The 144,179-nt window shown below is 42.7% G+C and overlaps 1 protein-coding gene and 1 long non-coding RNA gene across 3 annotated transcripts; one reads left to right on the top strand and one right to left on the bottom strand.

The window, feature by feature from the left end:
- Window positions 1-27,379: 27,379 nt before the first annotated feature.
- Window positions 27,380-82,289, bottom strand: LOC120299798 (membrane-associated guanylate kinase, WW and PDZ domain-containing protein 2-like; the record flags this gene model as incomplete). The annotated part of the gene is made up of 2 exons (XM_039325005.1): window positions 81,830-82,289; window positions 27,380-27,438 (listed from the first exon to the last, which is right to left on the bottom strand). Coding segments are annotated over exons 1-2 (360 nt in total), but the record flags the coding sequence as incomplete, so codon positions are not given.
- A 519-nt stretch (window positions 82,290-82,808) lies between these two features.
- LOC120299804 lies at window positions 82,809-96,845 on the top strand. 2 transcript variants are annotated; one of them, XR_005554485.1, is made up of 3 exons: window positions 82,809-83,043; window positions 90,875-91,360; window positions 96,536-96,845. It is a non-coding gene; the product is annotated as an uncharacterized LOC120299804 (long non-coding RNA). The 2 variants fall into 2 exon arrangements; XR_005554484.1 differs by lacking the exon at window positions 82,809-83,043 and adding an exon at window positions 88,480-88,533.
- The last annotated feature ends 47,334 nt before the right edge of the window (window positions 96,846-144,179 follow it).

Genomic DNA, 144,179 nt, shown 5'->3' with positions numbered 1-144,179 from the left:
AAGTCTGGATAGTGGACGTGGCAGTGCTGGAGACAGCAGAATAGAAGAGAAAGAACTGGAGAAGATAACAAAATACAAAGACCTACAAATAGAAATAGAAAGACTGTGGCAAAAGCAAGCAAGGGTAGTACCAATAGTGATAGGCGCCTTGGGTGCAATCCCAAAACAACTGGAGCACCACTTGAACACCATTGGCATTGACAAATTCGCTATTAGTCAATTGCAAAAGGCGGCCTTACTAGGAACTGCTTCCATCCTGCGACGATATCTGTAATACCATCAAACATCCACATCTGCCTATCCCAGGTCCTGGTTAAGGACTCGATAGGTAGACAAAATGCCAAATCCAGTCTGAACATCTGGCCGACTGTGCGATGATCCATAATAATAACAACAACAACAACAACAACAATAATAATAATAATAATAAAATTCCACTGAAACTATCTGAAAAATCCTGCCGTTGCACCATGGAATTAAAAGTCACCTCACCCACTCATTTACTTAGCAATCCCATCGTTTCCTAAATGACCATGTTGTGGCCAAAGGGCTTCACGGTATTGCCATTAAAGAGAAAACACAAGAAATGTGTCTGTGTGGGGGGGTGGGATTTGACTTGAGCACCTAGACCAGTGATAGTGAACCTTTTAGAGACCACGTGCCCAAACTGCAACCCAAAACCCACTTATGCATCGTCGGGTGCCGGGTGGGTGTGGCCCATTGACTGGGTGTGACCCATTGGCTGGGTGTAGCCTATTGGGGTGTGTGGCCCATTGGGTGGACGTGGCTGCGGTGGTAACGGCAGACCGGGTGGGATTAAAAAGTTCAATCAATCAATTCCAACTTTGCAAGATCTTTTTTTTTCCCCCCGCAAGAAGTTGAAATTGACTGATTGATTGAACTTTTTTTTTTTTTGCACACGGGGCGGAGGCCTAAAGAGAAAAGGTTTTATAAAAACCCAGCTGAAGGCCTAGAACTGGGGCAATGGCGTGTGTGCCCACAGAGAGGGCTCTGAGTGCCGCCTTTGGCACCCGTGCCATAGGTTCGCCACCACTGCCCTAGACGTAAAAGAGATCTATAGTTCCCATCCAGGCAACTAATATTCACATGGTCTGAAGTGACAATCGTAGAACCAGAGAAATTCTATATTCTATATCTTATCCCTGTATTAAAAAGGCATCAGGTGGTTTTCTTGCCCTCTTAAGACAATAGTCCATCTCTCATTCGATAGGCCTCCTCTCGCCCCCCCCCCCAGCCTGGTTTTTCTCATTCACACATTTCCAATCACAACTGTGATTGCTTCCCCTTATAGCTAGAAAGACAGATCCCCTCAGACGGTTTGCACCACCTCCTCATTTCCAGCACAAGGTTGATATTTTTTTCCAAGGAGGCTTTTGCTGAATCAGCACATTGAACGAGCTGAAGCACTATTAAAAAAAATACCTACTCCAATCTTGGGATGAGTTAGAAACCACAGCATGGATTTGTTTTAAAATAATAATAATAATTAAAACAAAAGCTGGACGCATTAGGATGAAGTTTCTCAGTTAATTCTTGGAAAGAGTGTACCGGCGTATATAACTTGCAAATTTCTCATTAGAAACAGAAATAAAGTGTCTTTTCCTATGCAGGCATCTGTCTTTGCCTGACTTGTTCACAGTGTCTAGCTTTTTGCATTAGCCCTGTGAAATCCATTGGTTTAACTATTCTGATCTTTGTTGTCATGGAAATCAAAGTTGATTGTTGCCTTCATCCTAGGATTAGATTTTGGTCACCACGTTGTAAAAAAGTTGCTGAGAGTACAGAGAAGAGCAACAAAGATGATCAGGGCACTGGAGGCTAAAACATATGAGGAACGGTTGCTGGAATTGGGCATGTCTAGTCTAATGAAGAGAAGGACGAGGGGGAACATGATAGCAGAGTTCCAGTATCTCAGGGGCTGCCACAAAGAAGAGGGAGTCAAGCTATTCTCCAAATCGCCTGAAGGAAGGACAAGAAGCAACAGATGGAAACTAACCAAGGAGAGAAGCAACCTAGAACTAAGGAGAAACTTCCTGACAGTTAGAACAATTAACCAGTGGAACAACCTGCCTCCAGAAGTGGTGAATGCTCCAACACTGGAAATTTTTAAGAAGAGACTGGACAGCCATTTGTCTGAAATGGTATAGGGTTTCCTACCTGAACAGGGGGTTGGACTAGATGACCTCCAAGGTCCCTTCCAACTTTTATTATTATTATCATTATCATTATCATGGATCATCGCACAGTCAGCCAGATGTTCATACTGGATTTGGCATTTTGTCTACCTATCGAGTCCTTCCCAAGGACCTGGGATAGGCAGATGTGGATGTTTGATGGTATTACAGATATCGTCGCAGGATGGAAGCAGTTCCTAGTAAGGCCGCCTTTTGCAATTGACTAATAGCGAATTTGTCAATGCCAATGGTGTTCAAGTGGTGCTCCAGTGTTTTGGGATTGCACCCAAGGAGCCTATGACTATTGGTACTACCCTTGCTTGCTTTTGCCACAGTCTTTCTATTTCTATTTGTAGGTCTTTATATTTTGTTATCTTCTCCAATTATTATTATTATTATTATTATTATTATTATCGATCATCGCACAGTCAGCCAGATGTTCAGACTGGATTTGGCATTTTGTCTACCTATCGAGTCCTTACCCAGGACCTGGGATAGGCAGATGTGGATGTTTGATGGTATTACAGGTATCGTCGCAGGATGGAAGCAGTTCCTAATAAGGCCGCCTTTTGCAATTGACTAATAGCAAATTTGTCAATGCCAATGGTGTTCAAGTGGTGCTCCAGTTGTTTTGGGATTGCACCCAAGGAGCCTATTACTATTGGTACTACCCTTGCTTGCTTTTGCCACAGTCTTTCTCTTTCTATTTGTAGGTCTTTGTATTTTGTTATCTTCTCCAGTTCTTTCTCTTCTATTCTGCTATCTCCAGGCACTGCCACGTCCACTATCCAGACTTTTTTGTCTTTCTTATCGACAATTGTTAAGTCTGGGGTGTTATGTTGCAGGTGCTTGTCTGTTTGAATTCTGAAGTCCCAGAGCAGTTTAATTTTATCATTTTCTATGACTTTCTCTATTTTATGATCCCACCAGTTTTTGCTTACAGGCAAATGATATTTTTTGCAGATCTTCCAATGCACCATTGTTGCTACTTTGTCATGCCGCTGCTTGTAATCAGTTTGTGCAATCTTCTTGCAACAGCTTACCAAGTGGTCCACTGTTTCTTCAGCTTCTTTGCATAGGCGGCACTTACTGTCTGTTGCTGTCTTCTCAATTTTGACTTTGTATGCATTTGTCCTTAAGGCTTGGTCTTGTGCAGCCAGAATTAGTCCCTCGGTCTCTTTCTTCAATTTTCCTGCTCTTAGCCATTGCCAGGTTTTATTATTATCTGCTTTCCCAGCTATTTTTTTCATGTATTGGCCATGTAGTGCTTTGTCTTCCCATGCCTCTATTCTGTTCTTCATTTGGTCTTTCTTGTAGGCCAGTTTGGTCTCTCCAGTAGTTAGTAAGCCTTCCTGATATACTAATTTCAGTGCATCTTCATCATTGTTCTTCAGATATTCTTCCAAAGCCATTTTTTCTTCTTCAACCATCTGATGTACTTGTAGCATTCCACGCCCACCTATTTGCCTTGGTAGATAAAGTCTATCAATGTCACTGCGTGGATGAAGGGCATGATTCATTGTCATTATTTTTCTGGTCTGCCTATCCATTGCTTTTAGTTCTGCTTGAGTCCAGTTCACTATTCCAGCTGTGTACCTAATGACTGGGATTGCCCAGGTGTTGATTGCCTTTATGGTATTTCCTCCATTGAGTTTGGATTTTAAGATCTTCTTCACTCTCTTGATGTATTCACCTCTAATCTTTTTCTTGACTTCAGTGTGCTTGATGTTGTCAGCTTGAAGGATACCCAAGTATTTGTAGTATCTTCCTCATCCAGACTCTTAATGTTATTTTCGTGGGGCATCTTGATTCCTTCAGTTTTCACTATTTTTCCTTGTTTGATAGTAAGTGTGGCACATTTGTCCAAGCCAAACTCCATTACAATATCTTGGCTATATATACGGACAGTGTTGAGCAGCGATTCTATTTCAGATGATGTTTTTCCATACAGCTTCAGATCATCCATATAAAGGAGGTGGGATAGTCTGGCAGATGTTTTTGATGTTTGATAGCCATGTCCTGAGTTATTCAGTATTGTTGACAGAGGAAACAGTGCAATAACAAATAGTAATGGTGATAATGAATCTCCTTGAAATATTCCTCTCTTGATATTAACCTCTCCCAGCCTCTCACCATTGATCTGCAACTGTGTCTTCCATTGTGCCATCGATCTTTGCACAAATTTTCTGATGTTTCTACTGACTCCTGTTATTTCTAGCACTTTATTATCCAATCATGTGGCAGAGAGTCAAATGCCTTTTTGTAGTCAATCCATGCCACATTCAGGTTGGTCTTCCTTCTCTTGCAGTTTTCCAAGATCATTTTGTCTATTAGGAGTTGATCTTTTGTTCCTCTGCTATTGGGGCGGTTTCCTTTCTGCTCAGTGGAAAGAGATTGTTTTCAACTAGATGCTGTTGCACTGCATCAGCTACACACCAGTTAGTAATTTGAAAGTTGTTGGTAAGCAGGTAATTGGCCTGTAGTTACCTGGTGTTGCACCCTTTTGCTGGATTTTTCATTATTAGGTAGGTTTTCCCAGTTGTTAGCCACTTTTCAATTTCTCCTCCTTGTAGTATATTGTTGAACTGTTTGGCAATGAGTGGGTGTATAACAGTTAGATGTTTCAAACCAAACCCATGCAGTTCATCTTCACCTGGTGCTGACCAATTTTTGATTCTTTGCTCTTTTTTCTACCATTTTTGTTGTTATTACTAGTTCTTTCATTTCAACTTCTGTTTTATTTGCATCCACCTCTTTTAACCAAGCTGCATCCTTGTTGTATTTCTTTGGGTTATCCCATATCTGCTTCCAGAATTGCACTGTTTCTTCCTTGTCAGGTACTGACTGATTCCTTGCAGTTTCTCCATTGATGGATTGGTAGAAACGTTTCTGATTGGATTGAAATTGGAGGTTCTGCCTATAGTTTGCAATTCGAGCTTCATATCTACTGATTTTCCTGGCTATAGCTGTTATTTGTTGCTTTATTATTTCCAGTGCTTCCTTGATCTTCCTTGTTTCTAAGTGGTATTTCTTGATTAGGTATTCTTTGGTCTTCTTGTTCTTCAGCTTCTTTTCTTTCATCTGTTCTAGCTTGCTTGCATGTGATCTTAACTTGCTGATCTTATTTTCTAGTCTAACCTTCCATTTTTCTGGTGCACTGTTTGTTTGTTTTTCTTCTTTGTTGATTTTGCATCCCAGGTATTCTGTTATAACTGCAGCTGTGCTGTACATTAGTTGGTTTGTTTCTTGCAGTGAATTGGTGCTTATACTTGATATTGCAATATTTGCATCTTTTAATGCTTGTGCTAGCTGTTTCTTTGGAACAAGCTTCAATGCAGGTAGCCTTATTCTGTTGTTTTTGTGCTGTTCTAGATGCTCAGTTATTCTTTGTTTCAATTCTTTTATTTCTTTAGTTAGAGGGTTTTGTTCTTCCTGAGGAAGAGGTGCCTGGTTTTCAAATGAGAACAGTTGTATATCTCTGCTGGATTCCTTCACTGCCAACTCCCCCTGGTTTGCCTCTACATTCTGAATTACTTCTGGTAAGGCTTTGATTTCTTTGCCCTGGGTAAACCTTTGCAGTTCGTCCAATTCTGTTTCTGTGAATATTTTATTTCGTGTTATAAATCGGCGTTGATCTGCTAGTCTCTGTTCTGTTATTTCTGATTCTGGATGTTGTTCTTTCCAGAACTGGTGCATTCGTTTTAGATATCCTCTTCTTGTTGGACTTGATCTGTAGTAACAGATCATTATTTCTTTGTTTTCCATCACTGTGTATCTGCGACGGGTAAACACCTTTTCTTCCAGTAGTTCTGCAGCTGCTGGCCCTGGTTGCTCAGCCAACAGTCCTGAGTCCTGTAACCCATTTTTCACCAGATATCCAGGAACTCCAATATCTAGTGCGGACCTTGTTAACCCGGGCGACGTCCGAGCCGGTATGGCATTCTGAAATTTACGTCTCACCATATTTTTTATGGGAGAGACACTCTTTGTCTGACTCCTCTGATGAGACCTGTCCAGTATGGTTGAACCTCTAGCATAGCTCTCATCTTCCTCAGAGTACACAAGCCCCACAACCACGTCAAGGTAGTGCCTCACTGGGGGATTATTATTATTATTATTATTATTATTATTATTATTATTATTATTATTATTTCCTTTTTGTTTCTCCAGCATATTTTACATCAGAGACGAACAAAAACTGACAAAATTCTGGAGATGTCCATCAAATTCCACTTGCTCGTCAGGCTTTGCTACCGATGTCTAAACAGAGAGTCTATTGATGTTGCCAGACACACACACACACACTGGATTTTCATCCTCCTTTTAAATCCTCAAAGCTCAAAATCATCCATTCATTTTTCCCCCCTTCTTTCAACAAAAAAGTCCATCTAAGATGTCCAGTTTTTTTTAAAATAAATGTTAATCAGAGCTGTCGTCTGCACGGGATGACCTTATACATTATTTTGGTAGCTTGTACAATTAAGGATATTGTACAAAAGTTTGCACCTCCATTAAGTTTAACATTTTAAGAATGTAGATTGACCTACTCTGATCAGTTGGATGCTGTAGGGTTCTTTTCTTTCCTTATATATCAATATCAATAAGGAGATGTCCTGAAGGTTTTATTCCAGCCACGTGATAAACTGAGGCATGCATTAGCCGGTTGTAACTGGCAATGATTGAGGAATCAGAATGATAAACAATTAGTGCTGAATTATTCTGTGATAATGTTATAATGTTTTATGATTATTAACTAGTATGCAATTTGGCATTTGTTTTACGGTTATGGTAGTTTTCTATATCATAATATTGTGTGGGAGAAGAGTTGTTAGCCTATTTAGAGCCAGAATGAGATGGGTACAAAGCAAGAAGGGAAATAAAAGATTAGAGAAATGTCTTCAGATCAAGCTTATCTAAATGGCTTTCTTGATAACAATGCAGTAAGACCACATCTAACCATTTCTTACTGCTCTTGTTAATGCTCACTGCAGCTGCCTTTTGTTAAAACCAGTGAAGTAACATCCTCATCTTGGTTTCAATATGGGACTGCAACAACTATTACTCTCAGTGAATTTTCTGGCTAAATGGATGGCGCCAGCAAAATCTTATTAAGTTTCCTTTGCGAATCTCCTGGCATGGCATAACTGAGATTATCGCTCAGGACATCTTTTTTTTTTCCTTTTTAATAAATCTGCCAAGGAAAGGAGATTGGTCCATATGGAACAGAGTGTAAAATCCATATTTAATGAAGCCTTCTTCAAAAAATATCACGGATTTTTATTTTACTTCATGCAACAGGAAAAGTCCTTCTGTTCCTATCCAGAAGAGGCCCCGTTATATATCTTTGAGTGAAGTTAATTTGTTCATATAGATTAATAGGCTGTCAGGAAGATAACATATATAGGCTAATGTGTAAGAGAAATAGCAAAGGAAACCATACACATAGTTTATCACTGGCGTTTCCCCTAGGTGTTAATTTAGTTGCCGGCTGCTTACCAGTGACTCAAAAAACAGCCACATATTTTATACTCAGCAGGAACAACAATGGTTAAAAATGCTTTAAATGTGGTTGAAAGAGATGAATCCCTTCTTCCCTACCCCTCAACTAATGGTGAAAGTCTCAGGCAGGAATTAAGAAAGTTCGTTAAAGAAGTTGCAGAGGCAGAAAGTGACTGCTGCAGTGAGCATTAACAAGAGCAGTAAGACATGGTTAGACATTACTGTCTAGCAACAAAAAAGTCACAAGAAAGTTAAGGCACTTAGACATAAATCTTGGTAACCTTTATCTTATTATCATAATAAAACACATGCAACGTATGAAGAAGGAGCATGAAGTGGAAGAATCCAAATAAAAGAAACACGTGTCAAGGAACCGATGAGTGATTCTTACGGTATTAACATCCTTAATCATCATCATCATCATCATCATCATCGAGTTGGAAGGGACATTGGAGGTCTTCTAGTCCAACTCCCTGATCAGGCAGGAAACCCTATACCATTTCAGACAAATGGTGGTCTGGTCTCTTCTAAAAAAAACTTTCAATGTTGGAGCATTCACAACTTCTGGAGGCAGGTGGTTCCACTGGTTAATTGTTCTAACTGACAAGAAATTTCTCCTTAGTTCTAGGTCGGATCTATAGAATAGAATAGAATAGAATAGAATAGAATAGAATAGAATAGAATAGAATGGAATGGAATGGAATAGAATAGAATAGAATAGAATAGAATAGAATAGAAAATATGGAATGGAATAGAATAGAATAGAATAGAATAGAATAGAATAGAATAGAATAGAATAGAAAATATGGAATGGAATGGAATAGAATAGAATAGAATAGGATAGAATAGGAGTTGGAAGGCACCTTGGAGGTCATCTAGTCCAACCCTCTGCTTAGGCAGGAGACCCTACTATAGGGTCTCGTGTTTGAGCAAGGGGGTGGACTAGAAGACCTTCAAGGTCCCTTACAGCTCTATTCTGATTAAATGCTCGCTGTATTAAGGCACAGATTTTACACATCATAGATTTTAACCGAGAAAAGAATGAAGCCATAAAACTTTGGCAGGGATCAATAATTACTTTTTCTATAAACCTATATCTAAATTTTTGCGAACGTTAGACGGCAATTTCGACTTTAAAAGTCAAATGGACACTTTATTTCTGTGATATATTGGCATGAAAATGCTTTAGGCTTAAAAGCACTTAAAGGAACATTGTTCATGCTTTGCTTTGGAGAAAAGATGGTATTTTATTTTTTTAAAAAAACAATCCATTCCAAATCCTTTGGTCTGGATCCTAAAAGCATTTTGTTTTCATTAAATTTCCTAGTTCTTTTTTTTTTAACTCAGCAATTTAAATGATCTTTCAAGTATAGGAGGGAAATAACGATTATGCATTTAACAAGACCAACCTAGTTAATCAAACAGAAATAAAACAAAAATGAGGTACTGAGCTTGGAACAGGGTCATAGAATTATTTCCCTATACGGCTTTGGGCTCACTGGGCAAATTATAATCCTCGTTAATATCCCACGAGCAAAATTTCAGAGAATAAAGATTATAATTAATTGGCAAACATATATTCTCAGCCAACTGAACTAATTTAATTCAGTTCAGCAGGAATGCAGTCTACCTTTCCATTTTATTTATGCTCGTAAACATATGTTGATTTGTAAACTCTACAACATAAACGAAGCATGAGGTACCATGAAAAGGCATTACTTAAGACAGTATTAAAGATATGATTCTTCTTCACATAGTATTAAAAGTAAAGCAGGAAAAACATCAAGGTTGACTTGCTTTGAAGTGCTGTACAGATAGTCCTCCATTTACGACTTCAGTTGACCCCAAAATTTCTCCTGCTAAGTGAAACATTTGTTCAGTGAATTTTGCCCCATTCTACAACCCTTCTTCCCACAGTTGTTCAGTGAATCACTGCAGTAGTTAAATTACCATATTTTCCGGCGTATAAGGCGACTCGGCATATAAGACGACCCCCGACTTCGGCGCCAATTTCCATGCCTAGAAAGTTGTCTTATACGCCGGAAACTACCATAATTTCTGACGCATAAGACGACTCGGCGTATAAGACGACCCCCGACTTCGGCGCCGATTTCAACACTTTAGAAAATCGTCTTATATGCCGGAAAATACGGTAAGTAAGGTCTCAAAAAGGGGATCACATGACCCCCCCAGAACACTGCAACCGTCATAAATGTGAGTCAGTTGCCAAGCGTCTGACTTTTGATCATGTGGCCATGGAGATGCTGCAACGGTCATAAGTGTGAAAAATGGTCATAGGTCACTTATTTCAGTGTTGTTGTAATTTTGTACGGTCACTAAATGAATTGTTATAAGTCGAGGACTACCTGTATTCTATTTTAGGCGCTTGCTATATCGTAAATGGCCACTTTTCAGCTGTTGTAAATCTGATGCCAGATAAATAAGTAAATGCATTCATAAATTATTTAAATCAACGTCTTCATTAGAACTTCACTATCATTGGCATGTATCATAGCTAAAAAAAAGTACATTTTTGTCTCCTTTCATTTCTGAATTTTTTTCCAATTACATATTATGAATGATGGAAGGAAATTTCTAAAGGTCGGCTTGTCCAAATATCTTTGTGTTTGGGAATTGCGCAGCAGCAGGTGTCCAAATGAAGTCAGAGATGCTGACATGAATTTGTAGTTTTATACATAGATAAATGTATGCAACTTTCTATATTTACATCTGACAAGATAGTCAGGGACATCATGAGGTAAATCAATGAGGTAAAACATATTGTGAGTGATGGAAGGAAATGTATATAGACCGAGATTACATCTTGTCCAAATATCTTTGTGTTTAAAAAATATGACGTCAGGGAATTGCGCAGCAGGTGTCCAAATGAAGTCAGGGATGCTGACACGACTTGTAATTTTATATATAAATAAATATATTTAACTTTCTAGATTTACAGCAGACAAAGATAGTCAGTGACATCATGAGGTAAATCCATGAGGTAAAACATAAAACAGCCTACAAAGCCCACAGAAGAAAAAGCCCTACATATTATGAGCGATGGAAGGAAACTTATAAAGGCCGAGATTATGACTTGTCTAAATATCATTGTGTTTAAGAAATATGATAGTTAGATGAGCAGACTGAAAATTCAATGGATCCCAACCTTTCTTGAACATATTCAGCTCTTAATACATCTGACCGTATGGGCGGCACCAGAGAGAATTCCACTGTAAGATTTTCTTCCTCAAAAATAAAGTTCTCTTAAATTCTCTCACCAAAGGAATGTTAATGCATCTTATAGTCCCTGGATATTATCCTAAAGAGGTTTAAAACTGCAATTCATTGCATGTTTAATCATAAATGGATCACATTGTATTTTCTGGGCTTATACTCTGGAGAAGAGATTTGATTAAAACCAACTGAGAAAACATACATAGGAGTATACTGTGGATTTATGTTGGAGGGCAGCCAATTTTATTATATGCTGTTATTCCAACTAAAGTCTAGAGTAGATACCAAATGTATATCTATATCTATATATACAGAGATATAGAGATAGATAGATAGATAGATAGATAGATAGATAGATAGATAGATAGATAGATAGATAGATATAAAATTGGTATCTACTCTAGACTTTAGTTGGAATAACAGCATATAATACTGTTATGTGCTATGTGCCACCTAACCAATGTAGTTTTAAAATTATATTTAATTACTTACAGCAGTTATAAACCACTACTAAATAACCATAAATAAACTTCAATTTGTCAAACATCTTGACAAAAATCTTTCTGGCAACCCTTGAACCCACAAGAGTGATAAAAGTAACTAGGTAGGTCTTGAGGGACTTGATGTTTTGGTCAAATTAAACCAAAGTGATTGAAAAACAAAGTCAAACAATCGGGATTCTTATCTTCTCCTGGACCAGCACCAAACAGTTAAGGAAGGAAACTCATAGAACATTTTACAGTAAAATTAAACTGGGTTTTTTCTCCAGAAGGAAAAAAAACAAAACAAATTCATCATAGCAAAAGGTGTTATCTTAGGAAACAAGCTGTAAAGTGCCAGCTAGTACCCAATGAATAGTCCCGTCTGGTAGATGACCTGAAGATGGAGATGTACCACTAGACCAGGGATAGGCAACCTTGGCTCTTTTATGACTCGTGGACTTCAACTCCCAGAATTCCTGAGCCAGCATGGCTCAGCTTGGAAACCTCTCCCTTTTCCCTCAGCTCGGCTGGTTCAGGAATTCTGGGAGTTGAAGTCCACGAGTCATAAAAGAGACAGGGTTGCCTACCTCTGGCCTAGGCCTAGGCCGCTTTCTGACTCATGGACTTCAACTCCCAGAATTCCTGAGCCAGCATGGCTCAGCATGGAAACTCTCCCTTTCTCCTCATCATGGCTGGCTCAGGAATTCTGAGAGTTAAAGTCCACGAGTCATAAAAGTCATAAAGGAGCCAAGGTTGCCTTGGCACCTCACGTCTGGACTACTGCAACGCGCTCTACATGGGGCTACCCTTGAAAAGTATTCGGAGACTACAGTTGGTCCAGAATGCAGCCGCGCGAGTGATAGTGGGTGCTCCTCAATACACCCATGTTACACCTATCCTCCGTGAGCTGCACTGGTTGCCTATTGGTCTCCGGGTCCAATTCAAGGTGTTGGTTATTACCTTTAAAGCCCTATATGGCTCAGGGCCAGGCTATTTGTGAGACCGCCTACTACCTCATAGTTCCCTTCGTCCGGTTAGATCCCACAGGCTGGGCCTCCTTCAGGTCCCATCGGCCAAGCAGTGCCATGTGGCGGGGCCGCGGAGGGCTTTCTCTGTGATGGCGCCCATGTCTTGGAACCAGCTCCCCCCGGAGATTAGGACCGCTCCCACCCTGTTGGTTTTCCACAAGCTGCTTAAGACCTGGCTTTTCCGGCAGGCCTGGGGTTTATAAAATCTGACCCCTGGATGACTGTTATTGTACTGTTTGTTTTGTCATGTTTTATGGTGTTTTTATTGTTAGCCACCCAGAGTCCTGCGGGAGTGGGGTGGTTTATAAATTTTAAAAATAAAATAAATAAATAAATACCTCTGCACTAGAAGGTCTAGGAATGGATGTCAGGTTGAAGCCTTGAGCACACAGCAGCCAATCTGGCCGTAGGCATCTTTTGGGGGAATGATATGTCTTCTATGGTAGAACTACTGAGCAGGAAAAACATAAGTTTCAACCTACACAAAGTCCTCATTAAATTGTGGGTGTATATGTCACGATCGATTGTTCTTGGTAAGTGTCACATTCCTCAGAAAAAATATTCGGCTAATGAGGTGTCATTCCAGGAGTTCTGGTGGAGGAACTAGCAAGCTGAAATCTCCTCTAAAACAAAACTAGCCCCAGCCCTGACAAGAGAAACATCCCTCTGTGTAGAGAATGTCTTTAAGGATCTTCTGGGTGACATTGAATGACTAAACTGGAGTGGAAAGGGAAAGGGGGAAGGGAAAACGGGAAGGGAAAGAAAAGGAAAGGAAAGGAAAGGAAATGGCTCACAATTTCAGACAGCAACTTTTCACTTGATCTGAGACATTTGTCAAAAAAAGAAAAAATCAACTGTGCAAACCATCTGTGTTACTTGGGTGATTCTGCAATAAATTCAAGTGAAGTCCTAAATTAAATCTTTTTAAACATTTGTTTAAACCTTTTTAATAACAACAACAACAACAACAATAATAATACAGATATCATCGCAGGATGGAAGCAGTTCCTAGGCGGCCTTACTGCGACGATATCTGTAATACCATCAAACATCCACATCTGATTGCCTTTCAGAAATGCTGGCATTCTAGGGTAGAATGAAGATTCTTGCTTATCATCAATAACCTCTTTGCTCTGAATGTAATTACTGCATCCATAATTGAGGTTAGCACTGCTTCATCCGCCTAGCTTTGAGATTTAAGTTGTTAAAAAACCAATATCAGCATAACATCTTATATAGAATACTACTCAGTTGAAAAAAAAAACCCGAATTAACTAATGTGATCATCTTTCAGTCTTACGGTATTAGCAGGTATATTTGCATAAACATTTTAATTAATTGTTCAATTCAATTTTAGTTTAATTGTAATTGTCATTTGTTTGATAGTTTTAAAAAGGCAGGATAAGTAACTACTTTTTAAAGAATAAAAAGAAAATAGAAAATTATCTTGGGCGAAGAATAGAATATCAGGAAATGAGCCTTTATGTTAGTAAATATAAGCTTGCTATGATATGTTAGTTTTATTGTTGCCACCACAGTCATAACATATAAACTAAAGTACAATAAATGCAATCAATTCATCAATGCAATACATACAATAGAGCTAGTTTCATTATATCATCTTAAGAAATAACTAAAAAGCTCAATAAAAATCTAAGCTTCAGTACTGATATTGATATCAACATTTATCGTTTCCCAGAAATAAACACACACAACTGTATAAAGAAAAGATAAAAAGAGGGAAAAAAAAAAGAAAATTGAAAAAAACAAAAAATTGGAAAAAAAGTCAGTAAAAACAGTGCTGAGGTCTTAAATCTGCCCCATTGTTCCCAACCAACATTTGCCGAAAAATATTTATAAATATTCAAATTACTTCTAATAACTGCTTTCCCTCAATTTCTTCCCCATTACAAGCTGTATTCTGATACTTAAGAGTTTGTCTTATTCTATGATACATCTGTTCTATCCCAGCCTATAGCCGTCCTTGTTAAAGGCACAAGGACCAAACCCCTGTTGATAAAATAGGCTGGAGACTTTAAAACAAAACAAACCCCTTTTAATATGGGTGACAAACTTGCCAAATAGTCCAAAACACAAACAGCAAAACTCAATCCAAATGAAGGAAATAGTCCACAGGAAACACGATGCAAACAGAAGAGTAGTCACAAGCAAGACGAACAGACCAGGATTCAAAGAAGTACTTTGCAAACAGTTGCCTTCAGCAACCAGCACCGCCCACACCTCCTCTTTTTATACCGCAGTCCCAAGGCGTTGCCTCTCAGTGCCTTCTCCTTTTACCCTGGAGTTGCCGTATTGACTGCTGCTGATTTACTCTTGCTAATTGACGACGTGTGCGAGCATCAATTAGCATGTCCATCAGGTGTGAGTCCTCCAAGTCTGACTCATTCTCTTCACACAGCTGAGCTTCATCAGGAACACGACTGGAGGGCCCAGGCTTTGCATCAAACCGTGAGTCCTGTAATTCATCAGAGCCTCCCTCTGCCCCTGATGGCCCTTCAAATGCCTCCTCCACCTCCTCCTCAGATTCCTCAGACTCAGCTGTTGGGAGCACAGGCTGGCACGGAATCACAACAACATCAAGGTGCAGAATCATTTTTTAACTTTTTTCTTCATTCTTTTTATTCTTGGTTTGATGGCCATCCAGCAGGTTGAACAATTTCCCTTTTACTTTGGCCTAATTAGTTAATTGAGCATGTTTTTCTATCATCTTACAAGCTATTCAAAAGTGGATTATTAATATTACATTTTTTTTCCTAGCAGTCAGCAGATCTAACAGGTTTGACTTCTAGGAAGCTAGTACATACAATTCCTGTCTCAAGAGTTCTTAGTATCTCAGACTGTCATTCAGTAGTCTGTCAAATATGAATATGATAAAAAAAATCTGCCATAAATAAAACATTGGGTAAAATTTGATTTATGGCTCCTAACAGGACTGAATTGAAAATGTACATGGCTGAACTTATGTAAGAATATTTTGCGGCTGATTTTTTTTTTCACCTTCAGATAACTACATTACAATTTTTGAACACTTCCTTCCAGGTACATATACATCAGACACGTCAAACTCGCGACATCACGCAACATATCGGGCCATTTTTGCCATTGCCGGCAATGGGGGTGGGCGCGGCTTCCCGATGACGCATCCGGCCCGCAGGCCGGCAGTTTGACACCCCTGTTATACAGTAATCAACCACCATGGAATATTATTTAGTTACCATGTTGGCATATTACTCTGAAAAGTAGCACCATCGTCCACTTCACTTCCCTAAATTCACCTCTCTAAATTAGCAGAGCATTGTTAATACGGGTAGTCCTTGACTTAGAACAGTTGGTTTCGTGACCGTTCTAGTCTCACTGGCTCAAGGTTGACTCAGTCTTCCATCCTTCCAAAGTTGATAAATGAGGACCCAGATTGCTGGGGCCAAAGATGCTGACTCTGTAAACCACTTAGAGAGGGCTTTGTAAAGCACTGTGAAGCGGTATATAAGTCTAAATGCTATTGCTATGCTTCCTTCCGCTCTCCCTCCAAGGTCCCCGTCCAGCTCTATTCTGATGGAAATATACTTCTGATTGAAGAGCGCTGGTGTAGACGTGATCATATATATTATACACGCAACTCTCTCCCAACTCTGTTATTCTGTTATTTAAGATTCTCCTATTCCAGGTAGGCTTGGGAAGTAAAATAATTCAACAACAACCCATTTGAATTTTTTTCTAAACAAAAATTAGAATTAAAAATTCTAAAACTCTTATTAAAAGGAGATCTAAATTTCTCTATGCTTATATAATAGAGAGAGAGAGAGAGAGAGAGAGAGAGAGAGAGAGAAAAGAAGAAGAAGAAGAAGAAGAAGAAGAAGAAGAAGAAGAAGAAGAAGAAGAAGAAGAAGAAGAAGAAGAAGAAGAGGAGGAGGAGGAGGAGGAGGAGGAGGAGGAGGAGGAGGAGGAGGAAGAAGAAGACTTTATTTCAGCTCCCTGTTTACCAGACATTTAGGTAATTTATGTGGCAGCTATTTTCCAGCAATGAAGGATAATTAAACTCCTATCTCTTATTTACTACTTAGCTTTCATTTATCTAAAATCTAAAAACACAGCATGTAATGTACTGTATTTTACAATAATGCTAACGTGTTACAAACAGCAGGATTCAGAATAAGAATTACAAATGTAACTTGACATTTGTTAAGAACTGCAGTGCAATCACATGCTGTTTCAGAAATGGAAACTTAAGGAATTAGTGAAAAAGATTTAGGGCAGGAAAGTAAAAATGACAGCAAGCAACTCTCAAACCTTTTATATTTCCCCAAAAAGAGAGACAAGAGTACTCAAATTAAGAACAGCGACAGAATGGAATTAAATCAAAAATAAGCAGTTGTATGTATTGTATTCAAGCAAGTCAACAAAAGTTCCTCAGAACGACAATACACAAAATAATGATTATATCCAATATAATATATTATCATTCACCATAGACAAGCTTTCATAATATAGTAATAATAGTATCACATTTTTGCTTCCGATAATTTGAAGCATCCAACAATGGTTTGGGAAGTAAACATAAACAAACATAAATCATAAACTTTTAAAAATAGGGCTTGCATCTTTCCTTCCCAGAACTGAAGACTAAGCCTCTTGATGCGGGTGAAGGAGGAGAGTGCAAAAGCTGGCTTGAAACTCAACATTAAGAAAAGCAAGATCATGGCATCCAGCCCTCTCAATTCCTGGCAAATAGATGGGGAAGAAATGGAGGCAGTGACAGATTTTATCTTCCTGGGCTCCAAGATCACTGCAGATGGGGACTGCAGCCAAGAAATTAAAAGACGCTTGCTCCTGGGGAGGAAAGCTATGGAAAATCTAGACAGCATACTAAAAAGCAGAGACATTACCCTGCCAACAAAAGTGCGTATAGTCAAGGCCATGGTTTTCCCAGTTGCAATGTATGGCTGTGAAAGTTGGACCATAAGAAAGGCTGAGCGCCAAAGAATGGAGGACTTTGAACTATGGTGCTGGAGAAGACTCCTGCGAGTCCCATTGACTGCAAGGTGATCAAACTGGTCAGTCCTAGAGGAGATCAACTCTGACTGCTCTTTAGAAGACCAGATCCTGAAGCTGAAACTCAAATACTTTGGCCACCTAATGAGAAGGAAGGACTCACTGGAGAAGAGCCTGATGCTGGGAAAGATTGAGGGCAATAGAAGAACGGGACGACAGAGAATGAGGTGGCTGGACGGAGTCACTGAAGCAGGAGGCGTGAACTTCAATGGACTCCAGAAGATGGTGGAGGACAGGAAGGCCTGGAGGAATGTTGTCCATGGGGTCGCGATGGGTCGGACACAACTTCGCAACTAACAACAACCCCATTAATCCAATATGGTTCTAAGGTTTATTATAAGTGGCAGGAGAAAGGAAAGTTTAAGTGATGGGAGGTGAATTGTCACTCAGCAAGGGTGGAAGGATAAAATTAAACAAATTCAAAAGTCACCATTGCCCTGGAATGTGAAATTGTTCTGATTGGAACACTTCTGCATTAAGGATTTTGATGGTCTGCAAGGCTAGAATTATAGGCCTTGAAATAGACTGCAGATACTGAAGCTCCAAGACTTTGGCCGCTAGATGAGAAGAGAGGTCTTCTCCTTGGAGAAGACCTTGATGTTGGGAAAGATGGAAGGTAAAAGGAGAAGAGGACGGCAGAAGGTGAGACGGTTAGATAGGGTCATCGATGCAAGGAATATGAATTTGGGCAAACTCAGGGAGGCAGGGAAGCCTGGAATCCTATGGTCCATGGGGTCTCAAAGAGTTGGACACAACTTAGCGATGGAACAACAACATCAAAGTAGACTACAGCAAGCACCACTCATCTCCGATTTGAGTCAGATTTGGTATTTTGTTGATTTCTGGGTATGGAGACTTTTCTTGGAAGGATTATTTATTTATTTATTTATTTATGAGACTTATATACCGCTATAAGTGCAAGCACTCTCTAAGCGGTGTACACCAGTAAGCAATGTATGTATATGTATGTGTGTATATATATATATATATATATATATATATATATATATATATATATATTTATTTATTTACATTGCCTCCAACAATCTGGGTCCTCATTTTACCTACCCCGGAAGGATGGAAGGCTGAGTCAACCTTGAGCCGCTGAGATTTGAACCGCTGACCTGCTGAACACAGTCAGCTAAAATGGCCTGCAGTACTGCACTCTAACTGCTGCGCCACCTTGGCTCTTCATACTGTGATTACTGTGATTTGGCAGGCAGGCATGCAAATAAATTAAATTAATAGTAGGATGAATAGCCAAGAGTGTTGCTTGCCCAAAAGGCTATCCATCCTCAGGTCGATTCAATAGCTTTTAATTATTCTGATCTTGCACTCTGCACACAAACCTTGGCCACCTAGTGTGTTATTTCAAGGCTGATGTCAGAAAACAGAAATGGCTTATAATGTTTGTGACTGCAACCTGTTTTGCTAGTCGGTAGCGGGGTTAATTAGAGCATTTCCAGAGTCTGTATAAAACCGGCAAGGCGGAAGAACACGTTGTACAGCTTCTACCTGTCCTGAGTCTCGAGAGCACACTTGTAATGAGTGTGCCATCTTTTTTGTGTTTTCTATCCAGAAGTGCTGAAGGACAGTGTTTATATCAGGCTAGATTAAGGCACACAAACAAACAAAAGGACTTAAATAATGAGCTTCATTGTTTCCAAGGAAAGGCTGAGTTCCCCTCTGCGAGTAATATTTCAAGAAAGGATCCAGGTGGAAAACAGAAGGAAGATGATAAACATTTGTCACAGGTTCTCAAAACATCTGTCAAAGTGGTGTTTTGGACTGTCTCTCCTTTATATAAGGCGCCAAGCCATAAATATGTTAAGATATTGCAAAACCTGACAGCTTAATGAACTGTCCAAACAGAAACTAAACCACAATTTTCCAGGTGAGGAATTGCATCATGTAAGAGGTTGATAAGTAACGCAATAGCAAAGTTCGTTCATTCTTCTCTCCCTGTCTCTGTTGTTACACACTTACATACAGATGATCTCTACATTTTGTCATTTATATTATTTGCTAAGGAAGGAACTGTTTTCAATAAAGGCTCCGTCAGTCAAAGAAGTTGGTTTGCCACAGTTTGAAAATTATTAAGAAAAGACTAATACGCAGCTGTCTTTCACACTTCTATATTATGGAAGAACCAAGACAGTATCTCTTCGACAACAATTATAATGGAGTTTTCAGGATACGAGCAAAGAAAAAAGATGGAAGCCAAAAGAGGTTTTGCTCTGATTTCCCCATTACGACTAAAAACAAAGATGATGAAATATTTTTAAAAGACATACATACACACATACTTCACTATCAAAGGTTAATCCGATCAGAGATAACTTTCCCCTGACAAATAATCCAGGGAAATTCTGCACCTACCCTTTGATCTAATTATCTACAGTGGTACCTTTTTACTCAACTGCTTTAAAACTCATCAAATTTGGTACTCAATGCATTTTGACACAAAAATTTTATCCCGATATTCCATCGTTCGTTTGGTATTCAACCCACAAGCTAGAATTTCTCAGTGTCGGCTGCCTTGTGACTCACTACCTTATTCCTTATGGGAAAAAAACGTTTGATATTCATAATTTTTGGTTCGCATTGCTCCTCGTAGAAGCAATTAACTATGAGTACTGAGGTACCACAAAGGTGTTTGATTCATAATTTTTGGTTCTCATTGCTCCTCCTAGAAGCAATTAACTGTGACTACTGAGGTACCACAAATGTGTTTGATATTCATAATTTCTGGTTCTCATTGCTCCTCCTAGAAGCAATTAACTGTGACTACTGAGGTACCACAAATGTGTTCGATATTCATAATTTCTGGTTCTCATTGCTCCTCCTAGAAGCAATTAACTGTGAGTACTGAGGTACCACAAATGTGTTTGATATTCATAATTTTTGGTTCTCATTGCTCCTCCTAAAGCAATTAACTGTGAGTACTTATCACAAATGTGTTTGATATTCATAATTTCTGGTTCTCATTGCTCCTCCTAGCAGCAATTAATTGTGAGTACTGAGGTACCACAAATTTGTTTGATATTCATAATTTTTGGTTCTCATTGCTCCTCCTAGAAGCAATTAACTGTGAGTACTGAGGTACCACAAATGTGTCTGATATTCATAATTTCTGGTTCTCATTGCTCTTCCTAGAAGCAATTAACTGTGAGTACTGAGGTACCACTGTAGTTATATCAAGAGACTTATTTCAAAATAAACGGTGAAAGCGGATTGCATTTGTACCATGGACGAAAGCTTATCCCTAGTCCATCTAAACAGAGAAACAATTTGATGACAGACCTGAAAATGTGTGATTGTTCAATACACATCAAGGCGCCATTATGATTAAATCAAATCAGATAGACAAAACAACATGTAAATTTGATAGATAAGAAAAAATTATTCAGAGAAGATGATAATTAAGCAGAAGAAATGGACAGGGAAGATTTCTGATATGGCTAGAAAATCTAATAACTACCCAGAATGTAGGCAGCAAACACAGATGCTTATTTGCATCAGCTGCATATATAGAATTCCAAAACTTTGAGAAAATTCTCAATTTAAAGCTTTAGATATATATATTTCAAAGTCTTGGAGATTATTTTAATATAGTTAGAAAATGAAGAAGGCCATCAAATACAAAATACATCTGCGATGTATCACATTTGGAAAATAGATAATTATATTTAACCCAGTGAAATTGTATTAAGCTTCCTGGCTTTATTCAGCAGCTTTTTTGGGGGGCATATTAATCATCTTCCACAAATCCAAATCTATTTCAAACAATATTTATGAGGAGAATCAAGATCTATTAATACAGATACCCGGTTTGAAGAGATGTGTTAGTCATGCCTTTAAGGCCTCATGCTATTTCTTTTTAATTTCCGATGCCAAAGTTTATTTCACATGAAAAATAAAAAAGTAAAGATTGAGCAAGAGGAAAGAAATATGTGAGTAAGCAAGCTACTGTTTAGATAACCAGATGGTTCAAGAAAAGCAGTTAGGCAGCACAATATAACCAATGGGCCAATATTACATCGCACAATAAAAGATTAAAGAATAAATATCGGCCGTAACTACTTCTGACAGAAAACCACAGAACAAAATGTCCTAAAACAATTAGACATTTCAATTAAAAGTGCACAGAGCATAAATACCATTGATAATTAAACAACTAAAAATTTGATTCTATAGATAGTCCTCAAGTTACGACCACAAGTGAGCCCAATGTTTCTGGTTGCTGAGACAATTGTTAAGCGAGTTTTGCCCCCATTTCATGACCCATCATGCTGCAGTTGTTAAGTTGAATTCCTGCAATTGTTAAATTTGTAATATGGTTGTTAAGTGAATCAGGCTCCCCCCCACTGACTTTGCTTGTCAGAAGGTCACAAAATAGGAGCACGTGACACTGGGACGCCGTAACCGTCATAAATATGAGTCAGCTGCCAAGCGTCTGAATTTTGATCATATGATCATGGAGGCCGCAACGGTTGTTAAGTGTGAAAAACGATCATTAAGTCACTTTCTTTCAGCCCCATTGTAACTTTGGTCACTAAATGTATCGTTGTAAGTCGAGAACTGCAGCATAACCTTTCATATGCCTTGAAGATACTAAAGTTAGACTTAACCTAACTTTGTGGGTCCTGAGTATTTTGAGTTTAGATGCAAGCTAATGGGTCCTCTGACTTCTCTAGTTTAGATATTCGTGTGATGTGATTTGAATTGACGCTGGAAAAGCTTGAAATAAAAATCTTACAGAGTGTTATTTCCCAAGCTTGGTAACTGACAGATTTATGGATTTCAGCCCCCTTAAATTGTCATCAATGAAAGCTAGGGTTAGGTTTAAAAAAATGGGGCCTTCTGACTTACCAAGAGAGATCTTAAAGTTTCAACTAATGGGCTAAAAGGAGATCTGGAGACAAAGCGAAATATGACTATTAGATTCAAATGTTGTTGGATTAATTGACTTAATAATTAGGGTACAGATTTATAAGGGAAATGGAAATTAAATATTAAGGATTACCCTTAGCCCAGAAAATATAGATGATGGATGGATTTGAGATAATAAAGGTTACTCTATTAGTAAGCTGTGATGTATCAGGATGAGAATTAGAAAATGTCTATGAAATAAAAATAGAATGTATTTAAGTAAATAATATGCGCATTTTAGATATCATAACTTTTGTGTAGTGAAATAAAGGAAATTTGGGTTACCAGAAATGGGAATATTATGGATATTAAAGGTTAAAATTGGAATACTGTAATTAGAAATTAAAAATTAGGATATGTATATGTATAAACAAAAGATAGATTGATAAAGGCTCCAATTGTGTTTGCTATGGCTAGAAGTTTATTAGCTTAACTATGTTATATTAAATGTTAATGGGAAATAGAGAAGGAATTTTGGACAATGTAACCCAAGATACGTACTAAAAATGCTGTTATTGAATTATTGATTACCCAGTCACTTTCTAAATACTTGGATGTTAAAATTGGAAAACTAATAAAATGTGTTACAAAAGAAATTGTCATCAACAACAATGGTGGCGAGGTCATTCAGGGATTTGAAGTCCTCACAACTGGAAATTGCCACAGTTGGGAATAGAATGGAAGTACAATATCTCAGTTGTCTTTAACCAGAAATTTGACATAGAACATGGAACATAGGATAACATTGTTTCTTGTCTTGCCTGTTGGTGCTTTGGAAAAATAGGTTGACCCCCTCATCTTTGTAGGAATCCCTCAAATATTTGGAACATTGCTGTCAGTCCCCCCTCGTCCTTCTCTTCATTAAACTAGACATGTCCAATTCCTGCAAACGTTCTTTGTATGTTTTAGCCTCCAGCTCCCTAATCATTTTTGTTGTCCTTCTCTCCACTCTTTCCAGAGCCTCAACATCTTTTTTATATTGTGGTGACCAAATATCGTGGTGCTCAAATGGCCTGTCAGTCAATTCTATGACAACTTTACAACAGCATGGCAACGTGAACCCTGAAGCTTTGTCCCAGGGTCTACGTGTAATTCTGGAATGACAATTCTACAAAGCATTAGCTTTGCTTCTCCCGGCTGTTGAAGTTATTCTCACACAGAAAATAGTAACAGCATTAGGCTTTAATCTGCCGTTATTAGAATGGTGTGAGAAAGAAAAAAACAAACCCTTTTCTAGTAGCTAAATATATCACTAGAGCCTAAAGTGAAATGAATTGCTAGCTAAAATGCACTGAAGTAGATTAATCCAGAAGTGCTGGCTGTATACTATATCTATGAATATCTGTAATGTTTGGAAATTAATGGGAATAATTTCCAGTTGAGTCTTTTACCTGATGCAACCCTGGCCCCTCCAAGGAAGCCAATGAGCTCAATTCAGCTAGCAAAAGATTGAGTGTGATGTTTGTTTATTAAACATCAGCAAACATCAAAATAGTTGCCAGGCAAACATGGGATTAAAAGGCAGACCAAAGAAGTGGGGAAGGAAACTGATGGTGTTGCCTAGTTGGGTAATAAAATGTCTGCGAGAAAAGCATCAAGCTCAGAGTGCACCAAGAACCCATGCAGCTATATCGATCAAAAGAAGGAAAAGTCCATAGACACTGAAACAACACTTAGGATAAATTGGCATGGACAGAGAGTGAATTTTAGCCATCCCACTTTTAACCCTTGTGTGCATATTAAAATCGAATAAACCAAACAATAGGAAATATAAGCCCTGCTAAAAAGTTAAAGTGAAGCAGTAGGTGTGAACTTAAATGGACTCCAGAAGATGGTAGAGGACAGAAAGACCTGGAGGAACGTTGTCCATGGGGTCACGATGGGTCAGACACACTTCGCAATTAACAACAACAACAAAAGTTATTATTCCCCGCTGTGACCATAGTAACAGACTATTCAAAAGCCTGGGACATAAAAATGTATTTGACTGCCAGAAGACAACACAGACAAATCAGGAGCTATCTGCCTTGACAGGTAGACCATACCATGAAATCAACTCCACAGGAAGACTTATGTCTATTGAGAGTGGCTATAATAACAGAATCATGCAAGTCTGATTATCATGGATTTCTTATAGCCAATTTTGTTTTTGTTTTTTTAACACCTAAATGCCAATTCTAAACTCATTAACATTTCAAACTCTGCCTCTTGGTACTAAATGTCTAATAGCAGCCACCTTAGTAATAGTAATAGTAGTAAAGTTGGAAGGGACCTTGGAGGTCATCTAGTCCAACCCTCTGCTCAGGCAGGAAACCCTACACCATTTCGGACAAGTGGCTGTCCAGTCTCTTCTTAAAAACTTCCAGTGTTGGAGCATTTACTGCTTCTGGAGGCAGGCTGTTCCACTGATTAATTGTTCTCACTGTAAGGAAGTTTCTTCTTAGTTCTAGGTTGCTTCTCTCCTTGATTAGTTTCCCTCCGTTACTTCTTGTCCTGCCTTCAGGTGCTTTGGAAAATAGCTCGATTCCCTCTTCTTTATGGCAGCCCCTGAGATATTGGAATACGCTATCATGTCCCCCCTTGTCCTTCTCTTCATTAAACTAGACATACCCAATTCTAGCAACCGTTCCTTATATGTTTTAGCCTCCAGTCCCCTAATCATCTTTCTTGCTCTTCTCTGTACTCTTTCTAGAGTCTCAACATCTTTTTTACATCTGCATATTAGATGTTGGCAATTTTCCATTGTCATTGCTGTTTGAGTTGTGTTTTGCTGGTCCAGGCTCACACAGCTGGCTTCCATGTCTAAGGTAGGAACCTGACTCTTCCCTTGTTTAATACAACAACATCTCAGCCACAAACTTCTGCTGGCTCTCTGGATATCACTGATGTAGTATTATTACAAACCTGTGCAGATTTGACTAGAACTGTCCCGATATAAATTATAATACTAAAATCTTGAAAATGTGACTGTTTCTCCTTCCTCCTTTCTTTTTTGTAACCCTTGGAGTTAAGGAAAAATCAGTTTGAGTTTAAGCTTCCTTGTTTCCTGGACTCCAAGGAATTTTTTTTTATATATAATTGTTGCTGGCTGTTAGCTCTTCTGTGACTCTCTACTACTCCCAGCCAGCTTCTCTCTCTAAGAGAGATTTAGAATTTGAGTTTTCCCAGTCTTAATCCTAGTATCTTTCTATCTTCACAACACTGCACTGGATATTACTACATTCCCCCCCCATAACAGTATGACAGAGGTGGGAAGGACCTTAGAGGTCATCTAGTCCAACCCCCTGCTCAGGCAGGAAACTCTATACCTTTCCAGACAAATGGCTATCCAGTTTCTTCTTAAAAGCCTCCAGTGATGGAGCACCCCAACTTCTGGAGGCAAGGAGTTCCACTGGTTAATTGTTCTAACTGTCAGGAAGTTTCTCCTTAGTTCTAGGTTGCTTCTCTCCTTGATTAGTTTCCATCCGTTGCTTCTTGTCCTGCCTTCAGGTGCTTTGGAGAAGAGCTTGACTCCCTCTTCTTTGGGGCAGCCCCTGAGATATTGGAACACTGCTATCATGTCCCCCCTCGTCCTTCTCTTCGTTAAACTAGACATACCCATTTCCAGCAACTAAATAATGAACCATATGAATGGTTCATTTTGGATGTCAAGTCTGTTTTACTTGAACTAGATCAGTGAGATTGTATGAAACAAATTGAAGAATCTAGATTCCTCTGATGGTCTCTTTTGGGCGGGGTTGGGGGAGAGGAACAACGATAACAAAATTTCAAAATTAATGGAGAGTGCGTTCCTTATGATTATCAACCTTCTGATTACAAGAAAAAAAAGGGGGGGGGAGCAGAACAAGGAATGATAACAGAAGATAGATTGTATTTAAGAACTAAAACACCTACTTTATTGTCCTATACAGTTAAAGGTGAAAACCCCACACTTCTATTCTAAATTGTATTTTGATGTAGAAAAAATATATAACACGTAGTCCTTGACTTTCAACAATTCATTTAGTGGCCGTTTGAAGTTACGACGACGCTGGAAAAAGTGACTTAGGATCATTTTTTTTCACATGACCGCTGCAGCGTTCCTCCCCTGGTCATGTGATCAAAATTCGGACACTTGGCAACTGGCATGTACTTAAGACAGTTGGAGTATCCGGGGGATCATGTGATCTCCTTTTGCGACCTTCCAACAAGCCAAGTCAACCAGAAAGCCAGATTTAGTTAACAAACGTGTTACTAACTTAACAACTGCGGAGGTTGACTTAACCGTGGTGGCGAGAAAGGTTAATAAAATGGGGCAAAACTCGCTTAGCAACTGTCTCGCTTAGCGAGATCCATTTTGGGCTCAATGGCGGTCGTACGTTGAGGATTACCGACACGAATGCTTTATGCTTGCGGACCTCTTTTATTTATTTATTTATGAGACTTATATACCGCTTTAAGTGCAAGCATTCTCTAAGCGGTGTACATCCAATCTGGGTCCTCATTTTACCTACCCCGGAAGGATGGAAGGCTGAGTCAACCTTGAGCTGGTGAGATTTGAACCGCTGACCTGCTGAACAGAGTCAGCTAAAGTGACCTGCAGTACTGCACTCTAACTGCTACGCCACCCCGGCTCTTTATCTGTTTCTAAGTAGGCTGGCCTGCTTCTGTGGTAAAATTTTATGAAAAATGGAGACTGTTGGACCCTTAAAGGACAGAGGTGGGTGCAAAGGCAACTATACGTGTCCCAGGATAATGATGCGAGATCGAATTTGGGTCGTAAGAGGTGGGTGTGTTTGAATTTTCTTTAGTGACTTTGATACTTAGAAAAGGAAAAAAAAAAGATGGGGTCAAATTAAAATCTAACCGCTAAAAATAAGTCAGGATGCCCATCCTCTCCCCATAGTGGGTATCTCATTTATTCAACACGAAACAAAAAATATATTATTAGATAGGGAGCCTTACCACTGCTCAGGACTTCCGAGGGCTGGAAAAGGGCTGCTATCCTGCGTTTTCCACCTGGAAAAATACAGATAAGACTGGAAAAATATTGGAAGGACTGGTGTCCATCAGACCATGTTTAGGGCGTTTCATGATACAGGCTCAGCATAATCCCAGCTCAAAGTTCCATTAAATAAGCACAAACCTCTTGGCTTTATTCCAATGCCTGGTATTCAATACCTGGATAGGTTCTGCCAGAATCAAAGTTAAACTCCACCCATCATAAAGCACTCACTGTAAAGCAGTGTTTCTCAACCTTGTCAATTTTAAGGCATGTGGACTTCAACTCCCAGAATTCCACAGCCAGCAATGCTGGCTGTGGAATTCTGGGAGTTGAAGTCCACATGCCTTAAAATTGTCAAGGTTGAGAAACACTGCTGTAAAGGAAGGGGTTTGCAACTGGAAGATAAAAATAATTGCTCAGAGCGGGAAGAAAAAGTAGTAGAGCATTCAAACCCCACCTTACAAATTTGCAAAATGATGCATTGATTGTGCAGCTCTACACAGGTGCCCACGTTGTATTGTGCACAATTGATTCTGCAGCTAAACACATGCCGTAAGGCTTGGCTTAGGGGAACGTTCGAAGTCACAACGGCACGAAAAAAAGTGACCGATGACCATTTTTCACACTTACAACCGTGATCATGTGATTTACATTCGGGATGCCAGACAACTGATTCACATTTATGATGGGTTGTGGTTGTAAGCTGAGGACTATCTGTATGGGCAAATTTTGACCATTGCATCTAAACTCTGCTTTCCTGGAAATCTATTAAGCAGAGAGATTTTGTTTGTACTTTTCAAGCAGTGGAAGATTGAATGATATTACTATTAACCAAGGAATACTTCTTTCTCATTGTGAAAAGGAATATATTTCAGGAATAAAGAAACTGCCATTACGTTTAAACGAGGCAGGGAGGAAAAAAAAGGTTTTATATTTAAATAGGTTCTTGAAATTAAAAGGCCCAGATAGATTTCTTCCTTAAGTTACTTTGCTAAATATATATATAAATAAAGTAACTTGAGCTATTGAGCAACCTAGAACTTGAGCAACCTAGAACTAAGGAGAAACTTCCTGACAGTTAGAACAATTATTCAGTGGAACAACCTGCCTCCAGAAGCGGTTTATGCTCCAACACCGGAAGTTTTTAAGAAGAGACTGGACAGCCATTTGTCTGAAAATGGTATAGGGCAATGGTTCTCAATCTGTGGGTCGGGACCCCATTTGGGGTCGAATGACCATTTCACGGGGGTCGCCAAACAAGGCTGTCCGCCATTTTTCCCCCCTTTTCTTTGGCCATGCCCCTGGCATCCGGTGATGTATAAGTGGTTGGGGGTCACCATAATATGGGGAACTGTATTATGGGGTCGCGGCATTAGAAAGGTTGAGAACCACTGGTATAGGGTTTCCTGCCTGAGCGGGGGGTTGGACTACATGACCTCCAAGGTCTCTTCCAACTATTATTATTATTATTATTATTATTATTATTATTATTATCGATCATCGCACAGTCAGCCAGATGTTCAGACTGGATTTGGCATTTTGTCTACCTATCGAGTCCTTACCCAGGACCTGGGATAGGCAGATGTGGATGTTTGATGGTATTACAGATATCGTCGCAGGATGGAAGCAGTTCCTAATAAGGCCGCCTTTTGCAATTGACTAATAGCGAATTTGTCAATGCCAATGGTGTTCAAGTGGTGCTCCAGTTGTTTTGGGATTGCACCCAAGGAGCCTATGACTATTGGTACTACCCTTGCTTGCTTTTGCCACAGTCTTTCTATTTCTATTTGTAGGTCTTTGTATTTTGTTATCTTCTCCATTTCTTTCTCTTCTATTCTGCTGTCTCCAGGCACTGCCACGTCCACTATCCAGACTTTTTTGTCTTTCTTATCGACAATTGTTAAGTCTGGGGTGTTATGTTGCAGGTGCTTGTCTGTTTGAAATCTGAAGTCCCAGAGCAGTTTAATTTTATCATTTTCTATGACTTTCTCTATTTTATGATCCCACCAGTTTTTGCTTACAGGCAAATGATATTTTTTGCAGATCTTCCAATGCACCATTGTTGCTACTTTGTCATGCCGCTGCTTGTAATCATTTTGTGCAATCTTCTTGCAACAGCTTACCAAGTGGTCCACTGTTTCTTCAGCTTCTTTGCATAGGCGGCACTTACTGTCTGTTGCTGTTTTCTCAATTTTGACTTTGTATGCATTTGTCCTTAAGGCTTGGTCTTGTGCAGCCAGAATTAGTCCCTCGGTCTCTTTCTTCAATTTTCCTGCTCTTAGCCATTGCCAGGTTTTATTGTTATCTGCTTTCCCAGCTATTTTTTTCATGTATTGGCCATGTAGTGCTTTTTCTTCCCATGCCTCTATTCTGTTCTTCATTTGGTCTTTCTTGTAGGCCAGTTTGGTCTCTCCAGTAGTTAGTAAGCCTTCCTGATATACTAATTTCAGTGCATCTTCATCATTGTTCTTCAGATATTCTTCCAAAGCCATTTTTTCTTCTTCAACCATCTGATGTACTTGTAGCATTCCACGCCCACCTATTTGCCTTGGTAGATAAAGTCTATCAATGTCACTGCGTGGATGAAGGGCATGATTCATTGTCATTATTTTTCTGGTCTGCCTATCCATTGCTTTTAGTTCTGCTTGAGTCCAGTCCACTATTCCAGCTGTGTACCTAATGACTGGGATTGCCCAGGTGTTGATTGCCTTTATGGTATTTCCTCCATTGAGTTTGGATTTTAAGATCTTCTTCACTCTCTTGATGTATTCACCTCTAATCTTTTTCTTGACTTCAGTGTGCTTGATGTTGTCAGCTTGAAGGATACCCAAGTATTTGTAGTACTCTTCCTCATCCAGACTCTTAATGTTATTTTCGTGGGGCATCTTGATTCCTTCAGTTTTCATTATTTTTCCTTGTTTGATAGTAAGTGTGGCACATTTGTCCAAGCCAAACTCCATTACAATATCTTGGCTATATATACGGACAGTGTTGAGCAGCGATTCTATTTCAGATGATGTTTTTCCATACAGCTTCAGATCATCCATGTAAAGGAGGTGGGATAGTCTGGCAGATGTTTTTGATGTTTGATAGCCATGTCCTGAGTTATTCAGTATTGTTGACAGAGGAAACAGTGCAATAACAAATAGTAATGGTGATAATGAATCTCCTTGAAATATTCCTCTCTTGATATTAACCTCTCCCAGCCTCTCACCATTGATCTGCAACTGTGTTTTCCATTGTGCCATCGATCTTTGCACAAATTTTCTGATGTTTCTACTGACTCCTGTTATTTCTAGGCACTTTATTATCCAATCATGTGGCAGAGAGTCAAATGCCTTTTTGTAGTCAATCCATGCCACATTCAGGTTGGTCTTCCTTCTCTTGCAGTTTTCCAAGATCATTTTGTCTATTAGGAGTTGATCTTTTGTTCCTCTGCTATTGGGGCGGTTTCCTTTCTGCTCAGGTGGAAAGAGATTGTTTTCAACTAGATGCTGTTGCACTGCATCAGCTACTACACCAGTTAGTAATTTGAAAGTTGTTGGTAAGCAGGTAATTGGCCTGTAGTTACCTGGTGTTGCCCCTTTTGCTGGATTTTTCATTATTAGGTAGGTTTTCCCAGTTGTTAGCCACTTTTCAATTTCTCCTCCTTGTAGTATATTGTTGAACTGTTTGGCAATGAGTGGGTGTATAACAGTTAGATGTTTCAACCAAAACCCATGCAGTTCATCTTCACCTGGTGCTGACCAATTTTTGATTTTCTTTGCTCTTTTTTCTACCATTTTTGTTGTTATTACTAGTTCTTTCATTTCAACTTCTGTTTTATTTGCATCCACCTCTTTTAACCAAGCCGCATCCTTGTTGTATTTCTTTGGGTTATCCCATATCTGCTTCCAGAACTGCACTGTTTCTTCCTTGTCAGGTACTGACTGATTCCTTGCAGTTTCTCCATTGATGGATTGGTAGAAACGTTTCTGATTGGATTGAAATTGGAGGTTCTGCCTATAGTTTGCAATTCGAGCTTCATATCTACTGATTTTCCTGGCTATAGCTGTTATTTGTTGCTTTATTATTTCCAGTGCTTCCTTGATCTTCCTTGTTTCTAAGTGGTATTTCTTGATTAGGTATTCTTTGGTCTTCTTGTTCTTCAGCTTCTTTTCTTTCATCTGTTCTAGCTTGCTTGCATGTGATCTTAACTTGCTGATCTTATTTTCTAGTCTAACCTTCCATTTTTCTGGTGCACTGTTTGTTTGTTTTTCTTTTTTGTTGATTTTGCATCCCAGGTATTCTGTTATAACTGCAGCTGTGCTGTACATTAGTTGGTTTGTTTCTTGCAATGAATTGGTGCTTATACTTGATATTGCAATATTTGCATCTTTTAATGCTTGTGCTAGCTGTTTCTTTGGAACAAGCTTCAATGCAGGTAGCCTTATTCTGTTGTTTTTGTGCTGTTCTAGATGCTCAGTTATTCTTTGTTTCAATTCTTTTATTTCTTTAGTTAGAGGGTTTTGTTCTTCCTGAGGTAGAGGTGCCTGGTTTCCAAATGAGAACAGTTGTATATCTCTGCTAGATTCCTTCACTGCCAACTCCCCCTGGTTTGCCTCTACATTCTGAATTACTTCTGGTAAGGCTTTGATTTCTTTGCCCTGGGTAAACCTTTGCAGTTCGTCCAATTCTGTTTCTGTGAATACTTTATTTCGTGTTATAAATCGGCGTTGATCTGCTAGTCTCTGTTCTGTTATTTCTGATTCTGGATGTTGTTCTTTCCAGAACTGGTGCATTCGTTTTAGATATCCTCTTCTTGTTGGACTTGATCTGTAGTAACAGATCATTATTTCTTTGTTTTCCATCACTGTGTATCTGCGACGGGTAAACACCTTTTCTTATTATTATTGTTATTGTTATTATTATTATTATTGCTAAGTCTCTGAAAGCAGTGAAAACCATGATGGTTGCCACTGACGTAATCTATAAATACTATTCCCTTTAATGAATCTGCTACAAATAATTTTAGCTTAACTGAGGGCCTTCTTTTTTCCCTGGCTTAGAGTGAAATGGTCCTTTACTAACTAAATAAGGACTGAATTCTTTTCGATAAGTATAACATGCAATTCATTTTGGTAGATTAGATCGAGGAACAGAATCTGATTCCGTTGCTCCTAACGCTGATTGTTTTTCCTTTGATAAACAAACAGGCGAGGCAACATAAAAAGAAAACACTATAGAATGGTATTATGACTGTTCATGAAATGTAAAAAGCATTTGGAAGATGATGATGATAATAATGATAATAATAATGATAATAATAATAATAATAATAATAATAATAATAATAATAATAATAATAATAATAATAATAGCAGCAACATAACACCCCAGAGTTAACAATTGTCGATAAGAAAGACAAAAAAGTCTGGATAGTGGACGTGGCAGTGCTTGGAGACAGCAGAATAGACGAGAAAGAACTGGAGAAGATAACAAAATACAAAGACCTACAAATAGAAATAGAAAGACTGTGGCAAAAGCAAGCAAGGGTAGTACCAATAGTCATAGGCTCTTTGGGTGCAATCCCAAAACAACTGGAGCACCACTTGAACACCATTGGCATTGACAAATTCGCTATTAGTCAATTGCAAAAGGCGGCCTTACTAGGAACTGCTTCCATCCTGCGACGATATCTGTAATACCATCAAACATCCACATCTGCCTATCCCAGGTCCTGTGTAAGGACTCGATAGGTAGACAAAATGCCAAATCCAGTCTGAACATCTGGCTGACTGCGCGATGATCCATAATAGTAATAATAATAGTAATAATAATAGTAATATATCAGAATTCAAACAGACAAGCACCTGCAACATACCCCAGACTTAACAATTGTCGACAAGAAAGACAAAAAAGTCTGGATAGTGGAAGTGGAAGTGCCTGGGGACAGCAGAATAGACGAGAAAGAACTGGAGAAGAAAACAAAATACAAAGACCAATTCTATTCTATTCTAAATTTAACAAGAGACTGGACAGTCACTTGGGGACTGGACTAGAAGACCTCCAAGGTCCCTTCCAGCTTCTATTCTGTTCATCCTCTTTTCTTGTGGTATTTGCTGTTTGGTTGCCTAGTTTGAGGTTATTCGAAAGGGGTTGTTCTACCAAATCTCCTGTGCTCCCTCACTGTGTATGAACTCAGAGGTCAATGCAGGTCAGTCCTCGACAATTACGACTTGCAACTGAGCCCAAAATTCCCATTGCTCAGCCAGGCGGCGGCTAAGTGAGTTTTGCCCCATTTCATGATCTTTTCTTCTTTTTTGTCACAATCGTTAAGCAAATTGCTCCAGTCATTAAGTGAGCGAGGCGGTCATTAATTTGGCTTCCCCTATTTCATTGGTCGAAAAGTCGCAAACGGGGATCACGTGACCCTGGGAGACTGCCACCGTCATAAATACCGGTCAGTTGCCAAGCATCTGAATTGTGATCACGTGATCGTGGGGAGGCTGCAAAGGTCGTAAGGGTGACAAAATGATTTTTTCATTTTTCCGCCATTGTAACTTTGTGCAGTCACTAAACGGATAATTCTAAGTCGAGGGTTACCTGTATATGCACAGCTAAGATGAGGGATCTTTACAGCGATGTAGCAAAGCATTGTTATTTCACTAATCTGAGACTATATTTAACTTTTAAGAGCAACTATTCAGATTGTGCCATGCATACTAAATGTTCTTTATACCCTAATTCATAGCCTAAAAGTACTTAACTGAAAGCAGTAAGTCAATGCTACAGAGGAAAAATAAAGTACCGTAGCAAAGCCTGATCTCACACAGACCTTGGTAGTAAATCTGTTGCAAAAATGGATTTCAGACAGCTGGATAAAAAAGGAGAAAACCTGCTATGCAGTATGAGGTGGGAAGGAGAAGGAAACACGAGAGGATTTGAATGTATATTTTCTAGATTTGTTCTAGAAGCAGAAACATTCTAGAAACATTGTTCTAGAAGCACAAATTGAAGAAACAGGGGGGACATGATAGCAGTATTCCAGTATTTGAGGGGCTGTCACATAGAAGAGGGGGGTCAAATTATTCTCCAAGGCACCAGAGGGAAGGACTAGAAACAATGGTTGGAAGCTGATCAAAGAGAGAAGCAACCTGGAATTAAGGAGAAACTTCCTCCTAACAATGAGGACAACTAACCAGTGGAACAGCTTGCCACCGGAAATCATGGGCGCTCCATCACTGGAGGTTTTTAAGAAGAGTTAGACAGTCACTTGTCTGAAATGGCTTAGGTTCTCCTGATTGAGCAGGGGGATGGACTATAAGACTTCCAAGGTCCCTACCAGCTCCTATTCCTATTCCACTCTCCACTCTCCACTCCCCACTCCCCACTCTCCACTACCCTACCCTACCCTACCCTACCCTACCCTACCCTACCCTACTCTACTCTACTCTACTCTACTCTACTCTACTCTACTCTATCCTGCATTCTATTCTATTCTATTCTATTCTATTCTATTCTATTCTATTCTATTCTATTCTATTCTATTCTATTTTAACAGAATGTTGCTAAAATTCTTTGTTTACGGATCCATTACTTCCCGGTAAAAATTACCGACCCTAAATTCTTAGATTTCTGATTTTGTTCCAGATCCACCATTTCGTGAAGCCTGTCATAACCTTCTTTGGACTTCTGCCTTTATGGACATCTTTCAAAATGTTGCTTTGTGACTGACTGAATTATTTTTTTTTTCAAATTTTCTGGGAATATTTCCAAATGAAAACTCCGTATATCCGGATCTCACAGAAGCTAGCGACAGTTTTGAGGAAACGAATGAGGTAAGCATGAAGGTTAGACGTTTCCTTTGAGGTGCCCCCATAAATTTCCCTCTCTTTGGTATAATGTATGAAGAATGCGAAGGCATGTTGGGTAATGAGAGCATAATTAGGGCCACTCGCTGTCATGTGTGAAAGAAAGCAAAGAACTGGAAGAGTAAATTGGAGAGATTTGGATCAGGTATAGGTATAAAATGTAGATTCGGAATTCTACAAATTAAGCAGACGACGTTAGAGAATCCTGTCAGATGATGCAATTATAAGTTGCATGAAAACATAGATGGAATATAAATTGATACTGAGGGCAATAAAATAGGGAGAAAAACATAATACATAAAACATAACGTAATTCAACTGGATGGACTGTGGAGTGATCCTGAAGGGGAAATGGGATAGTTCAATCTCATTAACAACAAATGAAGAGAAGGGTGGTTTAATGAAGAGAAGGATGAGGGGGGACAGGATAGCAGTGTTCCAATATCTCAGGGGCTGCCCCAAAGAAGAAGGAGTCAAGCTATTCTCCAAAGCACCTGAAGGCAGGACAAGAAGCAACGGATGGAGACTAATCAAGGAGAGAAGCAACCTAGAACTAAGGTGAAACTTCCTGACAGAACAATTAACCAGTGGAACAACCTGCCTCCAGAAGTTGTGAATGCTCCAACACTGGAAATTTTGAAGAAAAGACTGGACAGCCATTGGTCCGAAATGGTGTAGGGTTTCCTGCCTGAGCAGGGGGTTGGACTAGATGACCTCCAAGGTCCCTTCCAACATTATTATTATTATTATTATTATTATTATTATTATTATTATTATTATTATTAAATAAACAGGGCACAAAGAAATCTATAATTTTCTTCTCCGCTTCAGGGTTTTTGTCTTCTTTTTTTTTAATCATTGATGTATCACAGATTCTTAACCCCAAATTTGAAACTCGGCTGAAGTTGGTTTGAGTCAAGGGTCACCCAGATTGAAGAAATAAAATAAAATCAAAATAAAATAAAGTAAACTCTAACGTAAAATAATCTGGTTTAGAGGCTCCTATGCAAGAAGCAACGGGTGGAAACTAACCAAGGAGAGAAGCAACCTAGAACTAAGGAGAAACTTCCTGACTGTTAGAACAATTAACCAGTGGAACAACCTGCCTCCAGAAGCGGTGAATGCTCCAACACTGGAAGTTTTTAAGAAGAGACTGGACAGCCATTTGTCTGAAATGGTGTAGGGTTTCCTGCCTGAGCAGGGGGTTGGACTAGATGACCTCCAAGGTCCCTTCCAACTTTACTACTATTACTTTACTATATTTCTTTTTTTTTTTTAAAAAAAAAAAAGAGACAAACTGTTAATGAATGCTGCACATAAGTGATGGGATTATGGAGAAATATTTGTAATGCTTACTGAATATATTTTCTGACCTTACCTGTCTTTGTCCAGCAATAAGATAAATGGATTTCCGTATGATTTAGTTCCAAGAAATATCCTAGTACTGTAGCTTTATATCCATGTTTTATATATTCGCTGAGGAGTTGCTTATGAAAAAGATAAACTATCCCTTACTGGAAATGTGCAATTAATTTGCCCAATGGCAAAATGTTAATTCTGTTAAGATTTAAACCAATTCACACAGTTTTTGCACGTTACTGATTTGCTACTAATGAAAACAAGATTAAAATTTTCTTCTTATACAATCAGGCTCTGAGGCATTTATTTCTCCTTTTGGTAATGAGTTGAATTTATAAGCATCACTTTTTTGGGGGGGGGAAACCTAGTTTCTGATGCATTACCTTTAGCAAACATAGCCTTTTAGAAACTTTTCTGGCCTCTCACGTGGACTTGAGATATTTTTGGGGTGAAATCCCACCAGCCTTCAGGACGTTAAGATGGACTGAAACTTCAATCCTTGCATAAAATGCAACTATAAGGCAAGATTCAAAATGTCAACCAAAACCTGTCCCCATAGACAGGATGATTTGGTGTCTTTCATGGTAAGAATTGTCAGCCTTCCCGGGTAGACCAGACAGGAAATACGGACAGATGGAAAAAAATCTAAATCTACTTTACTGTAAAGCTACATTAGTGGCATCTTGCAAGTCTGAAAGCACAAATCTTCTGCTGTCTTTTTCACATTCTGAGAATTTAGGGAGGGTCTCTTGGGAGCCTCTTGCTCTGCCCACTCTCCAGCTGTGCTCCGCCCACTCTCCAGCTGTGCTCCGCCCACTCTCCAGTTGTGGGCTCTATCCTTGCTTTACTAAGGGTTTTCTAACCTAACCCATCTCTAGGCAGCATCTTTTGGCCCGTCTCCCAAAGTCATTCCTACATAATGGGAATAGTAATAAAATAATAATAATAATAATAATAATAATAATAATAATAATAATAATTGTTATTATTATTATCGATAAGAAAGACAAAAAAATCTGGATAGTGGACGTGGCAGTGCCTGGAGACAGCAGAATAGACGAGAAAGAACTGGAGAAGATAACAAAATACAAAGACCTACAAATAGAAATAGAACGACTGTGGCAAAGGCAAGCAAGGGTAGTACCAATAGTCATAGGCGCCTTGGGTGCAATCCCAAAACAACTGGAGCACCACTTGAACACCATTGACATTGACAAATTCGCTATTAGTCAATTGCAAAAGGTGGCCTTACTAGGAACTGCTTCCATCCTGCGACGATATCTGTAATACCATCAAACATCCACATCTGCCTATCCCAGGTCCTTGGGAAGGACTGGATAGGTAGACAAAAATGCCAAATCCAGTCTGAACATCTGGCTGACCGTGCAATGATCCTCCATATTATTACTATTATTATTAATAATAATAATAATTGGAAGGGATCTTGGAGGTCATCTCGTCCAACCCCCTGCTCAGGCAGGAAACCCTACAGTATACAATTTCAGACAAAATGTACACTTGGATACTATATGCCTACAGGTAGTCCTCAACTTATGACCACAAATGAGAGCAAAATTTCTGTTGCTAACTGAGACAATTGTCTATGGAGATTCTCAGTCATCCAGGTCGTGGTTGTCCCAAAGGTGCTTTTTCAGGAGGCAACTGGTTGCTAAGTGAGATGGTTGTTAAGTGAGTTTTGCTCCACTCTACGACCTTTCTTGCCACAATTGTTAAGTGGATCACTGCAGTCATTCAGTTAGTAAAACGGTTGTTCAGTGAATCCGGCTTCCCCGTTGAGTTTGCTCGTCAGAAGTTCCCAAAAGGGGATCACGTGACCCTGGGAGACTGCAACTGTCATAAATATGAGCCATGACAAAATTTTGATCTCATGACCATGGGGACACTGCAACAGTCGTAAATGTGACAGACGGTCGTAAATCACTTTTTTTTCAGCGCAGTCGTGACTTTGAACAGTCACTAAACAAATTGGTGTAAGTCAGTGGTTCTCAACCTTTCTAATGCCACGACCCCATAATGCAGTTCCCCATGTTGTGGTGACCCCCAACCACTTATACATCACCGGGTGCCAGGGGCGTGGTCAAAGAAAAGGGGAAAAAAATGGCGGACAGCCTTGTTTGGCGACCCCCGTGATATGGTTGTTCGACCCCAAATGGGGTCCCGACCCACAGGTTGAGAACCACTGGTGTAAGTCAAGGACTGTGTGTACCATGTAGTATTCAAGTATCTATGAAGTCAAAGAGTTGTGTGTGTGTGTATGTAAGAGAGAGAGAGAGACAGAGAGAGAGAGAGGGAGGGGAAGAGAGGAAAGAAAGAGAGAGGGGGAGGGAGAGAGAGAAAGAGAAAGAGGAGAGGGAGAGAGAGAAAGAGGAGAAAGGAGAGAGGGAGAGAGGGAGAGGGAGGAAGAGGGGGAGAGGGAGAGAGAGGAAGGGAGAGGGAGAGAGAGGAAGAGAGAAAGAGGAGAGAGGCGAGAGAAAGGAAAGAGGGAGAGATAAGAGAGGGAGGGGAAGAGAGGAGAGAGAGGGAGAGAGGCAAGCGAGAAAGAGGAGAGGGAGAGGGGGAGGGAGGGTGGGAGAGGGAGAGAGAGAGGGAGAGAGGAGAGAGAAAGGAGAGAGGGAGAGAGAAAGAGAGAGCAGAGAGGGAGGGAGGGAGAGGGAGAGAGGAGAGGAGAGAGAGAAGAGAGGTGAGACAAAGAGAAAAAAAGAGGGAGAGAGGAGAGATAGAGAAGAGAGGGAGGGGAAGAGAGGAGAAAGAAGAGAGGGAGAGAGGGAGGGAGAGAGAGAGGGAGAGAGAGAGAGAAAGAGAGAGAGAGAGAGAGAGAGAGAGAGAGAGAGAGAGAGAAATATCCCCTAGCTTTTAAATCCTGGAGCACCTACTGCAGTATTTTGTGTATATATGGCTTTGTTCTTTTCTAAGAGACAATTTAGCTGAAGAATGCCTCACAGTCTTCTACCAAGGCTTTCATTTCTTGAATAAATAGTTAAGTGTCTGGAGAACCAAAATTTACAGCTCCTTCCCATCTCCTCCCATAGAAAAAATATGACTGGAAATCCAAACAAATTTACTGCCTTCCTTGGGAAGGTGAACTAACGATCCCATTCAAGGTAGAACTGATCCTTAGCCTCAACACTGAAGGCGCATAAAATGGGCCATGCTCCCTTTCTGATCCAAGCAGCGCAGAGATGGACAGCTGCGCTAATTGAGGGTTAGGCCTAGCTTCAAGTAGCCAGTTATTTGGAGCTACTTCAAGGACTCGCTAGAGGAAGGTCAGCGTGGGAGTCCATCGCTGAATTTCATGTGTTAGCTCAGCCTGTGGCCGGAATGAAAGACCAGTTCAAAGGCATAGTCCAAAAACTTCATATAGAATATAGAATGAGCTCATCCTTCAAGACTCCTAAGAGATAAAGCCAGCAGTTATTTAAAGGAAGGCTCCGAATAATAACAAAATAACAGAGTTAAAAGGGACCTTGTAAGTCTTCTAGTCCAAGCAAGCAGGAGACCCTATACCAGTGATGGCGAACCTTTTAGAGACCGAGTGCCCAAACTGCAACCCCAAACCCACTTATTTATCGCCGGGTGCCAGGCGGGCATGGCCCACTGGGTGGGCGTGGCTGTGTTGGTCATGGCAGACTGGGTGGGTGTGGCCAAGGTGGGCGTGGTCACCTCGATGTTGCTCGTGGGAAGGGACGCCTGTGGGGGCTGGGCAGGGTTGGGGGAGATCCAGGGGGTCTCTGGCAGGTGGGGCAGTGGGCAGGGGGCTCATCCTGCGGGGTGAGGTAAGGCAAGGCGAGGCAGGGCGGGGGTGCCGTTGTCGCAGTGCAAGGTGAGGCAGGGGCCGGGGCGTCTGCTGCCTGACACCATCAGCCCCCACACACAGAGGCCAGCGAGCGCATGGGGGCCAATGGTGTCCGTCAGCAGCCACAGCCTGCCGGCCCCTCAACCGGCACACTCTGGGGCTCCACAGCCCACCGCTAGCAGTTCAGAGAATCCGCCTCTGAGCTGGACAGCCGGCCAACAGCTGAGGAGGCGATGCAGTGGGTTGTGCCCAGGAAAAGGAGAGCATGCAAGGCCAGGAGGGAGGGGATGGGGGGGAGGGAAACCAGCCATGCTGGGATGCATCTGGCCACGTGGGACTTCGGTGAGCTAGTGGGTGGGTGGTTGAAGAGGGGCGGTTGCCATCTCCAGGGCATGGTGCACATGCCTACAGAGAGGGCTCTGAGTGCCACCTCTGGCATGCGTGCCATAGCTTTGCCACCACTGGACTAGACATTCCCAATTTCTGCCACCATTCTTCATATATTTTAACTCTCAGTCCCCTAATCAACTTTGTTGCTTTTCTCTGCACTCTTTCTCAAAGAATTTATCTATTGTAAGACTCAAAGGATAAGAAAGAGAAGAACATTACTCTTTTTGTATTGTTCCCTCCTGCTCTGAAAACACACAAAACCCACATCTATACTGCAAAGAGCTTGATTACTCTGACTTGTTAAGATACCTACCTTCCAAAGTTGTAATTGGAGTCTTCTCCAGAGTTAACCAATTCCTGAATAACAGTTTAATATCTGGAGAAGTGAGACTACTGTGGTGTTAAGACTCTAGAAAGAATGCAGAGAAGAGCAACAAAGATGATTAGGGGCCTGGAAGCTAAAACACCTGAAGAGCAGTTGAAGGAATTGGGTCTGTCTAGTCTAATGAAGAGAAGGACTAGGTGTGACACGATAGCAGTGTTCTGACATCTCAGGGGCTGCCACAAAGAAGAGGGAGTCAAGCTATTCTCCAAAGCAGCTGAGAGCAGCACAATGAACAATGGATGGAAACTATTCAAGGGGAGAAGCAAATTGGAGCTAAGGAGAAATTTCCTGACCATCAGAACCATTAATTAATAAAATGACTGGCCTCCAGAAGTTGTGGGTGCTCCATCGCTGGAGGTTTTCCAAGAAGAGATTAGATTCAAAGATTTAAAAGATGTGAAGTTCTGGCATCTTTTTTCTTACAAAAAAAAAAAAAAAGCACTGGGCAATGCCAATTTCTCTTTGTCATCCACAACTATGAAAGGACAAGAAGTAATGGATGGAAGCTGATCAAAGGGGAGGTCCAACCTGGAATTAAGGAAAAATTTCCTGAGAACAATATAATCAATGCCTCCAGATGTTGTGGGGTGCTCCAACGCTGCAATTTTTTAAGAAGAGATTTGGATAGCCACTTGTCTCAAATGGTATAAGGCAGTTGCCCTCAGGGGTGGGTGGGTGTGGCCAGGATGGGTGCGGCCTACTGGGAGGGCGTGGATGGAGTGGGTGTGGCCTGAGTGGGCATGGCCAGCTCTACATTGTTCGCGTCAAGGGGGTCTGTGGGGGCCTGGGCAGGAGTGGGACAGATCTGAGGGTCTCTGACAGAAGGGGGTGGGACCGGGGCAAGCGCCAAGGCATGGTCCATTGGAGGAGCCTCACTGTTCCTCTTAGGCCATGGGGGACTGAATACGTTTCAGCATAGAGGGTCACCACAAAATTGTACATTGGTTCCCGGCCAGCCTGGGCCAGGGCCAAGGCAGCGGGGGCCGTTCCCTCACTGTTTCCAGGATGGCTTCGCGGGCCACATGAAACCATTTTGCAGGCCGCATCCGGCCCCCGGGCCTTGTGTTTGACATGCCTACCCTAGGAAATTTGTAAAATCTGCAGTAGGCATGACAATATTTTACGTATATCTATTTTGTATATTACGTATGTTTATATTTTATATTGTTCCAATAAAATATAACAATATTTTATTACCACGGTGGTATAAAATAACAAAATGCATTGGAAACAAGGAATAATTTATCGGAAGCTTAAAGGCGGTGTTATTAGAAGCTGAAGCAGTCATTCATTTGCAGTGATTTTGTGTTGGATGGCTAGACTGGAACTGTAATGATTAGCCTATTTTGTAACAACTCTCTCATAATCCAAAATAATCCATATCCCCAGTCGCAGTGAATGAAGTTGGAGAAACGTAAGTCGGGCAGGCAGAACATCATTAAAGTATAAAGGAAAAAAGAGTAATGTTTTAAGGACTGTTAATCGTTTTCAAAATCAAATATAGAAATGTAAGTGTTGTGTCCTGAGCCTGCAAATGCAATGGTCCCGGGCCTTGCAGAAGTTGACCGGGACCAGACTGAGTGGCGCCGGCTTTGCGCACATGCGCAAACCACGAAAAGCACCTGTTTTGTTGCCGTTGTGTCCGGGGATCTGGGCGTATAAAAGAAGGCCTGCATGCCTTTGCTCGTTGTTGGAGTTTTGGCTGAAAACGAAATAAAGAGTTGTTGCTTGCAAGATGTGTCTTCATCATTCGCCATTACTGCGAGGAGTTAACAGTAAGTATGGAGTCTGTTAGCATGTTACATTAAATTCCTTTTCACTCTTTTTCTACCAAGCCTTTCAAAACAATTTAAAAAACTGACTTCCCTGTTCCTGAGCACACACATACACAAACAGCCTTCCTCAGAATGGTATTCTTCGAAGTACTTGACCCTGCAGATGCCAGAATTCACTAAATGTTGAAGAAATATAGTCCCAGGACATCCGGACATTATCTAAAAAAGGATGAGCTAAAGATGATGCTTTGCAAACTAGATTGTCCTGGATCTAAGCCATCAATTGTTTGGATTCTGCCCACGTGGAATTGTTGAAGGCAGCTCTAGGCATAATAAGTAGTTATACTGGCATTCATTCAAAGACCATCATATATTTAGGATAAACAATCATTACAACACAGAGGGTGCATTGCCTGACTATTATTTAGTAGCTAGGGAAACATTTCACATTGAAAAAAAAATACCCAGACACATAACAGTGGCAGCGTTAGAAAAACACTCCTGTTTTGCACCACTACCAATAGCGATAGCCCTTAGACTTATATCACGGTGCTTCACAGCCCTCCCTAAGCAGTTTACAGAATCAGCATGTTGCCCCCAACAATCTGGACCCTCCTTTTATCGAGCTTGGAAGGATAGAATGATGAGTCAACCGTGAGCTGGTAAAAATCGAACTGCTGGCAATGGGCAGAGTCAGCCTGCAATACTGCACTTTAGCCACTGTGCCACCATAGCAATAAAAATAGACACAAAAATGGAATAGAATGGAATGGAATAGAATGGAATGGAATAGAATGGAATGGAATAGAATGCGGAATGGAATAGAATGCAGAATAGAATAGAATAGAATAGAATAGAATAGCAATAGCAATAGCAATAGGAATAGTACTTACATTTATATACCACTTCATGCTGCTTTTACAGCCCTCCCGAAGCAGTTTACAGAATCAGCATGTTGCCCCCAACAATCTGGACCCTCCTTTTATCGAGCTTGGAAGGATAGAATGATGAGTCAACCGTGAGCTGGTAAAAATCGAACTGCTGGCAATGGGCAGAGTCAGCCTGCAATACTGCACTTTAGCCACTGTGCCACCATAGCAATAAAAATAGACACAAAAATGGAATAGAATGGAATGGAATAGAATGGAATGGAATAGAATGGAATGGAATAGAATGCGGAATGGAATAGAATGCAGAATAGAATAGAATAGAATAGAATAGAATAGAATAGAATAGAATAGAATAGCAATAGCAATAGCAATAGGAATAGTACTTACATTTATATACCACTTCATGCTGCTTTTACAGCCCTCCCGAAGCAGTTTACAGAATCAGCATGTTGCCCCCAACAATCTGGACCCTCCTTTTATCGAGCTTGGAAGGATAGAATGATGAGTCAACCTTGAGCTGGTAAGAATTGAACTGCTGGCAATGGGCAGAGTCAGCCTGCAATACTGCACTTTAGCCACTGTGCCACCATGGCAATAGAAATAGAAATAGAAATAGAAATGGAATAGAATGCAGAATGGAATAGAATGCGGAATAGAATAGAATAGAATAGAATAGGAATAGGAATAGGACTTACATTTATATACCGCTTCATGCTGCTTTTACAGCCCTCTCTAAGCAGTTTACAGAGTCAGCATATTTGCCCCCAACAATCTGGGTCCTCATTTTACCAAACTCGGAAGGATGGAAGGCTGAGTCAACCTTGAAATGGTTAGGATCGAATTGCTGACAGTCGGCAGAGTTAGCGTGCGATACTGCCTTCTAACCACTGCACCACCACGACCAAATAGGATAGCAGCTCACATATTAGATAGTCCAGATGAATAAATGGTTTCTGTTATAACTTGGTCCTAAGCTGTCATGCAAGCTTAGGACTCTCCCGCTTGGACAATGCATCAGAACACAAAATAGATCTCTGGACATTAAAAACTGCACCTGAGATGTTTGGAGCTGAAGATGTAGCCATCAGGCTAGCTTAATAATTCAAACATGTCTTTCCAGAAGGTCTTGCTTTCTTTACAATGATAAGGAGTAAGAAATCAAAGCCCAGTTATGCAATCACAAAAAGCTATAACACTACATCTCTTCCAAATTTTGACAGTATATCCTGAGACAAAGTACTCCATTGAAGGAAAGAGTTTGGTCATTAAATCAACCATCTGTCTGTCTGTCTGTCTGTCTTCTCTCTCTCTTATCTATCTATCTATCTATCTATCTATCTATCTATCTATCTATCTATCTATCTATCTATCTATCTATCTATCTATCATCTATCATCTACCATTTATCTATCACCTATCACCTACTGTATCCATCCATCCATCCATCCATCCATCCATCCATCCATCCATCCATAGTCCGTTAGAGTACACTAATTTTTCAAATATATAATTTTTGAAAGTGTTTTTTTTTATTGTATTTGGGCATCAGGGAAACTCATAGGAAAATTCTCCCAATTTCAATGACTCTCGGACTTAGTAACGAATTTGGCAGAGTTATAGTCTCCTTCATCTTCAGAAATCCCAAATGTGTCTTATTTTTGATTTCAAATAAAACAATGGAAAGGCGCCAAAACACTGGCAAGTTAATTTAAATGTGAAAGGTCAGCTACACAGATTAAAGCATACTTTAGAAGATTTAATGGGTTTTTTTTAGAAACAGTATTTTCTCTCGTGAAATCAAAGATCCTGATTTTTTTTTTTTTTTGGCTTTTTATGCCTTATCTCATACGTCTTACCTCATTTTATTGCATGCCTTTCTTCTAGGTGCCTTATTTTTTTATTTTCTAAGAAGAAAACGTTAAAAGATTGGTAGACAGAGTGGCTTATAGAGCTTTATACAATAATGGCAGTCTCAGAACCCATGTGCACCTATTTGTCTATTAAAAAAAGATAAGTCAACATTTCACAAAACTGAAACCCTACTTACTCCCACAGCATCTGCTCGACTCAGAGATGCTTGGACTGCAACGAAGTGTGATATGACTCCCTATCAGCCTCGTCCCCAGTTTCAAAACCATCTCTATCTGCTCACTAAGTAGCCTTAAGCAAGAAATATTCTTTCAGCTTTACAACTCCATCTGAAATGTCACCATCAGCTTTCCAGGGTCATGTTGAAAAGATTACTGAATTGATTTGTGATAACATTCTGTAAATGCTTAGACGAGTCATTATTTGAAACTTAGTCTCTAAAAATCAAGATACAGATAGAGGGATAGAGAGGTAAAGAGAGAGAGAGTGTGTGTGGAGCGGAAACATAGATAGATGATAGATAGATAGATAGATAGATAGATAGATAGATAGATAGATAGATAGATAGATAGATAGATGGATGGATGGATGGATGGATGGATGGATGGATGGATGGATGGATGGATGGATGATTGGATAGATGGATGGATGGATGGATGGACGGATAGATGGATGGACAGATGGATGGATGGATGGAGGAGATAGATGATAGATAGATAGATAGATAGATAGATAGATAGATAGATAGATAGATAGAGATGGATGGACGGACGGACGGATGGATGGAGGATATAGATGATAGATAGATAAGATAGATAGATACAAAGAGATAGAGAGATAAAGAAGTAGAAGGAGATAGAGAGGGAGAGAAGGAGGGAGATAGAGAGATGGATACAGAGAGATAGATAAAGAGGTAGAAGGAGAGAGAGAGGGAGGGAGGGAGATAGAGAGATGGATACAGAGAGATAAAGATGTAGAAAGAGATACAGAGGTGGTAAGAGGGAGGTAGAGAGGGAGAGAGATAGAGGGAGAGAGAAAGGGAGGGAGAGAGAGAGATACAGAGAGAGAAAGAGAGGTAGAGAGAGAGATGGGGAGAGAGAGAGAGAGGAGAGAGAGAAGAGGGGGGGGCATTATGCATGATGGAAATCCATTCCTATAGTCTTGGCACCATTCAATCATATCTTGAGAACAGAAAATCCTTTCCCACATTTTGACTGAGGGAGTCTGGCATCGTTCATTGACTCCTGATGCAGGAATAGAGCAAAAATATCAGCATCACCTGTTGTACATCCATGCACAACAACAATTCTGGCTTTCTTCCAGTTAGAGAATATGTTCCTAACAGTGACACAGGAAGGCACACAACATGGCTTTTCTCAAAGTGATATTCTTAACACTGACGGAGGAAATATACTTTTTAAAAATATAAAATGGAAGAAGGCACTCAATATTACCTTAGTAAAAAAAAAAAATGCCTTACAAGAACTGATCTCTAAACCACCTTGGATTTTTGGGAAAGGGGAGGAATAAAAATGCCTACTAGAAAAGTCAGTGCCCTCCTAACCATACTCAAGCACTCCGGGTTTGTTGGCGATGTCCATTTTGCTCTATGAGTTCAGGGTGACCCAACCCTAACCCTAAGTGGAATTTTCCTCCAATGGGATTTTCCCATGTATTTTACCAGGAAACATAGATAGGGCAGCCTAGAAAAGTCAGTGCCCTCCTAACCATACCCAAACATACTGAGTTTGTTGGCGATGTCCATTTTCCTCTATGAGTTCATGGTGACCTAACCCTAACCCTAAGTGGAATTTTCCTCCAATGGGATTTTCCCATGTATTTTACCAGGAAACATAGATAGGGCAGTCAAGAAAAGTCAGTGCCCTCCTAACCATACCCAAACATGCTGAGTTTGTTGGCGATGTCCATTTTGCTCTATGAGTTCATGGCGACCTAACCCTAACCCTAAGTGGAATTTTCCTCCAATGGGATTTTCCCATGTATTTTACCAGGAAACATAGGTAGGGCAGCCTAGAAAAGTCAGTGTCCTCCTAATCATACCCCAGCACTCCGAGTTTGTTGGCGATGTCCATTTCGCTCTATGACTTCATGGTGACCTAACCCTAACCCTAAGTGGAATTTTCTCCAATGGGATTTTCCCATGTATTTTCCCAGGAAACCTAGATAGGGCAGTGTAGAAAAGTCAGTGACCTCCTAACCATACCCAAGCACTCTGAGTTTGTTGGCAGTGTCTATTTTGCTCTATGAGTTCATGGTGACCTAACCCTAACCCTAAGTGGAATTTTCCTCCAATGGGATTTTCCCATGTATTTTACCAGGAAACATAGATAGGGCAGTCAAGAAAAGTCAGTGCCCTCCTAACCATACCCAACATGCTGAGTTTGTTGGCGATGTCCATTTTCCTCTATGAGTTCATGGTGACCTAACCCTAACCCTAAGTGGAATTTTCCTCCAATGGGATTTTCCCATGTATTTTACCAGGAAACATAGATAGGGCAGTCAAGAAAAGTCAGTGCCCTCCTAACCATACCCAAACATGCTGAGTTTGTTGGCGATGTCCATTTTGCTTTATGAGTTCATGGCGACCTAACCCTAACCCTAAGTGGAATTTTCCTCCAATGGGATTTTCCCATGTATTTTACCAGGAAACATAGATAGGGCAGTCAAGAAAAATCAGTGCCCTCCTAACCATACCCAAACACGCTGAATTTGTTGGCGATGTCCATTTTGCTCTATGAGTTCATGGCGACCTAACCCTAACCCTAAGTGGAATTTTCCTCCAATGGGATTTTCCCATGTATTTTACCAGGAAACATAGATAGGGCAGGCTAGAAAAGTCAGTGCCTTCCTAACCATACCCAAACAGTCCAAATTTGTTGGCAATGTCCATTTTGCTCTATGAGTTCATGGTGACCTAACCCTAACCCTAAGTGGAATTTTCCTCCAATGGGATTTTCCCATGTATTTTACCAAGAAACATAGATGTCACTGGCTGAGGAATTCTGGGAGTTGAAGTCCACAAGTCATAAAAGGGCCAAGTTTGAAGACCCCTGAAATGGATCATAGAACAACTCAAAGTAGTAGTGCAAGATAAGAAGATGTGGAGAGACCTGGCCCACAGAATTGCCAAGAATTGGTCACAACTGAATGGATATCATCATCATCCATCATCATCATCATCATCCATCACCATCCTCATTCTCATCAAATATAGTCCTATTTTTGTGCTCAGTTCCAAGGACGAGTGAGCAAGCAAGCAATTGTCCCAATAAAGGTTTTGTGGTAGCGACAATTGCCCAGGACTCTGCAGGCTGCTTCCTCATGGTCTTCCAAGAGAAGAAAGGACTCCATCAACCTTACCAAAGTGCTCCACGAAGCCTACCACAGATCCCATACCAAAGGCCTCTCTACTATTAGGGACCCATGCAACGGTTATGCATCTTCATTTAATTATTTTTATTTTCCAAACCAAGTACAATCATCCAAATTACTTAGGCAGATAGACCAGCGGCCCTCCACCTTTTGGGCATCAGTGACAGGTTCCATGAAAAACAATTTTTCCACGGACTGGAGGGTGGTGGTGTTTTGCGCACAGATTACCTAGATCCCACAAGTGTGCAGATAAAGCTTTGCTCACTTGTGTGGTCCGATTCCTAACTGGCTGCAAACTGGTAACGGTCCATGGCCCAGGGTTGAGGACCCCTGCAATAGACTGTTGTTATTTGTTATTTTAATCTATTTTTCTCTTTTGGCAGTCATTTCAGAAAGTTTCCATTCATTCTGTCGTTCCCCTCCTCGCATGCTTTTATCAACATGCCCAAATTAGCATAAATTATCACGGCATGCCTACGCTGATCTTTTACAATTTTCCCTTGCAGTAAAAATTCAGTTATTAGAGACCATTTCTCAATTCCAAACTCTCTCGACGGAAAGATGGGTGGCATTAGGATACAGGGATTAGGGACAATTGTAAAGGAAGTTGGACAGAAGATCTCCAACGTCACTTCCAATTCTGTTACTCTGTTATTCTGCATATAAATTTAACCCATAAATCAATCAACCAACCAGTCAGTTCAATAAATATATTCATTCTGTATGACGTGTGTACCAAGGTGGTGGAAAATGCTCCATTCTTTATTTGTATTTTTTCTGTTTTTAACACAATTATAGTCAGGCATGGAGTCCACGATGCTTTGTGGGCTAGATCTAAATCATTGAATAAAAAATGTTTTATTGGGGTTTTTTTTGCATATTTTATATATAAAATATCTTCCCTCCCTAACACAGCTGGCAAAAGTGAGAAAGAGCCTGTGGCCTAGAGGTTAATACAGCTGCCTAACATGCAGACAGCCCAGGTTCGAATCTCAGTAGGGTATGTCTGGTTGAAAAGAACTAAAGAGTTCGAAATAGCTATTCCAGTTCTCCCTTAATTCTTTGCTAGCAATCCAAATTTTAGAAATGTATATGATGTCGCAGTTGTGACTGCTGCCTGTGGATGGCTCTAGTTTGAGCTGATACAAGACAAAAGATTTCTCTCTCCCATATTTGGGTCAACAACATACAGCACGTTCTAGGAGCATGAAGCCGAAAACACCAGCCTGAAGATGACGAATGAGACTTTGTCGAAACATTGCCAAGACACTTCCAATTTGACGCGGGAGAAAACCCAAATAACCAAAGACCTACATACAAACACCCGCGAAAACCTCAGAATATATATATATTCACCATGCAAAATCATGAGACCAGGATGGGCAGCCCTGTAAATGCCTTCATTTAATGACAGAATTAATTAAAGTACTGTATTGGGTAATAATAATCTAATTATTTATTTACTTTTTCCTCAGAATCTATTTTTCCAAGCAGGCCATAATATCCTTGCCTGTCCTATGGAGGCTTTATTTCCAAGATAACATTATTTGTAGGCTATATTCCCTATCAGCTCAGTGGACAGAAAAATTACAAATATTTTCTCAAGCAACAATAACCCAAAGAGACACTTAGTTCTTTTAAATACCTGCCCACACAAGAGCTCTGGAGGGAAGAAAGAAACAGCCCAAGGAATTGAATCTATCAGAAAAAAGGCCAAAGAAAAGTCAACCCAATTCAGTTCTGCATCTCCATACTTTTTCTAGCCTGGCTGGCTTCTACCATATCCTTACACCTTGACATAAATTACCCTTTCTTCTTTAAACTTCCCAGCTCTCTCTTCCTGAGGATCTCATGTGTATGTCCATCTTCCCAAGGGTGCTCTTTTTTTCCCCCCACAAGGCAACTGGACTGAAGCTTCTTTAGTTCGTTTCTTCAGCTTCTTGGGTATGTCTAGTTTAATGAAAAGAAGGATGAGGGGGGACATGATAGCAGTCTTCCAATATCTCAGGGGCTGCCCCAAAGAAGAGGGAGTCAAGCTATTCTCCAAAGCCCCTGAAGGCCGAACAAGAAGCAACGGATGGAAACTGATCAAGGAGAGAAGCAACCTAGAACTGAGGAGAAACTTCCTGACAGTGAGAACAATTAACCAGTGGAACAACCTGCCTCCAGAAGCGGTGAATGCTCCAACACTGGAAGTTTTTAAGAAGAGACTGGACAGCCATTCGTCTGAAATGGTATAGGGTTTCCTGCCTGAGCAGGGGGTTGGACTAGATGACCACCAAGGTCCCTTCCAACTAGACTTCTTCGTATTTTCTTGAAGGTGTTTCACTTCTCATCCAAGAAGCTTCTTCAGAATGGGGACAAATGTCCCTTTGGCTCATTTTCTAAGAAAATCCAAGAAAGACTCTAGTTATAAGCAAGCCACTTCAATTTTCTTCACTTATACTGGACTTTCTCCTTAGTATTCAAATCATTAGAATCCATTCATTATTGCCCCACCTGTTCTCTTATCCCAGGACCATTCCCATGTTTTATTCCTAATTCACACTTGAGGGTTTATGGCACCCACAACTTCTGGAGGCAAGCAGTTCCACTGGTTAATTGTCCTCACTGTCAGGAAGTTTCTTCTTAATTCCAGGTTGCTTCTCTCTTTGATCAATTTCCAACCATTGTTTCTTGTCTTGTCTTCTGGTGCTTTGGAAAATAAGTTGACCCCCTCCTCTTTGTGACAGCCCCTCAAATATTGGAATACTATTGTGTCACCCCTAGTCCTTCTTTTCTCTAGACTAGCCAAGCCCAATTCCTGCAACCGTTCTTCATATGTTTTAGCCTCCAGGCCTTTAAATCATGTCCGTTGCTCTTCTTTGCACTTTTTCCAAAGTCTTTAATCTTTAATCTTTTTTGTAATGGGGTGACCCAAACCGGATGCATGGCCTTACTAAGTCTTTATAAAGCAGTACGAATACTTCACGTGATTTCGATTCTTTGTGTTGGGGGAAACGCACTTAACAAGTGTCTCACTTAACAACCAAACATGTGGGGCTCAATTGTGGCCATAAGTCGAAGACTACCTGTCTTCGCACCAGCAGGTCAAACTATGTGCGAAAGAATTCACGGGCAGAAGTTCAAGTCATCGACACTTGAAGCGGGGGGGGGCAAGTTAATAATACCGCAGCATTTTAATCTCCGGGGACACTTAAAAGCAGATTTCAGCGTTGACATTTCAGCACAAAGAAACGGTGATGCCAGCATCGCACAGCAAGAGGCTCTTGAACTGACGTACATCAAAAAGGCTATCTCAGGAGATCTTAACCAACCCAATGGATTATGAACACGGTTACAATTGTTTGTTGATGAGAGACTTGTAATCTGTCTCACACAGGCTGTTAAAAGTCGTTCGCACTGTTTGAAGCTGTTCTGCGGCAGCGGGTTTTGACTGCTGGCACAGCCACCACGGATTGGATTGCAAATGGGGGCCGAAGGAGGCCGAGAAGGAGAGGCCCCGGGGCTTGTGGAGTGAAGGAAGTGGAGGAGGCTGTCAGCAGGCCCAGAGGAAGGGAGAGAGGCTTTTGGAAAAGTTGGAGGCGGCAACAGCTTGCTCCAGGGCGGTGGTGGGATTCAAATAGGTGAACAACCGGTTCTCTGTATGGATGCCCCTTCCGGAGGTGTTGCTATAAACTAAATCTAGCTGTGGTTTCATTATTTCTCTTCTGTCTTGCCTGCAATTTATTTTCTTCAGTTTTCCTTAATTCCTTGAGCTGTGTTGCTTAATGTTCTTTATCCCAAAAGAAAGTAGAGTGACAGGTTTGAAGGCATGTGCTATGTATACCCATCGATGGAGCATCATTAAACTTTATATATACATGTACATATACTGTACCTATACATATACTGTACCTATACATATATACTGTTCATATACATATACATATACTGCACATATACATATACTGCACATATACAAATATGCATATATACTGCACATATACATATACTGCACATATGCGTATACTGCACACACACACATATGTACATATACTGTACATATACATATACATATACTGTACATATACATATACTGTACATATACATATACTGTACATATACATATAAATATACTGTTCATATACATATACATATATTGCATATATACAAATATGCATGTATACTGCACATATACATATACTGCACATATACATATAAATATACTGTACATATATATATACTGCACATATACATATAATGCACATAAACGAATATGCACATATATTGCACATATACATATACTGCACATATACATATACTGTACATATACATATATAGATGTATATATACTATACATATACATATAAATATACTGTACATATACATATACTGCACATATACATATACATATACTGCACATATACATATATATTTATACATATACATACTGTACATACTGTACGTATACATTTACATTTACATATACTGTACACACACACACACATATATACACTGTACATATACTTATACATGTGTGTACAGACACACATATACAGTTCTATTTTAAGATATTTTTAATGTATTAAAAATGTGTATATATGCAGAATAAAATAACCCTTCCTTCCAGTTTTTAGAAAACATCCTTTCAGTAAACATCCTGATTCAAAGATTGAAAAAAAAATTCTTATCTGATCATAACAGCTGCAGCTAAATAAAAGTAAGGAAGTAATCACCCCCCCCCGCCCCCCCAAAAAATATGCTAGCTCCAAACTTGGAGAGATACTGATTGTGCTTTTGAAAAATGTTGATTGCACAACTACATCTGCAGATCATTTTTTACAGGCTTCTGCAGGAGTAAAATATATGACCGGGAATTCATGTTTGGCTTTAGGAGAGAGACACATAATCATCCACTCCAATCTATGTCTATCGTTCTTCTCCATTCCTTCATTGGCTTTATTTAGAACTGGACAATGATAAACCAGGTTATGAATAAGCTTTGTGCATGCATCTGAATCCTCTCTGCGTCTTCTTTACTCTTCTTTTATGAAAAGCAGAGAACTGAGAAATCACAGTGAGACATAAAATTATGGTCAATGCTTTCTGAATGGAATATGATTCCTTGTGAATAATCTAAGTTCTGTGGATTGGAACTTATTATGTGGTTCTGATTCTTCTAACTGACATTTCTTGTCTGATGCGCAACTATATAAATTTGATAAACAAAACAAGAGAGAGTGACTGGCTCAAGGTGACCCAACTGATTTTGGGCCTAATGCAAAACTAGAACATGTGATCTTCCAGTTTCTGGTGTCTTAACCTTTACATCAGTGGTTCTCAACCTTTTTAATGCCGTGACCCCCAACCGGTCGTAAGTCGAGGACTACTCAACCGGTCGTAAGTCGAGGACTACTCAACTGGTGCAGCACCATTTGCAGAATGGGACTTTTGGCGGGCTCAGCAGGCAGAGACAGCCTGGACAATTCCTATTGGCTTTTGAAAGCCAATAGAATTAGACTCTATTCAAGAGAGTCTATTCTATTGGCTTTCAAAAGCCAATAGAATAAAAGGGAGTAGCACAGCTAAGGAAAAGGGGAGAAAAAATGGCGGACTGCGTTGTTTGGCGATCCCCGTGAAATGGTTGTTCGACCCCAGATGGGGTCCTGACCCACAGGTTGAGAACCATTGCTTTACAGCAATCTAGTTCTATAAAGTGTACAACTCAATAAATACCAGCTATTGTATATTCTCCATAATATTTAACTGCCATAGCGACATTTTAAAATTGTACATGCATATTAAATCTAATCGGGACATTCCCTCAATATATTTTCACTCAGTGATGATCATGATCTAAAATTGCTTTCCCATGTTTTGAACCACTAGATCAGGGGTAGGCAACCTTGGCTCTTTTATGACTCGTGGACTTCAACTCCCAGAATCCCTGAGCCAGCATGGCTCAGCTTGGAAACCTCTCCCTTTCCCCTCAGCGTGGCTGGCTCAGGAATTCTGGGAGTTGAAGTCCACGAGTCATAAAAGAGCCAAGGTGGCCTACCCCTGACTTAGGCCTAGACCGTTTTCTGACTCATAAACTTCAACTCCCAGAATTCCTGAGCCAGCATGGCTCAGCTTGGAAACCTCTCCCTTTTCCCTCGGCATGGCTGGCTCAGGAATTCTGGGAGTTGAAGTCCACAAGTCATAAAAGAGCCAAGGTGGCCTACCCCTGCACTGGAGAAAGCAAACATAATATTTTTTCTTAGTATGTATTTGCCTCTGATAATTGTTTTTTTTTCCTCACAGAAATTACTGCCACTTTCCTGATTAAATGCAAATGAACCATGAATCATGCTGTGACTTTCCAGGCAAATCAATGAGATCAAACTATTTAGCCCTTACAAAGATAAGCAAGACTAAAACATCTGTATTAACAAGCGGTGTGTGTGTGTGTGTGTGTGTGTGTGTGTGTGGCAAAAATAGGCATAACTGTTGCACAAAGCAATAGTTAAGAGAGAATAGATAACCTTTGCTAAATGGCAGTAATCAATGTTGATCATCACTAGATTAAGAAAAATGTAAAGGTTTATTCTCTTCTCCCATCAACTGAAGTTTAGCTCTATTTTCTCCAGCAAAATTTATGAGGAATGAACGAACAACTGTTTGATTTTTCTGTTCTTCTTCTTCTTTTTTTAAGATAAGCAGCTTACATTTCAACTGGGATTTCCTTCTATAAATACATCTGTAGGAACATTTTCATGACAGCGTTATGTGGTGGTGGGCAGGAGAAAGAAGGAAACCTAGGTTCACCCTGAGCCACAGAAAACTCCTTGAGTAACTTTGGGACTAGTTACTCTCTCTTAACTCAGTCCACACCCAGGTGACTCTGAGAACCCAGGTAAACCTCCAAGTGGCCTCAACGACTCTCAAAAAGAAGGCAAATGAACAGCTGTCTGTGAGGAGTATAAATCCTTCCACTGCCCACCATCCAGTCAGAGCTGAAGAAGCTTCATGGAGGAGAAGCGAAATGCCTTCAAAGAAAAAACAAGAAAGTCCAATTGCCTCTTGAAAAAGCACCTTTGGGGCATGGCCTCGAGAATCTTTCTTTTCTCAGTGTCTGACTTAGGACAGCTGACACCAAGTCTCGACAGGGAGAACACTCCCTAAAACAGGGGTCTTCAAACTCAGTCCTTTTATGACTTGTGGACTTCAACTCCCAGAATTCCTCAGCCAATGTGCCTGGCTGAGGAATTCTGGGGGGGGGACCTTCAAACTTGACCCTTTTATGACTTGTGGACTTCAACTCCCAGAATTCCTCAGCCAGCATGTCTGGCTGAGGAATTCTGGGAGTTGAAGTCCACCAGTCATAAAAGGGCCACGTTTGAAGACCCCTGCCCTCAAACAACAATAAATAGTAACCCGAATCCATGTAAAATCGCATGGATCATATTTAACTTCACTAGGTGCTAAAATAATTGAAAGTCTACTAAACAGAAAAATTTTCACGCGTTATCTGAAGGCCTGGAATAAAGAGTCTATTTCCAGGTCAGTAGCTAAGAAGGCCAAAATCTACTGTGTTTCACCAAGTACAAGCCTCTCTTAATCCATTTATTCTGGACGCAACTCTGGAACTGGGAACCTCTTAAAGCAAAGTCCTTGGTGTTCACTCTTCTGGGAAGTCAAAATGCTCCTTACGGCTATTACAACCACAATTAGTATCACTAATGTTCCTAAAAATAAATAAGCAGATCCAAACTTCAAAAGGAAAAAAGAAAAAGAAAAAAAAAGAGCCACATAGATCTTGGTACTTCAATTTTAACCATTAATTCAAAAACGGGTGCAATTAAAAATAAATGAACAATCCTTTCTCGGCCTACAGAACATTATCTAAATTATTTAATACTGATGAAAATTCCGTCTTTCCGAGAGTCTCAGTCTAGAGGCAGAGAAATGGAAAAGACTTTGCCATCATAAAATGAGGACGCTGTGTTCAAAGGAATACATTTCAAAAATTCAAAGCTTCTAAGATATATACAAAGGCCATACACGTCAGTGTAATTACTTTGTTAATAAATACAACAAAAAGTCTTAAAACTTAAGGAAATACAGGCAGTTCTCGACTTACGACCACAATCCAGCCCAAAACATCTGTTGCTAAGCGAGACATTTGTTAAGTGAACGTTGCCCCATTTCGCGTCCTTTCTTTCCACCGTTGTTAAGTGAATCACTGCCATTGTTAAATTAGCGACACAGTTGTTAAGCGAATCTGGTTGCCCCTTTGACTCGTCTGAAGATCGCAAAAGGGGAGATTGCAGAATTTGGGTTTGGCTAATCTAGAGAAAAGAAGAACTAGGGGCGACATGATAGAAGTCTTCCAGTATTTGGGGGGGCTGCCACAAAGAAGAGGGGGTCAACTTATTTTCCAAAGCACCAGAAGGCAAGACAAGAAACGATGGATGGAAATTAATCAAGGAGAGAAGCAACCTGGAATTAAGGAGAAACTTCCTGACAGTGAGGACAATTAACCAGTGGAACAATTTGCCTTCAGAAGTTGTGGGTGCTCCATCACTGGGAGTCTCTGAAGAAGCTGAAGATGCTTCTTGGATGAGAAGCGAAATGTCTTCAAAGAAAAGCAAGAAAGTCCAGTTGCCTTGTGAAAAAGAATCCTTGGGATAACTATGACCTGGATGACTAAGCATCTCCATAGACATTTACACAGACGTTGTGTTTTTTTTCTAAATTTCAGAATCGAAAACGGTCACGGAAGTGGTAGTTACAAATTGGTGCTTAACGTAAAGGAGAACATTTTGATTTATCTTTCTTTTTCCTAAGAAACCATTTCCACCAATCATTTTATTCCCCTCATTTCTGTATTATGTTTTATGGTGAAGGGAGAAAAAAAATATGTCAAAGAAAAGTCATGTTGGTGCTGATTTATCAGAATTCCGACATTTTGCTTAAATAGCAGGAAAAGAAATAAAAGGGAAAAGATAAATAAATAATATGACAAATATGTGATTGAAATAGCAAAGGAACTCAGCGTTTAAAATCAAAGTATAGGATGGTCTATCTTTAGAGCTGTAGTCATGGATGCAGGTCAAGTGGTATACAATAAATACGTACAAAGCATCAAAATTTGGTAATATTCCTTACAGAGTTATTTTTAGAAAACTGTTGTCAACCCCAGAAATAAATTGCTGGTGAATCAAAATCCTTTGCCTTCTTCCAATGCAATTTTTTCTGAACTATTCTCATGAGGTAATAAAGAACATTAACAGATACCATTTGTACTTTTAGATCATCTTTCAATTCAAATTCAAATTTAATTTTTACATTAACTCCAAGTATTAGGAAGGCCTCAGCAACATGTACCTCAGACCCAGTTTTCCTTTATGACATAAACAAATTCAGTTTTTCACACATTTTTGTGGGAAATATTTACCATACAGTAATACTACTAAACAAGATCAGAAATGAGGAGGTAATAAGCCGCCTGGGAAAGCCAAGGGAAATCATCAAAACAATTAAAAAATGAAAATTAGAATATTTGGACATGTGATGCGACACCCAGAAAAATATGGCATACTCCATTTAATCCTCCAGGGAAAGATTGAAGGCAAACGAGGTCCAGGCAGAAGAAGAACATTGTGGCTTCAAAATCTAAGGGATTGGTTTGGACAAAACTCAGCAGCACTTTTTCGTGCGGCTTCTGATAAAAACAGGATCGCCAACATGATTGCCAACGTCCGATAACGGATATGGCACAACAAGAAAAAGAATACTACTAAAAAAAGCTAAGAAGGTGGTTATTATGTAGGAAAAGAAGAGGTAAACTCTTGGGTGGAGTCAAGGGAGGACTTAGCCTAGAATCATTATGTGTCCACAAATGCTCCAACTTCAGTTCCCTTTGAATTCCGTTAAATCTTATCTACTGCCAATTTAGCGCTACCATTAGTCGATCAGATTCTTGTGGATAGGCACGAACAATAAATCAGCTTAACTGAAACTTATGCACGGTCCTGATTCTTTGCCACTATCCTAATTTACCAATAATCTAATGCAGGAATAAAGTCATTGGTTCATAACACATTGCACTAAGCCCTATTATGGCTTCTTTGCTGTTGGCATAGCTTTTGCGGAAACCCAGCCATTGTGGTTTGCAAGCTTTGGCTTACTACTCAGGAAGCCATGGCTTAACACTACGCATTAACCAGGTTTCCTATATTTTTACAGTACAGAAAATATAAAACAGTTTTCTGTATCTTCATAGCGTCACCCCAAACAACATACCCCCACACTTCCTGAAAAAGCTAAGATTTTAATTCTGCCTTTGGTTTTGATATTCTAAATCCCCAATTCTCACAAGCCATCCTGGTATCTGCAACACATCTGTAACAATCAAGTTTTTTTCGAGGCAGAAGCAGAAATATCTTTCACCAGCTATGCAGGTACATTATCAGGAGCCATGATGGCCCAGTGGCTAGAATGCAGTATTGCAGGCTAACTCTGCCGACTGCCAGCAGTTCGTTTCTGACGGGCTCAAAGTTGACTCAGCCTTCCACCCTTCCAAGGTCGGTAAAATGAGGACCCAGATTGTTGGGGGGCAATTTGCTGATTCTGCAAAGTGCTTAGAGAGGGCTGTAAAGCACTGTGAAGCGGTATATAAGTCTAAGTGCTAGTGCGAAGGAAGGAAGGAAGGAAGGAAGGAAGGAAGGAAGGAAGGAAGGAAGGAAGGAAGGAAGGAAGGAAGGGGGCCATGGTGGTGCAATATGCAGAATGAATTATTGCAGGCTGACTCTGCCCAGAGTCAGGAGTTCGATTCTGACCAACTCAAGGTTAACTCAGCCTTCCATCTTTCCAAGGTCAGTAAAATGAGGACCCAGATTGTTGGGGGGCAACAGGCTGACTCTGTAAACCGCTTAGAGAGGGCTATAAAGTACTATGAAGCGGTATATAAGTCTAAGTGCTATTGTTATTGCTATTGTGCAATGGAATCAGTCTGTACCAGACCTTCCCTCCACCTTGGCTTCGGAGATAGGTTTTGTAGTCTTCAGTTCAACAGGTCTGTACAATAAGAGTGCCCCCTGGAGTAGTAAAATTGTTTTTCTTAAATGTATGGAAAAGATTGAACCCTAATCAACATCCAGTTAAGAAATAATTGAAAGAAGCATATATATTTTGGAATTTGGGGGGGTGTCTTTGTAGAGTATACATTTTTCCAGCAAGATTTCTTTTATCCCCATATCAGAACTACTGCACCATCACTGCTCTTCTGACACTTCATTCGTCGCTATGCAAACACACACACCTAACCATCATTGAGATCTGAGTGTCTAGGTTTAGGACAGAATCTTGGAAAATGCCCAACCTGTGAATGTGAGTTTATTCAGGGAACTGTAACTTTACATAAACTGTGCTGAGCTTCCTATTTTTTTTTTTTTTTGATCTGCCTTTTGATGACAACTACGATTTTCTTAATGAAGTTTTAATATATTTTTTAAAAAAAACCTCGCATTTGGTAATTAATTGATGAATTTAGAACTGGACCAGCTTCTTGGTACTTCCGTGGAGACAAAACAGTCCCAAACTTTGCAAGTCAAGAAACTGTTTTTATTTTTCTTGTAAGCCACTTTAAGGACCGGATGACCGAAGACAAAAAAAAAAATGTCCTAAATAAATAAAATCTCTCTTAAGGTTTTTTTTTTTTCCCTTTCCCCACCTTGATTACAGAATTGCTCTGGTATACTTTGGGGAGATATTTGTTTTCTTGTTTTAAATAACTCGGGAGGAGGCAGACAGAATCCAGACATATGAAAATAATTTGTGCATGCAACCCTGCCCTTCCTGGTGAATGAAGGAACTGGAGGAGGGTTTGGCTCAGCCTAGCTGAAAAATTGTATTTTTCTCTTTTTCTTTCTTTTTTTTTTTCCAGTTTCTGATAGAGAGAAGTCCGAGCCAGTTAATTTAAAGAAAAACAAGAAGAAGAAGAAGGAGGAGGAGGAGGAGGATGAGGAGGAAGGAGGAGGGGAGGAGGAGGAGGAAGAGGAAGAAGGAGGAGGAAGAGGAAGAAGAAGAAGAAGAAGAAGAAGAAGAAGAAGAAGAAGAAGAAGAAGAAGAAGAAGAAGAAGAAGAAGAAGAAGAAGAAGAAGAAGAAGAAGAAGAAGAAGTAAAATCTTTATTCAAGGACTCTCAACATTATAATGTAATTGGATAGAATACAATCTGTGTTGAAATCACTCAGGGCTAGGTGCTTGAGTAGTTGATCGAAAATAAATTGCAGAAGCTTCGGGAAGATACTAATCACCTATCCTTTTAAAGCAATTTGAACAGATGGATAGTATAGTATAGTATAGTATAGTATAGTATAGTATAGTATAGTATAGTATAGTATAGGATAGGATAGGATAGGATAGGATAAGAGATAAGAGATGATAAGAGATGGTGAGAGGTGAGAGGTGAGAGATAAGATAAGATAACCTTTATTGTCATTTTTTTTTTACTATGGGCACAACGGCACACATCAAAAATGAAATTTAGTTGCCCGCTCTCAAAGTGAAACACATGCATGACACGCTCCTAAACATACTATATACAACATATGTATAGACCCACACCCCTATAATAAATATTAAAGACTGTCCATCTTGAATATATAACGGAATATATAACTGAGATATTAAGCTGTGTATATGGAAGAGTTTGCATGAGGAATTAGATAAAAGCAAAGTACAGGTGTTCCTCGTCTTAAAGGCATTCATTTAGTGACTGTTTGAAGTTACTGCAGCACTGGAAAAAGCGACTTATGACCGTTTTTCCAAAATCACGATGGTTGCAGCATCCCCACAGTCACGTGATCTAAATTCAGATGCTTGGCAAATGACTGGTATTTATGACAGTTGCAGTGTCCCAGGGGGGTCACGTGATCCCCTTTGGAGACCTTCGGAGAAGCAAAATCAATGGGGAAGCCAGATTCACTTAACAACCGTGTTACTAACTTAACATCCGCAGGGGTTCACTTAACAACTGTGGCAAGAAAAGTTCGTAAAATGGGGCAAAACACAACTGTCTTGCTTAGCAATAGAAATTTGTGGTCATAAGTCAAGAAAACCAAGATCATGGCATCCGGCCCTCTCAATTCCTGGCAAATAGATGGGGAAGAAATGGAGGCAATGACAGATTTTATTTTCCTGGGCTCCAAGATCACCGCAGATGGGGACTGCAACCAAGAAATTAAAAGACGCTTGCTCCTGGGGAGGAAAGCTATGGCAAATCTAGACAGCGTACTAAAAAGCAGAGACAACAAAAGTGCGTATAGTCAAGGCCATGAAGACTTCCCAATTGCAGTGCATGGCTGTGAAAGTTGGACCATAAGAAAGGCTGAGCGCAAAAGAATGGAGGCCTTTGAACTCTGGTGCTGGAGAAGACTCCTGTGAGTCCCTTGGACTGCAAGGTGATCCAACCGGTCAGTCCTAGAGGAGATCAACCCTGACTGCTCTTTAGAAGGCCAGATCCTGACGTTGAAACTCAAGTACTTTGGCCACCTAAGGAGAAGGAAGGACTCACTGGAGAAGAGCCTAATGCTGGGAAAGATGGAGGGCAATAGAAGAACGGGACGACAGAGAATGAGGTGGCTGGACGGAGTCACTGAAGCAGTAGGCGTGAGCTTAAAGGGACTCCAGAAATGGTAGAGGACAGGAAGGCCTGGAGGAACGTGTTCCATGGGGTCGCAATGGGTCGTACACGACTTCGCAACTAACAACAACAAAGTGAAGGACTACCCCGGATGCTGAATCTTTCACGGTTTTTTTCTTTGAAAACCTTTCGCTTCTCATCCTGAAGCTTCTTCGGTTCTGAAGATGCAAGAACTGAAGAAGCTTCTAGGGTGAGAAGTGAAAGGTTTTCAAGAGGAAAAAAAACAACAACCAAGAAAGTCCAAAAGTTGGCCTTTTGGAAAAGCACCTTTGAGACAACCATGACCTAGATAACTGAAAATCTCCCTAGACCAGTGGTTCTCAACCTGTGGGTCGGGACCCCATTTGGGGTCGAACGACCATTTCACGGGGGTCACCAAACAACGCAGTCCGCCATTTCCCCCCCCCTTTTCCTTAGCTGTGCTACTCCCTTTTATTCTATTGGCTTTTGAAAGCCAATAGAACAGAATCTCTTGAATAGAGTCTAATTCTATTGGCTTTCAAAAGCCAATAGGAATTGTCCAGGCTGTCTCTGCCCTGCTGAGCCCACCAAAAGTCCCATTCCGCAAACGGTGCTGCACCAGTTGAGTAGTCCTCGACTTACGACCGGTTGAGTAGTCCTCGACTTACGACCGGTTGGGGGTCGCGGCATTAAAAAGGTTGAAAATCACTGCCCTAGACAAAGAGATCCATGACTTCTAATCAATCAGGAAAAATAGCCATGATCAGTTATACAAAATAAAGATCAGCTTTGGGACAAGGCTGAACTTGCAAAACACAGTTACCAGTTTGACAAAGTCCTTGAAATGTCGTGTTCCTAAACCACTGAGCTGCAGTGGTTTTCCAGAACCATCTTGGAAAACCTGGGCTGTCCTAACAACTCACTCTAGTTCTATCTGTGTTTACTTGTGGCTTAATTACTGGCTTGTTTTAAGGAACACCCAGCTTTGAAAAACACACAAACACACTTTTAAGCCATCGTTTCCAAAATGTCAGCTGCAATTTAACTAGTGTCCTATCATTGGTGACTTCTGGATGACCTGCAGTATATTTTTATGACATTTTCAAATTGTTAGTCATTACTTTTAAAGATCTATTTCACCAAGGAGCTGGTGAAATAGCGATGGATGGAATAGAATAGAAGCAACGGATGGAAACTAATCAAGGAGAGAAGCAACCTGGAATTAAAGAGAAACTTCCTGACAGAGAGAACAATTAATCAATAAAACAACTTGTCTTCAGAAGTTGTGGGTGCTCCAACATTGGAGGTTTTTAAGAAGAGATTGGACAGCCATTTGTCTGAAATGGTATAGGGTTTCTTGCCTGAGCAGGGGGTTGGACTAGAAGACCTCCAGGGTCCCTTCTGTTATTCTGTTTTTCTGGATAAGGTTATCTTCACGTTTCATCCACTTGGATCTTTGAAAAAAGACCCATTTCATGTCTGATACTGAAATGATTTGTGGTTGTGGTCTGTACAAGGTTTTTATTCTTGATTGTTAGTTTCTTGTTGTTCTTCCTGACCCAATGGGTGGTCTGGCGTGTTTTTTTTTTTGTTGTTGTTGTTTTGATCTTTTGTCTTTGATGTTGTGAATGTATTTTAACTTCTATCGCTTTAGCTGCCTCGGACATTTTGGAAATAAGAATAAAAATGTGAAATACACACGGTTTAATAGAACAATAGTAAATTAAATAACTTCAGTTTAGGATTACAGATATGCCAGTCCCAAAAGCCCACTACATATTTCTAGCCTCTGGAATGTTTTCCTGCTCAGAACATGAATTCCTTATTATTATTTTTCCTTTTCTAAGCTATATACCATAGATATAGAATATAGCAATTACACTAATGTTGCCAGTCAAAGTTTAAGGGAGTGGCAATTTTGCTGCAACACTATTAGCTGTGTAAAAATGGGTACCAGTAAAACAGAGAAGAAGGCTATGGTTTTCCTAATTGTCTAAGTATATTTATCCATGTTGTATGGCTGTAGTATTATTATCCTTCTCATCTTCTCTACTACCGCCTCTTATTGGTATCATATTATGATGATGATGATTACTCTGCTGCTTCTCATGTACATTGAGAGATTCTGCACCGGAGACAAATTACTTGTGTGTCTAATCGCATTTTGCCAGATAAAGTATTATTTCTATTTCTATTTCTACTCCACATTCTACTCTACTCTACTCTACTCTACTCTACTCTACTCTATTCTACTCCACTCCACTCCACTCCACTCCTATTCTAGTAATGGTGTACCTATGGCACGAGCCCTCTCAGAGCCCTGTCTGTGGGCACTCACGCTGTTGCTTAGGAAGATAAACACACCTAAAATCTACATACCCTACCCAAAGCCTAAGACAGAACATAATAGGATTAACTCACAGATGCCAAAGGGCACACCCAGATTCAGGTCAGAATACATGACACAGAAAATACAAAGCCTCAAACAGGAACAGAAAACAAATCCAAACAAAAGGCTCCAGAGGGTATAAAAACCCACTCCCTACATGTGCTCTCTCCCCCTTTTCTCTTTTCTTCCAGAGCCATCTTCCTGTCTGGCTCTCCTCTTCAATAAACTGCAACTTTCTTTCTAAAGCAGTCGCCACGTTGTTTATTCCCGGCTTGGACTGAACCATGATGAAGACTTTTCATAAAAGTGACAAGGTTGCCTATCCCTATTCTAGGTCAAACGTATTGACTCGGTGATTGGTTTGGTGATTGGGATTGTCCAGCAGACCCATTGTGTTCTCATGTTTCTTCTCAAATATATTTACCTCCCTTTGACATACACTCTGAGTAGCAATCAACTTATCTACCGTGGGATGATAACTTTCATTAATTTCTGTGAAAAAAAAAGGGGGAAGCAAGAGACTAAAACTACAGTACATTTAATTTTCTTTAAACTTACTACATACACTAAATCAGCTCCAGGTTCTAATAAAGAACCAAGACCAGAAAACTTGGCTTTAAAAATAAGTCAAGATTTACTCAAAGTCAAGATTCAAACTATCAAGAGCCAAAACCTTGAGTCATTGACCAAAAACAAATAGGAGCTTTATTTATTTCCTTTTTCCCCATTTTGCTGATTTAGTGCAAAAAAAAAAAAAAAAAAGAACGGGAAAGAAAAGAACACACAAAATGAAATGGACAAAAATAAATAACAAATATATATATATATATCAGATTGAATATAAGAAATCATTCAGGCTTTTTTGGAAGTAGAACATTAAACCTTGAAGCAAAATGAAATAATACTCACTCATTTTCTGTTATGGCAGTAACAAGACAACACATAAATGGATCACAGCATAATTCTGCGACCCAAGAACGTAAAACTAAGATCAAACTATCTTTTCAATACTGGAAAGTGTCTTTGCTTCCTATCCCTCAGGGTGGATCAATCTGTAATTCTTCACTCCATCACAGTGAACGCTAAGTTTATTTATCACTCTATGTTTATACACTCACATCTTTAAAATGTATTGAGGCATGTAAGGTCATATTGTCCAATTTATAAGTATCAAATCAAATGGTCAACATTGATCTATATATGAGTAAGTTTCCCATTACCCATTTGTCACTTTCCCCCACCCCCCAGAATAAGAATTTGACATTTTTAAATATCTCTGGAACATTCCATCAACCTGAAAAACGATTTTTAGTTGAATTAGTCTTAATCTTGATATCATAAGAAATGTAATGAATATTAAGGCCATTCGCATTCGTTTCGCATGTCTACTAAATTTCATTGTTCAACCATTTTCTCCTGAATAAAACACCCCAGCTGTGCCTTTGGTCCAACTCAACAGGGATTTCCAGGCTACCTCAAATGCTGGCTTGCTTGTTTCTCAAGCTAGTTGTTCTTTACACATAGACTCAAATCTGAGAGATGGAATTGGCTTTGTAGAGCAGGCCAGCACTGCAGCCCACAGCAAACCAACCATCACAAAACAAAGGAATGTGTAGGCTGTGGGATTAGTAATATTGCTTCTTCAGGGTGGAGTTTGAGGGAAGGCCTGAAGACAGCGTGTTTCAATAATATGCTGCATTATCTATGGCCATGTACCTTAAGGTTAGACAATGCTTTTCATTTCATTCCAGAAAGATGCTTGGGTTTTGTAGACTTAGAACACAGAGCACAGAAGGAAGAATAATAGAGCTGGAAGGGACCTTGGAGGTCATCTAGTCCAACCCTCTGCTCAAGCAGGAGACCCTATGCCATTTCAGATAAATGGGTGTCCAGTCCCTTCTTAAAAGTCTCCAGTGATGGAGCACCCACAACGTCTGGAGGCAAGTTGTTCCATTGGTTCATTGCTCTCACTATTAGGAAATTTCGTGTGTGTGTGTGTGTGTGTGCACGCGCACGCAACCCTTTAAAGGGCCATGCTTTCTTAATGTTTGCATAAAGAGATTTGTATTCCTTGTGCAAAAGGATATGCATTTATGTGTGACAGAGGGAGAGGGAGAGGAGAGAGAGGGGAAGGGGAAAGGAGAGAGAGGGGAGAGGAGAGGAGGAGAAGAGAGAGAGGGAGAGGAGGGAGAGGGAGAGGAGGAGATGGAGAGAAGAGAGAGGAGAGGGAGAGGGGGAGAGGGAGAGGTGGAGGGAGAGGAGAGGGGGAGAGGAAAAGGAGAGGGAGAGGAGAGAGAGGGGAAGGGGAAGGGAGAGAGAGGGGAGAGGAGAGGAGAAGAGAGAGAGGGAGAGGAGGAGATGGAGAGAAGAGAGAGGAGAGGGAGAGGGGGAGAGGGAGGGAGAGGAGAGGGGGAGAGGAAAAGGAGAGGGAGAGGAGAGAGAGGGGAAGGGGAAAGGAGAGAGAGGGGAGAGGAGAGGAGGAGAAGAGAGAGAGGGAGAGGAGGGAGAGGGAGAGGAGGAGATGGAGAGAAGAGAGAGGAGAGGGAGAGGGGGAGAGGGAGAGGTGGAGGGAGAGGAGAGGGGGAGAGGAAAAGGAGAGGGAGAGGAGAGAGAGGGGAAGGGGAAGGGAGAGAGAGGGGAGAGGAGAGGAGAAGAGAGAGAGGGAGAGGAGGAGATGGAGAGAAGAGAGAGGAGAGGGAGAGGGGGAGAGGGAGGGAGAGGAGAGGGGGAGAGGAAAAGGAGAGGGAGAGGAGAGAGGGGAGAGGGAGAGAGGGGGAGAGGGAGAGGAGGCAGAGGGGGAGAGGGAGAGGGAAGGAAAAGGGGAGAGGGGGAGGAGACAGAAGGGGAGGAAGAGGAGAGAGAGGGGAGAAGAGAGGGGAGAGAGAGGGGGAGAGGAAGAGGAGAGGGAGAGGTGGGAGGAGAGGGGGAGAGGGAGAGGAGAGAGAGGGGGAGAGGGAGAGGGGAAAGAGGAAGAGGAGAGAGAGGGGGAGAGGAAAAGAAGAGAGAGGAGAGGGAGAGGGAAAGAAAGAGAAGAGAGAGGGAGAAGAAAGAGGGGGAGAGGGAGAGGAGAGAGAAGGGAGAGGAAAAGAAGAGAGAAGAGAGGGAGAGGGGGAGAAAGAGAGGAGAGGGGGAGAAGACAGAGGGGGAGAGGGGGAGAAGAGAGAGGGGAGAGGGAGAGGTGGAGGGAGAGAGGGTGGAGAGAGAGGGAGAGGAAGAGAGATGCTTTAAAGAGCACATTCATTGCCTACACACCCCAAGCCACAACGCTATAATTGAATCCAAAGCCCTGAACGATTATACACCTCATACATATATCTTGTTACGTTCATGTCTCTAAGGACTTCTCAGAATAATTGATCTCACATACATTATTCTAACATCTCTTATGCAATTCAACTAGCGGCATAATAATAATAATAATACCATTTTAATAGCTTGCATTCCCTAGGGACTGTTGTTGGCCTCCAGTAAATGCAGTATATGATTACGCATATTTATTTGTTTGTTTGCTCGCTTTAAATGTTTAAAATAAAGCAATAAAACCAATTCTGTATGAGGTATGCTTTACAGTTGGGGTTCTGGCTCCAATTTTCAAGAAGGCCACAAAGGCACGTTTTGTGAATAAAATAACTGCATTCCTATAAAATGAATTGCCCGCTGTAATTTTAATTGTTTTACAATTGCTCCTAAAATTGTTTTTATTTTAACTTTGATACTATGCCTTCCAGAAAACCACAAAGAGGCTGTTGAACTCAGTGGTCTAATAAGTTTATTGAATAATATGTGTGTGTGTGTGTGTGTGTGTGTGTGTGTGTGTGTATGTGTGTGTATATCTATCTATCTATCTATCTATCTATCTATCTATCTATCTATCTATCTATCTATCTATCTATCTATCTATCTATCACCGGGAGGGTTAAAATAAGAATACTTTACTAAAAATATACTTATACTAAAAAGTTGCCAAGCTTTCGCTGGGGGAACTCCCCAGCATCGTCAGGGCTAAAAGGCCATTACAATAAAGGTGGTTTAAGTAGGTTCAAGTAACGTTTGCGCACGGCTCCTAGACCATGTTACTGGCCCTGATTGGCCAGCTGATAACCAAGATGTGTCTATAACAGTGGTTCTCAACCTGTGGGTCGGGACCCCATTTGGGGTCGAATGACCATTTCACGGGGGTCGCCAAACAAGGCTGTCCGCCATTTTTTCCCCGTTTTCTTTGGCCATGCCCCTGGCACCCAGTGATGTATAAGTGGTTGGGGGTCACCACAACATGGGGAACTGTATTATGGGGTCGTGGCATTAGAAAGGTTGAGAATCACTGGTCTATAACATTATGTTCTTCTCTTCGGATGATAAGAGAAGATCCGAAGAGAAGAACATAATGTTATAGACACATCTTGGTTATCAGCTGGCCAATCAGGGCCAGTAACACGATCTAGGAGCCGTGCGCAAACGTTACTTGAACCTACTTAAACCACCTTTATTGTAATGGCCTTTTAGCCCTGATGATGCTGGGGAGTTCCCCCAGCGAAAGCTTGGCAACTTTTTAGTATAAATATATTTTTAGTAAAGTATTCTTATTTTAACCCTCCCGGTGATCATATTTTATTCTTTTATTCATAATTATGCCTGGGAGTCGCATTTTTTACCAATATTCTTGAATATATATATATATTTTAAAAAATTACAAGACCCTCACTTGACAGAGCCACACGTGACCCATCATCCCCATTGCACAAACAATATGGAAAAATCCTACTACAGTCAGAGCCTATTCAGATCTAAGGAATATCTGAATCTCATCATGAATGCAATAAATCCATAAAAAGGCAGGCAGTGAACTTTTCCTAGTTTTGCATGAGCCAGTAAAAGTTTCAAATCACGTAGAACCTTTACCGGGTGATGCCTTCATTTAATTTACTTTTTTAGTTAAGACTATACGCAAAAGGTGTGGTGCTTTCTCAAAATGAACTTTCAAATGAATTTCCTACACTTTGATGCAGGTTTTGTTGAAATGCCTGTAGTTCAGTGATGGCGAACCTATGGCATACGTGCCAGAGGTGGCACTCAGAGCCCTCTCTGTGGGCACGCGTGCCATGCGCCAGAGATAGCAACTGTCCCTCTTCAACCAACCGCCTGCTAACTCGCTGAGATCCCACGTGGCCGGATGCATCCCAGCATGGCTGGTTTCCCTCCCCCCATCCCCTCCCTCTTGGCTTGCATGCTCTCCCTCTTCTGGGCACAACCCACTGCATCGCCTCCTCAGCTGTTGGCCGGCTGTCCAGCTCAGAGGCGGATTCTCTAAACTGCTAGCGGTGGGCTGTGGAGCCCCAGAGTGTGCCGGTCGAGGGGCCGGCAGGCTGTGGCTGCTGACGGACACCATCGGCCCCCCCATGTGGGGGGGCCGATGGTGTCAGGCAGCAGCAGCCCCGGCCGCTGCCTTGCCTTGCCCTGTGACAATGGCACCCCTGCCCTGCCTCATCTTGCCTTGCCTCATCCCGCAGGACGAGCTTCCTGCCCACCGCCCCACCTGCCAGAGACCCCCTGGATCTCCCCCAACCCTGCCCGTCCCCCACAGGCATCCCTCCCCACGAGAAACATCGAGGTGACCACGCCCACCTTGGCCACACCCACCCAGTCTGCCATGACCACCACAGCCACGCCCAGACGGTGGGCCACGCCCACCTGGCACCCTGCGATAAATAAGTGGGTTTTGGGTTGCACTTTGGGCACTCGGTCTCTAAAAGGTTCGCCATCACTGCTTATAGTTCCTCTTAAAAAGAAAAAAAAACTTTAAAAGAGAAACCTAACTGCCACTGCATGAATAAGATTAACTCTTATAATATCAACCTCGTTAAGAGACTAAAGGTCATTTTTATAACCCACTTGAAATCTTTAAGGCCTTTTTTTTTTTTTTTTAACAATTTGTAAAGTTGAATCTGCCAGGGGGAAAAAATCACCGAGGATTCAACACACATTATTATTTTTTTTTCTTTTTCTGCCAAAGTGTTCAGCAAACTATTATGAGCCAAAGGACACTGCTTCATTTCCGCCTGACTATTAATTTGTAAGCGCTTTCAAGAACAGAACATATATTCAAGGATCGTTAACAGTATATAAGAAATGGAAAACACCCCCCCCCAGGCATTTCATCTTTCTACTTTATTTTGACATGCGTATTTCTATGAAAAAAGGAACCAAAATAGTCACATGGCCAACTCAACTCAACATCAAGGTCGTGCTGTTTTAATTTACTGTCTACAGGACAGGGTTTTACCGAAAGATCATCGGTAAATTTATGCAGAATTTATGATAATGCATTCATTAACCTTCCTCTAGCAAATTTTACAAACCACAGAGAAGGAAGCTACATGGGCAATATCTACTGAGCATCTTTGTTTTGCTATCCAGTCTGCCAAGGGGAAAAAAAAAATCATTGAGAACATATTTTATGCATGCATAAAGAATAATATATAGAACTTAGACCAGACTGAATTTTCACATAGCAGAATATCTGAGAAGGACATGTCTGTTTTCTGCTATTTGAAAACCCAGTCCAGTCTAAGTTCTATATTCTTACTTCTCATAGGGAGATTTCCTTAAAAAGCTAAGTTGCTGCCCCCTTTTCTTCTGCTTTCATCTTGGAGAAGGCTTTCCGTACTGTGAATTAATGGGAACGAAGGACGGCAGCTCCTGTTTCCTTTCCTTAGGCCAGGGGTAGGCAACCTTGGCTCTTTTATGACTCCTGGACTTCAACTCCCAGAATTCCTGAGCCAGCCACGCTGAGGGGACAGGGAGAGGTTTCCAAGCTGAGCCATGCTGGCTGAGGAATTCTGGGAGTTGAAGTCCAGAGTCATAAAGCGGCCTAGGCCTAGGCCAGAGGTAGGCAACCTTGGCTCTTTTATGACTGGTGGACTTCAACTCCCAGAATTCCTGAGCCAGCCATGCTGAGGGGAAAGGGAGAGGTTTCCAAGCTGAGCCAGGCTGGCTCAGGAATTCTGGGAGTTGAAGTCCACAAGTCATAAAAGAGCCAAGGTTGCCTACCCCTGCCTCAGGCATAGGTGATTAAACACAGGGCAAGTTGCAAAGCAGAATAACAGAATTGGAAGGGACCTTGGAGGTCTTCTAGTCCAACGCCCTGCTCAGACAGAAGACCTTGTACCATACCCAACAAATGGCTGTCCAGTCTCTTCTTAAAAGCCTCCAGTGATGGAGCATCCACAACATCTGGAGGCAAGCAGTTCCACTGATTAATTGTTCTCACATTTGGAAAATTCTCCTTCGTTCTAGGTTGCTTCTCTCCTTGACATCTATTGTTTCTTGTCTTGCCTTCTGGTGCTTTGGAAAATAGATTGACCCCCTCTTCTTTATGACAGCCCCTTAAATATTAGAAGACTGCTATCATGTCATCCCAGTCCTTGTTTTCACTAGACTAGACAAACCTAGTTCCTGCAACCGTTCTTCATATGTTTTACTCTCCAGCCCCCTAATCATCTTTGTTGCTCTTCTTTGCACTTTTTCCAAAGTCTCAACATCTTTTTTATTTTGTGGTGACCAAAACTGGATGCAGGATTCCAAGTGTGGTCTTACTAAGGCTTTATAAAGCCGTACAAATACCTATAATACTAATTATAAATTCCTAGTAAATTCTTAATACTACTACTACTAATAAAGCAATCTAGGTGCAAAGTAGTCCTTAAAAAGCCAAAATCCATCCATTCATCAATTCCCAATGGTGTAAATCAGGGGTCTTCAAACTTGGCCCTTTGATGACTTGTGGACTTCAACTCCCAGAATTCCTCAGCCAGGCACGCTGACTGAGGAATTCTGGGAGTTGAAGTCCACAAGTCATAAAAGGACCAAGTCTGAAGACCCCTGGTATAAATAAATGGAAACAATAGGGAGTAAAGGAAAAGGTAGAATAAAAATCTAAATAAATACATAAGTGAGGTATATAAATATACTACAATACAAAATAATATAAAGACGTATCCCAAGAAAGTTAGCCTGGCTAGATTTACTGAAGATTCTTGAGTGAACAACACTGATTTATCCAGGGAGACAAGGAATAAATAGGGATGGGTTGAAGTAAGCAGGCAGGAAAAAAGATAAAGTGGATTTTTTTTTTAGCTGTATGGCTGCTATTGAAAAGACTGACAGTTGTCCCTCCTTTGACCAGTGAGTCAGAAATAGCAGGGGAAAAAAAGACCATTAATGGGACAAATATTGTCAGAGTTTTTCCAGGTAAGTGAGAGGGTAATGACAGCTTTGAACACTGCAGGATGCCAAGTGACTTGAAAGACATTTCAAAGATGGCAGGCTTTTGCCGCCACTCAGCTATATATAAACAGGGAAAACTTCCTTTTGTGAGATAGTTTAAATCCTGCTGTTCCCTTAATTTCTGCTATTACCAGAAAAGTTACCTTTCTCAAAAAACGTTCAACTGAGATCGTAAAAAGCAAGCAATCCCATATTCCTCCCTCAGGCAGGAAGTCACTTTTGATACTGCAAAAAAGCACCACAGATACAGGAATGGCCACAGTTGTGGAAACCTTTTGGGAAAAGTGTATTTTTGAGGAGAATAATAACAACAACAACAACAACAAACAAAGTTGGAAGGGACCTTGGAGGTCATCTAGTCCAACCCCCTGCTCAGGCAGGTAACCCTATACCATTTCGGACAAATGGTCGTCCAGTCTCTTCTTAAAAACTTCCAGTGTTACAGCATTCACCGCTTCTGGAGGCAGGTTGTTCCACTGGTTAATTGTTCTAACCGTCAGGAGATTTCTCTTAGTTCTAGGTTGCTTCTCTCCTTGATTAGTTTCCACCCGTTGCTTCTTGTCCTGCCTTCAGGCGCTTTGGAAAATAGCTTGATTCCCTCTTCTTTGGGGCAGCCCCTGAGATATTGGAACACTGCTATCATGTTCCCCCTCGTCCTTCTCTTCATTAAACTAGACTAGATAATCACTCAGGTATATATGTTATCATGTCCCTCTTTTCACTAGACTAGACATACCCAATTCCAGCAAACATTCTTCATATGTTTTAGCCTCCAATCCCCTGATCATCTTTGTTGCTCTTCTCTGTCCTCTTTCTAGAGTCTCAACATCTTTTTTACATCGTGGTGACCAAAACTGGATGCAGTATTCCAAGTGTGGCCTTACCAAGGCATTGTAAAGTGGTATTAACACTTTTTTGGGGGGAGTAGTGCCATAAAATTATATATCAATGGAAAGATAATTTAATCAAGAATGTAATGCAACAAAGTTTGTTCAATTATCTGTACTGTGAAAAGTACAGAAAAAGGAAGCACAACTTGCTCAGGTTGATCTCAGGTAGGTTTCCTTCATCTGATTGTAGCCAATGAGCATGAGTATTTAGAGAGCCAATCGGGTGTCATCTTGTTTTGGCCATGAGCCAATCAGATCACAGTAGGATTCAGGGATTGATGTCATGCATTGAAGCTGAGAGGAGGACATTTATCAGTGTGTTATATGATTGTTATCAAGTTTGCTGAGGGGTTTTTTGTGTGTGTTCTTTCATTTAGTGAGCTTGTAAAACGTCATAAAATTAAAGCAATGGTGCAAAGAGTTGACTGGTCGCCCAGAAAGCGATGTAAAATAGTATTATTGAGTGAACAAGGCTACAGCTATAAAGAAATTAGAAGAAAAATGGGTGGAAACTTAACCAAAGCATCTGAAGGCAAGAGAAGAAACAATGGATGGAAAATAATCAAAGAGAGAAACAACCTGGAATTAAGGAGAAACTTCTTAAAAGCGAGAACAATAAATCAGTGGAACGACTTGCCTCCAGAAGTTATGGGTGCTCCATCAAAGAAAAAACCGGACAGCCATCTATATGAAATGACATAGGGGGCTGAAGGCTAAAACACATGAAGAACGAAGGAATTGGGTATGTCTTAGTTTTTCTGCCTCCAGAACTTGTGAATGCTCAACACTGGAGGTTTTTAAGAAGAGATTAGACAACCATTTGTATGAAATGGTACAGGGTTTCTTGCCTGAGCAGGGGGTTGGACTAGATGACCTCCAAGGTCCCTTCCAACTCACTTATTCTGTTCTTCCATTATAAGCAGGGGGTGATGTAAAATGTTGTCCATCGCATGCAAATTTTTGCTGAATGAGTAACTCTCTTCCTAACATCGTGCCCTCCCTTCCCGCTACAAGCGATAAAGAAATTAGATGGAATAAAGAAATCCCATCTATTGTTGAAGGAGTCTAAAGCTTCCCAAAAGCATGATTTTCTGCACAAAAAAAAAAAGCAAGCCATAATCATTTTAACAGCTTGACCTTACTAGATGAGACAGCGAAGTAGAATCAAAAATACTCAATTCAAACTTTGGATCCGTTCCACTCTCTGAGTCATGAGAAAGCGGAGATTTATCGCAAGTAATTAGCCAGAGAAAATAGCTTAAACTTTGACACTAGAAGTTACCAGGAATTAAGCTTCTCTCATCTACAATTCTGTAAAAACCTATCCAACCCGTTTTGGATTTTTTGCATATCTTTATCGCTTCTTTTTATTACAGCTTCCTGTGGGCCTCCTCTCCCCCTTATAAAGGAAATCTGGGTGAAAAAAACACCTTTAAAGTTTGGTAGTGGTGCCATATATTTCACAAAATCATCCAGTCTCTGATGTGATGTCCCAGTGTGAAACTAGTGTAGGCGGTCCTTGACTTACAAACATAATTTAGGGCCCAAATTTCCATTGCTTAAGCCAGGCTTGTTTAAGTGCATTAACAGAGGGATAGAATCAAGGTCACGCGAAGTGTTAATACCACTTTACAAGGCCTTGGTAAGGCCACCCTTGGAATACTGCATCCAGTTTTGGTCGCCACGATGTAAAAAAAGATGTTGAGACTCTAGAAAGAGTACAGAGAAGAGCAACAGAGATGATTGGGGGACTGGAGGCTAAAACATATAAGGAACGGTTGCTGGAATTGGGACACTGCAACCGTCATAAATACGAGTCAGCTGCCAAGCGTCTGAATTTTGATCACGTGACCATGTGGGGATGCTGCCATGGCCGTAAGTGTGATAAGTGTCATAAGTCACTCATATCAGGTGAGGGTCCTTGGGAGGTGAACCACTGGTGGGAGGGGGGATGGTTTGGGATTGGTGCCATCTCTGGTGGGCTGTATCGTTGATTTGGGTTCTGAGCAGTTTGTAGGCTGGTTGTCAGGTAATGTGTCTGTTGACAGAATAATCCTAACCTGAGGTAACCTCCCCGTCACAAGACCCATCACAAGACTGACTGATGACTCACACCTGACCCATCACAAGACCCTCATTTGACACAACCACACCTGAAACCCTTATAAACAGAAGAACATTGAGATCCCCTAAAGCAAGCGTCTTCAAACTTGGCTCTTTTATGACTTGTGGACTTCAATTCCCAAAATTCCTCAGCCAGCATGGGGGAACCATGGCCCTTTTATGACTTGTGCATTTCAACTCCCAGAATTCCTCAGCCAGCATGGGGGAACTATGGCCTCTTCATGACTCGTGGACTTCAATTCCCAGAATTCCTCAGCCAGTGTGCCTGGCTGAGAAATTCTGGGAGTTGAAGTCCACAAGTCATAAAAGGGCCAAGTTTGAAGGCCCCTGCCCCAAACTCCACTGAAGATGTTACCTAGCCTGGTAACGAAATGTTTGGAAACCAACCCACAAGCTCGGAGAACAAACCTCCACCCTCATTCTCCCCCCGAGCCACAGATAATCCCCACTATTGCATATATTAAATTTATTTACTCCAATTTCATTTTAACTTATTTTTATGGGATTTTTATTAATACTTTGTGTTTGGAATTCTGTATGTGGAAACGGCCTAGGGCAGGGGTAGGCAACCTTGGCTCTTTTATGACTCATGGACTTCAACTCCCACAATTCCTGAGCCAACATGGCTCATTTTGGAAACCTCTCCCTTTCCCCTCAGCATGGCTGGCTCAGGAATTCTGGGAGTTGAAGTCCATGAGTCATAAATGAGCCAAGGTTGCCTACCCCTGGCCTAGGGGCTAATCAATAAACTAACAAACCTTTTTTTTCCCTAGACATGTGGGCAGGATTCCACATATCACCATTTTTGTCAGCTTTCCAATATTGGCCAGAAGAACAGTTACAAATAAAGACAATAAAAAGTGATTGTAAACTGAGGACTACCTATTTTTGTTGTTCACAGAACACTTCGGAAACTTCTTTTGAGCAAAGAAGGTGGTAAGTCTAGAATTTACACGGTGAAAATTTCCCACCTACCAACGTCTGTGATTTTTATATGGGGAGGAGTTGAGTCAAACAAGCCCTGATGGCACAAAATCAACCAACTAACCAACCATCCAATTAATCAATGAATCTTAGTCTACTTTTAATTGAATTGTCCGACAAAAAGGGCAATTATTTTTTGACCCTGGCCTGTTGAATGTTGGATGACTTTATTTATGAAATAAATCAAAAGAGAAGTCAGCTTTGTTGTTAGTTGTTCGCTCAAAAGTTTCTTTACGCATCACTGCAGCCCATGTGAAACTTTTGTAACATTCAGTGTAAAAAAAATATACAAACATTCAGAAAATCCAAAAGAAATCTAACAATTACCATATAACTGCATTGATAGCACCTTTCCATTCTAATCTTTGGGTTTATCTATTCCAAGCTAATAATAAACATGAAACTGAGAATATTAATTTTTACATTACTTCATGTCTTAAGGATTTTCTTGAACAATGCTAAGCATGATTTTAAGAGAAATCATAGCAACAACATTAAGCCACAATTTCTTCAGTTAAATTGGGCCTCTCCCTTGTTCAGCAATTGTCAGATTTTATAGGTTAACGTCAACATCCAGCTCTAGAATCCAAATAAAACTCCAGGTTCATTCTGTCTCCGAAAATCTTACTGTTTATTGAATACACTGCATGGTTATGTTGAAGCAAAACTAACTCTGAGGTTCCAACACTAATTCCTGGACTTAAACAATAATTTCCCCAGCCAAAGCCCCAACGTCTTACGTAGTCCATATTTAGCAAGTTCACTTTGTTATGGGAACCATCTGCTTCAAATCTACACCTGTTCTGATGTCCTTGAAAAGGCTTCAGGCTTTCATGGTCTTCAGCTGAATCGTAGAAGTTTCGTTTCTCCATCTAACCCACTTGAAAGTAACACCTCCCCCTCCCCCTTAATCTAAAGGCAAGTTGAAACACACAGGCACGTAGCTGCCAAAGTTTCATCCTCGACAGTTATTAATAAAGTCCCTTTTGCGACTCTGTAATCCCTTAATTTGGGGTAGAGTTGGGGTGGCTGGATGGAGCTGAGCATTTACTAGCCAGATGCCCTTCCTGATGCTACACAGAGTCCGCAGTAGATATTTTTTTCTTTGTATCCTAGAACAGAGGTCCCCAACCTCGGCAACTTTAAGACGTGTGGATTTCAACTCCCCGAATTCCTCAGCCAGCCAAGCTGGCTGAGGAATTCTGGGAGTTGAAGTCCACACGTCTTAAAGTTGCCGAGGTTGAAGACCCCTTGTCCTAGAAGAAAAACATCTGCCACTACCTGGGACAGAACTCTCAACCTTTGTGGGAGGGAGCGTCTTTGCCACTAGGTCACCACACTGCTCATCTCTATGTTACCAATGTTTGGATTTATTTAAATATATATATAATCTGAATTAATAAAACTATTCTTTTCTTGATTTAGGACTCTAATCTCTGAGATCAGTTTTCAGATTACATAGTTCATGGCTACCATCCTTGTTGCCTAATTTCCTAGGACAGTGATGGTGAACCTTTTAGAGATCGAGTGCCCCAAAACTGGCCCCACCCCCGCTTAATCCCCTGCCCCGCCCCCACTCCCACCCCGCCTGTCCACAGGGCCACTCACCACCTCCAGGGCCCACCGCAGCTCGCCCAGGCAGCCCAGCAGTGCCATGGCAGCCACGCCCTCTGCCCGCACCCCGCAGCATCAACTGTGCATGATGGGGCGTGAGGGCAGTCTTATCTACGCTGCCTGGCTGCCATGTCCTTGGCTGCGCTGCTCCACGTGGGCCACGCTCGGGGGCAACCCTCCTCCAGGGGGGCTGCTGGAGAGGAGGGGGTCACAGGGGGAGGCAAGGCTGGGGGCAACGGCACGTGTGCCCACAGAGAGAGCTCTGAGTGCTGCCTCTGGCACCCGTGCCATAGGTTCTCCATCACTGTCCTAGGATTTCTCTGAACTATTCAAATACAGAATGGGAAGCACGGATTCTTTAACAAGCTACTTTCTTGAAATCAACACAAACCGTAGCCATTTACTAACGGGGATGTGGTTTGACGGTAAAGTACTTTTAAGTTTTGAAAAGCTGCACCTTAAGTCAGGTAGCTGCAGAAACCCAAAGTCATTCTGACATTAAGACTTATTATGGCCTTTGACTGCAGCTCGAGAATGGAAAACGCTTTCAATAGTCTTGGGTAAGTATTGGAAGAATAACAAGAATACTTCCAGCAAAATGCTTAATTACAATTTGCAAACTCCACATTTTTGGCAGCTCTAGCACCGCAGGGAGACTGCAACACAAGAAAACCAAAAGAAAACCTTTGCTGCCAGCGTTTTTTTTTTTTCAGTTAAACGTTTCGTTAACTTCTCTAAAGTTTAAAAATTAAAGTGAAAAACCAGGATTACCCAACCTGGCTTGCAATATCCAGACTACCATGAGGGGGCAGAAGACGAGACAGGAGACACCGGAGGCAAATGTGGGGATTTTTTTAACAGAATAACAGACTCGGAAGGGATCTCCTAGGCCAGTGGTTCTCAACCTTTTTAATGCCCCAACCCCCAACCGGTCGTTAAGTCGAGGACTACTCAACCGGTCGTAAGTCGAGGACTACTCAACTGGTGCAGCACCGTTTGCAGAATGGGACTTTTGGCGGGCTCAGCAGGGCAGAGACAGCCTGGACAATTCCTATTGGCTTTTGAAAGCCAATAGAATTAGACTCTATTCAAGAGAGTCTATTCTATTGGCTTTCAAAAGCCAATAGAATAAAAGGGAGTAGCACAGCTAAGGAAAAGGGGAAAAAAATGGCGGACTGCGTTGTTTGGCGACCCCTGTGAAATGGTCATTCGACCCCCAAATGGGGTCCCGACCCACAGGTGGAGAACCACTGTCCTAGGTCATCTAGTCCAACCCCACCACTCAAGTGCCAAGCCTGACGTTCCAGTTCTGAAGGCCGACTGAAAATTGGCATCCTTTGAATAGGTCCCAAACCAGAGCGACCCAAGTCGTGATAAAAAGCACCCAGGACTTCTGCAGAATTGCAACCGGCTGAAGAACTGTGCAATGCAGCTTCTTTGGGGAAAAGCCTGGCCCGCAAGATCCAGGGGGAAAGCCCATTCAATCAAGCTTCCCCCCTTCCCCTTAACTGGAATGCTACTTTGGGAATAATTACCACCCACCCCTGCAGACTACGACTAACGAGCGGGTTCCTAGTCCTGGTTGCGTCTTCTTTGCCAAGTTGCCAATTCCTCCCTAAAGTCGTTGCTTTGCAAAGGGACCCTTTTAATTGAAGCATATTCCATTCTTGGTGCATCCACGCACGCACACACACACACACACACACACACACACATGCCCCCCCCCGTTCCCGCGCAAAAGCCAAAGCCGGTTTTCCTCGGAAACCCCCCCCCCCATCCAGATTCAGCGCCAAGTCCAGCCGGTCGAGTTCAAAGCAGCGCAGAGCAATCCTATAGATTGTCTCCCCCCCCCAACCCACCCACCCACCCCTTTTTTTTTTCCTGGCGTGGAATTCCCTTGCGGGAATCCTGTAAAAGAGGGACGGTGCCTCCCGGCCCGGCGCGCGCACACACACCACACCACACCACACCGCACACACACAAACGACTCCCAAAAGTTGAGCGGAGTTGGGTTTTTGTTTTTGTTTTGAATCTCCCTCGAGCCCTCAAAGTCTGCCCCGTTTGCTCCCGGAGGCAAGGCGAGCGCTCTGCACGCGCTCAGAGGCCTTGGGCCCAGGACACGCGCTCGCTCGCAGAAGCAATGAGGGTGGGGGTGGGGGTTACAGGAGGAGAGGAGCTTCCGTTTCCCCGGCTCGGCCCCCCTCCCCACCAGACACAGAGACACCCCCTCCCCACCGGACAGAGAGACATCCCCTCCCCACCGGACACAGAGAGATACCCCCTCCCCACCGGACACAGAGACACCCCCCTCCCCACCGGACACAGAGACAACCCCCCTCCCCACTAGACACAGAGACACCCCCCCTCCCCACCGGACAGAGACACCCCCCTCCCCACCAGACACAGAGACACCCCCCTCCCCACTAGACACAGAGACACCCCCCTCCCCACCGGACAGAGACACCCCCCTCCCCACCGGACACAGAGACACGCCCTCCCCACCGGACACAGAGACACGCCCTCCCCACCGGTCACAGAGACACCCCCTCCCTACCAAACACAGAGACACCCCCCTCCCCGGCCTTCGCCGTGCTGGGCCGCTCGACTTCCCCCGCCACTGCCGCAGAGCGCACCCCTCCGGGAAAGTCGCAAAGTTGGTCTCCGGATGCTACGACCCCCCCCCCCACCCACCCCACGGTCCCTTGTCCTGCCCGGCCCGTCCCGTCTCCGTCCCCGTCCCCGTCCCCGTCCCCGGCCTTACCTTGCTTGACACACTTCAGCCGGACGGGGTCTTTGCAGTGCTTGATGACGGCCAGCACATCCCGGATGGTGAGGCCGGCCACGGGGGTCTCGTTCACCTCCAGCAGCAGCTCCTCGGCCACCAACTTCCCGCCGCTCTCGTAGACCACCTTGCCGGCCTTGACCTCCCCCAGGTAGGGGAACTGCCCGTTCTCGGCTCCCCCCTTCAGCTCGAAGCCCAGCTGGCCCTCGGCGTTCCTCACCACCGCGCACTCATGGACCCGGCTCGTCCAGTGGTTTTTCTTCTTCAAGCCCTTGGACATTGCCGTGGGGGGAGAGAGAGAGAGAGAGAGCGAGGCGCCGGCTGCTTCCCTCCCGGCCTCGGGGTGTCCTTGGAGTTTCCCTTGCGCGGGGACTGGGGGGGGAGGGAGGAGGAGGAGGAGGACCAGCGGAGGAGGAGGAGGAAGGAGGAGGAGGAGGCGGGGAAGGGCTCGGCGGGGCGGGGGTCTGCTGCTGCTCTTCCCCGGCGTCTGGCTCGGCGGCGGATGGAGAGGAGAGGAGAGGAGGAACGGGGAGGGGGTGAGGAGGAGGAGGAGGAGGAAGAAGAACGAGGAGGGGGAGGAGGAGGAACGGGGGGGGTTGAGGAGGAGGAGAAGGAGGAGGAAGAACGAGGAGGGGGAGGAGGAGAACGGGGAGGGGGGGTGAAGAGGAGGAGGAGGAGGAAGAACGAGGAGGGGGAGGAGGAGGAACGGGGAGGGGGTGAGGAGGAGGAGGAAGAACTAGGACGGGGAAGAGGAGGAGGAGGAACGGGGAGGGGGTGAGGAAGAGGAGGAAGAACGAGGAGGGGGATGAGGAGGAGGAAGGGGGAGAGGGTGAGGAGGAGGAAGAACGAGGAAGGGGATGAGGAGGAGAAAGAGGAAGAACGGGGAGGGGGGTAAGGAGGAGGAGGAAGAACGAGGAGGGGGATGAGGAGGAGGAGGAACGGGGAGGGGGAGGAAGGAAGAGGAAGGCGGGGAGGGGAGGCCGGTCCCCCCCCCCCGAGCTCGCTCTAGCGGCGGGCGAGACGGGAGCCGCCGCGAGCCAAGGCAGCAGCCGCTGCTGCAGCCTCCGCCGCCGCTGGGATGCTAGCTGGCTGGCAAGCGAGCGAGCGAGCGAGCCCGGAGGACGCCTGGGCTCCTCTCCTGCCTCCCTGCCTGCAGGCGAGCGAGCGAGCCAGCGAGCGACACTAGTGCTACAGTAAGTGGCGGGCCGAGGGTGGGCTGTGCACCGCTGGAAGGGAGGCGGGGGCGAGCCGGGCTGGCCGGCCTGACAGAGGCGCTCTCCGCCGCCGCCGCGCTGACCCGGTAGTGAAGACCGGAGGAGAGGCTGCCTGCCCGCCTGGCAGAGCCACAGCGGGGAGGCGAGCAGAAGGCGGAGAGCAGCCAGCGGTGGGTGGGGAGGGAGGCGGGCAGCGGGGAGGAGGAGGAGCGGGAAGGACCGGCTGCTGCGCCGCCGAAGCGGGCGGGCGGAGGAGTGGGAGAGAGGGAGAGAGAGAGAGAGAGCCGCAGGCGGCGCCACGGTTCGACCCCGCCGGCGGGGACGCGCGCTGACCCTCGGCTTCTCGCCTCTCCCCCACCCCCGCCCTGGGCGCGCGCCGGGAGGAACTCACCGTCTCCCCTTCCTGCCTTCCTCGCTCGCCCCCTCCCCTTCTGTCCTTCTCCCCCCCCCTCACACCCACACCCACACTCACACACACACACACCAGCCCCGGGGTCTTTGCCGCGTTGGGGGGAGGGAGGGCTGCCGTCCTCTCCAAAGGGGAGGAGGGCAAGTGGCCACTTTGTCCAGCCCTTTCACTTTCTCTGGCTCTCTGGGAGTGAACTATCTATCTATCTATCTATCTATCTATCTATCTATCTATCTATCTATCTATCTATCTATCTATCTATCTATCTATCTATCTATCTATCTATCTACCTATCTACATCCACCCACCTACCTACCTATCTGTATATATATAGATAGATACAAAGACCTATAGATACAGATATATATATCTGTATCTGTCTATCTCTGTCTGTCTCTACCTATTTATCTGTCTATCTGTATATATATCTATCTATATCTGTATCTGTCTATGTCTGTCTCTACCTGTCTGTCTCTGTCTGTCTATCTGTATCTCATTCTATCTATCTATCTATCTATCTATCTATCTATCTATCTATCTATCTATCTATCTATCTATCTATCTATCTATCTATCTATCTATCTATCTATCTATCTATCTATCTTACCTAACTACCTACTTACCTACCTATCTACCTACTTGTAGATATATATATTTGTATCTGTCTATCTCTGTCTGTCTCTACCTATTTATCTGTCTGTCTATCTCAGTGGTTCTCAACATTTTTAATGCCGCGACCCCCAACCGGTCATAAGTCGAGGACTACTCAACCGGTCGTAAGTCGAGGACTACTCAACTGGTGCAGCACCGTTTGCAGAATGGGACTTTTGGCGGGCTCAGCAGGGCAGAGACAGCCTGGACAATTCCTATTGGCTTTTGAAAGCCGACAGAATTAGACTCTATTCAAGAGTCTATTCTATTGGCTTTCAAAAGCCAATAGAATAAAAGGGAGTAGCACAGCTAAGGAAAAGGGGGGGAAAAATGGCGGACTGCGTTGTTTGGTGACCCCTGTGAAATGGTCGTTTGACCCCAAATGGGGTCCTGACCCACAGGTTGAGAACCACTGGTCTATCTGTATCTATCTATCTATCTGTCTATCTATCTGTATCTGTCTATGTCTGTCTCTACCTGTCTGTCTCTGTCTATCTATCTATCTATCTATCTATCTATCTATCTATCTATCTATCTATCTATCTATCTATCTATCTACCTACCTACCTACCTACCTATCTATCTATCTATCTATCTATCTATCTCTATCATCTGTCATCTCTATATACATCTATATCTGTCTCTTTCTGTCTGTCTGTCTGTCTCTATCTATATCTATCTCTAACATCTGTCATCTCTCCCTCTCTCTCCCTCCCTCCCTCCCTCTCTCCCTCCTGTTCTAGACCTGGGAGAGTCCAGGCTCAGCAGGGGAAGGTTCCTCTCGCGGCATTCGCCCCTCCCTTCTCCGGCCCCATCGGTCAGGCCAAGCATCCTTGCCGGGCCCTTGGTGGGAAGGAGAGAATGGACCTTTGGGTGGTTAACCTTGCTTTTTTAAGATCCCTTTTGAGCATTGGGTGGGGAACTCTACAAATGTAATAAATAATAAAACAAATGACTCTTGGCTGCTCCGTTGCACAAGGTGCTTGATCTAGCTTGAGGAAAGGATGGGGTGAGGGTTAGATTAGTTCAGTGGTGGCGAACCTATGGCACGGGTGCCAGTGGCGGCACTCAGAGCCCTCTTGGTGGGCACGCGCGCCGTTGCCCCAGTCCTAAGCCTTCAGCTGAGTTTTATAAAACCTTTTCGCTTTAGGCATCCGCCGCCATGTGCGAAAAAAAAAAAAAAGCTTCAATCAGTCAATTTCAACTTCTCGCAGGAAAAAAAAAATCTTGCAAAGTTGGAATTGATTGATTGAACTTTTTAGTCCCACCCAGTCTGCCGTTACCACCGCAGCCACGCCCACCTAATGGGCCACACCCAGCCAATGGGCCATGCCCAGCCAATGGGCCACACCCACCCAATGGCCACACCCACCTGGCACCCGACGATGCCCAAATGGGTTTTGGGTTGCAGTTTGGGCACTCGGTCTCTAAAAGCTTTGCCATCACTGGATTAGTTTGTCTAAAAAGGGGTCTTTTATCTGGGTGCATTTATTCATTTCATCCCATTGATATGCACCCGCCAAGCGACTCTGGACGTTGGTCAACTTTAAAAGCTGCCAAAGAAATGTGCGTAATACAAATGCTGCAATGTATGAAAAACCACTGCAAAAAAAGAGAAAGAAACTCAGAAAAGGAAAATAACACATATCGCACATACGATATTTAAATACAATAACTGATCAATTGATCTCCCACAGTATCTTCCTGACTGAGGTGCAGGATAGTTTCCAAGCTAGTAACATTGAGACCCTGAGTTCTAGTCCCACCTTAGGCATGAAGCCAGCTACATTACCTTGGGCCGGCCACTCTTTCTCAGCCCTAGGAAGCAGGCAATGGCACACCACTTAGGAAAAAACCTTGCCAAGAAAACTGCAAGAACTGGTCCAGGCAGTTCCATGAGTCAAGACTAAATAAAGGCATCAAATGCGCACACAAACACTCATGAAGCATCAGCTTATCATTTCTGCCATCCTAACTCTGTTCAATACTTCCAACGGCACTTTCTAGGGATTTTAAAAATGCCGGTAGCACCATCTCGTCCTCAAATTGATGATATTTTCTCAAATTGACTAACCCTAACCCATAACCTGATGTACCTGACAGGATATATTAACAATGCAGGTGAAATAAATACTTAATTTTTTTAGTACAATCCGCCCTTTGACATCCCATGACTATCCTATTCTACGGTGAAAATGTCCATGGATGGAGTGTATGTGTATCTATTTGTCTGTCTGTCTATCTATCTATCTATCTATCTATCTATCTATCTATCTATCTATCTATCTATCTATCTATCTATCTATCTATTTCTATTTATCATCCATATAGGTTTCATCTATCTATCTATCTATCTATCTATCTATCTATCTATCTATCTATCTATCTATCTATCTATCTATCTATCTATCCATCCATCCATCCATCCATCAATTCCCCCTCTCTAGCATCTATTTCTATTTATCTATCATTCATATAGCTTTCATTGGTCTATCTATCTATTTTTCTGTCTATCTATCTATCTATCTATCTATCTATCTATCTATCTATCTATCTATCATTTATCAGTTTAATAATTAAAAGTGGATGCCTTTATTTCATTTTACTACAGTTCTATATCCACATCACTGTAAACAAGCTTGATTCATTAATATTATATGAATTTTCCAGTACAAACCTGGTGGCTTGACCATATGACTATTATGTTTCATATCTCGTTATTTCAATGATATATATCCTGTCTGTACAGGCTTTGGGTTATTTTTACAATGTTTTCATTTTAAGACCCTTCAACAACAATATGAGCCCGTGTTGTTTATTAAGTTGTTACAGTGATACTATTTTAGAAAATTGCCTGCCAATTATTTTGTTGTCAGAGGAGCAATAGTTTTGCAGTTATAAAACCAAGAGAAAAATTAGCACCTTGGTTAAATGTTTCACACAACCGAAGGATTTACCAAATCCTCAGTTTAACACAAAAGCAGGGATATTTAAACTCATCGTCAAACTGAAGATTGATCGTCCATTGTAAAATTCTTCGAATAACAAAATGATAGATACTGAAATTTCAAACATCTCCTTGACCAGGTCACACATACTATCAATCTTTCTAATGGATAGAAAAGTTTTCCTTACTACCTTACTCTGCTTTATAGCACCATGCAAATGAAGTAATCAAGCAAAAATCACCTTAAAAACATGAACGGTTTAAAATGCCCAAGTAGATGCTTTGTGTCATCTACAACGGCACTGTGAGTAACCTCTCTAGGGACAACATGTCACAGCCAATACGCTCCTGCTCAAAAAAATCCTGATTATTTATCATCCCAGTAGCACTGAGTGAAAAATCGGGATAGAAAAGGCACGATTGGGCTGGTGTGGAACTGAAATTATTGTGATGGGGTTTTAAAGGAATTTAGGAACATCCCAGGAGATATTGGCTTTAAACAAAGAACACGCCTGGATTTCTCGTGGGGAGGGGGCTACACGCAAATCAGTTCAGAGGTAAGCTTGAGTTAAACTGGACTTCATGCCAAATAAACACTGAAACTTCTGCAAGAAAACCACCAAGCTCAGAGAGCACTAAGGATACTAAAGTCCTTGTCCTCCACCAAGGACTCCACAGTTGTTGTTGTTGTTGTTGTTGTTGTTGTTGTTGTTGTTCTTCTTCTTCTTCTTCTTCTTCTTCTTCTTCTTCTTCTTCTTCTTCTTCTTCTTCTTCTCCTCCTCCTCCTCCTCCTCCTCCTCCTCCTCCTCCTCCTCCTCCTCCTCCTCCTCCTCCTCCTCCTCCTCCTCCTCCTCCTTTTCCCTGCAAAGACCACTCCCTTCTAGCACTGATGGTTACCTAGTTGGGTCATGAAACATCTGCAAGAAAACCATCAAGCTCAGAGAGCCTAAGGATACTAAAGTCCTTGTCCTCCACCAAGGACCCCACAGTTGTTGTTGTTGTTCTTCTTCTTCTTCTTCTTCTTCTTCTTCTTCTTCTTCTTCTTCTTCTTCTTCTTCTTCTTCTTCTTCTGCTTCTTCTTCTTCTTCTTCTTCTTCTTCTTCTTCTTCTTCTTCTTCTTCTTCTTCTTCTTCTTCTTCTTCTTCTTCTTCTTCTCCTCCTCCTCCTCCTCCTCCTCCTCTTCCTCCTTTTCTTTGCAAAGACCACTCCCTTCTAGCACTGATGGTTACCTAGTTGGGTCATGAAACATCTGCAAGAAAACCACCAAGCTCAGAGAGCACTAAGAATACTAAAGTCCTCCTCCTCCTCCTCCTCCTCCTCCTCCTCCTCCTCCTCCTCCTCCTCTTCCTCACTGCAGACCTCACTTCCTTCCAGCACTGATGATGTTACCTAGTTGGGTAATGAAACATCCACAAGAAAACCACCAACCTTGGAGAGCACCAAGGATCTCCACAGTTCAACCGTGAGCTACATATCTTCTCTTATATTGAAGCATCCAGAGAAATACAGTCATATGAGAGATCTAATATTTCCTACCCAGGTCAATATGAATGTCCGCACTCCTATGACACACCTAAACTTGGATCCATTTTGTGGAGATGACTGTATCGTTAGAAATCTCACCAGGTCTTCTGAATCTTGCTTGAGCAAACTGGTAGTTATTTAATCTCCATTCACTGTACCGGTAAAGGAGCATATTGGTGCTCTCTGAGCTTGGTGGTTTCCTTGCAGACGTTTCATGACCCAACTAGGCAAACGTCATCAGGGCTAGAATGGAGTGGGGTTTGCTCTCATTTTACATTTGGTGACCCACACTGACGGGGCCAGCCAGAATGTCAAATGAGAGCAAACCACACTCCTTCTAGCACTGATGATGTTACCTAGTTGGGTAACAAAAAGTCTGCAAGAAAACAACCAAGCTCAGAGATCACGAAGGACTTCATAGTCCTTCTCTTCTCCTCTCCGCAAGCCCTACTACAACTGATAGTGTTATCTAGTTGGGTAATGAAACATCTGCAGGAACACAACCAAGCTCAGAGGTTACAAGGACCCCAGATCCTCATATTCCTCCTCCTCCTTCTCCTCCTCCTCTTCCTCTTCCTATTCCTATTCCTACTCCTTCTCTTCTCCTTTTTCTCTATTCCACAAATCCCTCCTCTCTTCTAGCACTGATAATGTTACCTAGTTGGGTAATGAAACGTCTGCAAGAAAACCACCAAGCTCAGAATGCACCAAGGACCCCCACAGTCATCCTCTTCTCCTCTGTGCAAGCCCTACTCCCTTCTAGCACTGATGATGCTACCTAGTTGGGTAATGAAATGTCTGCAGGAACACAACCAAGCTCAGAGAGTTACAAGGACCCCAGATCCTCCTATCCTTCCTCCTCCTCCTCCTCCTCTTCCTATTCCTACTCCTTCTCTTCTCCTTTTCCTCTACTCCACAAATCCCTCCTCTCTTCTAGCACTGATAATGTTACCTAGTTGGGTAATGAAATGTCTGCGAGAAAACAACCAAGCTCAGAAAGCACCATGGACCCTTCATCTCTTCTCTGTTTTTAGCACATACCGTACTTTCTGGCGTATAAGACGACTTTCGCAAGCATTAAAATTGGCGCCGAAGTCGGGGGTCATCTTATACGCCGAGTCGTCTTATACGCCGGAAATAACAGTAGTTTCCGGCGTATAAGACGACTTTCTAGGCATGCGACTCGGCGCCATAGTCGGGGGTCGTCTTATACACCGGGTCGCCTTATACGCCAGAATATATGGTAATTTAAGTTGAAGATGATCTTATGAACTGGTGAGATATTCTCATTTGGCACTTTCCATATCCTGGACTGTTGTTATTCAACGATTCCATGTTAAATGGAAAACATTCCACAAACTGAAGGGGTATCGCCCTTCAGAAACATACTCTCAGTCTTAGAACGGACTGGATATGCAAATGTGCCAAAAAAAAAAAAAAATTCCCTCTGTGTGCTACCATGAGTAAGATTAAGGATGCATGAAGGTGTTTGTTTTCACTATCACTCTTGTTAGCAACTTAAAACATGGGCCTACACTTCTTCCTGTCTTAGCCGTGGTTTCATTTGAAAAGAATCTGCTGCCGAACACCGAAATTCTTTAACAGATTCTAGTAATGTATTTTTAATAAAGAGTTAAACAGATGAAATTGTTCTCCCCCCCCCCCGAAAATTACTGCAGGACTGCCGCATCTAAGCCGCATAAATCTGACTGGCCACGAGCCTTAGGAAAGAAATATAGAAAGCTAGCATTTTACTGCCATACAGATTTTTTGCAACCAAGTGGAGTAGGTCAGTGGGAAAATTTGAGTTTCCTGAAAGTTTTGTGGAGAAGAGGCAATTTTTTCTTTTCCAGGGTATTTAGCTGTTTTCCCTTGAAATTCGGATTTGTGCTTGGTTTAGAGTTCTGAAATCAATAAGAAAGTTAGTCAGAACTACAGTAACTGAAATCCCGCTGATAAAACATCTTCATGTTTTATTGTAGCACAGGCTTTGATGGATAGGCTAAAATAAGTCAACCCAGCTGATCACATATGAAACCAGGTTGATCAGATATGAGACTGAATCTTGAGCTTTAAGAGCAGATGTATATATCAATAGAATGTATTGTGAACAATTGCAAGATTGTGTTAGGTGAGAAAGATCACCTGTGAAGTTCAAATTTAATTGATTTATTGCTCATGTCTATGGACAAGAATCTACTCAACTAATGTTTAGCACTAGATGAAGTTGTGGGAATGTAGAGATTCTAGGCTGATTCCTCTTTTGACTCTACCCCCAGATTCTGTCACTCTTTCCCTTACACCAGACATGTCAAACTTGCGACGTCACGTGACATCACGCAACGTATCGGGACAGTTTTGCCATTGCTGGAAATGGGGTGGGCGCAGCTTCCATGTGACACGTTCCACCCATGGGCCGACAGTTTTACACCCCTGCCTTACACACTGTGATGTAAGCTTTTCCCCTTTTGTGTATGCATTCTGACATTGCATGAAATCAGCAGAGCTTTCTTCGGGATGACACAATGCTACGTTCATCATTTTGTCAAAAGGAACCAGAACCAGAACAATATGATGATGGCTCTTGTCAATGATTGACTTTTCAGTCCATTAGAAGATGTGAGCGTTCAGCATCAACACTTTGTGATTACAACTGAAGACAATGCTTTTGACCTGTCTTTTTCCCGCCTTCTTAAACAACCTGCATCTACTTTGAACCCCCCAAAAAATCTTCATTTGCATCACTACAATGTTCCTACTATGACGTAAGTTAACCCCTCCAGTTTATCCTTGCTAGAAACAATATACTTCTTCTGGACTTTAAGGAACCCTGGAATGGCATATGTTCACATGTTAAATAAGATTCAGGTATAGTTTTCATGAGAACAGCACAATAAAAAAACACCAAGGAATAAACAGCCAGCTGTGTGCTGCAACTGCCAAAAAAGCTAAAACAGTGCTAGGCTGCATTGACAGAAGGATAAAATCAAGATCATGTGAAGTGTTAATACCACTTTACAAGGCCTTGGTAAGGCCACACTTGGAATCCTGTATCCAGTTTTGGTCACCACGATGTAAAAAAGAGGTTGAGACTCTAGAAAGAGTACAGAGAATAGCAACAAAGATGATCAGGGGACTGGAGGCTAAAACATACAAGGAACGGTTGCTGGAATTGGGTCTGTCTAGTTTAATGAAGAGAAGGACGAGGGGGGACATGATAGCAGTGTTCCAATATCTCAGGGGCTGCCACAAAGAAGAGGGAGTCAAGCTATTTTCCAAAGCACCTGAAAGCAAGACAAGAAGCAAGGGATGGAAACTAAACAAGGAGAGAAGCAACCTAGAACCAAGGAGAAAGTTTCTGACAGTTAGAACAATTAATTAGTGGAACAACCTGCTTCCATAAGCTGTATATGCTCCAACACTGGATGTTTTTAAGAAGAGACTGGACAACCATTTGTCTGAAATGCTACAGGGTTTCTTGCCTGAGCAGGGGGTTGGACTAGATGACCTCCAAGGTCCCTTCCAACTTTATATTATTGTTATATTATCTTTTATTCATTAAACATGAACCTCAGTCAACTGAGCATTCAAATTGGCTTATCATAATTATCATAATTCAATTATTATTATTACTACTACTATTATTATTACTACTACTACTATTATTATTATTATTATTATTATTATTATGGAGGATCATTGCGCAGTCAGCCAGATGTTCAGACTGGATTTGGCATTTTTGTCTACCTATCGAGTCCTTACCAAGGACCTGGGATAGACAGTTGTGGATGTTGGATGGTATTACAGACATCGTCGCAGGATGGAAGCAGTTCCTAGTAAGGCTGCCTTTTGCAATTGACTAATGGCAAATTTGTCAATGCCAATGGTGTTCAAGTGGCGCTCTAGTTGTTGTTGTTATTATTATTATTATTAAACAATACCCCGTTAAGGAACTATCAACTCAGGAAATATCTGCCTAATCAAGACACTCCCCAGAACACTATCATCACTGACAGGGGAAGCCACAACATAAACAGAGAGTAAACCCCACCGACTTCTCTAGCACAGATTACGTTACCTAGTTGGGTAAGGAAATGTCTACAAGAAAACAACCAAGCTCAAACAGCATGAAGGAAGCCACAGTGAAAAGTGTGCAAATCCTCTGCTAAGTTTTCTTATCCAAAGCCAACCTTGGCGTTTTCTCTTACAGGTAGTCCTTAACTTATAACCGTTCATTTAGTGACCGAAAGTTACCACTTACAATTCTTGCAACATCCCCACGATGACACGATCAGAATTCACGCACTTGGCAACCTGAATGTATTTATGATGGTTGCAAGTGTAATTTTTCATTGTTAACCTTCCCAACTGACTCTTAACAAGCAACGTCAAAGGGAGAAGCTTGGCTTGCTTAACTGCCCCACAATTCACTTAACAATGGGTGCGAGTTGCTTAACTCTTGTCAAGGAAGGTTGTAAAATCATGGATAATTCATTTAGCAACTGCCTTAATTAGCAGTGGACATTCTGGGTGCTAATTGTGGCTGTAAGTTCAGTACTATCTGTATTAAAGTTTGTGAGCAAACGTCAGCTGAGCAGGTCCTTTGTTTTTTGTTTTTTAGATAATTGCCCTGATCTGATGTAAACATTATACCGTACTTCTGCAGAGTTTGGAGAAAAATAGTTGCCTTGCTAGCATTAGCAGTGACATGAGCTATGTTCCTGGTTTGCAAGCAAGCAGCCAAGTCTTTAGATAAGAATCTTAAGAATGCTAGCTGGAATCATATTCAACTAATACTCCCAAACCATAATTGCATTTTTAAAGCTTTTCCTGGTACTACATGGCAATCCGACAAAGCCGGATAGCAATCTTAGATAGCCTAAGGGGGGGTTATATTGAATGGAACTGCCAGCTACTGACTTGAAAATTGCAGCCCCAAAAAATCCAGTCAGAACAAGGTCCCGTTTTTGCAGATGGCGGTGGTGGTACCCAATCCTTGCAAGACACTGCAACAATTATACAACACTGGTCCCAAGGCCTCTTTAACGAGAGAAGCTATCAAGTCAAGCAAATATAGGAGCTGCAAAAAAATAAAGATCTAGCGAAAGATCTAGAGCAGGGGTCCCCAACCCCCATCCGTGGACCAGCACTGGGCCACATCAGGCCAGCAAATGGTCTGCACAAACAAGCAAAGTCCCATCCACGGGATGCAGGCAGCACACAAAACCACGCACCCTCCAGCCCACGGAAAAACCTCTCTCCACATAACTGGACCCTGGTGTCCAAAAGGTTGGGACCTCTGGAGTGTGCTAGATAGGCCTAGCACAGTGGTGGTGAACCTATGGCACACATGCCAGAGGCGGCACTCAGAGCCCTCTCTGTGGGCACACACGCCATGCCCTGGAGATGGCAACTGCCCCTCTTCAACCAGCCCCCCACTAACTCACTGAGGTCCCACGTGGCCAGATGCATCCCAGCATGGCTGGTTTCCCTCCCCCCATCCCCTCCCTCTTGGCCTCGCATGCTCTCCCTCTTCTGGGCACAACCCACTGCATCGCCTCCTCAGCTGTTGGCCGGCTGTCCAGCTCAGAGGCGGATTCTCTGAACTGCTAGCGGTGGGCTGTGGAGCCCGAGAGTGTGCCGGTCGAGGGGCCGGCAGGCTGTGGCTGCTGACAGACACCGTCGGCCCCCACGCGCTCGCTGGCCTCTGTGTGCGGGGGCCGATGGTGTCAGGCAGCAGCAGCCCCGGCCCCTGCCTCGCCTTGCCCTGCGACAATGGCACCCCCACCCTGCCTTGCCTTGCCTTGCCTCACCCCGCAGGACGAGTTTCCTGCCCACCGCCCCACCTGCCAGAGACCCCCTGGATCTCCCCCAACCCTGCCCGTCCCCCACAGGCATCCCTCCCCACGAGCAACATCAAGGTGACCATGCCCACCTTGGCCACACCCACCCAGTCTGCCATGACCACCACAGCCATGCCCAGATGGTGGGCCACGCCCACCTGGCACCCGGCGATAAATAAGTGGGTTTTGGGTTGCAGTTTGGGCACTCGGTCTCTAAAAGGTTCACCATCACTGCAGTAGGTCGTGCCTGGGAAAAGGAGAGCATGCAAGGCCAGGAAGGATGGGATGGAGAGAAACCAGCTGTGCTGGGATGCATCCGGCCACGTGGGACCTCAGCGAGTTAAAGGGACGGTTGTCATCTCTGGGGCATGGCACGCGTGCCCACAGAGAGGGCTCTGAGTGCCACTTCTGGCACGTGTGCCATAGGTTCGCCACCACTGATCTATACTATTTCAGACAAGTGACTGTTTAGTTTCTTCTTAAACACCTCCAGTGATGCCATACCCAATTCCATATGTTTTAGCCTCTAATGCCCTCATCTTCTTTGCTGCTCTTATCTACATTCTTTCCAGAGTCTCAACTTTATTTTTTTTTATAGCATGGCGATTTTCCCTCAAGGATGATTACATGTTTCCCTGTTTCATCTCCCCTGCAATCATATAGCTATTGTGTCTTCACCCAAACAGCCCTTGATTACATCTTCATGTCAATCCACTTATCTTCTTCGACTGAAAGTTATCCTTTTGCAATTGGGTGAGCTGGCATCTGCAGAGAAAAATCAGGGATCCCATCCTCTGGTCCCCCTCCTCTAATTTTTCATTAGAAAAATAATTACAGTCGTTTGCAGGAATGCACAGCAACTGTTTCCAGTATAGCAATGGTTTTTTCTGCGCAGTATATAATATAGTGCAATATAAGCATTTTCTCTGCTGCATCTCCTGATCAGCCCAATTAATTGTCCGGTTGTTCAGTTCCACTCAGAATGCTAATATACAGTAGTGGCCAAAATTGTGGAAACCTTTTGGGAAAAGTGTATTTTTGAGGTTTGATGGCTAATAACACCACTTTCTTTTCAGAGTACTACCATAAAGTTATATATCAATGGAAAGATAATTTAATCAAGAATGTACAGTCGTGGCCAAAATGGTGGAAACCTTTTGGGAAAAGTGTACAGTAGAAATGCCACCTTTGGTTAAGTTTCCACCCATTTTTCTTCTAATTTCTTTATAACTGTAGCCTTGTTCACTTAATAACCACTATTCTACATCACTTTCTGGGTGACCAGTCAACTCTTTGCACCATTCCTTTAATTTTATTACACTAAATGAAAGAACACAAAAAAATCCCCCAACCAACTTGATAGCCATCACATAACACACTGACCAATGTCCTCCTCTTAGCTTCAATACAGGACATCAATAACTGAATCCCACTTTGATCTGATTGGCTCATTGCCAAAACAAGAGGACACCCTATTGGCTCTGTAAACACTCATGCTCATTGGCTAAAATCAGATGAAAGAAAGCTACCTGACATCAACCTAAGCAAATTTGCTTCCTTTTTCTGGTAATTTGGCTATAACTTGTCATAGAATACAGTACAGATAATTGAACAAACTTTGTTACATTACATTCTTGATTAAATGATCTTTCCATTGATATATAATTTTACTGGTACTACTCCAAAAAGAAGTGGTATTATTAGCCATCAAACCTCAAAAATACCCTTTCCCCAAAAGGTTTCCACAATTTTGGCCACTACTGTAAGGCAACAACGTTTGTTCAGTTATCTGTTACTGTAATCTATGAAAAGTTATAGCCAAATCCTGCACTTCCCTGAGTAACTAATTCATATCTAGGACACAAACAATTGGGTCTCTTGCAAAAAGAGATTTCTGCAGTTTGCTTTGCTACCTCTATAATTCATCCTCCGTTTCCCCCCCACATACACACACACACTTCTACTCCTAGAATCAGAGTGGAAGATTTTTCAGATTAAAAGTTGACAGCGCCCTGGCTTTTAGTATGTCTCTTGATTTATGTACTTGCTGAAACTCTAGATGTACCTAACTTTCCAAATTGGCTTTTACTCGATCAGGACACCTGTTCAGCATCACGGCTGCAACACAGTCTCTCTATAGTATTATGCTCCTGCCATGGTGAAATTCCCAGCAGTCTACAGTGGAATGTGTGGACAACCTTGGGGGACCGGGAGCAGAGATGCTACCTTGGAAACCATCAGACAGAAGAAACAGGATCCCCCCAAAGATTAACAGTCAAAGGAAGAAAGTTAGGAAGGATCTGCCCTAATGGATCAAACAGCTCTATGTGGCGTGGGAAGTTTATATTTTGAGATTTGCAAGCTTCTGTTAATGTAGCTTTACAATAAAGTAAAACCAGCCAATCTACTTGTGCTTCCTGTCCTGTTGACCTGGGAGGGTTGACTTAATCCCTCGAAATAAGTACAGTAAAAGCAGGGGAAATTTCATCGCATTATAGGGCTTGTTGTTGTTAGTTGTGAAGTCATGTCCAACCCATCGCGACCCCATGGACAACGTTCCTCCAGGCCTTCCAGTCCTCTACCATCTTCTGGAGTCCATTGAAGCTCACGCCTCCTGCTTCAGGGACTCCATCCAGCCATCTCATTCTCTGTTGTCCCCTTCTTCTCTTGCCCTCCATCTTTCCCAGCATCAGGGTCTTCTCCAGTGAGTCCTCCCTTCTCATTAGGTGGCCAAAGTACTTGAGTTTCAACTTCAGGATCTGGCCTTCTAAAGAGCAGTCGGGGTTGATCTCCTCTAGGACTGACCGGTTGGATCGCCTTGCAGTCCAGGGGACTCGCAGGAGTCTTCTCCAGCACCAGAGTTCAAAGGCCTCCATTCTTTGGCGCTCAGCCTTTCTTATGGTCCAACTTTCACAGCCATACATTACAACTGGGAAAACCATGGCCTGGACTATATACACTTTACTGTTCATGGGGTTTTCATGGCAAAGATACTGGAGTGGGTTGCCATTTCCTTCTCCAGTGGATCACATTTTGTCAGAACTCTCTGCTATGACCTGTCCGTCTTGGGTGGCCCTGCACGGCATAGCTCATAGCTTCATTTGAGTTACACAAGCCCCTTCACCACGACAAGGCAGTAATCCATGAAGGAGATTATAGGGCTAGAGGGAACTTTAGAGGTCTTCTAGTTCAACCCTCTGGCAGGAGATCTTATTCCATCCCCAGCCAATGTCTTGGGGACAAGCAGTGACCCTCACAAATTAAAAAAAAAAATCAGGAAGTTCCTTCTAGTTTTAGCTTGGTCGCTACATCAGATGTGCTTGTTTATACAATTTATTGGTGTTGAGGGCTTCATCCTAATTGGCAAATGGTCCTAGTTTAGTCCCGGGGGCATTGAGCTATATGGGACTCCATGATGGGTTGCTGTCAACCCCCCCCCCCGCCCCCGAATGTCTGGGGTGTTAGAAAGGAAAGTGAACAAGTTAAGAAATTTAGAAATCCCAGCAAAACAAACTGGAGGATTACCTTAAAGCAGTGTTTCTTAACCTTGACAATTTTAAGGCATGTGGACTTCAACTCCCAGAATTCCACAGCCAGCATTGCTGGCTGTGGAATTCTGGGAGTTGAAGTCCACATGCCTTAAAATTGTCAAGGTTGAGAAACACTGCCTTAAAGGTATTGAGGCAAGCCTTGGGTGGCTTCAGACCTCTTCATCAGATTAGAGCAGGGGTGTCAAACTCAATTTCATTGAGGGCCGCATCAGCATTGCGGTTGCCCTCGGGGGGGGGGCAGGTGGGTGTGGCCAGTGTGGGTGCGGCCTACTGGGTGGGCATGGATGGAGTGGGTGTGGCCTACTGGGTGGGCATGGCCAGCTCTACATCTTTAGTGTCAAGGGTGCCTGTGGGGGCCTGGGCAGGAGTGGGACAGATCTGAGGGTCTCTGGCAGAAGGGGGTGGGACTGGGGCAAGCACCAAGGCATGGTCCATTTCTTCATTCCTTACAAAGGGGGACACCTCCCCAGCATGCACCCAGGGGGTGGGGCCGATGCGACAGGAGCTGGTTCCTTGCTGTTTCTAGACGGCCTTGTGGAGCTAAGACTGAATGTGTTTCAGCATAGAGGGCCACCACAAAATTGTACATTGGCTCCCGGCCGGCTGGACTGGGCCAGGGCCAAGGCAGCAGGGGCCGTTCCCTCACTGTTTCCAGGATGGCTTCGCGGGCCACATGAAACCATTTCGCGGGCCGCATCCAGCCCCCGGGCCTTGTGTTTGACATGTCTGGTGCAAAATAAGGGAGAAGAATAAATTCAGCCTGTCTGTCTGTCAAAAAAAACAAAGCTAGGGATATGATTTCAAGAGCCGCCCCCCCTTTTAAAAAAACAACCTCTGGGTTTTAAAATATTGTTAAATGTTCTGTCAGAATAGTGGTTCTCAACCTATGGGTCGCGACCCCATTTGGGGTCGAACGACCATTTTACGGGGGTCGCCAAACAATGCGATCCGCCATTTTTCCCCCTCAGGGGCGCTGCCGCGCATGCGCGCCGCGCATGGGGGCGCCGCAGTGCATGCGTGCCGCACATGGGGGCGCGTCCGTGTGACCGGGGGTCGCCGTATAAAAAGGTTGAGAACCACTGTGTCAGAACAATGCAGAATAAACTCATTTGCTTACAATACAAAAACAACCTCTGGGTTTTAAAATATTGTTAAATGTGTTCTGTCAGAACAATGCAGAATAAACTCATTTGCTTACAATACTTGGTCTCTACCAAAGATTCTATCTTTCCCTCTTCCATTCTATATCTTCCACTCCATGTTTGGAGACCCTGACCAAGGAACAGATAAAAAGTGTAAAACTCCAAAACAGCAACAAGAATTCCAAATTTTTGCAAGGATTACTCCAATGGCTCACAGTCCTGGGTTGCATACACAGAGGCGTAGAATCAAAATCACTTGAAGGTTGCCTAGCCCTGGTCTAGAACCATGGGCTCTTTCCAACAAAATGAATTTTCATGTGGAGAAAAGCAAGGTTTTACACTGAGGCAGGAAAAACCAAAGGTACAAGTACAGAGTCAGTGAAACATGGGTCAAAAACAGTAACTGTGAGAGGGACCTTGGAGTCCTAGTGGACAATCACTTAAACATGAGCCAGCAGAGTGCTGCAACTGCCAAAAAAGCTAATACAATCCTTGGTTGTATAAACAGAGGCATAGAATCAAAATCATTTGAAGTATTAGTACCGCTTTATAAATCCTTAGTAAGACCACACCTGGAATACTGCATCCAGTTTTGGTCACCCCATTACAAAAAAAGATGTTGAGACTTTGGAAAAGGAGCAAAGAAGAGCAACTGAGATGATTAAGGGCCTGGAGACTAAAACATATGAAGAACAGTTGCAGGAATTGGGTATGGCCAAGTCTAGAGAAAAGAAGGAAAAGGGGGGACATGACAGCAATGTTCCAATATTTGAGGTGCTGCTACAAAGAAGAGGTGGGGTCAACTTATTTTCCAAAACAGAGATAAAATGAGTTGTGACAACACTATATAATTGCATCCAAAGTTGCGTATACAGTGTGGCATGTGTGTAATTAGAGACACAGTGAAAAGGGATGAGTGTAATTGATGGTAGGAGCAATGCAATTTAGTTAAGGACTGGAAGCTCTTTGCAATGTATTTTAGAGGGGTGTCATGCTAGGTAAGATTTAACCCAGTTTCTTTTCCTGCTGCTTTGAAATTAATGTGTTCCTCATGTACTGCAGCACTAAGAAATCTAATGAGGAGCTACCTGGATCTGCTTTGTGTTACTCAGACAGCCAACAGCAGGCCATCCGTTCAATTTTAGAGCTTTGGAAAACAGGGCAGGGAAAGGATTTACTTGGATGACATCCTGCATTCCCCTCCAAAAGAGGGATCCGGTGAAAGCAACAAGCAAGATCAAGTTTATGTATTTCTTGGAATTATCCCAGCGCTATAATTGCACTTAATAATGAACTAAAGGGCCACCTTCAGTGAACTGTTGGACAATATTACTTGGTCTATTGGGTGGATGTTTGGGTGGTTTTAGGGGTGGGGAATTGTGGTGGGTGGGAGTGTGTTTGGGGATTATGTGTGTGGGACCTGGTCTTTGGGTGTCACGTAAATTTCATTGTATATGTATACTGTGTATACACATACAATGACAATAAAGTTTATTTATTTATTTATTTTATTTATCTACTAAGAGCAGGCCTGATCAGTGGCATTCGCAAGGGAGGCGTGCAAGCTGGGGGCAGATGACAAAAATCACTACTCAATCAACATGGTGCAGGCTCCTTTCCTCATGTGCTTCTGAAAGGGACAGAATTTGCCCTTCAGAATTTACACACAAGTTGCTGCCTTCATCACTTTAATGAAAGCAATGGAACTTGCAGACACCTCTGAGTTCAATATATGTGTCAGTCAGGGTGGGGGTTAAGCCTAAAGCAGAAATGACCGGTTGCAGGAACTGGGTATGTCTAGTCCAGGGGTAGGCAACCTTGGCTCTTTTATGACTCATGGACTTCAACTCCCAGAATTCCCGAGCCAGCATGGCTCAGCTTGGAAACCTCTCCCTTTCCCCTCAGCGTGGCTGGCTGAGGAATTCTGGGAGTTGAAGTCCACGAGTCATAAAAGAGTCAAGGTTGCCTACGTCTGGTCTAGGCCTAGGCTGCTTTCTGACTCGTGGACTTCAACTCCCAGAATTCCTCAGCCAGCCTGGCTCAGCTTGGAAACCTCTCCCTTTCCCCTCAGCATGACTGGCTCAGGAATTCTGGGAGTTGAAGTCCATGAGTCATAAAAGAGCCAAGGTTGCCTACCTCTGGTGTAGTCTAAAGGAGAGAATGATTAGGGGTGAAATGATAGCAATCTTCCAAGACTCGTCAAGGAGAGAAGAAGGGGTCAGCCTATTGTTAGCTATGTCCCCTCTCCCAAATTCTTGCAGACCCTCAACCCAGAATAGATTCTCTAAGTATCACTCCTTGGCACTTACCATCTGTCCATCTGAGATACATGCTTTATTATGCAGCAGATTGTAAGGGAAAGAGTGACAGAATCTGGGGGTGGAGTCTAAAGAGGGATCAGTCTAGAATCCCTACATAGCCACAAGCCAACTAAGTACAACTGCCCTTGAATTCCCTGGAACCTTATCTAATGCCTAGCAGGTGCTAATTATTAATGGAGAAGATTCCTGTTTATAGACTTTGAGCAATGAAGCACTCAGAATTAGAGCTTCATGGGTGGACCTGATCTTTTGTGCCTAACAGGCATCAAATGTTTCTACCAGTATCCAACCCTGTATTGGTGTTTCCTGCCCTTCCATTTGAGAGACAACGGCATCACGTTAAGCTGTAAAGTTTCTATGGAGATTCTCAGTCATCCCGACCAAGTTGTCCCAAAGGTGTTTATTCAAGAGGCAACTGGACTTTCTTGTTTTTTCTTCGAAGACATTTCGCTTCTTATCCAAGAAGCTTCTTCAGCTCTGACTGGATGGTGGGGAATGGAAGGATTTATACTCCTTGCAGACAGTTGGTCATTTGCATTCTTTTAGAGCAGACATATCAAACACAAGGCCCGGGGGCCGGATGCGGGCCGCGAAGTGGTTTCAGGTGGCCCATGAAGCCATCCTGGAACAGTGAGGGAATGGCCCCCGCTGCCTTGGCCCTGGCCCAGTCCAGCCCGCCGGGAGCCAACGTACAATTTTGTGGTGGCCCTCTATGCTGAAACGCATTCAGTCTTAGCTCCACAAGGCTGTCTAGAAACAGCAAGGAACCAGCCCCTGCTGTGTTGCCCCCACCCCCTGGGTGCATGCTGGGGAGGTGTCACCCTTTGTGAGGAATGAAGGAATGGACCATGCCTTGGTGCTTGCCCCGGTCCCACCCCCTTCTACCAGAGATCCTCAGATCTGTCCCATTCTTGTCCAGGCCCCCACAGGCACCCTTGATGCGAACGATGTAGAGCTGGCTGTGCCCACCCAGTAGGCCACACCCACTCCATCTACGATCACCCAGTAGGCTGCACCCACTCTGGCCACGCCCACCTGGCCCTCCAAGGGCAACCGCAATGCTGATGCGGCTCTCAATGAAATTGAGTTTGACACCCCTGTTTTAGAGAGTCATTGAGGCTCTCTAAATTGAACAGCTCTCTCTCAATAGAAGGGGAGGGATATGATACCATCTATCTCTAGTCTACAACACGGTCCTTTCAACAGTTCCAAGAAGACTTCACACCCATTTGCATCACTGAGGTGACCCTGAGGACCACAGACAAACCTCCAAATGGCCTCAATGACTCTCCAAAAGAATGCAAATGACCAGCTCTCTGCAAGGAGTATAAATCCTTCCACTCCCCACCATCCAGTCAGAGCTGAAGAAGCTTCTTGGATGAGAAGCGAAGTGTCTTCAAAGAAAAAGAAGAAAGTCCAGTTGCCTCCTGAAAAAGCATCTTTGGGACAACCTGTAAAGTTCTACTGAAAAAGCTGTGAGCTGAAAAAGTGTACTTGGAATCTCTAAAATTGTGGCTTTCTGTGTTCCAGCAACGAAGATGATTTTAGCAGCTGCAGGCTGAGGGCTCTCATTGCGTGCTCTTGGGAATTCAGGGTACCAGTTATCCTGGTGTCAGGTTGTCCAGTGTGTCATTTTGCAGTCACATACTTAGACACCACGTGACCCTTTCATTTTCAGAGCCGAGAAACAAATCAAGCAAGGGAGCATTCAAGAAGATTCAATCATGCCATTGTACGGGCTGAGTTTTGAACATACAATTGGATTTCTATTGACCCAGTGAAGCAAAGTCACTGTTTTTAGATGGTACAGTTGACTCACAAAAGCCTTCTTTTTCACATCACTAGCAATCTCTGTCAACAAAAAAACCCCCACCCCCAACACAACACTCTGCTAGTTGTCCGAGATTGTGACAGAATCAGCAAAACTGCAAGCAGCACACGACTCTTTTGTATATTAAAACAATGGCTAAATGATTGTGGACGGCAAAAATGGCTTTACCACCATTGCATTCTGCAAAACCTTTATGCTCGCTTATTTTAGGAGCAGATTTTAAGGTAATGAAATATATTTGTTACACGTACTTTCTTCGCAGAAGACTTACATTAAGATGTTCTCAAATTTCCTTACGCATTCCTTTTACAGTGTGATTTGCCAAAATGTGGTGCCCTGGATTGTACAGATTTGGATTTTGAAAATTTCATAAAACTCCCAGGTCTGCTGCTTCGGGAGATACAGTAGTGGCCAAAATTGTGGAAAACTTTTGGGAAAAGTGTATTTTTGAGGTTGGATGGCTAATAACATCACTTTTTTTTGGAGTAGTACCATAAAATTATGTATCAGTGGAAAGATAATTGAATCAAGAATGTCATGCAACAAAGTTTGTTCAATTATCTGTACTGTATTCTGTGAAAAGTTATAGCCACATAACCAGAAAAAGGAAGCACAACTTGCCTAGGTTGATCTCAGGTAGCTTTCCTTCATCTGATGGTAGCCAATGAGTGTGAGTATTTAGAGAGCCAATCGGGTGTCCTCTTGTTTTGGCAATGAGCCAATCAGATCATAGTAGGATTCGGTTATTGACATCCTGCATTGAAGCTGAGAGGACATTTGTCAGTGTGTTATGTGATCGCTATCATAGTCGGTTGGGTTTTTTTTTGTGTTCTTTCATTTAGTGAGCTTGTAAAACGTAATAAAATTAAAGGAATGGTGCAAAGTGTTGACTGGTCACCCAGAAAGCGATGTAGAATAGTATTATTAAGTGGACAAGGCTACAGTTATAAAGAAATTAGAAGAAAAATGGGTGGAAACTTAACCAAAGGTGGCATTTCTACTGTATACTTTTCCCAAAAGGTTTCTACAATTTTGGCAACTACTGTAGATGAAAAATAATCCAAGCATGTTTCACCAAGGTTCCTATAACTCAGCGGGTCAGGAAAACAGGGTTATGCCAAGGTTGGGAAACATTGCGTAGGGTCAAACAAAGTAGTTCATCCATCATCACTCTAGCTAGAACTAAGGAGAAATTTCCTGTCAGTGAGAACAATTAATCAGTGGAACGGCTTGCCTCCAGAAGTTGTGGCTGCTCCATCACTGGAGGTTTTAAAGAAGAGACTGGACAGCCATTTGTCTGCAATGGTTTAAGGTCTTCTGCTTGAGCAGTGATGTTGAGACCCTTAGAAAAGGGCAGAGAAGAGCAACAAAGATGATAAGGGCCCGGGAGGCTAAACCATATGATCAACCAGGTATGTCTAGTCCAGGGGTAGGCAACCTTGGCTCTTTTATGACTTGTGGACTTCAACTCCCAGAATTCCTGAGCCAGCATGGGGGAACTATGGCCCCTTCATGACTTGTGGATTTCAACTCCCAGCATTCCTGAGCCAGCATGGGGGAACTATAGCCCCATAGGAGCCTATGACTATTGGTACTACCCTTGCTTGCTTTTGCCACAGTCTTTCTATTTCTATTTGTAGGTCTTTGTATTTTGTTATCTTCTCCAGTTCTTTCTCTTCTATTCTGCTATCTCCAGGCACTGCCACGTCCACTATCCAGACTTTTTTGTCTTTCTTATCGACAATTGTTAAGTCTGGGGTGTTATGTTGCAGGTGCTTGTCTGTTTGAATTCTGAAGTCCCAGAGCATTTAATTTTATCATTTTCTATGACTTTCTCTATTTTATGATCCCACCAGTTTTTGCTTACAGGCAAATGATATTTTTTGCAGATCTTCCAATGCACCATTGTTGCTACTTTGTCATGCCGCTGCTTGTAATCTGTGCAATCTTCTTGCAACAGCTTACCAGTGGTCCACTGTTTCTTCAGCTTCTTTGCATAGGCAGCACTTACTGTCTGTTGCTGTCTTCTCAATTTTGACTTTGTATGCATTTGTCCTTAAGGCTTGGTCTTGTGCAGCCAGAATTAGTCCCTCGGTCTCTTTCTTCAATTTTCCTGCTCTTAGCCATTGCCAGGTTTTATTATTATCTGCTTTCCCAGCTATTTTTTTCATGTATTGGCCATGTAGTGCTTTGTCTTCCCATGCCTCTATTCTGTTCTTCATTTGGTCTTTCTTGTAGGCCAGTTTGGTCTCTCCAGTAGTTAGTAAGCCTTCCTGATATACTAATTTCAGTGCATCTTCATCATTGTTCTTCAGATATTCTTCCAAAGCCATTTTTTCTTCTTCAACCATCTGATGTACTTGTAGCATTCCACGCCCACCTATTTGCCTTGGTAGATAAAGTCTATCAATGTCACTGCGTGGATGAAGGGCATGATTCATTGTCATTATTTTTCTGGTCTGCCTATCCATTGCTTTTAGTTCTGCTTGAGTCCAGTCCACTATTCCAGCTGTGTACCTAATGACTGGGATTGCCCAGGTGTTGATTGCCTTTATGGTATTTCCTCCATTGAGTTTGGATTTTAAGATCTTCTTCACTCTCTTGATGTATTCACCTCTAATCTTTTTCTTGACTTCAGTGTGCTTGATGTTGTCAGCTTGAAGGATACCCAAGTATTTGTAGTACTCTTCCTCATCCAGACTCTTAATGTTATTTTCGTGGGGCATCTTGATTCCTTCAGTTTTCATTATTTTTCCTTGTTTGATAGTAAGTGTGGCACATTTGTCCAAGCCAAACTCCATTACAATAACTTGGCTATATATACGGACAGTGTTGAGCAGCGATTCTATTTCAGATGATGTTTTTCCATACAGCTTCAGATCATCCATATAAAGGAGATGGGATAGTCTGGCAGATGTTTTTGATGTTTGATAGCCATGTCCTGAGTTATTCAGTATTGTTGACAGAGGAAACAGTGCAATAACAAATAGTAATGGTGACAATGAATCTCCTTGAAATATTCCTCTCTTGATATTAACCTCTCCCAGCCTCTCACCATTGATCTGCAACTGTGTCTTCCATTGTGCCATCGATCTTTGCACAAATTTTCTGATGTTTCTACTGACTCCTGTTATTTCTAGGCACTTTATTATCCAATCATGTGGCAGAGAGTCAAATGCCTTTTTGTAGTCAATCCATGCCACATTCAGGTTGGTCTTCCTTCTCTTGCAGTTTTCCAAGATCATTTTGTCTATTAGGAGTTGATCTTTTGTTCCTCTGCTATTGGGGCGGTTTCCTTTCTGCTCAGGTGGAAAGAGATTGTTTTCAACTACATGCTGTTGCACTGCATCAGCTACTACACCAGTTAGTAATTTGAAAGTTGTTGGTAAGCAGGTAATTGGCCTGTAGTTACCTGGTGTTGCCCCTTTTGCTGGATTTTTCATTATTAGGTAGGTTTTCCCAGTTGTTAGCCACTTTTCAATTTCTCCTCCTTGTAGTATATTGTTGAACTGTTTGGCAATGAGTGGGTGTATAACAGTTAGATGTTTCAACCAAAACCCATGCAGTTCATCTTCACCTGGTGCTGACCAATTTTTGATTTTCTTTGCTCTTTTTTCTACCATTTTTGTTGTTATTACTAGTTCTTTCATTTCAACTTCTGTTTTATTTGCATCCACCTCTTTTAACCAAGCCACATCCTTGTTGTATTTCTTTGGGTTATCCCATATCTGCTTCCAGAACTGCACTGTTTCTTCCTTGTCAGGTACTGACTGATTCCTTGCAGTTTCTCCATTGATGGATTGGTAGAAACGTTTCTGATTGGATTGAAATTGGAGGTTCTGCCTATAGTTTGCAATTCGAGCTTCATATCTACTGATTTTCCTGGCTATAGCTGTTATTTGTTGCTTTATTATTTCCAGTGCTTCCTTGATCTTCCTTGTTTCTAAGTGGTATTTCTTGATTAGGTATTCTTTGGTCTTCTTGTTCTTCAGCTTCTTTTCTTTCATCTGTTCTAGCTTGCTTGCATGTGATCTTAACTTGCTGATCTTATTTTCTAGTCTAACCTTCCATTTTTCTGGTGCACTGTTTGTTTGTTTTTCTTCTTTGTTGATTTTGCATCCCAGGTATTCTGTTATAACTGCAGCTGTGCTGTACATTAGTTGGTTTGTTTCTTGCAGTGAATTGGTGCTTATGCTTGATATTGCAATATTTGCATCTTTTAATGCTTGTGCTAGCTGTTTCTTTGGAACAAGCTTCAATGCAGGTAGCCTTATTCTGTTGTTTTTGTGCTGTTCTAGATGCTCAGTTATTCTTTGTTTCAATTCTTTTATTTCTTTAGTTAGAGGGTTTTGTTCTTCCTGAGGAAGAGGTGCCTGGTTTCCAAATGAGAACAGTTGTATATCTCTACTGGATTCTTTCACTGCCAACTCCCCCTGGTTTGCCTCTACATTCTGAATTACTTCTTGTAAGGCTTTGATTTCTTTGCCCTGGGTAAACCTTTGCAGTTCGTCCAATTCTGTTTCTGTGAATATTTTATTTCGTGTTATAGTCTCTGTTCTGTTATTTCTGAATATGGTGAGACGTAAATTGCAGAATGCCATACCGGCTCGGACGTCACCCGGGTTAACAAGGTCCGCAGTAGATATTGGAGTTCTTGGATATCTGGTGAAAAATGGGTTACAGGACTCAGGACTGTTGGCTGAGCAACCAGGGCCAGCAGCTGCAGAACTACTGGAAGAAAAGGTGTTTACCCGTCGCAGATACACAGTGATGGAAAACAAAGAAATAATGATCTGTTACTACAGATCAAGTCCAACAAGAAGAGGATATCTAAAAGGAATGCACCAGTTCTGGAAAGAATACCTTCAACAGACTACACAAACAACAATGTAACATTCGGGTAAAATTAGGCAACAGCCCAAAGGAAGCATCTGCACGGGGCTTCGATTTAATTCCCCTAAAAAGCCACTCGCAACCCAACGGACGGAATTGTGCAGTTTGCCATACGGATTCTAGAAACCTTTCTTCCTAAAGAGAAAGAGAAAACCTACAAGGACACGAATCCAAGTTTTAGATATTCCAGAAGAAAGACAATCTTACTTTGTAGCATCTGTTTCATACTTGCCGTCTCGAATAGCTGAGGAAGGATGTTACAGCTGGCAAAATAAATTCTGCACTATGAAGAGATTATCCTCTTGAGGTTATCTCTGTCGTTCAGCTAATTTCCATCTACAGTAGTGGCCAAAATGGTGGAAATCTTTTGGGAAAAGTGTACCGTAGAAATGCCACCTTTGGCTAAGTTTCCACCCATTTTTCTTCTAATTCCTTTATAACTGTAGCCTTGTTCACTTAACAATACTATTTTACATCGCTTTCTGGGTGACCAGTCAACTCTTTGCACCATGACTTTAATTTTATTACGTTTTACAAGCTCCCTAAGTGAAAGAACACAAAAAGACCCAACGGACTTGATAGCCATCACATCACACATTGACCAATGTCCTCCTCTCAGCTTCAATCCATGACATCAATCACTGAATCCTACTGTGATCTGATTGGTTCATGGCCAAAACAAGATGACACCCTATTGGATCTCTAAACACTCATTCTCATTGGCTACCATCTGATGAAGGAAAGCTACCTGAGATCAACCTAAGCAAGTTGTGCTTCCTTTTTCTGGTTCTTTGGCTGTAACTTTTCATAGAATACAGTACAGATAATTGAACAAACTCTGTTGCATTACATTCTTAATTAAAGTATCTTTCCATTGATATATAATTTTATGGTACTACTCCCCCCAAAAAAGTAGTGTGATTAGCCATCAAACCTCAAAAATATACTTTTCCCAAAAGGTTTCCACAATTTTGGCCACTACTGTAGATAAACTTTAATACAGGTAGTCTTTGATTTACAAACACAGTTGAGCTCAACATTTCTGTCACTAAGCAGGGCATAAAAGGGCCAAGTTTGAAGACCCCTGTTTTAAAACAACCTGACTGTTTGTTCTTTAAAATAACCTAACCAGTTGTTCTTTAGATCTAACATTTAGTCTCAGTGGCTCGACATTTCTCTTGGGCTTCTTAAGATAATCAGGATCTGAAAATAAAAATTAGAGGAAAATGAATCAAGAAAATTAAGAATACTGATATTTTAGGCATTGAACGATAATGTCCCAGCTGTATTCATCTGCCTACGTTAAACCTCTCTTGTAAATTTCTGGGAGCCTCAATGCTACACATATATTTCCACAGCAATGTTGCAGATGTGGCTTTCTTCCTGCAGCCAGTAAATATTTACATACAAATGTAGGGAAAGCAACTTTATTATTGCTTTGTTAAAAAATAGCCGGAAACTGAAGGAAGGTTACCCATGGCTAATTGTGAGGGAAAAAAAAAATGTGTTAAATATTTTATCACACTCTAGTGCTGACTGGCTGAAGAGATATAAACAAGTACAGAGTAGATTCAGCTGCATAAGCAAACACAGTAGGCTTTTTTGCAAAGACCTTGCAAAGTTGTGCTTTTCCTTCTAGGAAAAACAATTTAATTTCCTGGATAATAGTGTGGTAGGCTGGTTTCCTGCAGTTCCTTCCAGTAGAACCCATATCAGTCAGTCAATCAATCAATCAATCAACCAATCAACCCACCAGAATAGAGCTAGAAGGAACCTTTGAGGTCTTCTAATCTAACCCCCAGCTCAAGCAGGAGACCCTATATCATTTCAGACAAATGGTTGTCCAGTCTCTTCTGGAAACTTCCACCGATGGAGCACCCACAAATTCTGAAGGTTCTGAAGCTCTTTCACTGGTTAATTTGTCTTCACTCTTAGGAAGTTCCTCCTTAATTCCAGGTTGCTTCTCTCCTGGATTAGTTTTCATCCAGTGTATCTTGTTTTGCCTTCTGGTGCTTTGGAAAATAAGTTGACCCCCTCCTCTTTGTGGCAGCCCCTCAAATACCAGAATAATACTCTCATGTCACCCCTAATCCTTCTTTTCTCTAGACTGGCCCTACCCAATTCCTGCACCTGTTCTTCGTATGTTTTTGTCCCCAGGCCTTTAATCATATTTTACCCCTGAATATTACAATCAAGTATATGTTTTAAAAAACCACTTTTCTCAGGCTGATACCTTAGATTATAATGAATTCCAGGGATCTGACTTCAGACCTAGAATATCCATTGCAATGGATGAGGAAGGGCAACCTATTCTATCTAGAACAGCATTTCTTGAAGGGATGGAGGTGATAAAGAATCCAGAATCCATGCTGAGAAAGAATTGTGGTTTAATAGCAGCACTAAAGCACCCCTACCCCCTGGAACTCTCATATGCAGGTCTAAGGTCCCCATAATCAACATTTTAGCAGTCCTCCATCTTAAGTTCCTTTGGTGCCACCATCAAGTTGCAAACAGAAAACTTAATGTTTCAGTTAGCATAGTCATCAAATCAAATTGTCAAGACCTGCCTTAGATACCTATCCTTGGACACAGGTGTGTGGGGGGGGGGACACTGCAGGAGACAAGAGGGAGTCAACCTGTTCTCAGAAGCACATGAAGGCAGGACAAGAAGCAACAGATGGAAACTAAGCAATGAGAGAAGCAACTTAGAACTAAGGAGAAATTTCCTCACAGTTAGAACAATCAGTGGAACGACCTGCCTCCAGAAGTTGTGGGTGCTCCATCACTGGAGGTTTTTAAGAAGAGACTGGACAACCATTTGTCTGATCTGGTATAAGAGAACAATAAACCCAGTGGAACGACTTGCCTCCAGAAGTTATGGGTGCTCCATCAAAGAAAAAAATGGACAGCCATCTATCTGAAATGACATAGGGGGCTGGAGGCTAAAACATACGAAGAATGAAGGAATTGTGTATGTCTAGTTTCTCTGCCTCCAGAAGTTGTAAGTGCTCAAGACTGGAGGTTTTCAAGAAGAGATTGGACAACCATTTGTCTGAAATGGTACAGGGTTTCTTGCCTGAGCAGGGGGTTGACCTCCTGGTCCCTTCCAACTCTGTTGTTCTGTTATTATATGGACTGCCTTTATGCAGAATAATCAAACTAAAATAGTTACTCAACCAAGTCTGTTATGCATGTGTTTGGATCTTGAGTTCTTTTGCCCAGAAAAAAAAATGTCTTGAGTTCTTTTGCCCTTTCTAAGAGGAAAAAAAAAAAATCAGCAGATTGGTGGTAAATAAGAGTCAAAGGTGGGCTGAACGTAGATCTCTTGTGAGTGTGAAAAGATAAGATAAGATAACCTTTATTGTCATTTTTACACTGTGGGCACAAAGGCACACATCAAAAATGAAATTTAGTTGCCCGCTCTCAAAGTGAAACAGATACATGACACACACCTAAACATACTATGAACAACATATATATAGACCCACATCCCTACATATATGTAGCAAATAAATATTAAATATTGTCCATCTTGAATATATAACGGAAGGAGGAAGCTTGAGAGTTCGCAAGGTTAATGCTGTATGGAATGAAACTCTGGCTGAATCTGGATATTCTGCTACAGATACCACAAAGCCCCCCCCCCTCTCCCAGAAGGTAACAAGGAAAACAGGTCGTGAAGAGGGTGTATACTGTCCCAGATAATCTTACGGACCCTGCTCAAGCAACGCTTCTGTGCTATGTCCTGGGTGGGAGGGAGGGAGGGAACTGCCAATTATCTTTTCTGCCGTCCTCACCACTCTCTGCACCGCCTTCCTGTCTGAAGCAGGGATGCCTCCAAACCAGACCATGATGCTGTATGACAGGATGCTCTTGACTGTCCCCATGTAGAAAGTGGTCAGGACAGGGGAAGGAAGATGTGCTTTTCTCATGCGGCGCAGAAAATGCAGACGCTGCTCTGCCCGCTCCACCAGTGTCTCACTGTTGCATTTGACCGAACCTTCCCTCTGGCTCAGCCTGGTTATTTCCTACACACACACACTGTGCAGCAATATAATGAAATATGCATTTAATAGAGTGACATGCTAATTCTTTGAAACATGAGTTGAGTTTGTAGATTATTGGCACCTTGATCAGATTCCCCAAAGAAAATTCGATGAGGATTTTGCATGAAAAAAAAATGACATAATGGTCATGAAAGACGCAATGAATGTTACCCGTGCCAGTCATGTGAACAAGCTCAGCTTCTCTAAAAACAAAGGCTCTTAGCTTCCAAATTCCATTAATATATTATCCAGTTTAATTGCCGTTTCCTTGAAGAATGAGGAAGACTAAAAGAAGATAGCTGATTTAGAATAGAAAGAGACCGAGCATCCAATCAAGGCTATGAGATTGCAGCCAATTCATTGAGAAAGTGAGGAGCTTTCATGAATACATAAACCAGGGAGTTAACTATGTAAGTAGGAGGAAACTGTTCTGAGGTCAAAACTATAGTAAATCACAGAGGCCAGATCATAGGAGTGAGAGGACTAGACCAGTGGTTCTCAACCTGTGGGTCGGGACCCCATTTGGGGTCGAATGACCATTTCACGGGGGTCACCAAACCATGCTGTCTGCCATTTTTTTCCCTTTTCCCTAGCTGTCTTACTCCCTCTTATTGGTGGCCACACCCACTTGGGGGTCACCACAACATGGGGAACTGTATTATGGGGTCACGGCATTAGAAAGGTTGAGAATCACTGGACTAGACCAATGACCAAATACACTCTTCTGAAGTTCCAGCTGAAATAAACCAATGGTGCACCAATTTACAAGGATCGAGATGCCAGTAAAGAGATGACACAATTGCTCACAAAGCTGCTAACGCCACTTGGTGTGATACAAAATTGTCTACCCTTCTTCTAGACGGTATGATTAGATCTCTTCTTTTCCAAAAAGAGCTTGAGTATAATCTTTTTGTCATTCTCCTCAGCCTCTTCCTAAGCTTTAGGACTTAGCCCTCAGCCAAGATCTTGCTGACTTGTCACTTGTCAAAATGATTTAGTAGTTGGGGAGGATTCTGTTCATTAACAGAAATATCTGGCTCGGTTGGCTGAGAGCCACACTGATCATTCACAATGGGGAGGATGTCAGGTTTGTGTTTTCTTTCTCTGAGGAAACTGGTGAGAATTATGAGCAGGCAGTAGAAGAGGCATCAGGAAAAGCTTCTCTCCATATCAAAGAAATCAACGCAAATGAATTCTGGGCACAATAGAAAAATATACGTCCATGGGTGAAGGGCTGCCACAAAGAAAAGGGGGACAACTTATTTTCCAAAGCACTAGAAGACAAGACAAGAAGCAATGGATGGAAACTAATCAAGGAGAAAAGCAACCTGAAATTTATTTATTTATTTATTCATTTATTTATTTATTTATTTATGAGACTTATATACCGCTTTAAGTGCGAGCACTCTCTAAGCGGTGTACACCAGTAAGCAATGTATATCTATATTTACATTGCCCCCAACAATCTGGGTCCTCATTTTACCTACCCCGGAAGGATGGAAGGCTGAGTCAACCTTGAGCTGGTGAGATTTGAACCGCTGACCTGCTGAACACAGTCAGCTAAAGTGGCCTGCAGTACTGCACCCTTCCTGACAGGGAGGACAGTTAACAGATGGAACAGCTTTGCCTTCAGACGTTGTGGGTGCTTCATCACTGGAGGTTTTTAAGAAGAGACGGGACAGCCACTTGTCTGATAAGGTATTGGATCTCCTATCTGAACAAGGGGTGTTGGATTAGAAGACCTCCAAAATCCTTTCCGGGTTTATTCTGATTGAGATTTATACTCCACCTTTTCATCAAGAAGCTCAAAGTGGCGGACATATCACATCCTTCTCCTATGTTTGCCACAACTGTGTGATGTAGACTGGGCTAAGAGAAAGCGACAAGCACAAAGTCAACATTGAGCTGGGTCTCCCCAGTGCCAGTCTACTACACTAACTACCACCCCACACCGGATTGCATCAATTAGAAAGGTGGATGTGACACAGAAAAGAAAGATTGTGCAGTATTGAGTTGCTTCCTCGTGTTACGTTGGGGAAATATGTTATGATGACATGATAGGAGTGTTCCAATATCCGAGGAGCTGCCACAAAGAAGAGAGGGTCGACCTATTCTCCAAAGCACCAGAAGGCAGGAGAAGAAGCAATGGATGGAATCTAACCAAGGAGAAAAGCAACTTGGAATTAAGGAGAAACTTCCTGACAGTGAGGACAATTAACGAGAAGTCTCCAGAAGTTGTGGAGGCTTTTAAGAAGAGACTGGACAGCCATTTATCTGGAATGATATGCAGGGGTAGGCAACCTTGGCTCTTTTATGAGTCGTGGACTTCAACTCCCAGAATTCCTGAGCCAGCATGGCTCAGCTTGCAAACCTCTCCCTTTCTCCTCAGCGTGCCTGGCTCAGGAATTCTGGGAGTTGAAGTCCACAAGTCATAAAAGAGCCAGAGTTGCCTACTTCTGGCCTAGGCCTAGGCCGCTTTCTGACTCGTGGACTTCAACTCCCAGAATTCCTGAGCCAGCATGGCTCAGCTTGGAAACCTCTCCCTTTCCCCTCAGCATGGCTGGCTCAGGAATTCTGGGAGTTGAAGTCCACGAGTCATCAAAGAGCCAAGGTTGCCTACCCCTAATATAGGGTCTCCTGCATGAGCAGGGGGTTGGACTTCCAAAGTCCCCTCCACCTCTGTTATTCTGTTAAATAAATCTATTACATTGGGAGGGTCATCTTTCAACAAAGAAATATCTTCTCTTAAGAAGGGGGTAGAACTGTGTTACCATATGCCCCTGAGTATGATGATTGTGGGGTATCTACTGGAATAAGTCAATAGAGTAGAGGATACGGTGGACTCAAACTTTTTTCCTTGTTGGGCGGTGTCAAACCAATAAATACAGTGCTGAGTCTGCCAGTTTTCCAACAGGAAGGGGGCAAGCCATATTGGTAGAGAAACATGGATATCTACAGAAAGAGGAAACGATGTCAAAAAATCCAAATATCCTCACAGAAATTGAAACATATTATGTAACTTTTATCAGCCATGTCATCATGAAGCCAAGACCTTGAATTTTATGACTAACATACTAGTGGGCATCTTCTTGTCCTGCAGTAAGGTGGGCTTGAGTCTAAACGTATCATACAAGGAACAGCAATGCCGATATTTTCCTATCAGAGGGGAAATGGGCACGAAAACAGGTCTACTAAACTTCCACACACCCATCTTAGCCTTTTAAAGTTCTGGAAGTTCCATTGAACCTAAATGAGGCAGACATTTTAATTCTTCTCCCTTCAGCTGCTATTATCTTACAGCAGGGGGTCTTCAAACTTGGCCCTTTGATGACTTGTGGATTTCAATTTCCAGAATTTCTCAGCCAGCATGCCTGGCTGAGGAATTCTGGGAGTTGAAGTCCACAAGCAGGGTCTTCAAACTTGGCCCTTTGATGACTTGTGGATTTCAATTTCCAGAATTCCTCAGCCAGCGTCCCTGGCTGAGGAATTCTGGGAGTTGAAGTCCACAAGCAGGGTCTTCAAACTTGGCCCTTTGATGACTTCTGGACTTCAACTCCCAGAATTCCTCAGCCATCAAAGGGCCAAATTTGAAGACCCTGATCTATTGCATCCTTCAAATAAGAAAAACTACAAAAAGTTCCATCCTCCCATTTGGGAATATGAAAGCTTCTGCCTTATGGTGCTGTTTTTTGTTAAAAAAAAACTGAGAGGAAAACAGGAAGTTCATCCAGCTAAGGATAATCTATATAAATAAAGATGTAATTGTTCGTTTGTTCAAAATCTTAAATCTCTGAAAGTTCTTCACCGATTGCTTTGAAATTTTTACACAACATTGCATTTGAACACGTGCATGTTTTTATATATCTATATTATATAGATGTCACACATGGGACAGGTAAAAACATGCTTTTTTTGAAAAACAGTACCATCTGTGGGACATAATCTCTATATCTGCACACACAATGGAACAACAAAAAATATTGTATACCCACAAGCATAGTGAAATTAAACATATTACAAAAATGTGCTTTCTCTTTTTTTTCTTTTCCATTTAACCAGACTGAGCCACAGCAACGCGTGGCTGGGTACAGCTAGTATCTAATAAAGCTCAGTATCCCCAAGGGAGCATAGGCAGAGATGACACAACAGTTCTATCCCACAGCATTCAATATTCTCTTCCATCTCCAGATCGATAAAGGATCTGGCCTGGAAACCGATTCAGCAGAATTTAATGCAATCCTCCAAGAAATGGTCCATTTCTCAAATTCAGTCATCCAACTGACGATAATTCCTTCATCTACATAGCTGGGATTCCATTTATTTAATTATGTATTTATAGGAAGACATTTTGAAATAGGAAGGACCTCCATTAATAGGTAAGGTCAGCACTATATTTGTAAAAGGAGGAAACAGATTAAGAAGATGTCAAAATTCTGTCAGGTAAAACAAGTAGGGTAAATTTCTGACAAGTGACTATCCAGTTTAAGAAGAGAAATTTCTGCAACTTAAGTCAGTCATATTAAGTAAATTCAGTCAGGATCTACAAACAGTTACCCAGATGATTTGAGTGAACTGAGTATTGTAAATCTGATGGGGGTCTTCTACGGCAGGGCTTTTCAACCTTTTCACCCATTGTACCACTTTTAGGATATGGCAATATCCGAGTACCACCAGTCACCTAGCAAAGTGTCAAAAACTTGATGACTAAAAAAAAAGGAAAAAAGTGATGAAGTACAGGTAGTCTTTGACTTACAACAGTTCGCTTAGTGACTGTTCAAAGTTATAATGGCACTGAAAAAGTCCCCCCAAGGCACAGCCAAGCAAGACACTTGCCTGCCCATCTGGCAGGGCTCTTCCTCCTGTCCGAGGTTTTCATTGTTGTGAGCATTTCTGTTGAGGATTGGCAGTGGAGGTAGGGTGGAGGGCTGTTTGGTTTTATTCCCCCCCATCTGCTGGGTGGTTGCAGCAGGTTTTGGTCACTTCACATGACCCTGGGACACTGTGACCGTCATAAATATGAATCAGTTGCCAAGCATCTGAATGTAAATTACAAGACCCTGGAGATGCTTCAACATTCCAGCTGATTGGCGCTTCTTTTGGGCTCAGAAGCACCAGGATTAGCACCGAACTCCAGTTGGAGCCTGGTGCTGATCCTGGCACATCTGCTGAGCCCTGACAGCCCTGCAGCTCCAGCCATCTCTCACTCCGGCTTGGGCGGTGCTGCCACCACCGGTTCAGCTCATTCCCCTCCCCTGCTACCACTTTACTTTACTTTAACAATCTGCCTCCAGAAGTGGTGAATGCTCCAACACTGGAGGTTTTTAAGAAGAGACCGGACAGCCATTTGGAAATGTTCTGATCCAAATGAAAACACAGTGGCTTTCGCCTCTATTTTCACATACCCATAAAGTTAATCTTTGTGTTTGTTTGTTTGCTCGGTCTCTTCCTAGCTCTCTGTCTCACCCATCCATCTTCCTGCCCTTAATTTCTCCCTCCAGGTGACTATTTGCTTGCCAAGAATTTCTCATTCGTTTTTAATAATACCTCTGCTTGCGTTCCTGTGCCAAGATGCCTGCACACAACAGCAGAATAAACAAGGAAACTGTCACCACAGTTTTTGCTAGAGCCACTTCCAGAGGCTGGAAGCAGAGATTTCTCTAAGATCTTCTCCCGTGTCTCTCAGAAATATGGGGAAAAGATGCTTAAAAATAATTAGCTGCGGTTCACTTTCCTTTGCACTTGCCAAGAGAAACCGGTCACTTGAATTTAATCCCATCGTCCATTTTTTAAACGTCGCCCAGCGTCTGCCAGGAGAAAGTGTAGTAAATTTTGGGAAGAATAATTGCCAGGAAAAAAAAGCGATATAAGTTATTGAAGAAGTCCTTGCTCTCGCCAGTCAGATGAAGTAGGTCAAGAGAAAGTAATCTGTATGCAAGGTACAGCGTTCACATCCTCAACTGTAAAATTAATATCTGATAAACATTGAACCTCGGCTTTTCTCCTGGTACTGTACACAAGATTTATTTCCTTCCTTCCTTCCTTCCTTCCTTCCTTCCTTCCTTCCTTCCTTCCTTCCTTCCTTCCTTCCTTCCTTTCTTCCTTCCCTCCCTCCCTCCCTTCTTCCCTCCCTCCCTCCTTCCTTCCTTCCCTCCCTCCCTCCCTCCTTCCCTCCCTCCCTCCCTCCCTCCCTCCTTCCTTCCTTCCTTCCTTCCTTCCTTCCCTCCCTCCCCCTCCCTCCTTCCTTCCTTCCTTCCTTCCTTCGTTCCTTCCTTCCTTCCTTCCTTCCTTCCTTCCTTCCTTCCTTCCTTCTTTCTTCTTGACAATTAGAAAGGGAGGGAGAAGGACAGACATGAGCAGAAGAGACAAAAATTCATTAGAAGACTTCATTCGAAGAGAAAGGAGCAGGAGCTACTGATGTTCACCAAGTGATTTTAGATGTGTGATGGATATATTGTATTTATTGCATAAGATAACGTAGGGAATTGATCACTTGATAAGTTGGAAGGGACTCCATTTCGTTCCCTCTTTGCAGAATTCTGTTTCTGAACAAATTGGATGCCGGTTAGGTTTGATTTGAAAAGCAGTTTATGACAAAATAAATGAAGCTGACATTATTCCATTCCAGTCTAGCCAGGGAGAGACGTCAAATCAGATAAATGCCGTCTTACTGCCTACATCCACCAGTTAAATTATATTAAAGCAATGCAGGAGCGGCGTACCGCTGTTGTTAATACTGCTTTTAAAATTCTTTGTGTGCCTTACTCTGCAAAAAAAAAAAAAAAAAAAAAATGAAAGATAGGAGCAAACGATCGTATCCATTAAAAAATATAAAACAGCTGGCACAGGAGTCAGTGGTATGTTAAGTGGAAGCCAATACAGGAGAGCAAAAAGGTTGGGCCCTGTTTTACAAAACGGAAGAACTGAAGAATGTCTTTTGTGAAACATTTAAAAGAATGTTACAGCTAAGCATGAGGCCTCTGGGACTTTCAGAACGATAAATGAAGTCGATCAATTAAAAAAAAAACAAAAGCAAGAATGGCATTTATTTAAAAGTTAATAAAGGAAATTCCCCAATGACTTTGGAACTGAATTTGTTTTTCTTGCTTCCCCCCCCCCATAACAAAATGGCTTTAGTGTAGTACGTGCGTATGTGCGTGCAGAGTTTACTTTAAATTTTAAGGAAAAAAATATTGCCATTTACTAGCAGGAGTAGGAATGAGAATTTACTCTCCTATACAACGGATAACTGCCAAAATATTTATATAGCCCTATTCTGTTTATTAAATGCTAATTTAGATTCGGCCTTTTCTCTTCTGCAGAATTTTACAGAATACTATTCACTTTTTTTTTGCGCTCTACCTATTACTTCCTTGTCAGGCCCAACGGTATATCACTCAAGATTGAATGTGGCCTTCTATCAAACAGCAACTAATGAAACAACAGTGCTTTGCTACGCTGCTTTGTGTAAACTATTGATTGTTACTCTAATGGGCTTGATACTTCCTCAACATTCCTTATGCAGTGTTTGCTGATTCAAAAATGGTGGTTGAGATGATTCAACAAGATCCAGAAGTTCTGTCTGTATCTGACCACTGATAGAGGATCTCCAGGATTTCAAGATGTTTTAAATCAACAATGCAAAACAAAAATGATAAGGAGGCTGGAGGCTAACACATATGAAAAATGGTTGTAGGAATTGGGCATATCTAGTCTAGTCAAAAGAAGGACCAGGGGTGACATGACAGCAATCTTCCAATATCTAAAAAGCTGCAACAAAGAAGATGGGGTCAATCTGTCCTCCAAAGCACTTGAAGGCAGAACAAGAAGCAATGGATGGAAACTAATTAAGGAGAGAACTAACCTAGAGCTAAGGAGAAATTTCTTGACAGTGAGAACAATTAACTAATGGAACTGATGAAGACTTTTCCTTCAAGTCTCCATCAGAATAGTTTGCCTTCAGAAGTTGTGGGTGCTCCATCACTGGCAGTTTTCAAAAAGAGACTGGACAGCCACTTGACTGAAATGGTATAGGGTCTCCTGCTTAAGCAGGGGGTTGGACTAGAACAGGGCTTTTCAACCAGTGGTATGGGTACTACCTGTGGTACATTGGCACCTGGCAGGTGGTACGTGAGCATCCTAGAAAAGTGTAGGGGGGAGGGGAATGAGCTGAACCGGTGGCAGCACCGCACAAGCCTGAGCGAGAGACGGCTGGAGCTGCAGGGCTGTCAGGGCTCAGCGGAAGCGCTAGGATCAGTGCCGCTTTCCAGCTGATTGGTGCTTCTTTGGGGCTATCAGGGCTCAGTGGAAGCGCCAGGATCGGCACCAGGCACCAGCTGGAGCTTGGTGCCGATCCTGGTGCTTCTGCTGAGCCCTGAAGAAGCACCAATTAGCTGGAAAGCAACACTAATCCTGGCACTTTTGCTGAGTCCGGAAGAAGCACCAATCAGCTGGAAAGCAGCACTGATCCTGATGCTTCTGCTGAGCCCAGAAGAAGCGCCAATCAGCTGGAATGTTGCAGCATCTCCAGGGTCTTGTGATTTACATTCAGATGCTTGGCAACTGATTCATATTTATGATGGTCACAGTGTCCCAGGGTCATGTGAAGTGACCAAAACCTGCTGCAACCACCCAGCAGATAGGGGGAATAAAAACTAACCCTCCCACCCCCACTGCCAATCCTCAACAGAAATGCTCACAACAATGAAAACCTCGGACAGGAGGAAGAGCCCCGCCAGGCGCTGACTTGCTCGGCTGTGGCTTGGGGGGCACTTTTTTCAGTGCCATTGTAACTTTGAACAGTCACTAAGTGAACTGTTGTAAGTCGAGGACTACCTGTACTTTATCACTTTTTTCCTCTTTTTTTCCTTTGGTCATCAAGTTTTTGACACCTTGCTAGGCGACTGGTGGTCCTCGGATGTTGCCATATCCTAAAAGTGGTACAATGGGCGAAAAGGTTGAAAAACCCTGGACTAGAAGACCTCCAACTCTGTCATTTTGTTAATCCCGTTATAAAGAAGGTGGGATGTGAAAATACCGACTGTGGTGTTAGACGTGCGAAGACTCAAATCACACATTCGGTTCACTATTTTGCTGATTCCATCAGCCGACTCAGAAGCAAAAAGGACCATGTCAAGTTCTGAAACCTACCTATTTGAAGTAAGTATGAATGGATGGTGAGTCACATACCACCTTAGTCCAAGAACAGCTGCTCAGATTATTTTTTTCCACAGTCAGTTTTAGCAAACCGATAATCAGTACTCAGGACAATGAAGGTAGCCTTGAAGAAGATATTAAGCAGCTTAGTTCTGAACTGAAAGAGAGAGATAGGCAATTCATCTTGTCCCATTGTGATTTTCCTTGATATGAAAGGGAAGAGATTAAATAAGGCCAACATGCTATTATTTTACCCTACCACAGGGGTAGGCAACCTTGGCTCCTTTATGACTCATAGACTTCAACTCCCAGAATTCCTGAGCCAGCATGGCTCAGCTTGGAAACCTCTCCCTTTCCCCTCAGCGTGGCTGGCTGAGGAATTCTGGGAGTTGAAGTCCACGAGTCATAAAAGAGCCAAGGTTGCCTACCTCTGGCCTAGGCCTAGGCCGCTTTGTGACTCGTGGACTTCAACTCCCAGAATTCCTGAGCCAGCTGTGCTGAGGGGAAAGAGAGAGGTTTCCAAGCTGAGCCATGCTGGCTCAGGAATTCTGGGAGTTGAAGTCCACGAGTCATGAAGGGGCCAAAGTTTCCCCCATGCTGGCTCAGGAATTCTGGGAGTTGAAGTCCACCAGTCATAAAAGGGCCAAGTTTGAAGACCCCTGGTTTAAATATTTAAATATTTTTTCCTCATGGTCACGTGATCAAAATTCAGGCATTTGGGCAGGGGTGGGCAACTTTGGCTCTTTTATGACTTGTGGACTTCAACTCCCAGAATTCCTGAGCCAGCATGGGGGAAACTTTGGCCCCTTCATGACTCGTGGACTTCAACTCCCAGAATTCCTGAGCCACCATGGCTCAGCTTGGAAACCTCTCCCTTTCCCCTCAGCACGGCTGGCTCAGGAATTCTGGGAGTTGAAGTCCACGAGTCATAAAAGAGCCAAGGTTGCCTACCCCTGCCCTACCACAATAGAGTTGCAGTACTTCTTGTGGTCTCCTTTCCCGGACCTGACCTACCTTGAAGGGCTGACATCCATTCTGTGTTCTATATTTCTCATAGCCCCAGAAAGGGACAAATTTGCCACCTGCCTGGTCATTTCTTCGAAGTTCAAAGCCTTCTAAGGAGTCCTCTCTCAGTTGACCAGATTGAGAATTTCACATTGGGAAGATGAGAGATTTGGGAATTTGCCTTGACGCTCTCCATTCATCTTCTCCCGTTCTAATCTACGAGGAACGCCATCACGATTGAAGCATTCATAGAAAAGATTGCATTGGAAGTGATGATTCCTTTCACACAGCATCTTGGATCTAAATGAGGAAGTCTTGTGTTAAATTTTACGAGAGAGTGGAGACCATGTTTTCCAAAAATTTATCCTTACCAAAAATAGAAAGCCCACGAAATTTTTTTTTAGCGTTTTGCTTGCGTGTACAAGTTCTAAATGCCTCTTTTTGATGGATCTGATCTAAGTCAGCAGATTGTTATAAACAAGAGGTAAGGTCGTATAATTCTGCCTTCAATAACTTCCCTTGACAACTCCTTGCATGCACCATTGCCTCCTTTCAGTTAGATAATTTTTTTAAAAAAATATTTACTAATATATCATATTTAGACACTGCTCATCTCCCTCCTAGAGTGAATAATAAATCATTGCTTTACCCAACTAGCAATAACATGCCTCCAAAATCAGTCCCAGGGGATGGTGCCACCTACCTAACCTTGGGTGCTCTCAATAAAGGCTAATCAGAGTCAGATCCTGTTGATACAGTAGTGGCCAAAATGGTGGAAACCTTTTGGGAAAAGTGCACAGTAGAAATGCCATGTTTGGTTAAGTTTCCACCCATTTTTCTTCTCATTTCTTTATAACTGTAGCCTTGTTCACTTAATAATACTATTTTACATCGCTTTCTGGGCAACCAGTCAACTCTTTGCACCACTACTTTAATTTTACAAGCTCACTAAATGAAAGAACACAAAAAAACCCCAACCAACTTAATAGCGATCACATAACACACTGACAAATGTCCTCCTCTCAGCTTCAATACAGGACATCAATCACTGAATCCTACTGTGATCTGATTGGTTCATTGCCCAAACAAAAAGACACCTGATTATCTCTCTAAACACTCATACTCATTGGCTACAATCAGATGAAGGAAAGCTACCTGAGATCAACCTAAGCAAGTTGTGCTTCCTTTTTCTGGTTATTGGGCTATCACTTTTCATAGAATACAGTACAGATAATTGAACCAACTTTGTTGCATTACATTCATGATTAAATTATCTTTCCATTGATATATAATGTTATGGTACTACTCCCCCCCCAAAAGTGGTGTTATTAGCCATCAAACCTCAAAAATACACTTTTCCCAAAAGGTTTCCACAATTTTGGCCACTGCTGTAGTTGGGTGGGGAAATCAGTAAGAGATTGCAGTCCGAAAACTAGAAGCTAAAAAAAGTCTGAGAAATAGCAGTGGTAAACTGTTCTTGCCTTGTTTCCAATAAATTTACATGAGCGTCACCGTGAAATCCTTATCTAAGGTCAGTGACCGAATTTAAAGTTGTTTAGGTTTGGTGGAAGCAAAATGGGAGCCTAGTTGGACCTTCTCTTTTGGAAAAGCGTTTTAGAATTGGGTTATTATCGCAACCACATTGCTCTCCCTCCTGTTTGCCGGTGATTTTTACCGCTTCCAAATTCCATTCGTCACGGGGAAGTGAACCTTATCAGCCTGGCCTAGCACTGCCGATAACTGCATCGGCCGCTCAAGACTGTAAAATAACTAAGTTAGCATTCACTGTGTGTAGCCCTATAGCTTAAAAACGCCTTGCGTCGATGATCAGATTTTAAAAGGGGTTGTGTCGGGTAGCATTTTTTTAAAAAAAGAATAATATATGTTGCTTGATGATTCACTTTTAGCATTTGATATGCTAACTCTAACCATCTCCCGTCTTGACTGTTGCAACGCGCTCTACACGGGGCTGCCCTTGAAAAGCATCTGGAAGTTCCTGTTGGTGCAAAATGCAGCATGGTTTTGTGCAGACCTTGGTGTGTAGACCTTTTTTTTAACTGTTATGTAAATTTATGCACATACTCCCCCTTCTCATTTAGCCCTTTGCTCTGATGATGTTAACAGGTTGTTAACGAAAGCTCAGCAATTAATAAAAAAAAAGCCTTTTCTCTTACATCCCAGAGCTCTTTATTTTCATCTGATTGACTTTAAATGTCCATATTTGGGATTCCAATATTCAAAATTGTTAAAGACCTTGGTGTGCATGTTTGTCATTTCTCTCGCAGGAGATGCATTGGTTGCTGATTTGCTTCCGGGTGCAATTCAAGATGCTGGTTGTCACCGTTAAAGCCTGTCATGGCTTGGGACCAGCGTATCTGAGGGACTGTCTCTAGCCGGTCACGTCTACCCAGCTCACTAGAGAAGGGAGACAAGGAAGATTGAGGGTCCTGTCCCCAAAGGAGCTGCATCTGTTGGGACCCATAAGAAGGGCCTTCTCCGTGGTGGCTCTCTCCCTTTAGAACATTTGCCCCAGTGTAATAACCTTGGCCCCCACTTTGACACATATATATCAACATATAGACAGATTTAACCATAGTTTCAGTTGGGAAAAGGTGACAGTCCTAGACCAGGCCAACTCCAAAAATGGGAGGGAATTTCCAGAAGCTGGGCAGTCTGACAAATCAGCCATTAATAGACACATAGATGTTAACAACATCTATAGACTGTGCAAAAGTGACAATCAACCAGCCCAAAAGGGAACAAAAAGCACCACTCCACCAGCAATCAGCACCCAGGTCAGCATAGATTAACTCCAGGGTTAACACCAGAGCAACAATCAAAAAGTAAACAATACCCCAATCAAGAAACTGGCAGAGAAGCCAACAGCAAACAGCCCAATCAAGGAATCTCTAAGATCAACCCCACCAAGAAGGACAGGACAAGCCACCAGAATATAAACTGAGAGCAAACTGCACTCCTTACCAACACTGATGATGTTACCTAGTTGGGTAATGAAAGGTCTGCAAGGAAACAACCAAGCTCAAAGAGCATCAAGGACCTCTCAGTCTTTATCTTCTCCTTCCCTTCCATTGCACAAATCCCACTCCCTTCTAGCACTGATGATGTTACCTAGTTGGGTATTGAAACATCTGCAGGAAAACCACCAATCTCAGAGAGCACCAAGGACTGAGCAGTTGTCTCCTCCTCCTCCTCCTCCTCCTCCTCCTCCTCCTCCTCCTCCTCCTCCTCTCTGCAAGGCCCACTCCCTTCCAGCACTGATGATGTTACCTAGCTGGGTAATGAAACGTCTGTAAGAAAACCACCAAGCTCAGAGAGCACCAAGGACTGAGCAGCCGTCTCCTCCTCCTCCTCCTCCTCCTCCTCCTCCTCTCTGCAAGGCCCACTCCCTTCCAGCACTGATGATGTTACCTAGTTGGGTAATGAAACGTCTGCAAGAAAACCCACAAGCTCAGAGAGCACCAAGGACCCCTCCAACTTGGTTTTGCCAGCGGGCCTGGGGATCTTGGCATAGGAGGGAGCCCATCAATTGGCTTACTTGACTATTGTCCCCAGGGTGGGGTGGGGTGGGTTATTAATTTTATTTTTATTTTTTTTCTGTACTGTGTTTTAATTGTTTGTAAGTCACTTAGGGTCGCTGTGAGGGAGTAAGTGGCCACCTAAAATTTCTAAATAAATAAAATACGTCTTTAGTTTACCTGTGCAAATTTAGCTCGGATTTCAGTAGCGTGACTTTCTGTGTATTGGTCATAACCTTATTTTGCCTTATTTTCCTTTTTCTGCCACAGTTGTTATTAATATTGTTGGTGTTAATATCTTTAATGGTGGACATGAAGGGGCACCCTCTATGGAACATCCATTGACAGCTGCAGTTTCTCCAGACTGAAACGCCGGGTGGGTTGACAACTCACAGTGGCTCGGCTCCCAGGCTTAACAAATAATGTCCATGAAGCCATGGGAAATGCCGGGAAAAAACGACATTATAATTAAGTTGCTGCAGATATAAAAAGCATTCCCCGTATTGACAAGAGGTAGCCAACTGCTTAAAATCACTTCATTGTAGCATACATTAAAGATCTTTACCCAACTGTGCTGTATCACAACTTTGGATAGCTTCAGTCAAATTCATGCTGGTAGCTGGATAGCTTCCATCACCTTCCTTAATTACAAGGTGAGATCCATCCAATTCTTGTAGTTGCGTTGCTCTGTTTCTTTTTTTTTTTCTCCTATCTTTCCCACAGCTGAGTGGATATTTGGTCTTCTGCTGAAGCAAAAGGATTGTGGCAGAAGTGGGATTCAAATACCTGAACAACCGGTTCTCTGCGTGGATGCAGGCCTGGGCTTCCGAGGCCTAGAACAGACTTCCGGAAGTGGCATCCATGCACTTACGGTGGGCCGTTCTAGGCCTGGGAGGCCTCCTCCAGGCCTAGAATGGACTTCCGGAAGTGGCACCCATGCACTTATGGTGGGCTGTTCTAGATCTGTAAGGCATCCTCCAGGCCTCCGAGGCCTAGAACGGACTTCCGGAAGTGGCATCCATGCACTTACGATGGGCCGTTCTAGGCCTGGGAGGCCTCCTCCAGGCCTAGAATGGACTTCCGGAAGTGGCACCCATGCACTTACAATGGGCCGTTCTAGGTCTGGAAGGCCTTCTCCAGGCCTTTGAGGCCTAGAACGGACTTCTGGAAGTGGCATCCACGCACTTACGGTGGGCCATTCTAGGCCTGGGAGGCCTCCTCCAGGCCTAGAATGGACTTCCGGAAGTGGCACCCATGCACTTACGGTGGGCCGTTCTAGGTCTGGAAGGCCTCCTCCAGGCCTCTGAGGCCTAGAACAGACTTCCAGAAGCAGTTTGCATTCAGCCGGTTCTCCAAACTCAACAAAATTTAGCTACCGGTTCTGCCAAATCGGTGCGAATCGGCTGACTCCCACCACTGGATCATGGGCTGTTGACATAATCCACATTTATGGCTGAGAAACTGCAGCTCCCAATGTAAGTCCCAACACACATCGCCAGCTGGGAATGACCACAATGCTGACCCATGGCTTTGCACGATGGATGACGCAACTGGGTTCCTGCCCATAAGAATGCACATTTTTCCCAGTGCTTTCCTGCTTTGCTTTGATTAGGAAGGGGAGATTTTTGTTCAGGTCAGTGAAATATGCCATTTCCCATCTAGGATTAATTAAAAAGGGAGTTAAAGAAAACCTCCAAGTTATGCAATAAGCGGGATCCATTTAAATTGGCCGAGTTTCTTATTAACATCTCACGGATTCTGTTCTTTAGACAAAGTGATTTATGGGTTAGCCTTTCATCCTCCTTGTAGAAAACTTGCTTATGGAAGTTTTCAGGAGCAGAGTTTGAAGCATTTGGTCGAATACTTGCAATACCCTGTTGAGAAGCAAGCAGATGGTCCTCGGAGTGTATTTTTTATGGCTCCAGCTTACACTTTTATCTTCAACATGTTCAAGGAAACAGGATACTGTGCAATGTGCAATAAATCAAACAAATGGCAAAAAAAATAACCCTGTAAGATCGCCTTAGTTATGCGCATGTGTTTATGGGCGTACCAAATTTTATTAGCATTTTGCTCTCCCAAAAAGTTACTGGAGAAGTTTATGTGCTCACAATTTATAAAAGTTCCTTAATTTTATTAACTTCATTAAATGGAGGAGTAGTTCCCGTATTCCAAAACCCACATCCTTTGATTGAGATGGATTTAGCTCTTATCCTGGAATAAGGAGCGTCATTAATTTTGATCTTCTTTCTCCTACAGTTTGCTTGATGCTCCTGTCGGGAAAGTGTCTCCATTCTGATTCTCTAACAGTCAGTCTTTTTCCTGGATTCCCTTAATTCTCTGAATTCCACATTTGAGGGAGTGCAAAGATTAGAATGAAAAGAGAAATCTGCTCCTATCAACTGCACACATTTAGCTCTCAATCCAATCCTTTACCTTCCACACCAAACAACATTCTAGGAACGTATCATTCCCTTATTTAAAATGCTTTAAAACATCACCAATACTTGCTGTTTTGGGTTCAAAGAGCACACTTGGGATATTGCATTCAGTTTTGGTCACCACGATATAAACCAGTGGTTCTCAACCTGTGGGTCGGGACCCCATTTGGGGTCGAACGACCATTTCATGGGGGTCGCCAAACAACGCAGTCCGCCATTTTTTCCCGCTTTTCCTTAGCTGTCCTACTCCCTTTTATTCTATTGGCTTTTGAAAGCCAATAGAATTGACTCTCTTGAATGGAGTCTAATTCTATTGGCTTTCAAAAGCCAGTAGGAATTGTCCAGGCTGTCTCTGCCCTGCTGAGCCTGCTAAAAGTCCCATTCTGCAAATGGTGCTGCACCAGTTGAGTAGTCCTCGACTTACGACCGGCATTAAAAAGGTTGAGAACCACTGATATAAACAAAGATGTTGAGACTCTAGAAAGAGTGCAGAAAAGAGCTACAAAAATGATCAGGAGACTGGAGCAGTGGTGGGATTCAGCCAGTTCGCACCACTTCGGCAGAGCTTGTAGCTAATTTTTTGTTACCCAGGCCCAGAAGCGGCAACCACACAGAGAACCAGTTGCTCACATATTTGGACTCCACCACTGGATTAAAAGATAAATCATACGAAGAACGGTTGCAGGAATTGGGTATCTCTAGTCTAATGGGAAAAGGACTAGGAGTGACATGATAGCAGTCTTCCAATATCTCAGGGGCTGCCCCAAAGAAGAGGGAGTCAAGCTATTCTCCAAAGCACCTGAAGGCAGGACAAGAAGCAACAGATGGAAACTAGTCAAAGAGAGAACCAACTAGAACTAAGGAAAATTTTTGTGACAGTGAGAACAATTAATCAGTGGAACGACTTGCCTCCAGAAGTTGTGGGTGCTCCAACACTGGAGGCTTTTAAGAAGAGACTGGACAGCCATTTGCCTGAAATAGTATAGAGTCTCCTGCTTGCGCATGTGGTTGGACTAGAAGACCTTCAAGGTCCCTTCCAACACTGTGATTCTTTTATTCTGTATCTCTGCTATCCTTAAGGAGCTCCTGGTAGCTTGAAAGAGATGTGGGTATTATCTTGCTTGGTAAATATGTTTTTTATGTTATGCTTTTAAATCTGTTTGCCTGAGTTAGTAATAAAGCTTTTGTTGTTAGTTGCAAAGTCGTGTCCAACCCATCGCGGCCCCATGGACAATGTTGCTCCAGGCCTTCCTGTCCTCTACCATCTTCTGGAGTCCATTTAAGCTCACGCCTACTGCTTCAGGGACTCCATCCAGCCACCTCATTCTCTGTCGTCCCCTTCTTCTATGGCCCTCCGTCTTTCCCAGCATTAGGCTCTTCTCCAGTGAGTCCTTCCTTCTCGTTAGGTGGCCAAAGTACTTGAGTTTCAACTTCAGGATCTGGCCTTCTAAAGAGCAGTCAGGGTTGGTGTCCTCTAGGATTGACCGGTTTGATTGCCTTGCAGTCCAGGGGATTTGCAGGAGTCTTCTCCAGCACCAGAGTTCAAAGGCCTCAATTCTTTGGCTCTCAGCCTTTCTTATGATCCAACTTTCACAGCCATACATTGCAACTGGGAAAACCATGGCCTTGACTAAACGCACTTTTGTTGTCAGGGTGATGTCTCTGCTTTTTAGTATGCTGTCTAGATTTGCCATAGCTTTCCTCCCCAGGAGCAAGCATCTTTTAATTTCTTGGCTGCAGTCAAACTCCCTTTATTTACTGCTGTGTTCATTGTCTCTGGATCCAAAGAACCAATTGCCTGAGCCCTTGATCAGACCCTGATACTTGATGGCTTGCCCAGATATCAGTTTATTTACTTTCTCAGATAGATAAATCGGTCATTAATAACAGGCCACGTCAATGTAATCAGTCGGAACTGACCCGTTGAGTGAATGATTAATGCGAATTAAGGCACAGACTCTACATGTGCTAAATGTCTTGATAATGGCTGCCACACCGGAAACCTTTGCAAATGGGCAATTTTAACCAGAACACCCCCTAACCCCCCTCCCCAAGCATAACTATTGAAGGAATGGTTTGGATCCTAACTAGGAAGCGACAAAGTGAAGGGGTTCTATTGTTTGTAGCCGCCATTTGGCAGGCCTGGCAAGGCTTCTGTCCCTCATTGTTTCAGCTCCGCACAAGGCAGCTTGGATGAACAAGAGCTATTCACCGAAAACAATGTGAATTAAAACAAATGAGTTCCCTCAGTGCCAAAGACGGGCCAACCTTGAAGGGGAAAACATTGCGCAGCTGAAACCCTAGGGCAGTGGTCTTCAAATTTGGCCTGTTTAAGACTTGTGGACTTAAACTCCCAGAATTCCTCAGCCAGCGTGCACGCTGGCTGAGGAATTCTGGGAGTTGAGGTCCACAAGTCTTAAACGGGCCAAGTTTGAAGACCCCTGTCCTAAGGAAATGAAGCATGATAAAAAAAATAAATTCATAGGACCTGATTTTATAAAAGCAACAACAACAGCTGGAGTCATTCACAGAAGACTTTTACACACCCCTCTCTATATACTGCTTCACAATGATTTACAGCCCTCTCTAACTAGTTTACAGCAGAGGTCCCCAACCTATGGGCCGCAGCCCATTACCGGACCATGGCCTCTTGGCAACCAGGCTGTGTGAGTGGCTGGCCAGTGCTCATGCGCATGTGCATACGCTCACCTGCCCGTGAGCAAGCCCTGATCTGTGCGCTGGCACTAGCCAAGCCATGAGCCACACGCTGGTGCTAGCCGAGCTGTGAGCCGCGATCCTTGCACCAGCCCTAGCTGAGCCACGAACCCTAAGTCATGTGCTGGCACTAGCCACAAGCTGCAAGCCGGCACTAGCCGAGCTGCGAGCCTCACACCGGCATTAGCTGAGCCATAAGCTGCATGCCAGTGCTAGCTGAACCGCGAGCCTCACACCGGCGCTAGCCAAGCCGTGAACCGTGTGCTTCACACCAGTGCCAGCAGAGCCATGAGCTTTATGCCTACGTTAGCCGAGCTGCGAGCCGTGCACCAGCACTAGCTGAGCCGCACGCCATGCACCGATGCTAGCAGCCCCATTTGCAGAACATGCATGCTTGTGGCCCCGTTCACGTGCACACACACGCAGCCACATTTGCATGTGTGCATGTGTGCACATAAAGGTACCTGCCCCTCCTTTCCCCACCAGACCACTAACCCAGAAAGGTTGGAGACCCCTGGATTACAGAGTCAGCATTTTGCCTCCCAACCATCTGGGTCCTCATTTTACCGACCTTGGAAGGATAGAATGCCCAATCAACCTTGAGCTGGTCAGGATCGAACTCCTGGCAGTGAGCAGAGTTAGTTTGCAATACTGCGTCCTAACCACCGCATCCCCATGGCTCAAAGACCAGTTGTAACCACCATTCAGTGAAATCATAACTTCCAACAAATAGTTATAAGTCAAGGACTGTACTGTACTGTACAGCAACTATCCGATGGCGAGGCTCCAGCATGAGAAACTAAAGGAATTCACAATAGAAGCTGCATCACCTGTCCAGTTTCATCCAGAAAGCATCCCATTGTGATAAATCAAAGGTACTTCACACATGACACTCATTCATATAGCCTCCACATTTTAAGTCTTGTTTAGAATGGTATAGGCCAGAATTAGGCAACCTTGGCTCTTTTATGACTCGTGGACTTCAACTCCCAGAATTCCTGAGCCAGCATAGCTCAGCTTGGAAATCTCTCCCTTTCCCCTCAGCGTGGCTGGCTCAGGGATTCTGGGAGTTGAAGTCCATGAGTCATAAAAGAGCCAAGGTTGCCTACCGGTGGCCTAGGCCTAGGCCGCTTTATAACTCATGGACTTCAACTCCCAGAATTCCTCAGCCAGCCTGGCTCAGCTTGGAAACTCTCCCTTTCCCCTCAACGTGGCTGGCTCAGGAATTCTGGGAGTTGAAGTCCACGAGTCATAAAGCGGCCTAGGGCAGGGGTAGGCAACCTTGGCTCTTTTATGACTGGTGGACTTCAACTCTCAGAATTCCTGAGCCAGCATGGCTCAGCTTGGAAACCTCTCTCTTTTCCCTCAGAGTGGCTGGCTCAGGAATTCTGGGAGTTGAAGTCCACGAGTCATAAAAGAGCCAAGGTTGCCGACCCCTGGTATAGTATCTCCTGCCATGGGCAGAAGGTTGGACTAGAAGACCTCCAAGGTCCCTTCCAACTTGATCATTCTATGTTCCTTTTCTCAAATATATCTTATTTATTTATCCAATTTAGACTCACTCTCTGAGTGACTCTGGATGGTTTACAAATTAAAAAAAAAAACACAACAACTTTGGACTTTAATCTCCTTTACCTTCCTGCTTAAATGGAGAAGGGCAGATCTTTCTACCATATAGTATAAGAATCTGCAAACAGGGAACTCCAAAGGGCTGGGATTAAAAAATAAAATAAAATAAAATAGCACGGAGAAGACCAGCTATAGAGACGGTTTGGTTTGAGGTTAAGCTATTGAACTAGGAGCAGGAAATTAGAATTCTAGTCTTGTCTTAGGCAAAATCCAAAAACAAGCTGGACGATTTGGGGATAGTTCTTCTCTTTCTGCCGTAGGCAAGAAAAAAATGTTGCCAAGAAAACTAACTGCAGGGATTTGTCCAGGTAATCGCCAAACATCAAAACTGATTCAAAGGGAAAACAGATCAAAGACATGACGGGGGGGGGGGTGTTTTCTGATGCTCTTCTACAAAGCTTACAATACAGAAAGGATCGCCCAGGTATTGCCTACAAGGCAAATACTTTCCACATAATTTATCGTTAGTTTAGCCAAGTCCCCAATAAAACATGCAACCTTGATTCCGCTTGCAGGAGGGCAGTGCCCACTAAGGCATGAGATGCAATTAAATACCAATAAAGGAGAGTATTTGTAGCTAAGGGTTGAAATCTGGGGTCCTTGGTGCTGTCTGAGCTTGGCTGGAGTCCTCATAAAGTTAAATGTTGGACTTTGTTTCAAAGTGGAGAAATTCTCTTTCTTTCTTTCTTTCTTTCTTTCTTTCTTTCTTTCTTTCTTTCTTTCTTTCTTTCCTTCCTTCCTTCCTTCCTTCCTTCTTTCCTTCCTTCCTTCCTTTCCTCCCTCCCTCTTTCTTTCTTTCTTTTTCCTTCCTTCCTTCCTTCCCTCTTTCTTTCTTTCTTTCTTTCTTTCCTTTTCTTTCTTTCCCTTTCTTTTTCTTTCTTTCTTTCTCTCTCTCTTTCTTTCTTTTCTTTCTCTTTCCTTCCCTCCCTCCCTCCTTTCTTTCTTTCTTTCTTTCTTTTTCTTTCTTTCCTTTTCTTTCTTTCCCTTCCTTCCTTCGTTTCTTTCTTTCTTTCTTTCTTTTTCTTTCTCTCTCTCTCTCTTTCTTTCTTTTCTTTCTCTTTCCTTCCTTCCTTCCCTCCCTCCCTCCCTCTCTCTCTTTCTCCCTCTCTCTCTCTCTCTTTCTTTCTTTTTCTTTCTTTCTTTCTCTCTCTCTCTCTCTCTTTCTTTCTTTTTCTTTCTTTCTTTCTCTCTCTCTCTCTCTTTCTTTCTTTCTTTCTTTTCTTTCTCTTTCCTTTCTTCCTTCCTTCCCTCCCTCCCTCCCTCCCTCCCTCTCTCTCTCTCTCTTTCTTTCTTTTTCTTTCTTTCTCTCTCTCTCTCTCTCTTTCTTTCTTTTTCTTTCTTTCTTTCTCTCTCTCTCTCTCTTTCTTTCTTTCTCTTTCTTTCTTTCCTTCCTTCCTTCCTTCCCTCCCTCCCCCTCCCTCCCTCCCTCCCTTCCTTTCTTTCTTTCTTTCTTTCTTTCTTTCTTTCTTTCTTTCTTTCTTTCTTTCTTTCTTCCTTTCTTTTCACTGTTATTCAGATTAGTCTGTGCTTTGCAAACGATTTTGAATTATACGGCAGCAAAATCCCCATTCCACTTTCCTAACAAAATGACAAAATCTCCTCATTCTACACGCAAGTGGCACAAGACCTGCCTAATCCCTGATTCACACCGTTGTTTACATGTATAGGCAGAGTCGATGCTGTCTCACCCGCAGCCTCGTCTGCATAACCATATAATTTTGCTTTCGCCCAGTTTGTCGCCTTCCATTATCTGCCAAGCAGGTCAGCGTGAAATGGGGGAGCAACCGCACCAAACTGGAGCTCCTTCAACAGGCATTAATTTAAAGACTCATCCTGTCAGATAAGGCCAAATAAATAAAATTGCATGTTTTGATTTCCCTTGCAATCTAGTCAAGCCATAGATGTTGCTTGAGTCCGTTTCATCTTTAACTCTGAATACAAAAAGTCCTTGATTTAACAACCGGTTGTTTAGTGACCCTTCAAAATTACAAAGGCGTTGAAAAGAAATGACAGGATAGTTTTTCACACTTACGACCGTTGCAGCATCCCAAGAGTCACGTGACCAGAATTCAGATGCTCACACTTAGTGTCCTGGGTCATGTGTTCCCTTTTAGTGACCTTCTGACAAGCAAAGTCAATGGGGACACCAGATTCACTTAACAACTGTGTTACCAACTTAACAACTGCAGGGATTCACTTAAGCAACTGTCATAAAATGGGGGCAAAAGTCACTTAACGACTCTCTCGCTTGGGAACAGAAATTTTGGGCCCAGCTGTGGTCGTACGTTGAGGACTTTCTGTGTAGGAAAAGGACTTCCCCACGTATCTTTTTCACTCAGCACCCCTTGGGTTTATGAAAGCTCTTCCTGCTAAAATGGAAAGGGCAGATCCTTCTGCCCTATAAAAATAAGGTAAAAAACGAGAAAAAAATCAAGATGGTGGTCACAACCAGCATCTGCTGTGGTTGATATTGGCTATTTAAAGCTTCCTACTGCCAAACATGACCTTTTCCTGGCATAAGAAACAGGGTTGTATGTAACACAGAGATCCTCAATGTTTCTGGCTTTGCGGACTGGCGGGGGAGGGGAGAGGAGTGGGTTCTGCACGCGCGGTGTGCATGCACACCTGCCACTCAGTTAAATGGAGCCTGTGTGTGCGTGCTCACCCGCTGCTTGTGCAACTGAGGATGCGTGTGCTCTCATCAGCTGTTTCTGTGGCCCGGTTGCAAACCCCTTAGTGCAGGGGTAGGCAACCTTGGCTCTTTTATGACTGGTAGACTTCAACTCCCAGAATTCCTGAGCCAGCCTGGTTCAGCTTGGAAACCTCTCCCTTTCCCCCCAGCATGGCTGGCTCAGGAATTCTGGGAGTTGAAGTCCACGAGTCCTAAAAGAACCAAGGTTGCCTACCCCTGCCTTAGTGGGTCGCAGCCCACAGGTTGGGGACCCCTGATGTAACCAACCTGAACGGGAGGACCTGTCTGTTGACATAGCCTGCATTCACAAATTGCTCATACAGGCTGTGGATGCATGCCTGTCACTCACGTAAATCGAGCCCGTGTGTGCGTGCTTGCCCACTGCTCATGCAAGTGAGGATGTGTGTGTGCTCACCATCTGTTTCCGTGGCCCGGTTGCAAATCCCTTACTGGGTCGCAGCCAGTGGTGGGATTCAGCCAGTTTAGCAGAACCGGTAGCTAATTTTGTATTGTCTAGGCCCAGAATGGACTTCCTGAAGTGTCATCCACACAGAGAACCGGTTGTTCACATATTTGAATCCCACCACTCCTTCCCTCCTTCCTTCCTTCCTTCCTTCCTTCCTTCCTTTCTTTCTTCCTTCCTTCCTTCCTTCCTCCCTCCCTCCCTTCCTTCCTGTAGTAGGATTCAGGCAGTTCTCACCACTTCGGCAGAACCGGTAGCTAATTTTTTGTCGCCCAGGCCCAGAATGGACTTCTGGAAGCGGCATCCATGGAGAGAACCGGTTGTTCACATATTTGAATCCCATCACTCCTTCCTTCCTTCCTTCCTTCCTTCCTTCCTTCCTTCCTTCCTTCCTTCCTTCCTTCCTTCCTTCCTTCCTCCCTCCCTCCCTCCCTCCCTCCCTCCCTCCCTCCGTTCCTATGGTAGGATTCAGGCAGTTTGCATCACTTCGGCAGAACCGGTAGCTAATTTTTTGTTGCAGCCCACAGGTTGGGGACCCCTGATGTAACCAACCTGATTGGGAGGACCTGTGTGTTGACCTAGCCTGCAGTTCACAAATTGCTCATACAGGCTGAAGAACAGAAGAGAGAAAGTAGGGAATCCGGCTATTTTTCACATCCCGCAAGACATAACTCATTCGGGAATCTTGCTGTAAATTGAACAGGGTTTAGCTTCACCCTAATGGTGCCTCTGAATCTCCTTGTCTCGTTCCTTTCACATAAATCAGTGTGACTGTTTACTCCAAAGACAAAGCAGCAATGCCAAAAGTGACTACCCTGCCTCATGGGGAGCACGAAGCATCTCACTGACAGGCATTGCACACACACACACACACACACACACACACACACACACACACACACACAAATATGTAAGGGAATACTTAAGTATGGAGAAAGTTAGCAGTACACAACAGCACAAAAGCACACGTTACTCACACTGAATCTTTCCCATTTGTGCTTACTAAAAAAGTTTCAAAAGACACCAACCTTCAATTACAATGAATCTAAGAGTGCTGTCCATCCCCAGATTTATATTACATTTTCCGTATTGCAGGGGTAGGCAACCTCGGCTCTTTTATGACTCGTGGACTTCAACTCCCAGAATTCCTGAGCCAGCCATGCTGAGGGGAAAGGGAGAGGTTTCCAAGCTGAGCCATGCTGGCTCAGGAATTCTGGGAGTTGAAGTCCACGAGTCATAAAAGAGCCAAGGCTGCCTACCCCTGGCCTAGGCCTAGGCTGCTTTATGACTCATGGACTTCAACTCCCAGGATTCCTGAGCCAGCCATGCTGAGGGGAAAGGGAGAGGTTTCCAAGCTGAGCCATGCTGGCTGAGGAATTCTGGGAGTTGAAGTCCACGAGTCATAACAGAGCCAAACTTGCCTACCCCTGCCCTATTGTATGAACATACCCAATTGTGGTAGGTGAGACTCTGCTTTCTCTAAATGTCTACAGAGATTCTCAGTCATCCAGGTCATGGTTGTCTCAAAGGTGCTTTTTCAAGAGGCAACTGGACTTCCTTTGTTTTTCTTTGAAGACCTTTCATTGCTCATCCAAGAATCCTTCCATTCCCCACCATCCAGTCAGAGTTTGTCTGTGTCCTCAGGGTCACTTTGCACTACTCAAACAAACAGACAACTCCCCCCCCCCAAGTGGCCTTAACGACTTTGTAAAAAATGCAAATGACCAGCTGTCTACAGAGAATATAAATCCTTCCATTCTCCACCATCCAGTCAGAGCTGAAGAAGCTTTTTGGATGAGACGCGAAACGTCTTCAAAGAAAAAACACAATGCTAGGCTGCATTAACAGAGGGATAGAATCAAGATCATGTGAAGTGATCTTTATAACGCCTTGGTAAGGCCATACTTGGAATACAGTGTCCAGTTTTGGTCACAACGATGTAAAAAAGATGTTGAGACTCTAGAAAGAGTGCAGAGAAGAGCAACAAAGATGATCAGGGAACTGGAGGCTAAAACATATAAGGAACGGTTGCTGGAATTGGGTATGTCTAGTTTAATGAAGAGAAGGACCAGGAGGGACATGATAGCAGTCTTCCAGTATCTCAGGGGGAGTCAGAAGAGGGAGTCAGGCTATTCTCCAAAGCACCTGGGCAGGACAAGAAGCAACAGATGGAAATTAAATGAGGAGAGAACTAAGGAGAAATTTCCTGACAGTGGGAACAATCAATCAGTGGAACAACCTGCCTCTAGAAGCTGTGAATGCTCCAACACTGGAAACTTTTAAGAAGAGACTGGATAGCCATTTGTCTGAAATGGTATAGGGTTTCCTGCCTGAGCAGGGGGTTGGACTAGATGACCTCCAAGGTCCCTTCCAACTTTATTTTTATTTTTATTATTATTATTATTATCATTATCGCCATCGTCATCGTCGTCGTCATCGTTGTCGTTGTTGTTGTCATCGTCAAGGAAGCCCAGTTGAAAAAAACACCTTGTCAGAATCCAATTATATTTCATCTTTAATTATCAAACATAGAAACTCCCAATTCTGCCTTCTCTGGATTCTGCCATAAGAGGGAGAAAAGGGGGAGAGCAAAGGGGCTTTATGGCCCTCACTTCCTTCAGCACACTTCAAAGGACTGAATGGGTGTTTATTGTGGCCTCTAAGCTTTAACATATCAAAGAAGAGTAATTGCCTTTCATGTAGTTATCTGAAGTCTCCATCCAGACGGAAGAAGAAAGGGGATGGAATTGTGATACTTGAAACTATCACTGGAAGGGGGGTTGATTGGGTGGGACTACTGGGGAACCCCTTAAAACCTTGAATGGGAGAGCTTGAACCCCAAGTCCTGTCTAGCATGCCTGCAACCATTTTCTCTTAATAAAGGATTCCTGTTGGAAGAGCTATTCCAAGAGTTCTGTCTTCTTAAGATGCAAAGTGGGGTGGGTCCTTACATTAGACAGGACTTGCAAAATTAATCCACCTGGAAGGTAGACCCTTGCCGGGGGATTTTGCAAAAATTTACCATGTCAGACAACGAAGCAAGAGAGGGAGAAAACTCCCTGGAAAGAGAGCCGCTGACCCAGTTGGAACCTTGCCAGATGTTGGGATCCGAGAGGCCAGATTTCTCAGAAGAAGAAGTGGTGGAGACACAGGACCACAAGCCTCGCTGGTCGATGGGCGTTGGAAAGAAAAGCGAGTGGGGAAAGGAATCAAGAAAAGTGACCCTGAGACGGGGACCAAGCAACCAGAATGGAAGCAGGAGATGGAGAAATCCCTGCACGCAAGTGAAGAGGGAGGAAGCTGTATGCCGTACTCAGACTGGATCCTAGAGAGAGCTATTGACCTGATGAAGAGAACTCTCAGCTCCCTAGGAGAGGAGATTCCTGAGCCCTACGCCCGCCCCAGTTCCTGGAGCCACAAAGGGAGAGACACCGAGGGGGACGTGGAACCTGCAACCCCAGGGACATTTACTGATCCAGGAGCTCCCACCCCCTACCGGACCACAGATGGAAATCTGGACGGAAGACACTACCACCCACAATGGAGGCACCGATCCATTCCAAGACGTCCACCGTTGGAGGTGAAATTCAAAGGGGAGCCAACACGCTTGGGGTTTTTCCTAACCCAAGTCCTCAGCTACATGGAGGAATATGGGCAGGACATCCCCAGCGACAAAGCCCGCATCCGGATCGTGCAATCTGCCCTGGATGGACCAGCTGCAGATTGGGTGGTGAACCTGCATGACTCCAATGCCCCAGAACTCAGTAACTTCAACCGTTTCATGTCCTCGTTGAGAAGACGGTTTGAAGACCCCCTGGCTGATCGCAAAGCCCGTGAAAGAATAACAACGATGAGGCAGGGCAAACGCCCAGTGGCTGAGTATACACAAGAATTCCGAGCCATTGCCAGCAAACTGAATTGGCCAGAAGACATCCTCCTTGGCCGTTTCAAAGACGGACTAAACTATGATCTATATGATGCTTGCCTGCCCCGAGGAGACCCACATCGACTTGAGGAATGGTACGTCTTGGCAGAGGAAGCAGAGATCGACATATTGAAGAGGCATCGCCGAGGAAAACAATGGAGCCGCCCCCCGCCTGAGCTGACACACCAACCGGTGAAATCATCGGATACAGCCAAGAAGCAGATGGGGTGTTTCAAGTGCGGAAGAGAAGGGCATCGAGCTGTAGAATGCCGCTCAAAGGCCCCCCAGCACAACCCAGACAGATCCCCAATCAACAAACCCAGAGGGTATTCAGCTAAGCCAAAAGAAACAGCCATGAAAATGATGGAAATTGCAGAAAACCCCACCTCTGCTCACCAAGGGGAAAGAACTCCAGCCTACACCACAGGGACGGTGGATGCCTCAGATGACAGCTCGGAAGGCGAACCCCTGGTAAGTGGACGCATCACACCCATCTTCAAAACAGTGACTATATTAATCCCCCCCATGCCCGAAGCTGTGAAGGTGAAAGCCTTAATAGACTCTGGCTGCACCCGCTGCCTCATTAGCCCAACACTAGTGGGGAATCTGGGCATCCCATCCAGGAGACTGGAACAACCAATCTCATTTGGCCAGCTAGATGGATCCATAGCAGGGGGGGTGCCAGCTACCCTAGCCACTCTGCCAATACACCTCTCCCTGGGCAACCATGAAGAGGACTTAACGTTTGTGGTGACCCCAGGTATGGAATGCCCAATGATTCTAGGGATGGAATGGTTGAAAAAATGGAACCCCTGGGTAAATTGGAGGACGACAGAAATCAAATTCCCGAAGGGGGACCCTATGGACTTAAAACCCCAAGGGAGGCTACCAGAATCAAGAATAGAAAAAGCATCCATAGGAGAGGAAAAAAGATTAACAGAAATACCAGAGGAATATAGGGACCTTGCTGAAGTCTTCAGTGAGGAGAGGGCGAATGAGCTTCCCCCCCACCGACCCACAGACTGTACCATTGAATTCAAGCCTGGGGCAAAACTCCCGAAGCCCAGATTATACTCCATGAGCCCAAAGGAGAAGGAGGAAATGGAAAGATTTATAAAAAAAAACCTGGAGAGAGGTTTCATTGAACCAGCTAAGCCTAAAGTGGCTGCCCCGGTCCTTTTTAGAGAGAAGAAGGATGGCTCTTTACGTTTATGCGTGGATTATAGGGCCCTGAACACAATCAGTGAAAGCAACCTATACCCGCTGCCCCTCATGAAAGACATGCTGTCACACCTATCGAAAGGGAAAATTTTTTCTAAACTAGACTTAAGGGAAGCTTACTATCGCGTGAGAATCAAGGAAGGGGACGAATGGAAGACTGCATTTAACTGCCCCATGGGGTGCTATCAATTCAAAGTCTTGCCATTTGGATTACAAGGGGGCCCTGCAGTCTTTATGCAATTAATCAATGACGTTCTAAGGGAGCACCTGTTTAAGGGGGTCCTTGTTTACTTGGACGACATTCTTATCTTTACCGAAACAAAAGAAGAACACGTCAAACTTGTCAGAGCGGTTTTAAAGAAGCTGCGAGCCGCTCACCTATATGCCAAACTCTCAAAATGCGAATTCCACCAGGAAAGGATAGACTACCTAGGCTATCGCATATCCCCACAGGGCATTGAAATGGACCCAGAGAAGGTCAGAGCAGTATTAGAATGGGCACCACCCCGCACAAGAAAGCAACTACAAAGTTTCCTGGGCTTTGCAAATTTTTACCGCCAATTCATCCCCTCATTTGCACAGATAGCCTTGCCCCTCACCAACTTACTAAAAACGAAGGGAACATCCTCAGTAAAACCTAGCCAGCCACTAACATGGACAATGGAGTGCCAAGCAGCGTTTGAGAGACTAAAGAGACTTTTTTCTGCCGAACCAGTACTAAGGCACCCAGATATGGACAAGCCCTTCATAATACAGGCAGATGCAAGTGATGTGGCAGTGGGGGCTGTGCTATTACAAGAAAATGATGATGCAGTATTGCAACCCTGTGCATATACATCTAAGAAACTCACGGAAACAGAACAGCGCTGGCCCGTATGGGAGAAGGAGGCTTATGGGATACGTTGGGCATTACTCACGTGGCGACAGTTCCTGGAAGGCAACAAAATCCCCTTCCAGGTATGGACTGATCACAAAAATTTAGAAGCCCTGAAAACTTCCAGGAAACTCAATCCCAAACAAGCCCGCTGGTCCCAGCATTTTCACCAATTCCAATTTAAGCTCAAACATTTACCAGGAAGAAAGAACTTCCTGGCAGATGCACTATCTCGCATGCCCCAATATAACAGCGCACGAACCACAGACTTTAGACCAATAATGGCAGAATCACAACTGGCAGCGCCAGTAACCACAAGAACCCAAGCCAAAATAAAACCACAACTGGACAGCCAAACTGGGATTGAATTCAGAAAAAGTTTGGAAACAGATGATTGGTTCCAGAAAAACAAACATGTGTGCACAATGAGAGACGGATTGCCTTGGGTAGGGGAAAAGTTATATATACCAACAACTCAAAGACTAACTTTCATGCAACTTTGCCATGACACAAAATCAGCAGGGCATTTTGGATTTGTAAAAACTTTACACTTAATTAAACGGCAATTTTGGTGGCCATCAATAAAAAAGGACATAGAAAGTTATGTTGCCAGCTGCCCAACCTGTGCATCAGCAAAGAGGTTGCAAGGGAAATCGCCAGGGCTGTTACAACCAGTGGCAAGTCCCTCAGCCCCCTGGAGGGAAATAGCCATGGATTTTATAGTGGAATTGCCTGAAAGCAATGGGAATACTGTTATCTGGACAGTCACGGACCTATTTTCCAAACAGGTGCACTTTATCCCTTGCCAAAAAATTCCCACTGCAAAGGCCTTAGCAAAACTTTTTATCCAGCACATTTACAGATTGCACGGGGCACCCCAACGCATCATCTCTGATAGGGGAGTGCAATTTACGTCTACATTTTGGAAGGAATTTTTATCCCTCTTAGGGACCACTCAGGGACTGACATCTAGCCATCACCCTCAGACAGATGGACAAGCGGAACGCTGCCAGTCGGTACTTGAGCAATATTTGAGATGTTTTTTAAATTTCCAACAGAGTGATTGGACGGACTTACTTCCTTTTGCAGAAGTTGCCTACAATAATGCAGTCCACTCCAGCACAGGCTACACTCCTTTTCAAATAGCCAACGGCCAAAGTTTCAACCCTATGCCAGAGTTAACCCCAAAAGAACCAACGATCCCTTCACTGAAAGAATGGATGGAAAGCCTACAAAACACCTGGCCAATAGTCAGAAAATCACTAGATGAAGCTAGGCGGGCATACAAAGCACAAGCCGATAAAAAAAGGGTTGAGCCTACACCATTCATTATAGGAGAAATGGTGTACTTATCTACAAAATACCTAAAGTCCCTACAGCCCTGTAAAAAACTTGGACCAAAATATATAGGACCTTTTCCAATTAAAAGGATCATAAATCCAGTAACAGTAGAATTAGAATTACCCAAAAACCTCAGGCAAATACACCCAATTTTTCATTGCAGCTTGCTGAAAAGAGAGCATCAGTCACCTCTACGGCCAAAAATCCCCCCCCCACCACCTCCAATCATGGTGGAGGGGGAACAACACTTCGAAATAAAAGAGATCCTTGACTCTAGGAGATATCGTGGAACAACTCAGTACCTAGTTGCCTGGAAACACCTCCCTGCCTCACAAAATGAGTGGGTCCATAAACGTCACGTCAGAGCCCCGAAGCTATTGAAGAAGTTTCACACAGAGTATCCTAACAAGCCTAACTAAATTTTTTACTTGTGTTTTCTTTCAGGTGGATCTCTCTTATTGTTAAGAGGGGCCGGATGTCAGAATCCAATTATATTTCATCTTTAATTATCAAACATAGAAACTCCCAATTCTGCCTTCTCTGGATTCTGCCATAAGAGGGAGAAAAGGGGGAGAGCAAAGGGGCTTTATGGCCCTCACTTCCTTCAGCACACTTCAAAGGACTGAATGGGTGTTTATTGTGGCCTCTAAGCTTTAACATATCAAAGAAGAGTAATTGCCTTTCATGTAGTTATCTGAAGTCTCCATCCAGACGGAAGAAGAAAGGGGATGGAATTGTGATACTTGAAACTATCACTGGAAGGGGGGTTGATTGGGTGGGACTACTGGGGAACCCCTTAAAACCTTGAATGGGAGAGCTTGAACCCCAAGTCCTGTCTAGCATGCCTGCAACCATTTTCTCTTAATGAAGGATTCCTGTTGGAAGAGCTATTCCAAGAGTTCTGTCTTCTTAAGATGCAAAGTGGGGTGGGTCCTTACACACCTTTGCTTTCTGTAATTTCT

This window comes from Crotalus tigris, unplaced genomic scaffold, assembly GCF_016545835.1.
Source record: "Crotalus tigris isolate CLP2741 ecotype Arizona unplaced genomic scaffold, ASM1654583v1 scf7180000024315.672297, whole genome shotgun sequence".
Taxonomy (NCBI): Eukaryota; Metazoa; Chordata; class Lepidosauria; order Squamata; family Viperidae; genus Crotalus; species Crotalus tigris.
This window is presented reverse-complemented; position numbering and strand designations above follow the sequence as displayed.